A 144179-nucleotide genomic window follows, 5' to 3' on the forward strand; every position below is an offset into this window, starting at 1 on the left:
ACCTGTGCTATAATCTAAAAAGGTACATAAGAAGGAAGACGTCATCTTGCTAGTAGATTCCAATCAAAGGAAGTGACCAGACTACTTGGAGGGGGTATTGTAAGAATGGGAGAATTATCCCCTTGAGTTACGACAATGAGAGGATTTTCCTCCTGTCTTGATGGAACAGGAGGATTTCCCCCAAGCTCATTGGAATCTAAAGAAACGAAAAGAACCTGAGTGGTATCATATTCACTCTCTTCGGAAAAGGTACGATAAACTGAAGATGAAATTGGGTCAACTTTTTTCTCGACCTGCGATTGATCAGGTATAGACTCATGGGATTCACATTCAGAGAAAGTGGGTTTGACCAAAGGTTGATTTGGGTCAGTCACTTTATCAACTAGTGAAGGATTAAGGGAGAGTCTCTTGTAACCAGATGGAAGTCGCTGTGGAGAAGCAGGACGGTTATCCAACACTTTTTTGGCTTCATCCAGATAGGGAAAAAGGTGAATGGGGTGATTCCCTTCACATAACCCACAGGGAAACTTAACTTTACCCTCCTTTCCACGAACTTTACTACCACTATTTGATGGTGTGTCACCAACATGATATCTAGAAGTTGATGACACAGAACGATGTGAACGAGAAGACCATTCTTCTAAGATCTGAGGAATATCAGGACAATTTCTAAGAATATGGTTTCCCATACAGATTTTGCATGGATATCGTTTTTGTGAGGCTTATTGAACGGTTTCTCATCAGAAGTTGCATTCAAAGAAATGGTTGCTTGGTTTCCATCCTGATGAATTTTATTCTTCTTCTTCTTCTTCCCTTTCTTCTTCTTCTTAGCCACCTGGTTACTAGTGTCAATACTTTCACCAGGTGAAGAGGAAGAAGGGGAGGAAGAAACAACCAAGGAAAAAGGCAAAGGGTCAACTTTAGGATCAACTGGAGGTTGATTTTGTCCAGTTGGAGGAGTACTCGATTGTGGAGAAATCACGACATTTTGAACCAAGGAGGTTGAAAAAACCATACTGGCAAGCCAATGGTAAATCTCAGAAGGGACAATGTAGCCATATAAGGAGCACCAATGTTTCTGAAAGGATAAAAAGGACTAGGATTCCCATCAAAAGGAATTCCTTGATCAGTGGACTCTGAAGTTGTTGCCATATGTCTCAACCTAAGATCAACTAAGGAGTGAGCGTGGAGGATGTTATCCGTGGTCAATTAATTTTATTTTAATCAAAATAACATAACAAAACAAAAGAGGGATAATCTAGGAAAAAGGATTACCAAGCAACTGTGAACTGCAGAATACCTCCCGGCGAACCGAGAAGTATGGGCAGGCAATCTCCCTGAATGTTGTGTTCGGTGTATCACAGTGTACAAGGCAGCTGACTTGGTTACCTAAGGATGGATAGCAACCTAATGTAGTCCTCCCATATATACCCGAAAGTACATGGAGGCCCAATCCGTGTTAGCGTTGTCTAATGCAAAACCACACAGTGAGAGCATTCCTTTATACTTTACGTACTGTAACACCACCCTATATACCCGAAGGTACGTGGATGAGATACGATATACTTACGTATGTGGAATGAGGTATCACACTCAGAATGTATCACAGACAAGTTCGTGACAACTGCTATGTTTTACGACGCCGGAACACGTCTCTAGCCTAGAACCTCTAAATGTTTTGCGTTAAGTTACAATGCTCCATTAGGTTAATTGAGATAACTTTTAAGTTTATGTTCTTAACTATTTTCCTTTCAAGGTTCACCACGTGATGTATGTTTGCAATTCCTAGAATGCAACTAACATGAAAAACATCCTTTCATTCAATTAACAATGAAAACCATAGCTAGTAAGGGATAAAGCAATCAGATCTTTGACAAAGAGCAAAGAGCACATCTAATGCAATTTCCCTAAACTATTCCTATGAGCACACACAATTTTTTCCAATGCACAATGAAAGTTTTTATTTTCAATTCCCTTAATGTTGTGATGAACAAAAGGAAACTAATGCACATACAATCAATCAATCTTTTTGCAAGAATAAATACTTTACGACAGTTTCGTTTCGAAAGAAATGAAGAATTTTATGACACTTTCTTTTGGAAAAAGATTAATAGATTATAAAATAACTTTGACAATGAATTAATAGTGATAAATAAATAATTTAAGAAACACTAAAAATTCAAGGCCAAAGTAGGGCTAGGAGAGGAAACACAAATTCATTTCAGAAGTACAACAATCATTGATCATTCAGCAAGCAGAAACAGAAGGAAGTTTGGGAAAAATCAAGTCAAAGGAGGGATTTTTTTTACCTAAGGAGGATCAGCGCAGCCTTGAATGGGACACAACACGCTTCAGAGCACTGTCCTCAAGCTAGGGGTGCTATGCAGTGCTCTGTCTCTTGACCAAACCTGCGCTGGTGCCAGAGAGACCATCCTAGGGGCTTTCAAGCACAATTTTTACAGAAAGCACTTCAAAAGGCTGGAACAAGATCAATGGAAGCAAGTAAAGTCTACTAGGGTATACTAGGATGAAGGTAAACTACCCAGAATGATGATTTTTCCCCAGTGGAGTCACCAATTTTTTATGTGGAATTTTGCATCTACGGATAAACACAATTTCCCTAGGTGGGTAGCTACACCTAGAACAACAGATTTAAAGCGCTTAACCTTTTTCTATAGAAGATAAATAAGACAAGGGACCTACTTGTTATCTTTTGATTTCCCTTTGTGTCCTTTGTTTGGTTCTTGTCACTCCTGCTCAAACTTAATTTGCTCGACAAGTACCTACAATCATAAACAGAGGACAAAAACCAATCAAAGTAAAAGATCTAGCAAATGGAATCAAAAGTGTTTACACATACAATATTCATACATAAAGACAAGAGTATGGGAAAGGTGTAAAAAACTTTATTAAGTCGAAGGAAGAATTACAACCATGAAGTCTGATCCATTGTCACTCTTCCAGCTTGGGTTCCAACCAACATCACATCAAAATCACAACACTTTGGCAGCATAACAATACTTACTTACAATCTCAAACCTCACACCAACAGTGTCTCCTTACAAATTATAAAAGTCCGGCCCTTGATCACTTAGATGAGTGCTCAATTTATAAGAAAATGGAGGAGGTTTGGTCATAAATGAGGGTATTGAATAGCCTTCCAAACTTAGATTAATTTCCATGGAGGAAGGGATGAGAGGATAGGAGGTTACTTAACTCATTCCCTATCCAATTTTGAGCTCATAGGAGATGATAAGTGTGGGAATCTTCTAAAAAGCTTTAGAAGATAAGAATATTCCCATTACCCTATGAGGATTTCACTCAATCTCGCCCAGCGTAGGTCAAAGTGGGCCTAAGTGCTCTAGAAAGCACCTTAACATGGGCCTACCTACACTGAAGTGCACTTACCCCTAACCAAGACTGTGCCAATCCCTCAAGGAGGCATTTATGGAGGGCTTCAGGCCAAGAAACTCTCAGGGAAGGAGGCATCCAAAGTGATGACTTGTCTAGGGCACGTAGCAACTGAATTAGGGTTTGATGAACCCTAAAAGTATTGATCTGAATGATGGGAATGATGTGCCCAAATGCATCTGTAACAGTTACAAAGAAGCTCGGAAAAGGCTAAATATTTCTTTGACTTGGATTTGATGAATTCCAAATCAAATTCCTACAAAATGACAATCCATTTTGAATATTCCCCCCCAGCAATTGACATGACAAGATGTATGTCATAGGGTTGCAATATGAAATTACAGTGGTCTTTCAAAGCATGATATAATGGCAAAATCTCTATACAACTTGAATGGAAACCAAAGCTAGCTTCTAAACGTAAGAATACTTAACCTACGTATCATTTAGATTACGACTCAAATAATAGATCAGATGTTCAATCCCATCTTCTTCTTGGACTAAAACCATAGCAATGGTTGTATCTGCAATGGCGAGATACAGGAAATAGTTGTTCTGATAATTAGGGGAATACATTAATGATGCTCGGATCAGGGTATCTTTGAGAGCATCAAAGGAAGCTTGCACAACCTGGTCCCAATGGAAGGGAATTCCCTTTTTCAAAAGATGAGTAAATCCTTTAGCCATTTTGGCATAGTTGGGAATGAATCTCCTTAGAAAGTTAGCCTTCCCTTGGAGTCTCTATAACTGAAGTAAATTGGAAGGTGGAGGCAGATCAAGGATTGCCTTAACCTTCAAGGGGTCGAGTCGAATTCCTTCTTTGGACACTACGAAACCAAGCAAATGACCAAAACCAACACAAAACACACATTTATGTGGATTGGGTCATATTTTTTAGCGTCGGCACTGTAAAAATATGGCTCTCAAATGTTGCGGGTGATCAACCAGTTTCGGTGAATGAGTAGGTAAGTCATCTAGATACGGTTGAGCGATGTGTTTGATGTCATGGACGGCATAATTCATTTCCCTCTGAAAAGTTGCCCCAACATTCTTCAAACCAAAAGGGAGTTTCCTATATGTGAATGTGCCCCAGGGACAAATAAAGGCAATTTTAGATTGGTCTTTTGCGCGTATATTGATCTGATTATAGCCAGAAAAGCCATTCATAAGTGAGAATATTTCACATCCAGAACATTCATCAATTATGTGGTCGATAAAGGGAGTTAGATAGTTGTCTTTTGGACAAGCATGATTAACATTCCTATAATCAACACACTCGTATTGTTCCTTGTTTTTTCATGACAGGAACAATATTGGAAACCTAATCGATAAGAGGAACATGGTATATTAAACCAGCATGAAAAAGTTTTTCAACTTCTGCTTTTATGGCAGCAACCTCAAGAATTATTAATTTTTTTAGATGTAAGAAATAAGGTCTCCTAATTACACTTGCCCGGCAACGACGCCAAAATGTCTAGTCAATTTAATGTCTTAAATTGCTCTACATAAATTATCAATCCGGGTATCGTAAACTGATAAAGTGTGGTGCACCATATGTGCTTAGTTAACCTTTTTCTTACTTCGTTGTTTTATAGATTTTATTTTGTTTTGGGGTTTTGTTTTTGTTGGTTTCCTAAAGTGTCTAATGCAAATGGAAATCCTATTCTAAGGTCTTAAGAATACTTTTAAAGGACAAGTATGGATAGAGATTTCAAGACAAGGCCTATGTCCCTAATGGTAACTTCCAAAACTTAGCACTTCAAAAGATCTTAAAACATGTTATTGATGGAATTAGTACTTAAACAAAAGTGTAAATATGCAGCTACTTCAATCAAAATAGAATGCAACAACCAAGCAATGAGCTAGTGACTATGAAACCTAGTATCCTTGTTGCTGTATAAAAAGAAAACTGAACTTAAAGCAATTCAAAAACTGTAAGCAAAGTAAACTAAATCATATTACACAACCCATATTTTGATCCCTCACCTTTCGACTCGCTCTGGCTATAGGAGGCAATCATAAACAAATTGAGTAATCTGATATCTAAATTGCATAAAATGGAACTAAGATCAAACTACACATTCATACTTCAATCCCTCACCATTCGACTCGCTCTAGCTATAGGAGGTAACTGAAAATGACATGAGTAATCTAATCACTAACTTGCAGAAAAGTAAACTAAATCATATTAAATCAAATAATATTTTGATTCCTCACTATTTGAGTTGCTTGGCTATAGGAAGGTAAACATAAACAAATGGAGTAATATGATATCTAAATTTCATGAAAGTAAATGAGCAAAACAAAACTGAAAAAAATAACAATGTTGGAATTAGAACTCAGAAAATAAATCAGCAGAAGGACAAGATGATTCCATCATGTCATTAGTCATTAAAAAGCTATGTGCATTACTAATCTACAATCAACCGGTTGAACACACTTGCATGAATTAAAATTGCATGAATGAAAAATCTAATCTATCAAACTTGAAAGCAATCAAATGACATAATGAAATCAAAGAAAAATTTACAAAATGAAATCTACTCTACCTTACATTCTAATATGCTCCATGACATCTACTTCACATATCCTTCCATGTTGAGAACATCAAAGCTTTATTCAAATTCTTCAAAATTACAAAGTACAACAAAGCTCTCCAAAGCTTTCAAAAATCATCAAGGAAGAACTACAAACTAACAAGCTAAAAAGACTTAAGAAATCCAAACTCTAAGCTAACAAATGAAGGAGAGAGATCTCCTATTTATACAAAAAGATGAGAAGCCATCTCATTAATGAGAGTCCATGAATCTCTCCCTCTACCTCTAGAGTCCTAATCAAAATAGGAACTGATAAGGCATGTATTCTTAGAGTTACAATACAATTAGGAGATGTGACACATATCCTCATTATCCCATGATTCTTTCCACTCAAATTCGAATTTGGCCTTAGAGTGCCACATAAGGGTCTTCTAGAAGCCTCCTTTCAACCTACACATGTCAACAATCTCAACCCATTTGTTAGGTATAAGCATATGCACATTATTTTCTAATTTTTAACCACAAATTCACTTAAAAGGCTTAGAATTAATAAAGATTGGAAAAACATAAATGTGGCCCAATGATAATGAAAGTGGGATGAATGTGGTGACATAGTAGTGAAATGGAAGTGAAATGGAGGTGATATAATGGACATAATAGTCAAAGTGTAATGGAAATGAATGACATTTTCAAGACTCAACATACCCCCCAACTGAAGCTATTGCATGTCCTCATGCAATATATATTACATTAACTCTTTTGATCCTTGAGCTTTGGCTTAACTTTGCATGATATCATTTGATAACTTCATATTTCTGCAAAGTGTTTCACTTGAATTGCAACATCGTTGGTTCTTGTGTTACAACCATTTTTTTGTTGGTGCCTTCTATTTTGATCTTTGAACTTTGCATAATGATATTTTGATTATTGTTGCAAAGTATATCTTTATTGGATTGCATGATGGTTGGTTCTTGTGTGACAACCATGATTTTGTTTGTATCCAATTTATCCTTTAAGCACTTTTTCAAAATCCATTGTATGCTCATAATAGCAATGTAATAATTAATATATGTTGGAAGTATGTGGGCCCCTGAATATGATATGGACATGGCAAGATATGAATATGAATATTCCCCCCCCCCCAATTGATGGTATTGGCAATTTTATGAAATGAGGAAGAGAAATGTTTTTCCAACAATTATCATTCTAGCTTTTTATGGAATTCTATGGTCAAAAGTTAGAAAATGACGTACTTTCACTTACCCTTTGGAATGGATGAGTTGTATGTGTAGTGGCTGAAAATTTCTGATCATATTCTTCTTCAAGTGGCTAAACAAGAGAAGTCATGGATAGAGAGATAAGATGACTTTTTATTGCTTCTACTAAAACTTGCTGAATCTGCTCCAAAATGCTAAAAATAATAGTCTTTATGTCTTCAAAACTCACTGGCACAATTCCTACTATGTGAAAAGATGTTCTGATGTCGAACATAGTAGGAAATTGTTGGCTTAGTGGCCATTAATGGATGCCACTAGTCAACACGAGAACTCTCACCATTGATGACAATGAGAGTCAAGATGCCCAAACACATCTTGCTAGGTACGAATGAATTTGCTGAAGTCGAGTCACCTAGAAGATCTGACGAACAAGGGACATTAATGTATTCCCATTGTTTGTCAGCATGAGGACTTGCCATTAAGGCATGCAAGCCTCAAGGTGTTTTTACAAAGAACTTAGACTCAAAGGACTATGGACTCAATAATTTGCATTGAAGCAGGGCTTATTTGCGGAATGAAAATGATAAGGAATGGAAGATGAAAATGGAAAATGGCAATGGAGAGTAGAAATGGAAATGGGCAATAAGCATATGAATGAGCCTCTTGCTTTTATTTGTGGGTTATGAATGGAGAAAAAGAGATGGAAAGTGTATGTGAATGTAAATGGAAAATATGGAGTGAATGGTTTATTATGAAGTATGGATGTGATGGAGACAATAGTATCTGAAAGTTTTTCAAGTGTTTGGATCTGATTTTGCATCAGCATATTTCCTCTAAGTTGTTGTTGATCATCCTTTTATGAAACAAATTAGTCTCTTAGAGAGACACCATTATCTTGTAGTCATTTGTCCTTCCTCTTGGAACCTGCAAAAAAACTAATACTTCTTTTGCAATGGAATGTAAGATTATCAAAGAAGAGAGGTGATCAATCTCTCTAGTTATGATATTTACACACAAAACAAAGAATTTGTATTAATGAAATAAGTTCTCAAAGGAAAAATCAAAAGAATTTATACCTGCTTTGGAATTGGTGCCCAAGTTGAATGTTGCTTCCTTTCAGCAATTTATTTCATTATTTTCCATTTCAAACTCTAATGATGGTTTTCTCATTGTGTAGATCTTGTTGAGATCTTTCCAATGATACTTAAATCATCAAAATCTGATTTTTGTATGAGAAAGATAGGCTAATTTGAACAATGAGGTTTTTCTGACTGCGGAATTAGAGAACAGCTGCGGAATTGGACTTTAGTTGCGGAATGTGCACAATTTCTGTAGCTAAAAATCTTGAATAAAAAGTTAGCCAGTCATTTTTCATCATCAGTCCAAAATTAATCAATACCTTCAGAAAAGTGAGCAAATAACTTATTCATTTCATTGATTCAAAATTATTATTATTATTTTTTTTTTTGACATGCAGCAACTTAGTGTGGCGACTTAGTGTGGCAACTTAGTGATAACACTCAACTTGACTTCCTTTTGACCGGGGTATTTTTCATCGAATTGGATCAAATGAATAGGACATCATCCATGTACTGACATTCCCCCAGCTACCCATGTGGCTTGTTTTGCTTGATGACACCTGCAACCTAGAGTTTAACAAAACAACTGCGGAAAGTTGAACCAGCTGCGGAAAGTTGCTGAAACAGTCAACCATCAGTTTTGAAATTTTATATTTTTTTTTTGTTACAAAAACTGTGTAATGATATGCTACCTTGGAATTATTAAGGTCTGTTCTGTCTCTTACAACGTAGATAGCCAGAAATTACTTTCAAGTGTAAAAACATGCTGCCTTGGAATTGTAACGTTTCTTTTCTAGTCACAAACAAGATAACTGGCAATAGCCATTACAACGTTTTCCAGTAACTTGCCGTCTTTTCCAGATGGTTATATACTAACAAGTTTAAAGCATAGTACAACATGAAGAATACTCGAAATTGTACAAGATAAAATTTTATGAAGCAAAACAATTTTCTCCTTGACTATGAACATGGTTATCAAAATGGTTATAACAGTCAAATGCTTCAAGTCTACTTCAAAATTCACGAGTATCCGAACCCCCACAATGTTCAAAGGCAGTCCTTATAATCAGAGGTACAGTTTTGGGACAATTTTTCCTTGGGTAACAGTCAATTTTTTTATTTTTTTTGGTCTAAGCTTTTAAAAGCAAACCAAAGTGATCACTTGGCAACACAGGAAGAGTCAAAGTTTGAGACCGTCCTCTGGTTTTCTTCTCCTTTTTATGGGAGAGACCAGGAATGGGATTTGTCCCTATCATATCAATACTCTCGACCTCAAAATCTTGAAAAGGGCAAAACATTCTATCCAAGCGCTTTTGCAAGAGACGATTTCCAGTTAGCATTTGATTAGCTTTAGTATCATATGTCCAGCCATCCTGACCAGATCTCAGCTTCACCCAAGCATCGTATCATCCATAAGGAAGAGGAGGAGCATCGTCCAGCTTATCATCCTAATTCATATCTCCTCCAAAACAACATTTGGTAGATTATTCAACAGATTCAAAGATTCCTTTGCCTGAAAGACACGCTCTGCACTGTACATTTGATCCTTGTGCAAAGCTTGGTTCACGTAAGGGAGTTAAAACAGAGCCGTCTTCAATTGGATTGCTGTTAACAGGTGTTATGTTTATCAGCAAAGAGCCGATCCAATTAGAACTGTTATTAACCGAGAAGTGGCAGAGCAAGTGTTAGACGGGTGGCAAAATCAACAAACGGTTTTAATGACAGAGAGTCGTATTTCAACTACAGCGTGCCGTGTTCAAACTATTTCTTGTTCATTTAATAGAAATCATTTTTCATGCATTCAGAGACACAGTGGATGACCTGGCAGCCAAGAAAATCGGATCTGGGCGGATTTCTCAAAGAAATCGGAATATGGCCGCAACTGTTAAAAAAAACACTGTTTTTTTCACACGCGGCAGGCAAAAAGAGGCTCCAAAGAACTGAGGATTTCTCCCAGACCGCCACAAATCTCCTAAAACGGTTTCTGGGTTATCTAATTGACCCAGCTGGAGAAAAAACCCATGTTTTCTTTTTTCCAGATTCATCTTCGTTTGGCCAAATCGTGCATTTGAAGTTAGACATTTTTCTGTTCTGTGTTTTTTTTTCTAAATTTCTGTGTTTGAATTTGCAGGTTCATGAGTGTTTTGGAAAATTCTTACAGAAGCATTATGATCAGTCATAGTTGTGATAGCCTACCACATGGAGATTTTCTTTGATTGTATGCACTTGGTGATAGCATCTATCCATCAGATTTACCTAAATCAACACACCTGTTTAAGTAATTTTGATCTGCATTTTGAAATTCCACCATTGAGATCAGTGCTAATGGAATAGACTTTGTATTACAGGTTTGTTGAAATTGATACTGAAGATAAAGCATCAATTCACCATAGCTTCATTTCACAGTTTCGATCCTTCACTTATCGTTGATACTCCAAATGCAATCACCTGTTACATTTTATTTCAAAAAAAAGAAAAAACTTTTATGCTCTTAGCTCTACGTGGTTTTCATGGAGTTTTTTTTTTTTTTAATTGTTTTGTTAATAAAATTATATGTTATATTTTCAAAAATTAAAAATATACATATACATTTCATTAAACAAAACAATGTTTTTTTTTTTTTTAAACAAATGTTCTTGCAGGCTTGTTTCAGGGCCAAGGCTTGAACATGGATGCATATTTTTCTACTGAGGCCATAGATTATTTTTCTTCTTTTTTTTTCTCTGAAATTGTAAATTTTATAATAAGGGTTAATGATTTTCAATTTCAGACAGCGAGGACTTCAAGGAAAACATGCTAAAAACAAGACTTTGACTAAGGTCTTAGGCTGGTTTTTCATCGATCTGAGCTGGGTGACTAGGATAGGATCCATGTCGGGACAATTCTGGAGATGCCCATGTGGTCGTTTTTTTCATTGGACATTTGTAACTTGATAAACCTTGAAACAGTTGCGGAATTCTCAACTCGCTATGGAATCAGGGCACTTTCCGCAGCTAAGTTGCAAAACCTTATTAAAACAGGATGCGGTGTTTTGGGGACCACTACAAACCATAACCAGTCAATTTTGGACAATTTGAACCTATCAAAGCAGCTGAGTTCCATTTTTTTTATTTTTTATTTTTTTTGAATCAAATGAAATGATGAAGTTTATTTTGTCTCCTTTTTTTTTTTTTTTACATAACAATTCTTTTTCTGATCCTCCAGATCACACAAAGTGCAGGAGGAGAGCATACTCAAGAATTTTTTTTTTTTTTTTTTTTTTACATAACAATCCTTTTTCTGATCCTCCAGATCACACAAAGCGCAGGAGGAGAGCATACTCAAGAATTATTAATTTTTTTAGATGTAAGAAATCAGGTCTCCTAATTACACTTGCCCGGCAACGACGCCAAAATGTCTAGTCAATTTAATGTCCTAAATTGCTCTACATAAATTATCAATCCGGGTATCGTAAACTGATAAAGTGTGGTGCACCATATGTGCTTAGTTAACCTTTTTCTTACTTCGTTGTTTTATAGATTTTATTTTGTTTTGGGGTTTTGTTTTTGTTGGTTTCCTCAAGTGTCTAATGCAAATGGAAATCCTATTCTAAGGTCTTAAGAATACTTTTAAAGGACAAGTATGGATATAGATTTCAAGACAAGGCCTATGTCCCTAATGGTAACTTCCAAAACTTAGCACTTCAAAATATCTTAAAACATGTTATTGATGGAATTAGTACTTAAACAAAAGTGTAAATATGCAGCTACTTCAATCAAAATATAATGCAACAACCAAACAATGAGCTAGTGACTATGAAACCCAGTATCCTTGCTGCTGTATAAAAAGAAAACTGAACTTAAAGCAATTCAAAAACTGTAAGCAAAGTAAACTAAATCATATTACATCAACACATATTTTGACCCCTCACCTTTCGACTCACACTGGCTATAGGAGGCAATCATAAACAAATTGAGTAATCTGATATCTAAATTGCATAAAATGAAACTAAGATCAAACTACACATTCATACTTCAATCCCTCGCCATTCGACTCGCTCTGGCTATAGGAGGTAACCGAAAATGACATGAGTAATCTAATCACTAACTTGCAGAAAAGTAAACTGAATCATATTACATCAAATAATATTATGATTCCTCACTATTTGAGTCGCTTGGCTATAGGAAGGTAATCATAAACAAATGGAGTAATATGATATCTAAATTGCATGAAAGTAAATGAGCAAAACAAAACTGAAAGAAATAACAATGATGGAATTAGAACTCAGAAAATAAATCAGCAGAAGGATAAGATGATTCCATCATGTCATTAGTCATTAAAAAGCTATGTGCATTACTAATCTACAATCAACCGGTTGAACACACTTGCATGAATTAAAATTGCATGAATGAAAAATCTAATCTATCAAACTTGAAAGCAATCAAATGACATAATGAAATCAAAGCAAAATTTACAAAATGAAATCTACTCTACCTTACATTCTAATATGCTCCATGACATCTACTTCACATCTCCTTCCATGTTGAGAACATCAAAGCTTTATTCAAATTCTTCAAAATTACAAATTACAACAAATCTCTCCAAAGCTTTCAAAAGTCATCAAAGAAGAACTACAAACTCACAAGCTAAAAAGACTTAAGAACTCCAAACTCTAAGCTAACAAATGAAGGAGAGAGATCTCCTATTTATACAAAAAGATGAGAAGCCATCGCATTAATGAGAGTCCATGAATCTCTCCCTCTACCTCTAGAGTCCTAATCAAAATAGGAACTGATAAGACATGTCTTCTTAGAGTTACAATACAATTAGGAGATGTGACACATATCCTCATGATCCCATGATTCTTTCCACTCAAATTCGAATTTGGCCTTAGAGTGCCACATAAGGGTCTTGTAAAAGCCTCCTTTCAACCTACACATGTCAACAATCTCAACACATTTGTTAGGTATAAGTATATGCACATTATTTTCTAATTTTTAACCACAAATTCACTTAAAAATCTTAGAATTAATAAAGATTGGAAAAACATAAATGTGGCCCAATGATAATGAAAGTGGGATGAATGTGGTGACATAGTAGTGAAATGGAAGTGAAATGGAGGTGATATAATGGACATAATAGTGAAAGTGTAATGGAAATGAATGACATTTTCAAGACTCAACAATGACCAAGCAAATATATCACAGAATTCATGAAAAAGAGCACGGTAAGTTTCAAGTTCTGATGGAGAACAAGATTTGCCAACATGGATGCTTTCTACAATTCCAGGTTTGGTCGAAATATTGATAGAAATGGTTTCTTTAATATTCGATAAGTTTTGTTTGGAATCAACTGTGTCTATAAATACAGAATTTGAAAGGAAATCAACAATTGAAGGGCGATTTAGCTCATTTGGAATATCTTCTATGTGATCTAGAAGATGGGATCGATGATGGTAATCTACCCATGGTTCTTCTTCTGTCATCATTGATTGGATGATTCCTTCATCAGTAGAAAATGTATGTGAAAAAGGATCAGAGGAAGTACCATATTCTAACGAATGATCAACCCATATAATCAGTGATGATGCATTTGGATTTGTTTTGCAAGCCAAAAAGATTTATTGCTATGCGAGCTCAATTGGGCTTAGCAGCATGGTTTTATTACGCATATCAACTTTGGAATTATTGGAAATATTCCATGTTAGATGAAAAGGAAGATATCATGTTACAGGTCTCAACTTTTGCGACTTTCACCGTTTGTGATGGTGATGGTAGTGAAAAGGTACCCATTAGGAAAGAATCTTTGAAGAGACGTACTCCAATGTTCTAAAGAGATAGCATAGGTCTGTGAACTAATGGAACGCTTCCAGTTTCCTGTGAACTAGAGGCGAAGAAGGCAAGTTGATCAATTACTGTGATTCCACCTTTATGAGGGAAAGTGATCATACAAAATTATGTCGAAGCCACAATAGCCATAACGTAAACCCACAATGTTCCTAGTAAAATATTGTAGTCAAGGGGTCTGTCAATGACCTCAACTTCAACAGTTATATTTTCCCCCCATAGTTCTGTCTACAGGTTACTTAAAATTCCACAAGGTGTATAAGTGTGACTGTCAAAATATTTTAACGTCGTAGGTGATCGTGACAAAGGTGGTGAGCCAAGTGCTTTCTAGCAATTCATTGACATGATACAAGTAGATGCTCCTTCGTCAACAATGGTTCGGTGAATGAGGTCATTCAAATCATTTACTTGGATCAAGAATGCTAACTGTGCTGGTAATTATGGTGTATAACCCACATGGTTAAAAACTATGAGATTGGAATCTGTTCGATCAATTCCACCAATTTTTGACAATAAAGCATGTTTTTGGGAGGGAAAATTTTGAAGCACCTCAAGCATCGACATAGCAGAATATGACTGAGCCAAATCTTCTACTATGTTATAATTTTACACTGCTTGAGCTTGAGGGTTGAATGTATATTTATGAACAACTCCCTTAGGTTGTTTTATTGTTAAATCTGGTGCAATGGGTGGTGGAATGGAGTCAGACGAAGTCGAAGTCGAAGTATTGGGTTGATCTATAGCCTGGTTATTCAATGACGACGGTCGATTACAGTGATCTTTACTTTGTTTAGTCACCAAAAAATCAGTCTTAGGCTTAGTGGTGGATAGCATAAGCACTTGTGAAGTGTAAGCATGATCTGTAGCAACCAAATGAGTGTCTAGGTTTGGAAAAGGGTCTATCAACACAATGAATGTACTAGAAGTCTTAAGAAGTTTTGAGACTTCAGAGTGGTGAGGAAAGTCTCGTGTAAAGTGCTCCTCATTACAAATTAAACATGGGTAACGAGGTTTCCTAGCCGAAGAAGAGGAATCAGATGATTTGTCTTGAGGGGGAGAATTTTTTTCTTTTTGGTTTTCCCCTTTTTCTTGCTTCTAGGTTGCTTTTCATTTTTACTTTTGTCAAATGACACAACATTTATTTCGGAAGAAAGTGTATTATCAGGTGTATTAGAGGTTTGATTTGAAATAGAAAGTGTTTGAATAGATGGTATACTTGTTGTTTGAGTGCTTGAAGAACCTATCACACCATCACCGGCATGAGATTCCTTACTGGATGGAGGTGGTGGAACAATAAAAGTTGGTCTAGGTGCATTTGGAATCTTATCATAGAGCGTGCCAGACTGGTTGTAAATCAAGTCTAAGTATTGGGCACGAGCAATTACTTTCTCTTCAGTAACAACCACATCCTCGGTGATAGATGGAAACAAGGATTTAATAAACCACTCAGCTAAACGCTGATCAGGAACAAAAGTTTTTACCATTCGACGATGACGACACCACTCATGAATATGATCAGAAATGTGAGTAGCAGTGGTCTGTTTAAAGTTGGTCAGCAGTTCCGTTCTAGTTTCATATTTGATGGGTAACTGGAAATGGGTTAAAAATGTAGTGACTAAGGCTATGAAGTTGTCAAATGAAGCTCAAGGTAATTCAATATACCACTTTGCAACCAGACCAGTGAGCATTTGCTGGAAAAGACATAGTCTTACTGAATCATCATTTAGGGAGTGGGATGAACACCATAAATGAAAAGTCATAACGTTATTGAACAGATCTTCTCCAGGGTTTCTATTGAACTTAGGAATATCAGAAGGCAATTCGTGTGGAATCACTAGCCACCAAGCTGAACAAAGAATGGGATCATTGGTAAGCCAATTTAAATCTGGTAATTCAAGTGTTGTGACAAAAGGCAACTGTCGGTTTAGGTCGGGTTGAGCGTAACTAGGGTAGATGAATTTTTTTGGGCAATAGACCTTTGCATACCAGCATAATGAATCTGCCGCTAGTAACCTTGATAGGGGTAGGTTTGTTGAGCATATCCAGTATAAGTTTGTTGTTGGGAACTAGGATAAATTTGTTGTTGACCAAAACCAACATAGGCTTGTTGACTAGAACTTGGGTAAGCTTGTTGTTGACCAAACCTAGCATATGCTTGTTGACCAATTCCAGGATAAGTTTGGTACTATCGGAATTGTTGTTTTTGGTATTGTGGATGCCACAGTTGTTGATACAACTGTTGTTGCCCACCAGTATAAGTTTGACCAGTTTGTGGATAAATTGGACCAATATAAGTCTGAGTCATCCCAGTTAATGGTAAACTAGCCTGAGGTTGTTGGATTCCAGACACAAACGGTTGTTGTAAAATGGCTTGAGAAGATTGAGTCTGTAGACCTGAAACTTGAGGGTAAGAGGTTGAAGGATCAACTTGTAAAGGTTGAGATACAATCAATTGAGCTTGCGACGGTGGTAAAGTCATAATGACTGGCGTAGCAGGTATGGATGAAGCAAATTGTATTGGTTGTGATGAATACACAAGCCTTGGTTGAACAGACATTGTAGGCTGCCATTGACAAACAATAATTCTAGAATAAGTTGGACCTAAAGATGACGGTATACTACCATATGGTGGCCCCCCAGAGTATGGAGAATAAGCAGATTGGGCATATTGTTCTCCATATGGAGGTAATCCAGTGTTAAGTGGATACATTGGATAGTAACCAGATGGACTAGCTTGATATTGACTTGATGGATCAAACTGTTCAGTATCCGTAAGTGAAGAACTAGGTAAAATTCCTATGGACGACATGGGTGAAGACCATGGACTAGAAGAAACACTGGAGTGAGTTCCAGATAATGATTGGTAACCCAGTGGGACAGATAGACCACCATAAAGATGTGACTCAGGTGTTGTGGTAAACATTAAAGAAGTAGTGACAGTAGATGTTGTCACAGCTGTAACAGATGATACAGTCTGGGATGTTGTTTCATCCATAGTCAAATGACCCAATAAATGTCCTAATGAATCTACGGGAGTTTTAAAGTAAACCGGATCAAGAGGAGCAATATAAGTTAAGCAAGGAAAATAAGGATAAATATAAAGCCCTGTTCCAAAACAAGTTGAATTTTTAGGTGAAGTTTCTTCTTCAAATTCCTCTTCAATAGAAATCAAACCGGGTGGAAGGATTTCACCATCAAGTCCGTAATAAATTTCTGGTGTTTGACTCTGCGATAAAGGATAAGTCTCAACAGTTCTAGATGTCTGAGGATAAACCGGTCGATCGTCATCCGGTACAGGAACAACTTCTGGTTGTTCAACTTCGATATCCAAGTGTTCTGGTAAAAGAACAATATGTTCAGGATGAATTTCTTGAACAACTTCTAGTTCAGAAGTAACTTCTTGTTGAACTATGATAGGTTCGGGATCAAATTTCGATTGAACAAATTCAAGTTCAGAAGTAATTTTTTGTTGAACAACTTTGGGTTGAGGATCAACTTCTTGTTGGACAACTTTAGTTACCATTTCACTAAGTTCACTTTCAGTGTCCTCAGGTAATTGTAAAGGTTCCACTTCAGTAGCAGATAAACCAGTAATAGTAGGAGTAACTGGAATCGCAGTACGTACCGGTATAGGTGACTCTAGTAAATCAGATGAAGAACCAAAAGTTTGTGATGTACTGGACTCAGTTAAATGAGACCTTTTTCGCTGACTAGGTGTAGCTTCAGGCGGTAAAGGTGGTTTACTTGCTATCCTACGTGAACGACGGGGTAAAGGTTTATTTTCTTCCACGATTTCTAATTGATTTTATTATAAAAAGAAATAAACAAAAAGAGGGTAATCTAGGAAAGAGAATTACCAAGTAACTGTGAACTACAATATACCACCTCGTAGGAGCCAAGGACTTAACGTACGTGCAGGTAATCTCCCCGAATGTTATTTTTGGTGTATCATAGTATAAAATGCAGCCAAATCGATTACCTATGGATGGATAGAAACCTAATGTAGTCCTCCCAAATATACCCGAAAGTACGTGGAGGCCCAATCCGTGTTAGCGTTGTCTAATGTGAAACCGCACAGTGAGAGCATTCCCTTATACTTTTCATACTATAACACTGCCCAATATACCCGAAAGTATGTGGACGAGCTATGATATACTTACATACGTGGAATGAGGTATCACACTCGGAATGTATCACAGATCGTTAGCGACAACTACTATGTTTAACGACATCAGAACACGTCTCTAGCCTAGACCTCTAAATGTTACGCATTAAGTTACAATGCTCCATTAGGTTAATTGAGATAAATTTTAGTTGATCTTGTTTAAAAGTTTTCCTTTCAAGTTCACCGCGTGATGTCTCTGAAACTCCTAGAATGCAACTAAGATGGGAAACATTCTTTTCATTGATTTAAACAATGAAAATTGTAACTAAAAGGGATAGAGAAATCAGAATCTCTAAACAAAGAGCATAGAGCACATCTAATGCAACTTTACCTATACCATTCCTATAAGCACACACAAACTTCTAAATGCATTATGCATGTTTTTCTTTACATTCCTTTAATGTTTATATGAACATAAAGAAACTAAATGCATAAATGATCAATCAATTCTTTTCACAAGAAATGAAGACTTTACGACAGTTTCTTTTTCGAAGAAATGAAGGCTTTACGACAATTCTTTTTTAGAAAAGTAAAGACTAATCAATGTAAGCTAACTTTGGGATTGATTCGACAATGATAAAGAAAAAATAAAGAAACATTGAACAAACAAAGCCAAAGTGGGCATGTAGAAGAAATGATAATTTGGACTTCAGGGACAGAGAAACATTGACCATTCAGCAAAAAAGATGTGAAACAATTTGGAAAAAATCGAGCAAAAAGATGGGTTTTTGGCTTGATAGGGACCAGTGCAACCCTGAGTTGGAGACAGTGCGTTGCAGAGCACTTTCTCTAGGCTAAGGCTGCTCTGCAGCACAATGTGTCAAGAAAAACAGTGCGTTGATGCCAGAGAGCACTATCAACACACAAATAAGCACACATATTGACCAAACAAGCTTCAAAATGACTGAATATAAGTAAATGAACTCAAGCAAAGTCTACTGGTGATGCTCAGACATGGGATAACTACTAGGAATGATGATTATTCCCCTGTATGGTCACCAATTTGTTATACATAATTTATACCTACAGATAAGTATATCTTCCCTAAGTGGGTAGTTACACTTAGGTTACACTTAGAACAACTGATGTAAAGATGTTTAATCTTTTCCTACAATAAACAAATAAGATAAAATAACCTACTTATGATCATTTGCTTCCCGTGATCTCCTTTGAGTTGCTCCCATTGCTCCCACTCAAACTGAATTCACTCAATTGGTACCTTACAACATAAACAGAAGACGACAACAATCAAATAATATGACCTGTTTATTGTACACAAATGGAATTGACAACATTTGAACATACATTCATCATAGATATAGACAAAATTATTGGAAAAGGAACAAACAAATTTATTGATTGATAGAAGGAGAAGTTACACCCAATGTGGTTTGATCTCATGTCACTCATCTAGCTTAGTCCAAGCCCTCATCACACGAATAGAAACATCAATCCAGCAACATAACATTACTTTAACAATGATTTCAAGTCTCTAAACCAACAATATTTCTCTATAATATCCAAGCCCCTCTGGCTCTATGATGGGAGGCCAATTTATAGATGAATGCAAGTGGTTTTGTCATTAATATGGCATTAAATGGTTTTCCATAATTGGATGATTAGTTTCCATGTTCAAAGGGATGAGAGGATAGAGGATTAGATGATCCAAGGCTATCCTAAGTCGAGCTCATCTTGATAGGATAGGAGTTGGGTTCCTTCTAGAAGGCTCTAGAAAGGAGGAATATACTCAGGATCCAATGAACATTTCGAGGATTCTCGCCTAGTGTAGGCTTGAGTGGGCTTAGGTGCTCTGTAACGTAGCCTTGAATGGGGCTACCTACTCTGTAGAGCACTTACCCCTGATCAAGGGTGCACTGGTGACCCAAGAAAACACTCCAGCAGGGTTTGAAGTCAGGAAACTCTCATGGATGAAAACACTCAATGAGGTGGCATGTCTAGGGCATGTAGCAAATAAATTAGGGTTTGAAAGACCCTGTTTACACTGATCTGATCATCGGGAGTGATGTGCCCAAATAGACCTGTAACAATGGGGTGTTCTAATATTATTTGTTAAGAACAAGGATGGAACATTGCAGCTTTGTGTAGATTTTTGGCATTTGAACAAGGTTACTATTAAGAATAAGTATCCATTTCCAAGGATAGATGATATATTCGATTAAATTCGGGGAGCTAAGGTATTCTCCAAAATTGATTTAAGGTTAGGATACCACTAGTTGTGGATTAAAGAATAAAATATCAATAAGATAGCTTAACAAACGCATTATGGACATTATGGGTTCATGGTGGTGCCTTTTGAACTAATCAATGCACCAGGTGTTTTTATTTGCTTGATGAATGGTGTTTTCAAAGAATATTTGGACAAGTTTTTTATTGTTTTTATGGATGATATCTTGGTATATTCTAAATCAAAAGAGGAGTACAATCAACATCTAAGTTTGGTTCTACATGTGCTCAGGGAACATCAAATAGATGTTATGCTCAATAAATTCTCTTTTTATCAAAGGAAGATCCATTATTTGGGCCATATATTTTTTTAGGATGGGATACCTATGGATCCAAAAAAGAATGAGGCCATTAAGGAATGGCCAACACTAAAGAATGTTATATAATTCAGGTCTTTTATGGGCATAGATGGCTATTATGGGAGATTAATTGGGGGATTTTCTAGGATTGTTCACTCAATCACTTCATTACAAAGGAAGGATATTAAGTTTGAATGGACTTCCAAGTGTGAGGAATATTTCTAGCACTTAAAGGATTTATTAACAAGTTCTCCAGTACTAAAAATTGTAGACCCAAATGAGGACTTTCTTGTATGCATTAATCCTTTTAGGGAAGGTTTGGAGGAGTGCTTATGCATAATGGGAATGTGGTATGTTATGAGTCCAGAAATTGAAGGAACATGATAAGAATTATGTTACTCATGACTTTTAATTGGAATCTATAATTCATTCTCTTAAGATGTGGTCACACTATATCATGGGCTAGAGATTTGAATTACAGATTGATCACTATGGGTTATGGAATTTGCTTGAACAATCGAATATAAATGCTCAAGAAAGCAAATGGCTGGAGTTATTAGTTGAGTATGACTTTGAGATTAAGTATATTAAGGTAAAGGAGAACAAGATGGTATATGCTCTTATCCAAAGAGTGCATCTAATGCATGCTTAAATAGTAAGTATACGTAAGGCTGATATAAAATCCAGAGTTAGAGCTAGGAATTTGGATCAACAGTATTTGGCCATCAAGGATAGTTTGCAAGAGGAGGTAAAGTAGACAAAATATCTAGATTATGGACTTGGAGAAGATGGAATTCTTCTTTATAAAGTAATTTCTCTTTATATAGGTCGTCTATATGTGCCAAATGTGTAGGAGGTGAAAGAGTTAACTCTAAAAGAGATGCACAAGGTGCCTTATGCGGGACACCCAAGGTAACAGAAAACCATTACAACAGTAAAAAAGAAGTATTTTTAGCATGTATTAAAGAAGGATGTGGAAAATCACATAGTAGGATGTTTGGAGTGTCAAATATTTAAGGTTGAGCAGAAACACCCATAAGATTCATAGAGCCCATACCGATTGCTAGGTGTAAGTGGGATGTGGTGTCAATTAATTTTATTACCAATTTTGGCAGGAAAACAAAAGGACATGATGCAATAACGGTGGTGGTTGATAAGCTCACCAAATTTGGTCATTTAATTTTGGTAAATTTGGTATATAATACAACTAATATAGTTGATATTTATATGCGGGAAGTTTCCAGGCTTCATGGTGTGCCTATGGATATTATTTTGGATAGAGATATGAATTTCACGTGTAATTTTTGGATGGGGTTATTTGAGGGGTTAAGTACTAACTTGAATTTTAGTTTTATGTATCACCAAGAGTATGAAGGGTAGCCTAAGTAGGCTACTCAAGTAATTGAAGATATGTTGCAAATGTATATGATGGATAAACCTATTGGGTTGTGTTATATTCTTTCCACAACTAGCCACCCTAGTTAACCGGGGGGTTAGAGGGGAGGCGGATCCCCCCCCTTCGTTGCGCCGATTGCACAGCAGGTGGGTCACATGGGGTTTGAGGGGGGTGGATAGCCCCCCTCTATGGGATCTGGGGCAACATTACGGGGGAAATTGTTTTAGACCCTATATTAGGTGGGGCGAACCTACCATTGGTTTTGTGCATGGTTTTCACACATGGTTTTGGGTGCGATGGTTTTAGGGCCATGTTATTGGATGCTTCGGCATATATATAGATATATATATATATATATATATATATATATATATATATATATATATATATATATATATATATATATATATATATATATATTGTTGGAAATAATACTGAGAGGGGGGGTGAATCAGTATTATCAAGTTCTTTTAATAAATCTTCCTTATTTATACTTTGAATTATTTTTGCATGTCAGTACCATAAAATAATGAGCATGAACAAAGAAAAAAGATAGTCACACCAAAGAACACCAGATGTAAGGTGGAAACCCAATGTGGGTGAAAACCACCTGCTGCAAAATGTATCTATCTTCTTTCAAATTAGAAACTCCTTTTACAATGGTTTTGTACTGGTGTAGTCCTTTACCAGTACGCAGGCTGCAACCTGCAGAGAGCGACAACTCTCTCTCGTTTTCCAGTCTCTCCTGGAAGGGAGCTACAACCCCCTACTTCTTTTCTTTCAAGGACCACTTTTCATAAATTTTCAAACTGGATCCATAAACATCAAGAGATCATCAAGTACAAATAAATCACCCAGTCAACTGCAGTAACCAGATCAACAATAACAGTAAACTAAACCCAGAACACCTTATCAACAGAAAAATTCAGCCAACAAAAGATCTTAAGACATATACGCAGTTTTTCTTTATCTGGCCTGCGTGGCTACGCACTTCACCTTTTGCTCCCCTGCGTATACCCGCAGAGAGCCTTCTGCTGCACCGCGTACCCACGCACTGTTTCTTCAATCACGCCGCGTACTGTTACTGTAGGTACGCACCCACAGATGTTATCGCGCTGCGTACTGCTGCTGTAGCCACGCACCCACAGATGCTATCGCGTTGCGTACCTACGCACCTGCGGCTTCTGAAGCGTCGCGTGCTTTCACTGTGCCTACGCACCTGAACTTCTGTCGCGCTGCGTACCCACACACTATGCCTTCTTCTGCTCTGCATACCCACGCAGTGCGCCTTCTTCTGCTCTGCGTACCCACGCACTTGCACTGTTAATCACCTGCGTACCTCTTGTTAGGGCCGAATTGGTAGTCCACCAGTGTGCTACAGATCGTCAGATGCCCAGATCTGATCATGCGCTCGAGAGATCACCCTTCATAGATTCGCTTTCAACTTCACTTTTATATAGATCAACTTTTTAAAACAATAACCCAATATTTCAGATCTTAAGGTATTCAATTTGCAAAAGATGCTTAGCCAAGTGATCTCCTTTGCTTTATATAGGCAAGCTCTTCCTAAAATCATGGATCAATACCATAGATAACCAATACAAGGGGCCCAAAAACATGGGGCTCAATAATAATAATAATATAAAACAATACCACGGGCCAAAACCATAGAATCAAGAACGGCGGGCTAAATACCACGGGCCAAACATAAGAAACCCCACGTGAGCGCGCTTCTCTGCCTTGAAGTAAGTGAACTGGGGGTACGCACCTTCTGAACGGGTGACCTGCGTGTGCGGACGCAGTCCCTTCACGGCGTACCTACGGGTACGCACCTTTTGAACTATTCTCCTGCGTACCTCTTAATTTCCAACATTTTGAGAGCCTAATCAGAGCATTGCCACTTGAGGGTGTTGCCATCAAGTACAACATCTGTATCATAGATCCATACCAGAATCATAATGCCAACAATCTCCCCCTTTGGACTTGATGGCAACCTCAAAATCTTCAACGTCATTCTCCCCCTTTGACATCAAGGGCAAAAGGTTATGCTCCCCCTAAGAACATGCTCCTCCTGAATATAAACCAGATCTACAAAGAAGAACCATAATCCATCAAACACCATCAATGACCATGAAAGAGATAGAGACATATTGCAGCAATATTCAGACTAGCATCCATGATCTCCTTCTGAACACCCTCCATAATGCCAACAATGCATTATATGCTCCCCCTGAACCTGTGCCATTCGATCTTCAACCAATCTGCAACCCAGCACATGTACGCATATGCCCCAGATGAGCCTTGCGTACAACCAACCATCAGAAGGGATTCAACAAGATGATGCATCAACAACCCCCAGCTTTTGCCTGAGGTATTCAAAGGTCTCCCTGGGCAACGGTTTAGTGAGTATATCAGCAACTTGTTCCTTAGAAGGAACATGTTAGCGCTTGAAATTTGGCCTCAGGCTGAGAAAGGTAAACCTCAAGGCTACATCAAACCATTTAGCCCCGTAGCTAGCCCTACGGGGCAGGAGAAGGCTCTCTCCGGTCAATCTCGGTAGATCTGCAATGGGATGAGATGACCAACAAGGTAACACTGATATTAGGCTAGTAAACTGATTTAAAAGGTTGATTTGGGGTTTTTTGGGTTTTTAATTAAATTACGGGGTTGTTCCGGGCTGCATGGGCAAAATCACAGCTTGAAACAGAGAAATATAATGAACAACACAGGTTATCGACTGAGGCAAGGTAGGCAAGAAATTTAGCATCAAATCTAGATTTTAAATGGGATGGCAAGACTGGTGAGGAGCTGACAAGGGCATAGGAGATGAATCCTTGTCAAACAGAGGAAAACATTAAACATGAACAAACTTATAGGCAGAGCATGGCAGGCATGAATTCTTACCTAAACACTTCATTTGTTCAGTTAGAAATGATCATGTAGTGAAATGAAACATAACAGATTACATATGAAACAAGGGAAAACTTATGCTAAATTATCATACCACAGGAATCTCAGAAGTCAGAGCTGTGTAATTTCATTAAATTCTCTGCCAAAAACTGTACATGGTAAGCTCTGTTCTCCACCAGCTCTCAGCACTCAGAACTCTCCCCTCTCTCTAACTAACTCTCTTTTTATTACAAAATGATTGTTTTTATAAACTATTCTAAAACAAAAACAACAGATCGACCCAACAATCAGGGCGCTGTTTGAACTGCAATTACAATAAATTAGAAAGGAGCGTTACATCTATCCTAAAATAATACAGCGTTCCTCTAAATCTGCTGATGATTTGGCTAATTACGAGGCAAAACTGGTGCTCAGATCCCATAGAATCAGGGCTGAGGATCAAAATAGGCAAAATTCGTTCCTAAATCGCTGCTTATGACAGATGTCTCTGTGTATGTTTCGGGTCTTTACTTTTCACCTTCGTTTTCTGTTTGAAATCTTTAACAGTTTCACATTTGTGCATATTGTGCCAGTTGTATTCGTTGAATGCTCTTATCTTCCCGCGCTGTCTAAAACGCTTCCATCTGCATTGCCACGATGATTCGATGATGATTTAGTGTCAGAAACAAATATCCGTTGCCTATCTTCATCTGTAGAGACAGAACCTGGAAATGATAGCAGCATATATCACAAACAAATGGCTCGTTCACAGGCTTAGAAGGGTTCTCCGCCAAAGCACGTGATACGCCCCTTCAAAATGTTTTCTGTTTGGAAGGTTTCCTTAAGAGAATCGGGACAGTGAGCAAAACCATGGCCTTTACGATGTCACTGTAATGCCATAAATGGTCCCTATCCAGATTTTATTTTTATGCCGCATAAGTTCCTTAGATGAAACGAACGCCTTAAATATTGCAACAACTGCCACGTTACTAATATCTTTAATTCATATGCAAACGGTTCATCTTCCCTTTGGCAAATTTTGAATTTCGAAAAAATATGTCATTGGCAATGGAATGATGGACTCTATTTTAAAAGGTTCACTCATTAATTTGATTTGAACTTCCAAATGAGGATGAAGTTTGTCAAGGCCGATTCCTTCAACATGACCGGTTATAATGGTTGTTTCTGGTTGGTCAAAGACAACAAAATCCAAATCGTTGATATCTGTAAAGCCAACCTGTATGTCAACCAAACTTGGAGATGCCCGTTCAATTCTTGATTGGCTTCCAGAGTCTTCCTTCACTACAACTTTTATAGAATAGCTTGTGTTGGGTAGAAGGCCCCTAAGTCGATATTTCCCTGAACTGTCTGTTGTTGTTTCTTCATAATAGCCTTTTGAGAGTGATCTTGCCTCCAAAGAAATGCCTTCCCTGGACTGCCCTGAAAGCGACGTTACAGTTCCCAGAACACTGTAAGCAACGCGATGAGCAACAAATGTCACTTCTTTAACTTCTCCAGATTCTAGTTCTATCGCCTGTGCTGATGGTAAAAATGAATATTCCTTTATGAGTGGACGAAGGTAGAAAATTCCAGGAAACAGATTGTCAAAATTGAATGCTTCGCCAGGAATAGTTATAGCATTGTTTCTATAACCATCCTCACCACTAAGTGATAAAAGAACAGATGGTAAAGACTTTTCAGCTCCTTCTCCCGCATGAATATGAACAACAATTTGGCTGAGCTTCTGGCAAGAGAATGAATATTCCTCAAGAGCTTTTAAATGATATCCCATTTGATGAAGGAAAGTCACACTGCTTATGAGCTTACAATATTATCCTCTTCCGATGATAATTAATATCTCCAAAACATTGCCAAGTTATAGGTACCATTTATTATTGAGGAAAAACCCACTGCGCAACCAACTCCTCCAATCAGTGCCATAAGTAGTATATGACTTTGCCAGTCTTCTTCTCTAGTCTACTTCTTTTTGAAGGAACATTCAAGGCATTCTTCATGACCTTTTTTTCGTGTCCTGCATAAATGACAATTCCAACAATCCAGCTGGTGTTCTTTAAGCTGCAACCTCTCAGCAAAACAGTTTCAATGGATATCGGATAAGTCTCTTTTTTTATTATAAGATTTCCTGTGAAAGAATACAATAAATCCTTGGGATGCTTTTCTAAGGCGATCCGAAGATGCGCATTGCTGCTTTGCCATCACATTAACAGTTTTAGAAACTAGCTCCTCATCAATTTCAACAAAACCAAAAAGAAACATATTCTTGGCAACCATCTTCTTCACCACAGCTATAGCAACTCCCACACCATTATGCTTTGCATCAACCACAAGAACATTAAGCTTTTCCAAGTCCTTCAGAGATAAATAGATTTTAAATGGTCTATCAAACAATTGTGTTTCATAAAGACAATATAGTGCATATAATCCTGCAAGTCTCCGCGAAAATAAATCTCCACCAACCATGTGACTTATGGCACGGTCATACAATGTCTGCATAAAAAAAACTGAATCTTTATCTGTAGGCCTAGCCTCATGGATGAAAGAAAACTTTCAGCCACGCCAGATAACAACGTTATCTTTAAAGAATGATTCAAATCTTGCTCTGATAGAGGGGCCGAGCCTTCAGATCAAGAACTGCTTCAAGAATTCCCTACATAATGTAAATCCATGTGCCAAAAAGTCTGCAGCAGAGGCTAAGCAACAAGGCCGCAGGCATATGCTTGTCAAGAGTTTAAAGTATGCCTTTCATTCCAGCGATTCCTTGACTAAGTAACCAGATCTGAATAACCAAATGTATGGAGAGCTGTATAACCAAATGACAACTGTAACAAGACAGCTTCTAGACCAGATCAAACAAATGAACATGATTGCTGATGATGTTATTTTTGTGCTTTTGCAGAGATAGGAACTTGAAGTCACTGCTGCCTTGTGAAGAGCTGGAGAATAAATTACATAATCCAAAACAACACATTAAATGATTTCTTCTTCAAAACAGGGTTTTGAAGAAGAATCAATCTCTGACATGAGACGGAGTCTAACATCGGCTCCACTTGGGATGGCAGCTGCCGCTTCGTGGAGGTGCCAAGAACCGCAGAACTTTGGGAGAGCAAACAGTGCCTCCACCCATTGGGCAATGGAGTCATCATCGACACAACTCTTGACTTATTTTCAAACTGAAACTGAACTCAAACAATTTTCAAGCAAACTAAAACAATATGCTGCCCTTATGGATGCTTATTTATTTACAAAATCTACTCTACTTTGCTGTACAAACACTAGATTAGGTAATAATAAAATGCCAAATTAACCATTCAAGTAAACCTGAGAATGATGTAGCTTGAGAATGCTGCCACGAAGTCACAGATGCAGTTGCTGGCAGCCCTTCATGCACGTACTGAGCTTGGTCACGTACAAGACAGTCTGATCTATCAATCAAACTGAAAAACATGTCCATATATGCCACAATAGGATCACGGAAGCCGAACTCTGTTGGCTGCCCCAACTCTGCAATACATACTTCCAGCTGCACACTGTCAATGTAAACATCTGTAGGCAAGTCTATGATTTCTTTTCTCGAATGAGGAAGGATTTCCAAGAACTTTTTAGGATCTTGGAAATCATATGACTGGATCTGCTCATCTAAACATTGAATCTCCTTTTCAACTCTTTCAACAACTACCTCACACAATTTAGTTTTGAATCCAGGGAACCGTGTAGATTTCATCCATTGAAGCAAGGCATTGAAAACATTTTCATCGAATTCATTATCTGCTAACAACTCTCTTATTTCTTCTACAGCTTCACACAGGGTAGGGTTTGCCACATACCCTTCCATTGCATGAATAGATCAGCAAGCGTTAGAATGTCTGGATCGAGTTGGAGTCGCCAGGTGAATGGTTCAGCCTGCGTATGTGTCTGACTGCTGTCCACCATCAGCATCAGATCTGCACCTTGATTGCATGTACTGGGACAAGACAAACAACAAGTCGAATGTTCTCCCCAGTATGGTCGCCAGTATGTTAGCGCTTGAAATTTGGCCTCAGACTGAGAAAGGTAAACCTCAAGGCTACATCAAACCATTTAGCCCCGTAGCTAGCCCTACGGGGCAGGAGAAGGCTCTCTCCGGTCAATCTCGGTAGATCTGCAATGGGATGAGATGACCAACAAGGTAACACTGATATTAGGCTAGTAAACTGATTTAAAAGGTTGATTTGGGGTTTTTTGGGTTTTTAATTAAATGACGGGGTTGTTCCGGGCTGCATGGGCAAAATCACAGCTTGAAACAGAGAAATATAATGAACAACACAGGTTATCGACTGAGGCAAGGTAGGCAAGAAATTTAGCATTAAATCTAGATTTTAAATGGGATGGCAAGACTGGTGAGGAGCTGACAAGGGCATAGGAGATGAATCCTTGTCAAACAGAGGAAAACATTAAACATGAACAAACTTATAGGCAGAGCATGGCAGGCATGAATTCTTACCTAAACACTTCATTTGTTCAGTTAGAAATGATCATGTAGTGAAATGAAACATAACAGATTACATATGAAACAAGGGAAAACTTATGCTAAATTATCATACCACAGGAATCTCAAAAGTCAGAGCTGTGTAATTTCATTAAATTCTCTGCCAAAAACTGTACATAGTAAGCTCTGTTCTCCACCAGCTCTCAGCACTCAGAACTCTCCCCTCTCTCTAACTAACTCTCTTTTTATTACAAAATGATTATTTTTATAAACTATTCTAAAACAAAAACAACAGATCGACCCAACAATCAGGGCGCTGTTTGAACTGCAATTACAATAAATTAGAAAGGAGCGTTACATCTATCCTAAAATAATACAGCGTTCCTCTAAATCTGTTGATGATTTGGCTAATTACGAGGAAAAACTGGTGCTCAGATCCCATAGAATCAGGGCTGAGGATCAAAATAGGCAAAATTCGTTCCTAAATCGCTGCTTATGACAGATGTCTCTGTGTATGTTTCGGGTCTTTACTTTTCACCTTCGTTTTCTGTTTGAAATCTTTAACAATTTCACATTTGTGCATATTGTGCCAGTTGTATTCGTTGAATGCTCTTATCTGCCTGCGCTGTCTAAAACGCTTCCATCTGCATTGCCATGATGATTCGATGATGATTTAGTGTCAGAAACAAATATGCGTTGCCTATATTCATCTGTAGAGACAGAACCTGGAAATGATAGCAGCATATATCACAAACAAATGGCTCGTTCACAGGCTTAGAAGGGTTCTCCGCTAAAGCACGTGATGCGCCCCTTCAAAATGTTTTCTGTTTGGAAGGTTTCCTTAAGAGAATCGGGACGGTGAGCAAAACTATGGCCTTTATGATGTCACTGTAATGCCATAAATGGTCCCTATCCAGATTTTATTTTTATGCCGCATAAGTTCCTTAGATGAAACGAACGCCTTAAATATTGCAACAACTGCCACGTTACTAATATCTTTAATTCATATGCAAACGGTTCATCTTCCCTTTGGCAAAATTTGAACTTCGAAAAAATATGTCATTGGCAATGGAATGATGGACTCTATTTTAAAAGGTTCACTCATTGATTTGATTTGAACTTCCAAATGAGGATGAAGTTTGTCAAGGCCGATTCCTTCAACATGACCGGTTATAATGGTTGTTTCTGGTTGGTTAAAGACAACAAAATCCAAATCGTTGACATCTGTAAAGCCAACCTGTATGTCAACCAAACTTGGAGATGCCCGTTCAATTCTTGATTGGCTTCCAGAGTCTTCCTTCACTACAACTTTTATAGAATAGCTTGTGTTGGGTAGAAGGCCCCTAAGTCGATAGTTCCCTGAACTGTCTGTTGTTGTTTCTTCATAATAGCCTTTTGAGAGTGATATTGCCTCCAAAGAAATGCCTTCCCTGGACTGCCCTGAAAGAAACGTTATAGTTCCCAGAACACTGTAAGCAACGCGATGAGAAACAAATGTCACTTCTTTAACTTCTCCAGATTCTAGTTCTATTGCCTGTGCTGAGGGTAAAAATGAATATTCCTTTATGAGTGGACGAAGGTAGAAAATTCCAGGAAACAGATTGTCATAATTGAATGCTTCGCCAGGAATAGTTATAGCATTGTTTCTATAACCATCCTCACCACTAAGTGATAAAAGAACAGATGGTAAAGACTTTTCAGCTCCTTCTCCCGCATAAATATGAACAACAATTTGGCTGAGCTTATGGCAAGAGAATGAATATTCCTCAAGAGCTTTTAAATGATATCCCATCTGATGAAGGAAGGTCACACTGCTTATGAGCTTACAATATTATCCCCTTCCGATGATAATTAATATCTCCAAAACATTGCCAAGTTATAGGTACCATAAATTATTATTGAGGAAAAACCCACTGCGCAACCAACTCCTCCAATCAGTGCCATAAGTAGTATATGACTTTGCCAGTCTTCTTCTCTAGTCTACTTCTTTTTGAAGGAACATTCAAGGCATTCTTCATGACCTTTGTTTCGTGTCCTGCAAAAATGACAATTCCAACAATCCAGCTGGTGTTCTTTAAGCTGCAACCTCTCAGCAAAACATTTTCAACGGATATCGGATAAGTCTCTTTTTCTATTATAAGATTTCCTGTGAAAGAATACAATAAATCATTGGGATGCTTTTCTGAGGCGATCCGAAGATGCGCATGTTGCTGCTTTGCCATCACATTAACAGTTTTAGAAACTAGCTCCTCATCAATTTCAACAAAACCAAAAAGAAACATATTCTTGGCAACCATCTTCTTCACCACAGCTATAGCAACTCCCACACCATTATGCTTTGCATCAACCACAAGAACATTAATCTTTTCCAAGTCCTTCAGAGATAAATAGATTTTAAATGGTCTATCAAACAATTGTGTTTCATAAAGACAATATAGTGCATATAATCCTGCAAGTCTCCACGAAAATAAATCTCCACCAACCATGTGACTTATGGCACGATCATACAATGTCTGCATGAAAAAAACTAAATCTTTATCTGTAGGCCTAGCCTCATGGATGAAAGAAAACTTTCAGCCACGCCAGATAACAACATATCTTTAAAGAATGATTTCAAATCTTGCTCTGATAGAGGGGCCGAGCCTTCAGATCAAGAACTACTTCAAGAATTCCCTACATAATGTAAATCCATGTGCCAAAAAGTCTACAGCAGAGGCTAAGCAACAAGGCTGCAGGCATATGCTTGTCAAGAGTTTAAAGTATGCCTTTCATTCCAGCGATTCCTTGACTAAGTAACCAGATCTGAATAACCAAATGACAACTGTAACAAGACAGCTTCTAGACCAGATCAAACAAATGAACATGATTGCTGATGATGTTCTTTTTGTGCTTTTGCAGAGATAGGAACTTGAAGTCGTTGCTGCCTGTTGAAGAGCTGGAGAATAAATTACATGATCCAAAACAACACAAATGATTTCTTCTTCAAAACAGGGTTTTGAAGAAGAATCAATCTCTGACATGAGACGGAGTCTAACAGAACATACTCCAACTTGACCTTTTGTTCAAGTACTTGTTCCCGGAGAAAATGATACTTGATTGGTATGTGCTTGGTCTTTGAATGCATGACTGGGTTCTTTGAAATGTTGATTGCACTTGTGTTATCACATAAGATGGAGATAGGTGGTGTACAAGTGATTTGAAAGTCCTGCAAGGTCTGCATCATCCAAAGGAGTTGAGTGCAGCAGCAACATATTCTGCTTCAGCTGTAGACAAGGCAATCGAACTCTGTTTCTTGCTGAACCAAGATACTAATCTGGAACCCATAAATAACGCACCACCACTTGTGCTCTTCCTATCATCCACGCTTCCTGCCCAATCTGCATCTGTATAAGCATGAAGTGTGAGATTTGTATCTCTTGGATACCATAAGCCATAATTTTGAGTCCCTTGAAGATATTTAAAGATTTTCTTCACTGCCTGAAGATGAGTTTCCTTCGGATTTGCTTGAAATCTTCCAACTATTCCCACTGCATGCATGATGTCTGGTCGGGTACCTGTCAAATAAAGTAGACTTCCAATCATAGATCTGTAGGTTGGTTGATGCACTGCTGTTGATTCATCATTTGCACTGAGGCTACATCCTGTGACCATGGGTGTACATACTGGTTTTGCATCTTCCATGCCATATTTCTTCAAAATCTGCTTGAGATACTTGGTTTGAGATAAAAAAATCCCTCCTTCTTTTTGTTGGATTTGAAAACCAAGAAAATATGTCAGTTCTCCCAGCAAGGACATTTCGAATTCTTTCTACATCACCAAGGCAAAGCTTTGACTCATAGCTTCTTCATTGCTGCCAAAGATAATGTCATCTACATACACAACAAGTATTAGCAATTTGTCATTTTCAACTTTTATATAAAGATTGTTGTCTGCTGATCCTTTTGAAAAACCTTGTTGATGAAGATAATTTGTCCAAACAATAGTACCAAGCCCTTGGAGCTTGTTTGAGACCATAGAGAGCCTTTTTCAATCTGCATACAATATTTGGGTCGTTTCCAAGAATGAAATGATCTGGCTGCTCAATGTATACTTCTTCTTCCAAGTCTCCATTCAGAAAGGCTGATTTCACGTCCATTTGAAATACTTTGAAGTTTTGAAAGCTTGAGAGAGCAAGGAACATTCGGATGGCCTCAAGTCTTGCAACAGGAGCAAAGGTTTCTTCAAAATCTATTCCTTCTTGCTGCGCATACCCTTTACAAACAAGTCTGGCCTTGTTTCTAATTACTTCTCCATTTTCATTCAATTTATTTTTGAAGACCCATTTTGTCCCTATAACATTCTTATCCTTTGGTCTAGGAACCAGCTCCCAAGTGTTGTTCTTTTCGATCTGCTCAAGTTCTTCATCCATTGCTTTGACCCAACATTCATCTTTGCATGCCTCTTTCACATTTTGTGGTTTAGTGGAAGAAAGTAATGCCAAATAGCTTGAAGCTTCTGCAACTGTTCTTCTTGTTTGTACACCTACTTCTTTCTGCCCCAAAATCTGAGATTCTGGATGATTCTTCTGAACATATCTGGATGGAGTCTTCTCTTCTATCCTTATCTGCTCCTCTGGTTCTTCTTGAGGTTCTTCTTCTTCATCATTCTGTCTTTGAGGGTAGTCTTCATCTTCTTCGATATCTTCATGATTTACTTGCCTAGGAATGTATCCCTTCTCATCAACCACTACATCAATGCTGTCAACAATTCTTCCAAGTCTTTTATTGTAGCACTTGTATGCTTTGCTGTGTGGAGAATAACCAAGAAGAATGCCTTCATCTGCTCTAGGTTCAAGTTTGCCAAGTTGCTCATCAGTATTCTTAATATAGCATTTGCTCCCAAAGATTTTGAAGTGCTTTACCGAAGGAGTCTCACCATACCAGAGCTCATGAGGAGTTTGAGTGTTGTTCACCCGGACATTTGTTTTGTTGAGAATAACAACTGCAGCATATGCAGCTTCACCCCAGAAAGTTGCGGGAGTTCCAGACTCATCAAGCATAGCACGAGCCATTTGTTGGACTGTTCTGTTCATTCTTTCCACTACTCCATTTTGCTGAGGAGTTCTAGCTGTAGAGAACTCTCTTCTTATCCCATGTTCTTCACAGAAATCGAAAAATTCATTTGAGGTAAACTCCCCACCTCTATCGGATCTGAGGCACTTAATTTTGTATCCTGATTCATTTTCAACCAAGGCTTTAAAGGATTTGAATTTTTCGAATGCTTCATCTTTGTGCTTCATAAGTCATAACCAGACAAACTTGGAGAAATCGTCAATGAATAATATCAAGTATTCTTCTCCTCGAGGTGTCCTTTTCCTGAATGGTCCACATACATCTGTATGTACAAGCTCAAGAGGCATGCTAGCTGATCCTTCCTTCTCTGGAAAGTTATTTCTGGTTTGCTTTCCAAACTGACATGATTTGCATATGGTGTTGTCTGGAATTTTGATATCTGGAAGACCGCGAACTACCTGATATTTGCATGCTTTCCTTATTTGTGAAAAGCTTAGATGCCCCAACCTCCGGTGCCATAACCAGTGTTCATCATCCTTGCTTAGATAGCATTGTTGTTGTCCTTCTTCAAATATGTACAGATTATTTGGAGTTCTTTTACCTTTGATCACCGTTTTACCTGTATCAAGATCACGAACAAGACATCCATTTTTTCTAAATATCACCTCGGTTCCTTGATCACACATCTGGCTGACACTTAGAAGATTATGTTTCAATCCATCAACATACAAAACATTTCCAGCTTTGACCTTTTCTTTTAACTGAGCAGTGCGTTTTCCTTTTATAGCTGCAGGAGTATCATTTCCAAAAGAAACTTTCTTTCCCTTTTCTAGAGCAGAATTTGATTCAAGTTTTTCTTTATCACCTGTCATATGCTTTGAACATCCACTGTCAATGTACCATAGATTTTTTTGTCCCTCTGCATAAAATGCTATCCCACATCTTTCTGTTTGTGGTTCCTTTATTCTCCATGTTTTGGTGCTTGAGGCTTGTTCCTTTGTCTGCTGAAACCTGCTCCTGCATTCAGAATCTTCATGACCAAAGTTATTGCAAATAGAACATTCAACTTCATTTTCAAGAACCGAAAAGTTGTTATAGGTCCTTTTTGTAATCCCGGTCATACTTCTTTGTTTTTGAGCTTCTCTAGTCATGATCATTTTATATGCAACACATTGAGCTGCTTTGTGACCAAAGTTATGGCAAGAAAAGCATTGTCCATTGAAGAAACTTCTGCGATTATCAAATCTTCTGGCCAAATGATTGTAATTTCTATTATCATTCATTCTTGAAGCAAATTGAGAGGATTTTACCTGTGGCTGGTTGTAGCTTTTGTTCATCCTTAAGACGGATTGCCCCTGATTTGCCTGATAGTATTTGTTTCTAATTGGTCCCTGCTTTACCTGGTGATCTCCATTGTGCTTTTGCTCATTCCTTCTTGCTGCATCAAGATAACTCTTTGAGGTGGATGCTTGAGAAGTTTCTCCATTATAGCCCAGACCTGTCTTGTTTAGAGGAGAACGCTGTACATTGATGATCTCATCCAGAGTTTCAGATCCTTTGACAAACTTAAGATTAATAGCCTTTGTTTTCTCAATCTCTTTTTTAAGACCAACAATTTCACCTTCTAACTTTTCAAGATATTTTTCTTTTTCATCAATTTGAAGTTGTAGAGTATCAATGATCTTATTCTTTTCTTCTATACATGTCTTGAGTCTAGAAATTTCTTCATAAAAGCTATCCACATCTATAGCATCCATGTAATCATCATCTTCAAATGCCATTAAAAGTTTATAGTCATTACCTCATTCATCTTCATCACTATTTGATAGACCATCACTATCTTCAAGAGTGTAGTAGCTTTTCTTATTTGCAATCTGTTTCTTGTTCCATCTGTTAGTGTCGGTCTTGAAAGCCCTCCATCAGTGATCAAAGCTCTTTGCATTTGCATTAGTAGGTGTCTCATTAGTGTCAAATTTTGCATCCCGTTAGGCATGCCATAACCCTGATGGAGGAGCTGGTCTATTTAAACCTCTCTTGGCTTTGCTGGATCAAGTCATATCAGTCATTAAGTTTTTCAAGCTTGTCTTGTTTTGTCTTAAGGTCAAAGGTCCTAGGTCTAGGGTTTTGGTCATTTATTATTGCAAGGCCATGTCTTTGAAAGTCCTTGAGTGCTCAGAAAGCCAGAGGGAGGATTGTAAACATGTTTCTTTGATATTTTCATCATGTACAGTTCATTTTTAACCTTGGATTTAAAAAACTATGTTTTTAAAGCCAAGGTCATGTTAAATTTGTGTAAAAAGAAAGAAATTCCAAAAAGTCTTCAAAAGGACAGCAGTAACCCTGGTCCCCTTGCCAAAGTCCCTCAGATGATCTACCTGCAAAAAGAATCAAGTCAAAGCACTCAATGAGTCAAAATCAAGATAAAGGAAACCAAAAATCAGTGTTATAAAGTTTCAAAAGAAAAAACATTAGAAAGTGGGTTTGTAAATGAAATTTTTTCAAATGAGACTTATAAAAGACCAAATTCCCTCCTTTCACTCTCATTGTGCATTTTAGAGCTTGCAAGAGAGAAAGAGAGAGTGATTGAGAGAAAGGAGTGAAATTGCAGTGATTTCGGGCAGCAGAGTGGTGCGCGACCCGTCAAAGGAGGTTCGCGACCTGTTGGGCGGTGCGCGACCCGTCCAGGGCTCCTCCGCAGTTCAGAAATACTATGGGCGCGACCCGTTGGGAGGTGCGCGACCCGTTGGGAGGCCTGCGCGACCCGTTGAACCGTTTGCCCGCAAACTACAACAAAATTCCTCAATCTCTCTTCAAATCTTCTAAATTGATCGAGGTAGGCTCTTTACTCATGGTTATTGAGGATGGTGATGAATATAAGACTTTATGCTATGATTTTAAGCTCAAATCATGCAAATGAAAAGACTTATATGGCTGCAATTTTCATGTGCAAACTGTGCTAGGGTTTATGGTGTTTCAAGCTGTTTTTCCTTTGGTTGTTTCCCTCCCTTCCCTCTTGCTCACATTCATATGTACATCTTATTTTCCCCATATCATTTTATAAATGAAATGCAAATTTTTTCCCCATCCCTAACCATTAAAAAATGAAAACCCTACCCTTTTTCCTAAAGCATCAAAAAAAAAATATGGAAACCCTAATTCCCCTCTACCATATGCATGTGCAAAATAACAAAAACTGTTGGTAAAATGTCAGCATGTTTTGTGCATGGTTTCCCTTTTTCCCTTATTGAAATTGTATACATATTCCCATATTTACTTTCATGCATGTTTTTCCCATATGCAATAATCTTTGCAAATGATTTCCCTATTACAAATATGTGTTCCTATATGTATATGATTTGCAAAATTTCCCTTGAAATCCCTGTAATATTTATATATTCCCATTCCTTGTTAAAAAATCCCTCCCCTAACATTTCCCTAATGTTTTGTTCCCCTTGAAACAGCATAGATTTGAGCACTTTTTGCAGGCAGAGACAACAGTTTTATTTGTCCACTTTGCTCCTAAACCATGTCAGAAACCGAAACTTATGAGCAAAGTGATTACCATTCATCATCTACAGAGGTTGAGGAATAGAGGAGGCCTCGTAAGGGTGGTAAGGGTGGACATCATAAGCGAGAGGAGCCCACCTCTCTGGCAGAATTACAGGCCTGCCCCATGGTAGTGAGTTGTTTTCAGTATATGTCTTGTTATGATTTCTGTGAGAGAATTTCTCAGATTCAACATCATAGAGAGTTGGCCCGCTTGTTTGTCTTGCACCTCCGTGATGGACATGTCACTCTAGCAGGGGTGAACTTCACATTAACTCCTGAGGTGATCTCACAGGCTACAGGGATACCAAATGTGGGTGAGGTGTGGCCTAAGCGCAGATTGCTAGATTTTGTTCATTTTGAGCCCTATGTCCGGCCACCATTTGTGAGACTTTTGACAGGTGTTTTTCCATTCAGATTTCTCCGGAGTGAGTATGCTCCCATCATGAGGCTTATTATGCATTATTTTACCTGTGAGGGCAGATTTTCACAGGTGTACTCATATCACATTCGCCTTTTGATGCATTTCACCCGAGTGAGGATGATGAACATACCGGTCTTCTTGTTTCATAACATTCAGAGGATGGTGCCCATGTTGCAGAAGAAGACCCCGACCCAGCAGTACAGGAGCCTATGCCATTATGGTTTGATTCAGCTCATAGTCTCACATCAGTTGACTCAGCAGGGCATCTCATGGGAGGAGTTCATCTCCCGTGAGTTTTTCACAGTGCCACATCAGCCACATCAGGAGGTCATTCATGAGGAGGGAGGACCATCTCAGCAGCCTGATGCTCCCGTCACCCGACATGTTAGCTCCACTCCTTTGGTCACTTATCAGAAAGGCCCAAGGGCCTTATTTGCAGCAGCTAGGCGAGTACTATCTCCACAGCAGGTGGAAGGGGTCTCGCCTTCATCTTCAGCTCAGCGAGTGTTATCTCCACATTAGGTGGAAGGGGCCTCGCTTTCTTCACCAGCACAGGTACTACAGAGGGGCAAAGAGCCCATGATTCAGGAGGATCCGGTGATTGATCTTGAGGTCAGTTCTCCTAGCCAAGAGGCGAAGGAGATCATTCAGCATCTCAGGGCTGAAAATGATGTTTTACAGAGGAGACTTGAGGGTGCTCAATGGACTATTACTTACCTGGAGCAGCGGAACAAACAATTGGAGGATGAGAAAGCGCTTGATGAGCTATGGAGGATTCGTAGCGACCGTGTCTTGAACCGTAGAAGACCCGGTGATCCATTGCCTGCTGAACGAGAGTCAATGCTCATTCAGGAGAATGCTCACTTGGAGAGGCTGTTGGCTAAGGCCAACCAAGAGAAAAGGCTGCTGAGAAACATGAAGAATCACTATTGGGCAAGAATGCATGTATGCAAGGCTAAAATGAAAATGTTCCAAAGGAGGTTGTCCGAGGCTCTTAGGCGGAAGAAAATGACCAATCCACTCCGTATCTTGGCGAAGGCATCCCTCAAAGATCATGGCACTCACTAGCATCAACTACAACACAAATCCCAAATTTTTTTGAGAATTTTGGGTAATTTTGGAATTTTTTGGAAATTTACAGGTTTAGGCTTCTCAACGGGTCTCACCCCCGGTGAGACCCTTTGTCATCGTAGCTCCGTTTTGCAAAAACTCAGCATTTTTGGATTTTTCATGCAAAATTACATATGCCCATGGATGGATTTGAGTTTTTATGGAGTTTTGGGCCTCCAAAAGGTCAAAATACATGAAAAATTTGACTTTCTGCCCCTTTTCTGAGTTGCAGAAGCAGTCTTGTGAGAATTGAGTTTTGACTAGGCAAATGACCTCGAAATTCCAAAATTCTGGTTGGGTTGGAAAGTTGACTCGCAGACCTTTCCAACGAGCTATCCTGCACCCAATTCGGATACCGGGAAGGCCTCCAAACATAACTCCAAAGTGCACGACCCGTTGAGAAAAGGGGCACGACCCGTTGAGGAAATGTTGCCAGATTTGACCAGTTCAGCCCAGAAATTGCAGTTTTGACCTTTTTCGACTTCCTGAGGTTAAAGATGATCTTTATGGATGTAATTGTGACACTTTTTGGATACTTTTACTCTTGTTTAACATTTCTAGAAGATTTATGCATGTAAAGGGTAAAAATTGAATGTATGAACTGGTTTCCAAGTTTATAGAGGCAAGTTGTTTTGACTGCCTATTTTGTAGTGCTTATTTTAGAAGTGGTTCAAAAAGCTCCTAGGATAGTGAGCTCGACCCATGGAGGCAGGGAAAGAGGTTAGATCATCTATATTATGTACTCTCTTGCTCATTTTCATGGTTGGACTCTTGAGGGAGAAGTTATCACTGTATTATTTCACTTGTATCTCTGCAATTTTGGCTAAGGAAGACCAGGGTTTTGCAGTCATCTTTGGGATTCTTGTGGACTCATGTGTTGATGGTGTGTTTCTTCATGTTCTTGTAAGCTTTGTTATGTGATTCATTTCCTTTCTTTACTGCTGCACATTAAACAAATGAAGTGTTAAAGTATGAATTCATGCTAGCCATGCTCTGCTTTTAAATTTGTTTAATTTCAATGTTTTCTTCTGTCTAAAGAGAATTCAAAGTGATTGTTTGCTCTCTTTAGCTCCTCATATTTCATTCCTGACCATTCATTTCAGTTAAAGACATCAATACAGGCTCCTACCTCGCCCCAAAGACCCCCCTGGAGAAATTGTGTCAAATCCCCGCACCCTAAATTGCAGCTCCTCAATTTGCCACCAAAAAATCCAAAAACCCCAAAATCAATCTTTCTGATCAGTTTACTAGCCTAATATCAGTGTTATCTTGTTGGTCATCTCATCCCATTGAAGATCTGCCGAGATTGACCGGAGAGAGCCTTCTCCTGCCCCGTAGGGCTAGCTACGAGGCTGAATGGTTTGATGTAGCTTTGAGATTTGCCTTTTCAGCCTGAGGTGAAATTTAAAGTGCTAACATACTGGCGACCATACTGGGGAGAACATCTAATCCTTTGCTCATTGACGTGTTATTTCATAAGTCTTAGATGGAGCCTGAAGTTACGCCAGGTAGCCTTCGAAAACGCTCTTGTTTTACATCAGCGCAAGTAGATAAACGTTGCTTCAGTCAATCTCCGTGAGCTTGTGAACATAGCGCTTCATTGACATCTTATCCCCGTGTATTTGTTAACTCTGAGCCGTGGATGATAGGTTGAGAGTTTTCACAGGCTGAATGCTTTTTCTTTCCTAATCATTTTGAGAAAACAAGCTGGCTACAGATCCTAGACCCATTTTCAGATCTCATTCATGCCCAGCTATTTTTGATTATCTTGAAGATTTAGATTTTGACGAAAGCTTTGAGTTGTCTCTGTTTAAAGCTAAGTTTGAAACTGCGCTCGATTCTCTAGTTCTTGACCCTGATTTTGCAGCTGTTATTGAGTTTGAGAGACATAATAAATTGGTTGAAAATTTCATCTTAAGACATCTTCAGTCAAGTGTTCAAGCTACTACCCTTGCTGATTTTGTTGAGAGTATCTCTGATCACATTGGATCTACTATCACGGCTCACGAAGAATCTTACCCTCCTTATGTTTCAGTTTCACCTATAATCACCTATCCTGAATTAGCAGTCGGTTCTCCTCCTTCGTCTCCTACACCTCCGACTCCCCCAACTCCACAAACTACACCTCCTCTTATAATAATCCCTGCTATCACAGCTCCTCCGCTTCATACTCATCCTACTCCCCCACCTGGAGCAATGGCTGCCCGGTTTGCCCCATTGGTTTTACCTGCAAATCTTCATGATATGCCAGCTGATTACCAAAGTAAAATCCCCATGTTTGATGGCACTCCACAAAGTATTACAGCTCAGAAACATATCGACAAGATGGCCACATTTTTTGATTTATATGAGTTAGATGAAGAAGATGTTACCATGCGGTTATTCGTGCAAACATTTGCAGGAGAAGTTAGAAAATGGTTCAGAGGGTTGACAGCCAACAACATCACTACTTTGGAAGCACTCCAGAATCAGTTTTTAGATCGGTGGGAAATCAGAAAGGATCCGCTTCAAATTAATGCCGAATACAACAACCTCAAGCGCAATCCGGGTGAGTCTGTTCAAGATTACATAATCAGATTCAATACAGTTTATAATGCTATTCCCGATGATTTGAGGCCATCTAGAAAATCAGCACTTCTTAAGTTCCCGGATGGTTTTGATCCGGAGATGGCTTATTCATTGAGAGACAGAGATCCACCTACATTGGAGGAAATGCAGAAAATTGCTGTCAGCATTGAGGCAAATTTGAATGATAAAAGAGCAAGGATGAAGGCAGAAAAGCGAGTCACAATTAAGGAGGAAGCATCCACTTCAAATCAGTTACATCGTGATGTTGAACAGATAAAGAGGGCACTTGAAAAGATTACTCTTGACAAGCCAGAGCCTCAGATTCGTAATCCTAATTTCAGAGGTCAGCAGCAGCAACAATATAGGATTAAGCAGCGTGAAACAAAGGCACAAGACACAGCAGTTCAGCAGCAAATGAAACCTCCTTTTCAGCAGAATTTTGTTAGCCAAGAGTCTGAAGATGAAGGTGATAATGTTGGCGAGGAAAATCACTTCTTCACTCCTGATGATATGCCTACATATATTACGGAAGAAGATGAATTGGTGAGTAATTCTGTCTTTCCCCAAGACGAACATTATATTTTGTCAAATGATACAATACTTGAAGAAGAATCCGAAGAGTATCAAAGAGGCTACTTAAATGCATTATCAGCTCAGCAAGGACAACAAAGGCAATTGAGAAGCTGAACTATTCCTATAAATCCCGTGCAGAAAAGGAAAGACATTGCAGCAAAGAATGATTCGGTTTCCTCAAAAGGTAAAGATATAGTCGGTCCATCAACAACTCAAACATCACCAGCAGCAAAGATTGACCAGCCATCAGATGCACCGAAGGATAAGGTTGAAAAAAGAGATAATCCGGCAAAAGAAGGTGAGAAGTTTCCAGTTTTCAGTTTGGAGAATGAGATTGCAAAGTTGAAGATATCTATTCCTTTAATGGAGGTCATGAAAAACACCACTTATCGAGGTCAAATTTCTAAGTTGCTGAATGTTGATCCAATGCTAGACATGGTGAATGTACAAGATGATCAGCCGGAGTTAATCTTTGGGCCAGCTTTGAATGGTGAGTCTCTCGAAAGTGATATTCCTCCATTTTATATCAGTTTGCGTTTGCATGAGTTTGTGTTGCACAATGCCATGTTTGACTCGGGAGCTTCACATAATTTGATGCCAAAAACAATCATGGAGAAGCTGGGACTTGACATCACAAGAAAGTATCATGATCTGTATTCATTTGATTCCAGCCGGGTAAGATGTATTGGCTTGATCAAAGACTTAGTGGTGAGGCTAGATCAAATTCCAGCGAAGAATGTTTTGATGGATGTGGTGGTGGCGGATATTTCCCCACGATTTGGCATGTTGTTGTCGAGGTCATGGGGAGCCAAACTCAAAGGTACAATTCAGCTTGATTTTTCATATGCTACAATTCCAATTTTCTGTCAAATGAGGAAGTTATATTGGGAACAAAAGATGAAATACATGATCACTAGTAAAGAAAAGCCCGTAAATCATCCTGTAAATTATGTACAAACAGATTTAGAATCTTTTGTTTTGTTTGCGGAAAATTTCAATGAGGTAGATAGTCAGTTAGTTCAAGTAGAAGATATACCAGATATTTCAGAAAATTTCAGGGATGTTTTGAGAAAGGAAAGTGAAGAAAGGTCTGCTGTCATAAGGCCAATTGCAGAAATAAATGGGCAGCGAGCAGAACATGAATCAAAATCAGATTTTCAGCACCTAGAAGATGATGAAGATGGTCTTTGGACCATGGATTTTGATGGTGCAGTGGGCACCGATGGTGCTGGTATAGGTGTGTGGATCCGAAGCCCATTCTCAGCCCAAGATCAAGTTCCAAGCAAGGTACGGGTATGTTCTTATAAATTGCCATTTGATTGCTCAAATAATGAGGCGGAATATGAAGCTCTTATTGCTGGTATGAAAATCCTTCGGAATTTGAAGGCAAAGAAGATAGCGGTATATGGCGACTCCGAATTAGTTATCAAGCAAGTGAAAGGTGAGTTTCAGGCCAAACATCCTCGTATGAGAGCATATCAGAATGCTGTTTTAGATATCTTGAAAAGATTTTTTGAACATACTTTGACATGTGTGCCCCAGATTCAAAATGGTGTTGCAGATGCATTGGCTAAGGCAGAAAGTAACCTGAAAATACCCATGAATTCCAGCAATAAGTTTGAGATATATGTGAAGCATCGTCCTACAGTTCCAGATAACCAAAGGTGTTGGAAAGTGTTCCAAGATGACGAAGAAATCAAAGATTTTCTGCAAGTTGAGGGCAAATTCGAAGATATCTCAATAGATACGGAAGCTGAAGGAGTGAATTAGATGGATGTGTTGCAGCTCAAGGACAATTACATTCCTAAAGGATTGATTCCTTTGGAGGAATTGTTCGATCAAGATGATGTGGCCCGCAAGCCAACTTTGAGGCCTACAGATGAAGGAGTTGAAGATGTAAATCTTGGGACAGCTGCGAATCCAAAGATGGTGAAGCTTTCAAAAGCATTGCCGCCTAAGGTAAAGCAAGAGTATATCAGATTATTGTCTTTGTATTCTAATGTTTTTGCATGGGATTATTCAGATTTGAAAACTTATGACACAAGCATTATTCAGCATACCATCCCCATAAAGCCAAATCAAAAGCCTTTCCGGCAAAAGTTGAGAAGAATTAATCCTAAATTGCTGCCATTGATTGAGAAGGAAGTCAATAGGTTGTATAAGTCTGGAATCATAGTGCCAATCCGGTTTTCCGATTGGATCTCAAACTTGGAGCCCGTGAGGAAGAAAACCGGTGAGATTCGCTTGTGTATAGACTTTAGAAATCTAAACAAGGTGTCATTAAAGGATAATTATCCGCTGCCCAAGATGGACCACATATTGCAGCGGGTTGTGGGGGCATCTAGGATGTCATTGCTTGATGGTTACTCCGGATATAATCAGATTTTGGTGCACGAAGATGACCGAGACAAGACAACATTTACTACTCCATGGGGTACATTTCATTATGCCAAGATGCCATTTGGATTAAAGAATGCGGGTGCCACATTTCAGCGTGCAATGGACATGGCCTTTGCAAATGAGAAGGATGTCTTTTTAGTTGTTTATCTTGATGATTTGACCGTGTTTTCTAGATCAGATGAAGAGCATTTGTTTCACTTGACTAAGGTGTTTGAAAAGTGCAGAAAATATGGTATCTCATTGAATCCGAAAAAGAGTCTTTTTGCTATGAGCGAGGGTAAGCTGCTGGGCCATATCATTTCTAAAGATGGCATTCGTATAGACCCTGCACGAGTGGAAGCAATTCAGCAATTGGAGCAGCCCCGTAGCAAGAAAGAAATTCAGTCTTTCAATGGTAAATTGAATTTTCTGTGTCGTTTTATTCCTAATCTTGCTAAACATCTTAGAGAGATAACAAATATGCTAAAGAAAGACAGCGAGCTCAAATGGACCGAAGAGGCGGTGAAATATTTTAATTTGATAAAGGTAATCTTATCTTCAGCCCCAACTTTGATTAGCCCGGATTATACACAGGATTTCATTTTGTTTTCATTTGCCTCTGAGCATACATTGGCAGCCGTGTTAATGCAAAAGAGAGATGGAGTTGAGAGGCCCATAGCTTTTTTCAGCCGCATCATAAGGGACGGAGCGCTGAATTATAATATCATTGAGAAGCAAGCATTGGCCCTGATCAAAGCATTGAAAGATTTCCGAGTTTACATATTGAATTCTCATGTTTTAGCATATGTTCCTAATGCAGCTGTGAAGGATGTTTTAGTGCAAACAGAACCGGAATGAAGAAGGGGTAAGTGGATCGCTGCACTCTTAGAATATGATGTAGAAATTAAGCCTACCAAGTTGATTAAAGGTCAAGGTCTAGCTAAGTTGATGGCTGAAGCAAACCTTCATGTCCTTGATATAAATCTAATTGCTGCCTTGTCCAATGAGGATGAAGAAAATTCAGTTCTACAGGTGTCCGATATTTTTGTGTCGTCTCCTTGGTATGCTGATATAGTTTATGTGCTTCAAAACTTATCTTCACCTCCTGGAATGCCTAGAAACAAAGCTAGAACATTGAAGCTAAAGGCTGCCAAATTTTGTATTATCAAATCTGCACTTTATTGGAAAGATCCCGGTGGCATCTTGCTGAACTGTTTGGTCGAAGAGGAAGCAAAAACAACAGTAAATGATTTCCATAAAGGTGACTGTGGGGGTCACTTATTTTGGAAGACTACGGCTAATAAGATCTTGAGAGCTGGTTTCTATTGGCCTTCTTTATTTTCTGATGTATATAAAGCGGTAAAGAGCTGTCATGAATGTCAAATTTTTCAAGGAAAACAGAAATTACAGCCATTGCCTCTCAAGCCGGTGGAAATCAGTGCACCATTTCAGCAGTGGGGCTTGGATTTTATTGGCGAAATCCACCCAGCATCTTCCGGGCAGCATCGATGGATCTTGACCTTCACAGATTACTTCACAAAGTGGATTGAAGCCATTCCCACCCGGAAGGCCACAAATTTGGTAATTATTTCTTTTCTTGAAAATAATATCTTGTCACGTTTTGGCTGTCCACAAAAGTTGATTACAGACAATGCAGCTGCATTCAAATCGAAGAAGTTGGTTGATTTTTGTTATAAATATAACATCATCTTGGGGCATTCAACCGCTTATCATCCGCAAGGTAATGGGCTGGCTGAATCTTCAAACAAATCTCTAGTGAACATCATAAAGAAATTGCTGGAAATAAACAAGAAGAGCTGGCACAAGAAGTTAATAAATGCATTATGGGCTGATCGGGTAAGTCAAAAGAAGTCAATTGGTATGTCACCTTTTGAAATTGTTTATGGAGTAGATGCAGTGTTTCCTACTTCACTAAGTGTTCCAGTAGCCAAGTTGTTTCAAGAAGCTAGTGGTGAGGTGGATCCTATGCAACGACGGATCAGTCAAATGATTCATTTACAGCAGACACGAGAAGAGGTTCACCAGAATTCCCTTAAGTTGTAGGAGCGCATAAAGAAAATCTATGACAAAAAGGCCAAAGCAGATGAGTTTCAGATTGATGATGTTGTGTTACGGTGGGATGCCCGCAATGAAGACAAAGGGAAGCATGGAAAATTCGACAGCTTATGGAAGGGTCCTTACAAAATTGCAGCATACCGTGGTCCAAATGCTTTCCTTCTCAAAGAAATGAACGGTGATGAATGTCTTGGTGGGTCGGTGAATGGCCGGCTGCTCAAAAGGTATCATGCTTGAGCATTTTCTGCTCTCATCACTCTCATTGTAAATACCATTTCATTTTCTTTCTGTAGCAAGTGTGAAGCTAATTTTCCATCTTCAGTTTGGGGCCCGCGGTGAAGGCTATAATTCTGAAAATGGTGATTGGTTGGTGTGAGTTTTACAAGTTGTTTCAGTCAGTTCATTTTCTGTATAGAGTAAGTGAGTTGGTGTCCAAGATAGTCTTGAATTTCAGTCAATTGTCTAAGTCAAATAAAGTTGTGTTCAAGTTGGTCACATGTGAATAAGTTGACTCCATTGCCCAATGAAAAGGCACTGGTCTGCTCTCCCAGAGGTCTGAGGTTCTTGGTACCTCCAAGGAGCTACCATCCCCATTGGAGCCAATGTTAGTGTCGGTCTTGAAAGCCCTCCATCAGTGATCAAAGCTCTTTGCATTTGCATTAGTAGGTGTCTCATTAGTGTCAAATTTTGCATCCCGTTAGGCATGCCATAACCCTGATGGAGGAGCTGGTCTATTTATACCTCTCTTGGCTTTGCTGGATCAAGTCATATCAGTCATTAAGTTTTTCAAGCTTGTCTTGTTTTGTCTTAAGGTCAAAGGTCCTAGGTCTAGGGTTTTGGTCATTTATTCTTGCAAGGTCATGTATTTGAAAGTCCTTGAGTGCTCAGCAAGCCAGAGGGAGGATTGTAAACATGTTTCTTTGATATTTTCATCATGTACAGTTCATTTTTAACCTTGGATTTAAAAATTTTGTTTTTAAAGCCAAGGTCATGTTAAATTTGTGTAAAAAGAAAGAAATTCCAAAAAGTCTTCAAAAGGACAGCAGTAACCCTGGTCCCCTTGCCAAAGTCCCTCAGATGATCTACCTGCAAAAAGAATCAAGTCAAAGCACTCAATGAGTCAAAATCAGGATAAAGGAAACCAAAAATCAGTGTTATAAAGTGTCAAAAGAAAAAACATTAGAAAGTGGGTTTGTAAATGAAATTTTTTCAAATGAGACTTATAAAAGCCCAAATTCCCTCCTTTCACTCTCATTGTGCATTTTAGAGCTTGCAAGAGAGAAAGAGAGAGTGATTGAGAGAAAGGAGTGAAATTGCAGTGATTTCGGGCAGCAGAGTGGTGCGCGACCCGTCAAAGGAGGTGCGTGACCTGTTGGGCGGTGCGCGACCCGTCCAGGGCTCCTCCGCAGTTCAGAAATACTGGGCGCAACCCGTTGGGAGGTGCGCGACCCGTTGAACCGTTTGCCCGCAAACTACAACAAAATTCCTCAATCTCTCTTCAAATCTTCTAAATTGATCGAGGTAGGCTCTTTACTCATGGTTATTGAGGATGGTGATGAATATAAGACTTTATGCTATGATTTTAAGCTCAAATCATGCAAATGAAAAGACTTATATGGCTGCAATTTTCATGTGCAAACTGTGCTAGGGTTTATGGTGTTTCAAGCTGTTTTTCCTTTGGTTGTTTCCCTCCCTTCCCTCTTGCTCACATTCATATGTACATCTTATTTTCCCCCATATCATTTTATAAATGAAATGCAAATTTTTTCCCCATCCCTAACCATTAAAAAATGAAAACCCTACCCTTTTTCCCAAAGCATCAAAAACAAAATATGAAAACCCTAATTCCCCTCTACCATATGCATGTGCAAAATAACAAAAACTGTTGGTAAAATGTCAGCATGTTTTGTGCATGGTTTCCCTTTTTCCCTTATTGAAATTGTATACATATTCCCATATTTACTTTCATGCATGTTTTTCCCATATGCAATAATCTTTGCAAATGATTTCCCTATTACAAATATGTGTTCCTATATGTATATGATTTGCAAAATTTCCCTTGAAATCCCTGTAATATTTATATATTCCCATTCCTTGTTAAAAAATCCCTCCCCTAACATTTCCCTAATGTTTTGTTCCCCTTGAAACAGCATAGATTTGAGCACTTTTTGCAGGCAGAGACAACAGTTTTATTTGTCCACTTTGCTCCTAAACCATGTCAGAAACCGAAACTTATGAGCAAAGTGATGACCATTCATCATCTACAGAGGTTGAGGAACAAAGGAGGCCTCGTAAGGGTGGTAAGGGTGGACATCATAAGCGAGAGGAGCCCACCTCTCTGGCAGAATTATAGGCTTGCCCCATGGCAGTGAGTTGTTTTCAGTATATGTCTTGTTATGATTTCTGTGAGAGAATTTCTCAGATTCAACATCATAGAGAGTTGGCCCGCTTGTTTGTCTTGCACCTCCATGATGGACATGTCACTCTGGCAGGGGTGAAATTCACATTGACTCCTGAGGTGATCTCACAGGCTACAGGGATACCAAATGTGGGTGAGGTGTGGCCTAAGCGCAGATTGCTAGATTTTGTTCATTTTGAGCCCTATGTCCGGCCACCATTTGTGAGACTTTTGACAGGTGTTTTTCCATTCAGATTTCTCCGGAGTGAGTATGCTCCCATCATGAGGCTTATTATGCATTATTTTACCTGTGAGGGCAGATTTTCACAGGTGTACTCATATCACATTCGCCTTTTGATGCATTTCACCCGAGTGAGGATGATGAACATCCCGGTCTTCTTGTTTCATAACATTCAGAGGATGGTGCCCATGTTGCAGAAGAATACCCCGGCCCAGCAGTACAGGAGCCTATGCCATTATGGTTTGATTCAGCTCATAGTCTCACATCAGTTGACTCAGCAGGGCATCTCATGGGAGGAGTTCATCTCCCGTGAGTTTTTCACAGTGCCACATCAGCCACATCAGGAGGTCATTCATGAGGAGGGAGGACCATCTCAGCAGCCTGATGCTCCCGTCACCCGACATGTTAGCTCCACTCCTTTGGTCACTTATCAGAAAGGCCCAAGGGCCTTATTTGCAGCAGCTAGGCGAGTACTATCTCCACAGCAGGTGGAAGGGGTCTCGCCTTCATCTTCAGCTCAGCGAGTGTTATCTCCACATCAGGTGGAAGGGGCCTCGCTTTCTTCACCAGCACAGGTACTACAGAGGGGCAAAGAGCCCATGATTCAGGAGGATCCGGTGATTGATCTTGAGGTCAGTTCTCCTAGCCAAGAGGCGAAGGAGATCATTCAGCATCTCAGGGCTGAAAATGATGTTTTACAGAGGAGACTTGAGGGTGCTCAATGGACTATTACTTACCTGGAGCAGCGGAACAAACAATTGGAGGATGAGAAAGCGCTTGATGAGCTATGGAGGATTCGTAGCGACCGAGTCTTGAACCGTAGAAGACCCGGTGATCCATTGCTTGCTGACCGAGAGTCAATGCTCATTCAGGAGAATGCTCACTTGGAGAGGCTGTTGGCTAAGGCCAACCAAGAGAAAAGGCTGCTGAGAAACATGAAGAATCACTATTGGGCAAGAATGCATGTATGCAAGGCTAAAATGAAAATGTTCCAAAGGAGGTTGTCCGAGGCTCTTAGGCGGAAGAAAAGGACCAATCCACTCCGTAAGATCATGGCACTCACTAGCATCAGCTACAGCACAAATCCCAAAATTTTTTGAGAATTTTGGAATTTTTTGGAAATTTACAAGTTTAGGCTTCTCAACGGGTCTCACCCCCGGTGAGACCCTTTGTCATCGTAGCTCCGTTTTGCAAAAACTTAGCATTTTTGGATTTGTCATGCAAAATTACATATGCCCATGGATGGATTTGAGTTTTTATGGAGTTTTGGGCCTCCAAAAGGTCAAAATACATGAAAAATTTGACTTTCTGCCCCTTTTCTGAGTTGCAGAAGCAGTCTTGGGAGCATTGAGTTTTGACTGGGCAAATGACCTCCAAATTCAAAAATTATGGTTGGGTTGGAAATTAGACTCGCAGACCTTTCCAACGAGCTATCCTGCACCCAACTCGGATACCGGGAAGGCCTCCAAACAGAACTCCAAAGTGCGCGACTCGTTGAGAAAAGGGGCGCGACCCGTTGAGGAAATGTTGCCAGATTTGACCAGTTTAGCCCAGAAATTGCAGTTTTGACCTTTTTCGACTTCCTGAGGTTAAAGATGATCTTTATGGATGTAATTGTGACACTTTTTGGATACTTTTACTCTTTTTTAACATTTCTAGAAGATTTATGCATGTAAAGGGTAAAAATTGAATGTATGAACTGGTTTCCAAGTTTATAGAGGCAAGTTGTTTTGACTGCCTATTTTGTAGTGCTTAGTTTAGAAGTGGTTCAAACAGCTCCTAGGATAGTGAGCTCGACCCATGGAGGCAGGGAAAGAGGTTAGATCATCTATATTATGTACTCTCTTGCTCATTTTCATGGTTGGACTCTTGAGGGAGAAGTTATCACTGTATTATTTCACTTGTATCTCTGCAATTTTGGCTAAGGAAGACCAGGGTTTTGCAGTCATCTTTGGGATTCTTGTGGACTCATGTGTTGATGGTGTGTTTCTTCATGTTCTTGTAAGCTTTTTTATGTGATTCATTTCCTTTCTTTACTGCTGCACATTAAACAAATGAAGTGTTAAAGTATGAATTCATGCTAGCCATGCTCTGCTTTTAAATTTGTTTAATTTCAATGTTTTCTTCTGTCTAAAGAGAATTCAAAGTGATTGTTTTCTCTCTTTAGCTCCTCATCTTTCATTCCTGACCATTCATTTCAGTTAAAGACATCAATACAGGCTCCTACCTCGCCCCAAAGACCCCCCTGCAGAAACTGTGTCAAATCCCCGCACCCTAAATTGCAGCTCCTCAATTTGCCACCAAAAAATCCAAAAACCCCAAAATCAATCTTTCTGATCAGTTTACTAGCCTAATATCAGTGTTATCTTGTTGGTCATCTCATCCCATTGAAGATCTTCCGAGATTGACCGGAGAGAGCCTTCTCCTGCCCCGTAGGGCTAGCTACGAGGCTGAATGGTTTGATGTAGCTTTGAGATTTGCCTTTTCAGCCTGAGGTGAAATTTCAAGTGCTAACACCATGTAGCAGGTTCCTTTCCTTTATCCTTATGAGGAGATTTCGCAGCATAATGACCTACTCTTCCACAAGAAAAGCATTTAAAAGGTAACTTACCTCTGAACCTTCCAGTACCCCTTTGAAGATTCCTGACAAAATTTGATTCTTCTTCTTCTTCTTCTGGCACGTGACTTGCTTCATAATAGTCTCCTTTGCCTGAAGCCTTGAAAGAAGCTTCTCTTCTATCTGATGGACCTCCCTTTCTCATTTCATAAACAGTTAGAATTCCTTGTAGCTGAGACATAGTAAGAATTCGTAGATTTTCCTTTTCTTCTATCGCAGACACTTTAGATTCAAACTTGGGGGATAATGATCTTAGAACTTTTTCAACCACAATAGCCTCTTTTATTTCTTCACCCAAGTTTTTCATGCAATTAACAATCTCATCTACCCGAAGGAAATAGTTATCCACACTTTCATCATTATACATTCTGAGATTCTCATACTGAATCCTGACGGTTTGAAGTTTGGCACGCTTTACCTGTTCATCTCCTTTGTAGCTCAAGACAATCTTGTCCCATATTTCTTTTGCGGATTTATATTGCATAACCTTCACGAATTCTGTTTGAGATAAGCATCCTAGTATTGACTGCTTTAGCATTTGTTTCATATTTCTTCTTTTCGACCGAATCTGTAGGAGTAGCTGAAGGAAAAGTGTAGCCTGTATCTATGATATCCCAAACTTCTGTACCAAGAGATTGAAGATAGGCAGTAACTCTTACCTTCCAATAATTGAAGTTTGTCCCATCAAAAATTGGTGGCCTGATTGATGCTTCCCTCTCGTAGTTGCTCATGATGAGTGATCTTCCTTCAAGCGATCAAGCTTCTCTGAAGGACCTCCTTTGATACCAATTGTTGGAAATAATACTGAGAGGGGGGGTGAATCAGTATTATCAAGTTCTTTTAATAAATCTTCCTTATTTATACTTTGAATTATTTTTTCATGTCAGTACCATAAAATAATGAGCATGAACAAAGAAAACAGATAGTCACACCAAAGAACACCAGATGTAAGGTGGAAACCCAATGTGGGTTAAAACCACCTACTGCAATATGTCTCTATCTTCTTTCAAATTAGAAACTCCTTTTACAATGGTTTTGTACTGGTGCAGTCCTTTACCAGTACGCAGGCTGCAACCTGCAAAGAGCTACAACTCTCTCTCATTTTCCAGTCTCTCCTGGAAGGGAGCTACAACCCCCTACTTCTTTTCTTTCAAGGACCAATTTTCATAAATTTTCAAACTGGATCCATAAACATCAAGAGATCATCAAGTACAAGTAAATCACCCAGTCAACTGCAGTAACCAGATCAACAATAACAGTAAACTAAACCCAGAACACCTTATCAACAAAAAAATTCAGCCAACAAAAGATCTTAAGACAGATACACAGTTTTTCTTTATCTCGCCTGTGTGGCTACGCACTTCACCTTCTGCTCCCCTGCGTATACCCGCAGAGAGCCTTCTGTTGCACCGCGTACCCACTTGTTTCTTCAATCACGCCGCGTACTGTTACTGTAGGTATGCACCCACAGATGCTATCGCGCCAGGTACTGCTGCTGTAGCCACGCACCCACAGATGCTATCGCGCTGCGTACCTACGCACCTGCGGCTTCTGAAGCGCCACGTGCTTTCACTGTGCCTACACACCTGAACTTCTGTTGCGCTGCGTACCCACGCACTGTGCCTTCTTCTGCTCTGCGTACCCACGCAGTGCGCCTTCTTCTTCTCTGCGTACCCACGCACTTGCACTGTTAATCACTTGCGTACCTCTGGTTAGGGCCGAATTGGCAGTCCACCAGTGTGCTACAGATCGTCAGATGCCCAGATCTGATCATGCGCTCGAGAGATCACCCTTCATAGATTCGCTTTCAACTTCACTTTTATATAGATCAGCTTTTTAAAACAATAACCCAATATTTCAAATCTTAAGATATTCAATTTGCAAAAGATGCTTAGCCAAGTGATCTCCTTTGCTTTATATAGGCAAGCTCTTCCTAAAATCATGGATCAATACCATAGATAACCAATACAAGGGGCCCAAAAACATGGGGCTCAATAATAATAATAATATAAAACAATACCACGGGCCAAAACAATAGAATCAAGAACGGCGGGCTAAATACCACGGGCCAAACATAAGAAACCCCACGTGAGCACGCTTCTCTGCCTTGAAGTAAGTGAACTGGGGGTACACAGCTTTTGAATGGGTGACCTGCATGTGCGGACGCAGTCCCTTCATGGCATACCTACGGGTACGCACCTTTTGAACTATTCTCCTACGTACCTCTTAATTTCCAACATTTTGAGAGCCTGATCAAAGCATTGCCACTTGAGGGTGTTGCCATCAAGTACAACATCTATATCATAGAGTCATACCAGAATCATAATGCCAACATATATATATATATATATATATATATATATATATATATATATATAACATCGAAAAGAAAATAATGAAAAATCAAGCTGGTAGTCCCATTTTTGGGATCCAAGGAAAATATTTGTGTATATGTGTTTTATGTGTTATGCTCTCGCATTGTTTATTTTTTGTTCTTAGAATTCGTATGTTGTAATTTATGTACGGGGTTAAAACCTACATTTGGTATCAGATTTGTTTTGACTTCAAGAGGATGCCTTTGTTTCTGAGGGGTTTCGCTCGGGCCTGTGGTAGACCCTATTCAGTGGGAGATCTGCAGGATCGATTCTGGTGGTGAAAGAAGATAGCGAGCAGTGGAAAGATAGAGATCGAGAAATTTAATGGTCAGAGTTTTGAGTTATGGAAACTAAAGATGGAGGATCTGTTGGTAGATAAAGATCAATGGATCATGGTAGATCTTGGTACTAAACCAACGGGAGTGTCTGATGAAGAATGGAAGAAGTTGGATCTGAAGGCAAAGAACACAATACGATATTGTGTCTCAGATTCAGTATTTCTGATTGTATCACGGGAAGCTACAACTAAGACTTTGTGGGTAAAGTTAGGAACTTTGTACCAATCGAAGTCTCTGGTGAATAAACTGTTCCTACGAAAAAAGCTGTATAACCTGAGGATGAAAGATGGAGACTCGGTGACAGAGCATCTAAATGCATTTAATACTGTGGTAAGTCAGTTATGATCTATTGATATTAAAATTTCAGATGAAGATAAGTGCATCAATTTGTTGTGTTCTCTACCAGATTCGTGGGATAGTCTAGTTATTGCAATAGGTAGAAATGCAACTGCCTTTTAGTTTGATGAAATAGTCTCATCCTTGCTGACGGAGGAGATGAGATGGAAAAATATGGAGAGCCAAAATGATGATGCCTTGTCTGTACGAGGATAGTTTGAGAATAGAAACAAAAATAAGTCATTCAATGGGAGATCTAAATCTAGAGGGAGACCTAAATATCCAAGAAAACCTGTAAAGCTGTGCTGGAATGGGAAAAGGAAGGGCACTACAAAAGGGACTATAAATCTAAAGCTCCTGAAAAAGGAAAGGGATCTGATGATGCTCCTTCTGTAGAGGTGAAAACCACCTAAGATGAAGGTGGGGATGTATACTTGGCTTCTTCAAGTGCACATGTAGCTCATGAGGCATGGTAGATTGACTTAGGTGCATCCTTTCACTTCACTCCCCATAGAGAGTGGTTCTGCAAGTATGAGAAATATGATGGTGGTGATGTCTTCTTAGGGGATGATAGGAAGGCTAGAATAATTGGTCATAGAAAAGTGAAGTTGAAGTTGCAAGGTGGAAGGGTTAGAAAACTTTCGGGTGTTCTACATATTCCTTCATTGGCCAAAAATCTGATTTCTGTAAGCAAGCTAGATGATGCAGGTGTAAAAACAATGTTCGAGAAAGATACCTGCAAGATGGTTCGGGAAGCACTGGTATTGATGCGGGGATTTTGGGTTGGAACTCTGTACAAGCTGCAAGGTAGCACTATTATTGATGGGTGCAATAGTTCTGTGGTTCCTGAAAGTGGAGCAGAAGATCTAGTGGTCTCTAGAGAAAAGACCATGCTATGGCATCAAAGGCTTGGACATATTGGAGAGAAGGGCCTTCGAATACTTCATGGTAAAGGTATGACTAATAGCTCTCTGAATTTTGATTTCTGTGAAAATTATGTATATGGGAAGCAAAATCGGGTGAGCTTCCCCTCTGGTGATAAGAGGGCGAAACAGATATTAGAGCTTGTGCACAGTGATGTGTTTGGGCCTGTGAAGGTTCCATCACTGGGTAAGTCTGTGTACTATGTATAATTTATAGATGACTTCTCAAGGAATACATGGATATATTTCCTCAAGAAGAAATCTGAAGTCTTTGACAGGTTTAAATAATTTAAGGCTCTGGTGGAAAACTAGGTGGAGAAGAAGATAAAGGTGCTGAGAACAGATAACGGTGGAGAGTTTTGCAGCAAGGAAATTGAAGAATTCTGTAAGAAGTGTGGTATAGCATGACAAAAGACTACTCCATACACACCTGAGAAAAATGGAGTTGCATAAAGAATGAACAAGATGTTGACAGAAAGGGCAAGAAGCATGCTCAGTGGTGCCAGGTTAGGACAAGAATTTTGGGCAGAGGCGATGGAGACAACATGTTACCTGGTCAATGGATCACCTTCATCGGCATTGGATGATAATACTCCACAAGAGGTATGGACTGGTAAGAAACCCTCTCTTTCACATCTGAGGGTATTTGGATGTGATGCATATGTACATGTTCCAAAGGAGAAAAGAACAAAGTTGGATAGTAAATCAGAAAAGTGCATCTTTATTGGGTATAAGGATGTTTTAAAGGGTTATAAGCTTTGGAACCCAGTAACAAGGAAGGTTGTGTATAGCCGAGATGTGGTGTTCAGAGAGGTGAAAAATGTTATTAAACATGAAGTCCCATTAAAGGAACCTGAGAAGATAGAGTTTGAGCTAAAGGAGGAAGAATCAGACTCTACAACAGAAGAGGAATCAGATGATGAAGAGCCACAAACTTCGATTGTGAGAAGATCAATCCGAGAAAGAAGGTAGCCAGAAAGGTATAGTCCATCTACTTTCTATTCAAATTTTTCTTTATCTATTACTGATGATGATCCCAGAACTATGAAGGAACCGATAGATTCATAGGATGGAAAACTCCAAAAAGAGGCCATGGTTGATGAAATGACATCTTTGCACAAAAATGAGGCATGGGATCTGGTGGAGTTACCGGCTGGAAGGTAACCCATTGGCAGTAAATGGGTTTTCAAGAAGAAGACAAATGCAGAAGGAAAGGTGGAGAAATACAAAGCTCGGTTGGTAGAAAAAGGTTATTCCCAGGTGTCGGGAATTGATTTTGGTGATATTTTTTCTCCTGTTTCCAAGGTAGCTTCTATTAGATTACTTTTATCTGTTGTTGTTGCCTTTGATTTTGAGGTAGAATAGATGGATGTGAAGATAGCATTTCTTCACAGGGATCTGGAAGAAGAAATATACATGAAGCAACCTGAAGGCTTTGCGGTGAAGGGTAAGAAAGCACTGGTATGCAAGTTAAAGAAGTCTCTGTATGGGCTAAAACAGTCACCAAGGATGTGGTATCATAAATTTTGATACATTTATATGGGGACTTGGCTTCACCAGAAGTAAAGCAGATCACTGTGTGTATTTTAAATTACTTGGTGACCATTTTATTTATCTAGTCTTGTATGTGGATGACATGTTGCTGGTTGGACATGACAAAGAAATTATCTAGGATTTGAAGACCCAATTGTCCTCCAAATTCGACATGAAAGATCTTGGTGCTGCAAACTATATTTTGGGCATGGAAATTAAAAGAGATCGAGCAAAGAGGAATATCTAGTTAAACTAGAGGAAGTATGTCGAGACAATATTGTAGAGGTTTAATATGCAGGATAGTAAACCGGTGAAGGTTACTATTCCTGTAGGTGTAAATTTATCTGTTGAATAGTGTCCCAAGACACAAGAAGAAGAAGAAGACATGTCCCGTGTTCCATATGTAAGTATAGTCAGTAACCTAATGCATGCAATGATTTGTACTAGACCAAAAATTGTACATGTAGTGCGAGTATTGAGTAGGTTTATGTCAAAACAAGGGAAGGAGCATTGGACATCAGTGAAGTGGGTTTTCAGTTATTTGCGTGGCATTAGTGATTATGGTTTGTGCTACCAAGGAAGACGAAGATTGGATAGAGTTTTGGATATTCGTGTCTTTGTTGATGAAGACTAGGCTGGAGATCTGGATCAGAGAAGATATACAAGTGGATATGTGTTTAACCTATTTGGAGGTGCAGTCAGTTGGATGAGTAAGAAACAATCTGTAGTGGCATTATCAACTACATAGGTAGAATACATGACAACCACTCATGCAAGCAAGGAAGCAGTTTGGTTGCAATGATTGTGTTCAAGTATGGGGTTAGTACAGGGAGCTATAAGGATAGACTGTGACAACCAAAGTGCAATTTTCTTGGCAGAGAACCCTGCTTACCATTCAAAGACAAAGCACATTGATGTTTAGTATCACTTTGTGAGGGATATGATAGAAGACAAAAAGGTGTTGCTGGTAAAGGTGGACACTTTGAAGAATACTGTAGATGCATTGACAAAATATGTGGGCACAGGGGGGGTCAGAGGGGGTTTGAGGGGGATGGGTAGACCCCCTCTATGGAGTCCAGGGCAGCACCTCAGGGAAAATTGTTTTGGACCCTATATTAGGTGGGCAAACCTACCTATGGTTTTGTGCATGGTTTTCGCACATGGTTTTGGGAGCGATGGTTTTTGGTCCATGGTATTGGATGCTTCGGCATGTATATATATGTATTGTAACATTGAAATGAACATAATGAAAAATCATGCTGGTAGTCCCGATTTTGGGATCCAGAGAAAAATATTTGTGTATATGTGTTTTATGTGTTATGCTCTCGCATTGTTTATTTTCTGTTCTTAGAATTTGTATGCAGGTAATTTCTGTACGGGGTTAAAACCTACAAAACCATCCAAATGGGTGGACTACCAATATTTGGTAGAGTTTTCATATAATAAAATATATCGAGCTTTGTTAAATATTAGTCTATTTGAAGCATTATATGACAAGATGTGTCATACTCCTATAAGTTGGAGCAATATGGTAGATATAATCATGGTTGGAGTAGAATTTTTTAGAGATAGGGAACAACGGGTTGTAAAAATTAGGAAGAATCTAAAATATGCCAAGGAAAAGAATAAAATTTATGCAAATAAGTAGATAATTCATAGATAAATACAATGTGGGGATCATGTGTTCTGAAAAGTTAAATTGGTGAAGAGTTAAATGAAACTAGGCAGTTGTACAAAACTTGTAGCACGTTACTGTGGACCATTTGAGATCCTTAAGATGATCGACTTTATTGCATATAGGCTTACATTTCTTGCATCCACGCATATTCATGATGCATTTCATACATCTTTTCTTAAAAGGTATATTCCTAGTACTAATCTTGTGATTATTGGAATATGATTCAGGTGAAACCAGAAGGAGATTTTCAAGTCAACCCGATACATATTTTGGACAAGATGGTCAAATTTCTTTGGAATCAAACCGTCGACATGGTAAAAGTATAATGGCCATTTCTTGGTGCTAATGAGGGTACATGGGAGCAAGAGGATGTAATGAGAGATGAATACCCTAATATTTTTTATTGGTGTGCTATATATACATGTATATAGCATGCATTGAGGACAATGCATAAAATAAGGGAGGGAGGAATGTAATACCCCTACCCATCTATGATAATGTAAAATATGTACAGTTGTATTTAGGCTAGTGAGCCAAATGTATGTGACTAACAAGTTGGTGAGCTAGAGTTATTTTTTGGGCCTGCATGCCTATGTATTTATGTTTGTAGATTTTGGAGCTAGCATGCCCAAGTAGATATATGTCATTTTGGTTATGTGGTTAGAGGGTTGAGATTGTAAATACAATGTAACTTTTGCACGTATATCATAATAATAAAATAAGTTGGTTGTGGAGCCCAGTCCATGCTAAAAGAGTATGTGGGGCAGTATTGAGAAATGGAAACAAGAAATTCTAGTTTAATTTGTCCTTGAATTAAAATGTGAATTAAATTTGAATCCTATTCTCATAGCAACTTAAAATAGTAAATTAAGTTTATTAAACTTATTTAACTTAGGAAATTCAAGTTGGAAGGTCTTTTGGAAGTCATGTATATGTTATCCAAACTTTGTAGGAGTCTAGTGTGAGTTAATTATGAGTTGTAAAATAGAAGACTCGGTTTCATGAGTCAGTTCAGTTAAATTAGTTCTCAAACTGATTGAGATAACTAATAGTGAGTTAACAGTCAGTGGTGTCATTAATGAACTCCACCAGTACTACTCTAGTTAACTGAATATTTACTCATCAGAAACTCATGCATGTCAATTCTGAGAAAGACCCAGTTGAGACTAGAGTGCAAGGACAGTGTACTATTTGTTTTAGATTTTTCTGAGTTGCATTGATAGTGCATGCAATCAAGAACCGATCCTTGATGGATTGCATAGTTTTTAGAGGCTTTATTTCCCTTTAAATACATGTTATCCTTCATAGGAATTACACATTGGAATAGAGACTTGGAGAGCTTGTGAATTGGCTAAGCTTTCTTATGAGTTGGAGATTGAATTAGAGAGAAAAATCATTGCAATTTCATCTTGATTTTCCGGATTAATACTAAACAGATAGTGGGGTTTTGAGTTGTGGCTTTCCCTTATTGTGTTATGTGATTTTTATTCTCTTCCTCTATTGATTATTGTTTGCTCGATATTTATGGGCTTCCGCTGTAAAGAGTAGAAGTAGATTCCTGTCTCTTGCTTTAGAAAATTGCATTAGCTTACGAATTTATAGGATTTTCTACATGGTATAAGAGCAAGATTGTTTTTTTGGGCCAAGATTTTGTAGAGAATATCTGATAATTTATGTGCAAAATTTTTAGAAAAAAAAGTGTAGATATGGATTCCTTGGGAAAAGATACCCAAATTCAAAAACAAAATAATCCGAATGGAGTTCAGATGAGGGAGATATCATTGATTTACAATCAGCTCTCTAGAGGAGATTTCGAAGTTTTGAGTTTCTAGGTTACAAGTGAAAGTAAAATTTGCAATACATACTTCAAGATCGGCAAATGGCATTCCATGGGTTAAGGCTTGAGTATGCCTTGGAAAGTTACTTGAATTTAATAGCCTGGAGGGACAGGATGGAGGCCATGCTAGAGGAAAATGGCTTGAAGGAATTTGTTGAAGAAGCAATTCCTAAGCCAGTAGCTAATGATGCACATAACTTGGTCGAGTGGAAGAAGTGTGTGGCAAAGGCAAGGGAGATAATCCTTTAGGGAGTTTGAGATCATATTGTCTCGAGTCTCCATGGAAAGTAAACCCTGCATTCTATGTGGAAAACATTAACAGACTTGTATCAGAATAGAAGTGATCAAAGGAAGTTGGAACTGAAGGATAAAATTCGTAGAATCAAGATGGAGAAAGGCGAGACGATTCCAAATTAGTTGACCAAGTTCACTCAATGTCAAGATGAACTTGGAAGTGTTGGAATCATGGTTTCTGAGGAGGATATGGTGAGCCTTGCTCTTTTTGGACTCCCAAATAGTTGCCATAGTTATCAAGACTCTGTCAATGGTCAGGAGAAGCTTCCAGATTGGGAACGACTATGGTCGAATTTGATCCAAGATGAGATCAAGAGGAACACCAGGGATGGCTCTTCATCAAAGACTGATGATGAAGAGAACTGTGCCTTAGCAATTAAGGTGAGGAAGGGGAAAGGTAAAATTTCTCGTTCCAAATCAGATTCTTATCATGGAGGTAAGAAGAAGGAAATCACAAAAGTTAAATGCTTTCATTGTCACAAAATAGGTCACTTTGCTACAAATTGTCCATTGAAGAAGTCCAAGGATAAGCCCTAAGGAGGGGGAGTGGGTGAGGCTTTGACCTCCCAATTTGAATTGGACTTTTCCCTCATTGCATGCACGGTGTTTTCAATTATGGGAAGTGTTTGGTACTTAGACAGTGGAGTTTCTTTCCACATGACTGGTGAAAAAGAGTTATTTAGTGGATTGTAGGAGAAAGATCTCAAGATGCATATCAATATGGGTTATGACGGTAAGTATAGTGTTATTGGTGTGGGCACTATTACTTTTCAAAGGGAGCATGAGGCTCCACTCACCTTAAAGAATGTTATACATGTACGCGGACTAATGAAGAACTTGGTATATGTTACCATGCTTGAGGATAGAGGCTATGTTGTCATGTTTTTGAAACGAAAGGAGTTCCTTCAACACATAGCCACGGGTCAAGTAAAGAAGATAGGGATTCGAGTTCAGAATCTATATAAGATAGAGGTAGAGGATTGTGTTACTTTGAGTTCAAAAGCAGAAAAGATGTTGAGTTGAGACGTCGGCGAGTTGTGGCACAAGAGATTGGGCCATTTGCATCACGGGGCTTTGAAGATATTGTAGCAAATATCTACCGGTATTCCCAAAGGTACACTTGTGAAAGTTGATACATGCAAGGGTTATACTTTGGGAAAATACACCAAGTATTCCTTTGGAGACAAAGACAGTCGAGCAGAGTCTATTCTGGAGAGAGTCCATTCAGATGTGTGTGGACCATTCTTGACAGCATCCATGGCCAAACACATGTATTATGTTATATTTGTTGATGACTATTCTCGTTAATTCTCGGTATTTTTTATGCAGAAAAAAGCATCAAACTTTCACAAATTTTTGTGAGTTCAAAGCATTGGTAGAGAAAGAGTCTGGCAAGAAGGTTAAATCTCTATGGAGTGATAAACGTGGTGAGTATGTATCCAATAAGTTTAAGAACTTCTATGCAACGAAAGGGAATAAACGAGAGTTGATGGCACCCCATAACCCTCAACAGAATGGGGTTTCCGAGAGGAAGAACATGAGCATAGTAGGGGCAGCAAGGGTGATGTTTCATGATTTGGGCCTACCACTACACCTATGCACTTAGGCATGCAACACAACGGTTTATGTTGATAACCATAGCCCACATCAGATACTTGAGATGAAGACACCAGAGGAGGCTTATTCTGATAAGAGGCTAGATGTTGGTCACTTTAGGATTTTGGGTCATCGATTTATTTCCATGTGACCAAAGATGCATGGAAGAAGCTTGACCCAACAACATAGTTGTGGATCTTTGTGGGGTACACTGGTACACCCCACAACTATCAGGTGTACATGTCGACCAGTTAGATGGCAGTGGTTCACAGGGATATCAGGTTCGATGAGGAGAAGGCCATGTGAGTATCCCTTGAGAGGGATCTTGAGCTATAGGTGGATGAGGAGATTTTAGCTCCTAAGGTTGAGGGGCCTCATATTGATGTGGAGCAGCCACATGCAGAGGTTTAGAGAGTGGAGACATCCACTCGGGCAGAGTCTTCCAGAGAGGGAAGAAAGTGCACTAGAGAGGCTGACAGATTGTTGGATGATGCACAGGAGAATGTGGGAGCACCCTCTTCTCAACGCAAACAAAGGAGGTCACCAGACAGGTACAAAGGATACATGGAAATTATGGGTGCATGTGTTGTGACAAATCCATCTTCTTTTCAGGAAGCAGTGCAGCAGCCGGTTTGTGTTGATGTGATGGTGGAGAAGTATGACTCCATAGTTCAAAACAGTGTTTGGGATGTAGTCCCAAGACCGGAGGACAAGTCATTTATGAGCTCCCATTGGCTTTACAAAGGTAAAACAAGCTACTGATGGTAGTGTGGAAAAGCATAAGGCTAGATTTGTGGTCAGTGGCTTTTCACAGGTAGAGGGAATTGACTATGATGAGGCCTTTTCTCCTGTTGCAAGGTACTCATCAATCATATCTATTTTGGCACTATCAGCAAAGATGGGTTGGAAGATCCATCAGATGGATGTGAAGATTGCCTTCCTCAACCGCATGATTGAGTAAGACGTGTACATAGTAGCCCAAAGGTTTTGAAACCTTGGACCATGAGTCGCATGTGTGTCGACTCAAGAGAGCGTTGTATGGGTTGAAGCAAGCACCCCGTGCTTGGTGCACCAAGATAGATAGCCACTTCACTGGGTTTGGCTTCATGAAGAGTGAAGTGGATGCAAACCTATATTGCATAGTGGTGGAAGCTAAGCTATTGATCATTGTAATTTATGTAGATGATATCAAACTGACAGGTGATGAGAAGCTCATCAAATATTGTCAGGAGGACCTTGCAAGAGAGTTTGAGATGAAGGACATGGGGCTCATGCATTAATTTCTTGGCATGGAGGTATGGCAGGGAGATGGGGAGTTGTTCGTATCTCAGGGAAATTATGCCAACAAGATACTTAGGAGATTCTGCATGGAGAGCAGTAAACCCATGGAGACTTCTCTAGATGGTAACTAGAGGAAGGAGGATGCTAATTCAGGGGAAGTAGTGGAAGCTACTATTTACAGGCAGTTTTTGGGTTCACTCATATACTTGGTGAACACATGAATAGATATGTGCTTTGCATTTAACCAGCTTAGTCAAGTGATGGTTAGTCCTACCAAGCTTTATTGGAAGGCGACAAATAATGTATTGAGATACCTCAGAGGCACTACTCAATTTGGGTTATGGTATAGATAGACAAAGGGAATGGAGCTTCAAGGCATCACCAATGCATATTGGGCAGGGAGTCCATCCAATAGGAAGAGCACATTAGGAGGGATCTTTAGTATTGGGTCAGCGACAATTTCTTGGTATAGCAGGAAACAAAGATCAGTTGCACTCAGTTCGGTAGAGGCAGAGTACATGGCTGCAAGTTAGGAAGCATGTGAGGCTATCTGGATGAGGAAGATCCTGGTTGATTTGTTTGGTCGGCAGATGGATCCGACAGTGATTTATTGTGATAATTAGAGTTGTATCAAACTCTTTGAAAATCTAGTCTTTGATGATCGGTCCAAGCACATTGATATCCAGTATGATCATCTCAGATATCGTGTATTGAGGCGGATGATGTTGTTAGATTACATTCCCACAGAGGAGCAAGACAATGACATCTTGACAAAGGCATTGTCAAGATGTAAATTCTAGTTTCACAGAGACAGGATCGAGGTAGTTGATAATTCATTTCTTGTTGAGAGGGAGTGTTAAGAAATGGAAACAAGAAATTCCATTTTAATTTTTCCTTGAATTAAATTTGAATTCTATTCTCATAGCAACTTAAAATAGTTGAATTAATTTTATTAAACTTACTTAACTTAGGAAATTCGAGTTGGAAGTCTTTTGGAAGTCATGTATATGTTCTCCCTACTTTGTAGGAGTCTAGTGTGAGTTAATTGTGGGTTGTAAAATAGAAGACTCAGTTTCATGAGTCATTTCAATTAAATTAGTTCTCAAACTAATTGAGAGAACTAATAGTGAGTTAACAAACAGTGGTGCCACTAATGAACTCCACCAATGCTACTCTAGTTAACTGAATATTTACTCATCAGAAACTCATGCATGGAGATTCTAAGAAAGGTCCTGTTGAGACTAGAGTGTAGGGACAGTGTACTATTTGTTTTATATTTTTATGAGTTGCACTCATAGTGCATGCAATCAAGAACTGATCCTTGAGGGGTTGCGCAGTTTTTAGAGGCTTTACTTCCTTTTAAATACAAGCTATCCTTCATAGGAATTACAAATTGGAATAGAGACTTGGAGAGCTTGTGACTTGGATAAGCTTTGGCCTTGAGCTTGCTTATGAGTTGGAGATTGAATTTTTTGAGTGTTGGGATTGTTCTAGAGAGAACAAGCATTGTAACTTCATCTTGATTTTCTAGATTAATACAAACAGATAATGGGGTTTTGAGTTGTGGCTTTCCTCAGATATTTATTATGTTATGTGCCTTTGATTCTCTTCCTCTATTGATTATTGTTTTCTCGATGTTTATGGGCTTCCTCTATAAAGAGTAGAAGTATATTCTTGTCTCTTGCTTTAGCAAATTGCATTAGCTTATGAATCTATAGGATTTTCTACAGGAAGTGCAACTCCATGGTGACCAGTAACGGGATGATGTAATAGGTGTTTGGTGAATATGACACTTGGGACCAATGTGGTATCAAGTTGTGCCACATGGTAGAGAGAGGCCATGCAATTGTAAAAAATATATGGTTTCCTAAGATGAAAAAGAGGAGGCAATGATGGATCTTTCAAGGATACCCTAATCTCATTCTAGAGAGCATTCACTCATTCTATCCTGTTGAATTCAGTTTTATGCAACATATTAGTGAGTCATGTGCTTGGGATTTGGACTAGCTGGAAGCTATTTCAGTTTACGCCTGGAAATGTTCCTAGAGAGTAGTAGGAGCTCCTGCAAGACCATAGTTGAGACCATATTGGATGATCATAAGGTGCCCTAAAGAGGTGGGAATCAAGGAGGGACTAGTAGGGTGTAGAGAATGGGTATGCCACTTCGGTGCAGGTTCGGGAGAGTGGAAGCATATGGTTGGAATCGTATTTGCTGGGAAGGTACCTTATATAATGATATGTGTGTGTAATCTGGTTTACATTGTGTTGATAGGCAAAAAAATCCCCCCTGCAACGTAGAGAATGGGTATGCCACTTCGGTGCAGGTTCGAGAGAGTGGAAGCATATGGTTGGAGTTGTATTTGCTGGGAAGGTACCTTATATAATGATATGTGTGTGTAATCTGGTTTACATTGTGTTGATAGGCAAAAAAATCCCCCCTTCAACTAGTGAGTATTGGCCCGATCAGTGTTCCAATTAGACCAATATTCATTTAGTTTGGTTGTATACTCTCTAGAACAAAGGCCCATTCGTCTATTCTATTCTAACATAAGTAAATGCTAAAAAATTAAACTAAATTATGGGAAATATATGGCATAAAATAATATTTACAAGTAACTATAAACAAATATACAATTTTGTGTGTGTGTGTTTGTGTTCTAGTGGGGCTTTTATAGTTTTAACAACAAGGGAAGCGGGGAATCACGCAAGTGAAAAAATTGAACAATGTTGTCGATTGCTTGAAATGGTGATTAAATTAGACTAAAATGTGGGTTTAGTCTACCACTTGATTGATTTTTTGGGCTCTGTTTAAGGAGAATATGAAAAGTTGGGGTTTATTTTTTATGATTTTATATTTTAGTTTACATGCAATTGACTAAGTTTAAATGATAGAAAATAAAGCTATCTTGATAACGAGATCAAGATAGTCAAACTATCCTTTTGAATATCATAAATGAATGTTGATTTACTCAAATAAAACAAATAATAAATTTGGATTAATAAAACAACTCGATAATGCATATAATTTAACGTTTGAAAAGAAAGCGCAAGAGTATATTCCAACATTCAACAAGTATCAATATAAAAGAAAAACAATATAGGAAAATACCATCAATGTTTTTTAAGTAATTAAAAGATCATACAGTTTCACATCACGTCATTCAATAAACATCAATTCTCGATTGGTCTTCAAAAAATTGACTATAAAATGCTTATTACAAAATTGGAGTCTTAAAGTGCAATAGTTTCCAACCCTTACTCCAATGTAAAGGGTTGTATAAATAAATAAAATAAAATAAAGATAAGATTTGGTTTCTTGAAAATAGAAAATTTGAATGATTTTCTCTTAAATCAAAAACAATAAAAACAAATCTTATCAGTTCATTACATTCATCCTATCTTTTGGGTGGACCATTTAGTTTTCCTCTTATGGTTTCACAACTTCTGTTAAGTCCTCTATCATCTTTCTTGGGGAATTTTTCTTAATTTGTTGACACCATTTTGCGAACCTTTCAGATATTTGTGAAAAATGGATAAGCATGAAATTCTAAATGTTGAAATGGAACTTAGACACAATCCTTCGATGTATCTCTTTTAACATTGTAATCAAATGAAAATTTAGATATTATATTTATTTGTTCATAATGAAATTGTAGAGCTGTAACAAGGGTCGTTTTCACCTCTAGTTATCTCACATTACAAGTCAATCCGGGAGCGTTTTGTTATTGTAAAGGGTATCTCAATTTGAGGCTATTTGTCAGAGTAATGCTTAGTAGTATAGGTCTAAGAAAATACAAGAGTAAACGGATGCTAAGCTATGGCTAAATTACTTTTTCATAAAGAAATCACACTCAGCAATTTTATCAGTCAAGGGTACGGAAGCAATAACCCATCCCTCTAGAAACTGATGAAGGAAAAGGAATTAGAGTATGGATCATGGATCTGGGAGCATAATAGCGTCTGCTGTGTCTCACAACAGCCTTGATCCTCCTCTCACACCAAACCAATGAATGCAAGTAAAAAGGAACAGCAAGAAAGCAGAATGGAACGACAATTCAGAAATGGAACAGCAGTAAAAGGAACAGCAGTAAAGAAACTAAATCTCGCGAGTTCAACACTCTCAGTTCTTGGCATCAACTTTCATACAAAGAAAGAGCAATCTTTTGTACAAGTAGACAACTTAATCAAATGGAACAACAAATCACCATAAACAGGAAACGTCAATCATATATACACATAATCTGAAATAGTCACTAGTAGTCCACACACGACATTAATTCCATCTTCTTGTGATCATCACTCCAACCATATGTAGCTAGAACGTTCCACTTATAAATTCTGTAACAGAAGTGAACAGCTCAGAACGATGTTATGTGATCAATTCTGGAAATATGATGTGAACTTGTTACAAAGATTTACAAAAGGAAAACTACTGATGAACGAGTATGGAACAACATGTAAGTATATCAGATTATTAAAAACAATAAACAAACCACACAAAGCCAAACTGTAAATGATACAATCAGCCAGTGTCCGTTGGAGCCGGGCCCTTAGCTTCCAATGGCACACCGCCGTAACTTACTTCAGATGCAGGGAGAAAGTAACACCAAATATATTATATTAACGCATCAATGATAGTACAGCAAAACTAAGTCTCAAAGAGACTCGATAGTCTGAGTTTAAACCAACTGTGAAGTCTGTAAACAGAAAGTAAAGATACAAGATAATCCAAAAAGTCCCTTAAGTCTTCGATGCTGCCCCTTTTTATACAAGTAATGGCGGAGTTAACAATACAACAAAATAATTGAAAGTAACGATCCCTCAGGATCAAAGATCCTGAGGGATCTGTTAAACTGTTAACTCCTCTCTTTTCTCTGCCTAGCCTTCCGAACTGACAGTCCTTTATCTCGTCCCGGATTGATCTTCCTTGATTTACTCGCCCTGGTCTGGATTTTATTTGGTTTTGGAGGGACAACCGTTATCTCCTCATGGAATTCTCGTTTTGCACCGCGCTTTCCTACTTTTGTCCTTTCCTGCATAGAGAAGATAACTTTTAGTAATTGGGTCATTCATGCTTATTCTCATTACATTCTCCCTATTTTATAACAAAGAAAAGGTTACAACTATTGCTTGAAACACCACTAAGTTATTCGTTAAAACATACCTTTCCAATGCTCAACACACCCCCCAGCTTACTCTGTTTCATGGCCTCATGAAAACATTATAATTAACATGGAGAGCGGTAAGAGAATAGGCGGGAGAGGGCACCTCGTGAGGAGGTCTGCAACCATGGTGAGCAACCAGATTATCAAAGAATTGATTCAATTGATCTGCAGGCATATTATACAAGGCCTGGTACCCAGGTGCAGGGTGCCAAATAATCGGGCTACGGAACCGGTATCCTAACCAAGACGGCCCAGCTTTCAAAATGCGCTGGCCATAAAGGCTCAACCGTTCAGCAGCCAGCTCAAAATTCTCATATTTGAATGGCTCCCTGAGCTGGATGCTTGGGGTAGAAATCCGATAGCGGAATTTGGCAGCATCTAGGGCAAAATCCTTAATAGCCAGAAAATATTCCAAGCTACTTCGGATCAAATCCTCATGCATGGGTCCTAGCAGTTCTATGACGCCCGGGGTTCTCATAAGGCTTTTGTGTAATTGCCATAGGTGAACTGGGTCTCTAGGCTCGGCCCTGACCCATAGATCTAGGCTGTTCTCCTGCCTCTGAAAGGCATTGTAAGCCCTGAGCCACTTTAACTGATTGACCCCAAATGAAACAAAGGCTTGTAGCTGTATATCTCCCACAAAAGGGCCAGGGTTTAAATCAGTTTCCTGCTCAAGCACCATATTGTGCAAATAGAATTCACATAGTAACCGTTGGACCTTAACCCCATAATGTTTGCAACAATCAATAAAATCGTTAACAGTATTAATCTGAATAGGGGCACCTGCCCTGACAACTTTTATTTTCAATCTTAAGTATCTTTCAAGGAGAAATAAAGCATAATTCTTTGCAGGGGCCCTGCAAGTCAAAACATCATCATACAGCGAACATACAGTGTCCAATTGTTTAATAACAACATCTAGTCGACGCGTTACCTTGTCAACCTTTTCCTATTCCTTCTGCCATCCTTCAAAGGCCTGACTCTCTGATTGACTCATGTTCCGCAGTTGCTGCTGCAATTCTTCATGTTTTTCCCGAGGGATCATTTGTTCTTTTAACTGCTCAGCTTCCTGCTGCAACTCCTCGTATTTTTCCCGAGGGATCATTTGTTCCCTTAGCTGGTCAGCCTCCTGTCAGGCTTGCTTTATCTCTTGGTGCAAGGCCTTGGTTTTTGGATCCTTTTTCCATGATTTCTCAGAGGCAGGGAGTCTTACCTGGACCTTCACGTTTCGCTACCTGGAATTCGTATCCCGAATTATCCCTAAAGGTGGTGCCTCAGTTTGGACTGCTTTGTTTTCCCTTTCTTTCTTAACATGAATAAAGGGGTACGATGGCCCCTCTGTAAATGGAATGTCGTCTTGCGGCTCGGTTTTGATTGGAACGGCAGTTGGTTCCAATGGCCTATTTGGAACGACAGTCTGTTCCTCAGCGTCAATAGGAACGGCATTCTGATGTTCCATATCAGATGGAACGGCATTTTGATGTTCCATATTAGATGGAATGGCATTTTGTTCCTCCGTGCCGGTTGGAACAGTCGTAGGTCTATCAGCAGAGTATTGACCTACGAGACGTCTATAAGCCCTTTTCCTTCTCATCTGACAGGACCCTGCTACATTTGTCCTTCTTTTTCTCCTTACGGTCCTTCTTATTCTCAGACTGGCTTTCAAACTTCGAATTTTCTGCCGAAGCTGGGCTATAATGTTCAGCAGTCTCTGCTGTTTCTTTCTCAATTTCTTAATTTCTCTTGCCTCGGCAGTGGGTGCATGAGTGGCCCTCAGTTCTGCTCCTCTTTCGTCGAGGGTTTCTTCTGGCATTCTGGGAACGAACTGTTCCCGACAAGCATTTTCATTTTCCACGTCATCAGCAGGTGGGTTTTCTTCTGGTGTCTTGGGAACAGATTGTTCCTGGTTGGTATTTACATTTTCTTCGTTGACAACAGGGGGGTTTTCTCCCCCTGCCATTTCTTCATGCAATTCTTCATGCGTCTCTTCCCCAGAGGGTCCTTCAGGAGGGTCTGATGGACTGGAAGGTAAAGCATAATCTCCCAGGCTGGCCAAGATGGTGGCCAGCTCTTCTTCCTCCACGTGGTCCTGTGGCGGGCTGTCCCTCAATTGTTCCATTTCCTCTTCCTGAATTGGCTGCTCAGTGGCTCCCCCCGGATAGTCGGCCTCGGCCTCAGGGTTAGAATGTTCATTTCCTTCCTCGGCTTCTGCTTCGTTCTCAACTTGTTCCACATTTTCCCTCGAAGGTTCCTGTTCTGGCGCTGGTGGCTCATCTGTTATCTCGATCGGCTGGTCAATGCTTGGCTGGATTTTCTCCAGCCTGCCTTTTATCCTTGCCAACCGGGCTGACTTCCTAGGCCTTTCGGGCTGTTCGGGTGTGCTGGCCCTCTGTTCTTCCACCACCACCTTTCTGCGTTTTTCAGATTGTTCTGGCGTGCCAGAGGAATGCCTTCGTTTCGAGGCAGCACGCTCTTCTGTGGCCAGTTCCTTATGTTTTTCTGCATGTCCAGATGCTCTGGAGGAACGTTTTCGTTTTACTGACTCCGTGCGTTTCTCGGGTTGCTCGGGTGTATCCGAGGGATGCTTGGGTTTTGGCGATTCTCTGGGCTTTTTGGGAGTTTCAGAGGTACTAGCAGGATGCTTAGCCTTTGGGGATGGTGATGCCACTCCCCCTCCAATTGCTGTAATAAGCTCCCCCCAGCTACTCTGCTGCTGAGTGAGACTGTGGCTCACTATCAGGCGGATCAACCCATGGTGGCTAACCACTGCGTCTTCATGGTGTGCCTTTTTCAGGCTCTGAGAGGCATCATGCAGTACTGAATTTAACAATGCAGGGAGGTTCACAGAACATTTTCCTTTTAACACAGCCAGGAGCTTAAGGTGACGCGGTCTTACCACATCTTTTCGCCCCTCGCAGGTGATGTAGCTCTGCACCACCTTTGCCAATTCGCTCCAGGGTTCTCCTAGCGTTGCCAGCAGCACTCCTTTCCCTTTCACTGTTAGATTCTGTCCTTCGTCTTGGAAACTTTCTATGATCTTTTGCAACCTCTCTTTCTTTGTCGTCCATATTGGTCCTGAGGCTGGTAATCCTGTTACTTCCGCGATTATTTCCTTCGTGACCATTATCTGCTTCCCTCCCACTACGGAGTGTTCTTCCTGCAAATTCTGCAGGAATTCCATGGCCACAGCTTCATTTGATTCACGCAGGTGGCTAAAATAAGTTAGCCACCCTGCCCTTTCTAGGATCTCCCGAGCAGCTTTGGAGACTACTAGCTCACTAGGCTCGCTTCTGATAGCCTTACCTCCCATGGTTCTGTTTCGGGATCCTAGATGGAATAGCAGTTATCTGTCGCAAAAAACGTAATCGCAGCCGAGAGAGAAAAAAAACACAGAGCATGCATGCATGAAAATAAATTGTAAATAACAACTTTTTGCAAAAAATAGCATTGTCATGCCGTTAACCCATATCGTACCTTCGTACCATATCATTTCCGAATGATGTGCTAACACGTGGCCGACGGAGTAATGAGGTCACCTCCCCCCTCGCAATCTGATAGGCTGTCCCAGCCGTCAAATGGAGGAGGAGCCGCCATCCCGTCACCAAGTCATAAAGGAACAGCATATAGAATTTTGCCATGTTTCAGATTAGACAAGGAAATACCGAGATCGAGGCAAAAGGTAGATCGCGTTTTGCATAAGCCTGCGTGATGTGATGCAAGACAGGAGGATAGGACGTCTGGCACTCATATAAAGTCTAAGGTGGTCATAGTCAATACCTTTGCCATGATTGGTGGTGATAGATATTCATGCGACGTATCCATCAAAGTGTAAGATAGAATTATTACGAGGATAGGAAGAAGTATTTAATATGATCCAAATTGGTGTATATATTACGACTCCGATACCATTAACAGAGCTCTGCTGCCGACAGGTGTTCATAACCTTGGCAGAGTTGTTTATTTCACCCTGGAACCATGGTCCTTTGTGTATTTTTGAAGAGCAATTCTTGTCAAAATGCAGGCCACCATGCTGGCTTGGTAACCAGATAACCATGATGCCATTCACCAGAGAGGCGCGAAACGTGGGCAGGCCGGCTCGTGATGAGACCCCCTGTTCCAAGGTTTGTTTATGCAGTGAACCCGTTGGACCATATCCATGGTGTGGTGGCCATGATGGGAATGCCACTTCGCTTCCAATCTTATGATCATAGTAGGCTGGTTCTTTAATGAAACCCCCTATCCTGCATTTGACAAATAATTTCTTTTTATTTTGCTTTTGCTCTTTTTTTTTTGAAACTGACTTTGCTCTTGTGTAATTACACATAAGGGTGGTTCAGCCCTCCTTAAGAGTGGGAATGGCGGAAGAAGTCTTGTCATCCCAATAGGAAGATATAAATCTTCTGTTCTTATTTCCAAGTAATAATAGAGAAAATTGTAGGAACTCAACATGATAAAATTTTCCAACAAGGCAGAGGAGGTACGACCATGACAGCAAAAATGATGAGTGTGTGGATCCTTCCTTTGTTGTTGCATCAATACTAGGGCTGTTAAAGATAGCGATTTATGATATTCTGATCTCGAGATATCCTGGCTTTTATATTTATTGCATAAATGTATAGCTGCTACTTATGGCCTTGGAAAGAGGATGGACAACACATCCTTTATATGAAAGGGACAAGAGCATACCACTCCTTCTTGAAAAGGAGGGTGAGGAGGAGTTCATCTGATGCATTGCCTTAAAAAGGCAGTAGAAGCACACAAATGTTGCTTCCTTTGAAAAAGGAACGGCCAAAAAAACACACAAGTGTTGTTCCTTTTGAAAAGGAACAGCAAAAACACGCAAGTGATGTTCCTTTTGAAAAGGAACAGCAAAAACACACAAATGCTGTTCCTTTTGAAAAGGAACAGCAAAAACACACAAATGCTGTTCCTTTTGAAAAGGAACAGCAAAAACACACAAGTGCTGTTCCTTTTGAAAAGGAACAGCAAGGACACGCAAGTGCTGTTCCTTTTGAAAAGGAACAGCAAAAACACACAAGTGTTGTTCCTTTTGAAAAGGAACAACAAGGACACGCAAGTGCTGTTCCTTTTGAAAAGGAACAGCAAGGACACGCAAGTGTTGTTCCTTTTGAAAAGGAACAACAAAAACACGCAAGTGCTGTTCCTTTTGAAAAGGAGCAGCAAAAACACGCAAGTGCTGTTCCTTTTGAAAAGGAACAGCAAAAACACGCAAGTGCTGTTCCTTTTGAAAAGGAACAGCAAAAACACACAAGTGCTGTTCCTTTTTGAAAAGGAACAGCAAAAACACGCAAGTGCTGTTCCTTTTGAAAAGGAACAGCAAAAACACACAAGTGCTGTTCCTTTTTGAAAAGGAACAACAAAAACACGCAAGTGCTGTTCCTTTTGAAAAGGAACAGCAAAAACACGCAAGTGCTGTTGCTTTTGAAAAGGAACAGCAAAAACACGCAAGTGCTGTTGCTTTTGAAAAGGAACAGCAAAAACACGCAAGTGCTGTTCCTTTTGAAAAGGAACAACAAAAACACACAAATGCTGTTCCTTTTGAAAAGGAACAACAAAAACACACAAATGCTGTTCCTTTTGAAAAGGAACAACAAAAACACTCAAATGCTGTTCCTTTTGAAAAGGAACAGCAAAAACACACAAATGCTGTTCCTTTTGAAAAGGAACAGCACGCACAAGTGCTAAAAACATATATACAAAGTTTACAATCTTATATACAAGATGTGGTAATAAAAGATGAACTTTTTTTACTGATCTATAGGTGAGGAAGTTTTTGCTTCCTCGCCCATAATCTCAATGTTAGTATCTTGGCGTAGCTGCTGACAAAAAGATTCCCGAGTGAGCGGTTTACGATACAGACAAACTCGGTGTCCGTTTACCTTAAATGTATATCCAGACCCGTCGATTGTGATCAGAGTAAGGGTCCCATTGTCATGGACTTTTTGAATCTCGTATGGTCCCAACCAACGAGTCTGAAGCTTCCCCGGGAAATCCTGAAATCTAGAATCATATAACAGAGCCCAGTCTCCTTCATGAAATATCTTGTTTTTGATGAGCGCATCATGCCATTTGGCTCGCTGCTGTTGAATCAGTGCTGTATTCTGTAATGCAGAGAGCCTTATTTCATCTAATTCATTAATTTGGTGTAATCGACTTTTTTGTGCTTCGCTTAAATCCAATCCGACTTCTTGGGCAGTTCGCAGCGTTTGGATCTCGAATTCTATAGGAAAAATGGGCTGCTTTCCAAACACTACGTGATATGGTGAATAGCCGGTGGTGCTTCTCCATGTGGTTCGATAAGCCCACAGTGCCTCGGGTAGTCGGGTGGCCCAATCACGCCGATGTGAGGCAACGGTTTTTGTCAAAATAGACTCTATTACCTTATTGCTGCTCTCGACTTGCCCATTTGCCTGCGGATGGTATGGGGTAGTAATTTTATGCTGGACACTATAGTTATTAAGTGTTGCAGCTAATTTATGTCCCACAAATTGTGGTCCACCGTCTGTAATTACCTCTCTTGGAAGACCATAATGTACAAACAAATGGAACAAGAACTGTATTACCGAATCTTCTGTAGCTCTAGGCAATGCCTCCGCTTCCACCCATTTGGTAACATATTCAGTTGCCACCAAAATGTAAGTTCTTTGGTTTGATGGCGGGCTGATGGGTCCGACAAAGTCCAGAGCCCAGCGTTCGAAAGGTTCGATCACTAATTGAGGCTGCAAAGGCATTTCGTCGGCTGGACCAGGTCGTCCTGCACGCTGACAGCTATCACAGGCCTGGACAAATTTTTTCGCATCCTTGAAAATTGTAGGCCAGTAATACCCCGTTTGTAATACTTTATGTGCTGTTCTTCGGTCAGCAAAATGTCCTCCACATGGCCCATCATGGCAGGCTTTCAAGATGTCAAAGATTTCGTCCTCTCGAATACATCTTCTGATTTCCATATCTGCGCCTGTGTGAAACAAATAGCCCCCAACCCACGAAAATCGAGTGCTTTTCTGAACAATCTGCTTCCGTTCATTGGGGGTTAAATGTTTTGGAAGCTTACCTACTGCAAGGTAGTTAGCAACATCAGCGTACCAGGGAGTCTGAACAGCGACAGCAAATAAGTGTTCGTCTGGAAATTGGTCCTCGACTGCTGCTGCTTCAACTGATTTTGGTATTCGTGAGAGGAAATCAGCTACAAGGTTTTCTTTCCCCGGTCGATCTCTGATTGTAATATCAAACTCCTGCAACAAGATCAACCGCCTGGTTATTCTTCCATTTGTAACGGGCTTATTTGCTAAATACTTAATAGCAGAATGGTCTGTATACAAAATAACGGGATAGCCTGTAATATAGTGTCTAAATTTATTAACAGCGTGTATCACAGCTAAAAATTCTTTTTCGGTGACAGTATAATTTAATTCAGCCGGAGTCAAATTTTTGCTGATGTAATAGATGGCGTATGGTCTTTTATCCTCTTCTTGACCCAAAACTGCACCGATTGCTGTGTCTGAGGCATCAGTTGAAATTTGGAATGGTAAATTCCAATCAGGTCCTCGGAGAACTGGAGCTGTAGATACCAGCTTCTTTAATTCTTTGAAAGCTCGATCACATTTCTCTGTCCATAAGAAGTCAACATTTCTAGTTAATGCATGTAAAGGTGCGGCAATATGTGAATAATGTTGTATGAATCGTCTATAATACCCAGAAAAACCAAGAAAACTGCGTACCTCTGTTTGATTAGTGGGGGTCGGAATAAGCAAAAGTATTTGAATTTTAGCCGGGTCTACCTGAATACCAGCTGCTGAAATATAGTTTCCCAAAATGAGTCCTTCGGTCATCATCATGTAACACTTTTCATGACTCAGGCAAAGTATGGTAGCGATGCAGCGCTGTAGGACTTTTTCGAGAGTATCTAGAGCTGGATCAAAGTCATCTCCATATGGTGTGAAGTCATCCATGTAGACTTCCAGTCCATCATTAATTAAATCTGCAAAGATGCTAAGAACAACCCTTTGGAAGGTGGCTGGAGCATTACATAAACCAAAAGGTAAGACTCGATAAGCGAACGTTCCCCAGGGACAAGTAAAGGTAGTCTTATCCTGGTCTTCAGGGGCAATCTGAATCTGATTGTATCCGCTGAAGCCCTCCAAGAAAGAAAATAATTTCTTGCTTGCTAAGGTGTCCAGTACCTGATCTATGAATGGGAGAGGGAAGTGATCTTTTTGTGTGGCTTTGTTTAATTCTCTATAATCCACACAGATCCTCCATTTCCCGTTCTTTTTAGGTACTACCACAAGTGGAGAGACCCATTTGCTGTCAGAGATAGGATAAATAAAATTAACATCTAACAGTTTTTGAAGCTTGGCTTTTACAACATCTTTTAAATGGGGGTTGAGTCTTCTTTGCGGTTGACGAACAGGTCTTGCATCTTTTTCGATATAAATATGATGTGTGCATAGCTGGGGATCAATCCCTTTCATATCGGGATAGTCCCATGCAAATGCCTCCTGATACTTTCGTAACAGCTGGATGAGTTTTGTCTCTTGATCTGGTGTCAGATTAGCGTTAATATTTAAAGTTTTCCCCGGTTCAATTTGCACTACTTTGCTATTAGCGACAGAAGTCACAGGTATAATTTGGTCATGTTCGTCTTTCAGAGGATCCTCCTCTAATTCATTTTCAAATGCCGCTTTTATCATAAAACATTGTGTATACGATGTGGATTCTGTTTGATTAATGAATTTATTGATGGCATCGTCTTCCGTTTGATCTTTGAAATCTAGCGCTTCCTGGACTGTTAATGGTGGTCTAATATTGTCGGTTATATATGAGGCAGGGCGCAGGTTGGTTCTCATCATCGTGATACTTGGCTGCGCTGGAGGGTACAAGATTAAATTTTTGATATCCGGCCCTCTGGTTATGGTCATGTTTCCCTGCCGGCAACCAATGTAGGCGTCAGCAGTAGCGAGCCATGGTCTACCTAGAATTAGCGGATGTCCATCTAGTCGGGTTCTTGGATTAATTATCAGGAAATTGGTCGGGTATTCCCAGGAGTCGACTGAAACCATGACATCATACAAGGTGCCTTCTGGTCTAATTACTGATCGGTCAGCTAGTTCTAGCAAAGTGGAAGTAGGTTCTACCGATGTAATTCCAAGCTTCTGGCAAGTTGATGTTGTCAGGATGTTAATTGCGGCCCCTAGATCAACTAAGACGTTGGTCAAGGTCTGCCCATAGATTTGAACAGTGACAATTGGGTTTCCAGGGTCCTCGTATTTAACTGGTGTTTCTTTTCCTGATAGGAGGTCGGATAAGGTGCCGACTACCTGGACTCTAGGGTTAGAGGTTACATTTCTTTTTGATTTTCTGTTGCACAGGTCTTTTATGGTTTTTGCATATATGGGGATATCCTGTATAGCTTGAAGGAATGGAATTCTTATATACAAGTTTTGTAGTTCTCCCAGAATATCAAAATCTGGATATTGCGTTGGTCGCGGAATGGCCAATCGTTCTGGGAAAGGTGGAGGAGATGTAATTACTTGCTGATGAGGCTGGTCTTTATTTACATCTTCCTATTGTGACGGCTGTTCTGTAGGTAACTGATCTTCAATGTGAGTTGTTCTATGTCCCTCAGTTTCTATTATTCGCCCAGATCTTAACTGAAGATCATTGCACTCCCGCAGATCAGGTTCAATCTCTGAGGATTCTATAATTTGAAGAGATTGAACTGGTCTATTATTTGGGTTGGGGTTGGGTTGGGCTGGGAGCTGCGGTCTCAGATTAGGCTGGGGATTTTGTTGTAAGGCTAGCAGAGTTGGTTGAGGGAGTGGAATTGATCGTGCTGGCTGATATGTCGATTTTGGCCAGTTTGTCTGCCAGGGTGAACCTTGCGAAGTAGAAGGGGTCCATTGCGGAGGATATGAATTATTCTGCCAATATGGTGGGGGATAAGGGAAGTTTGGCCAACCAAATTGGTTCGTCCAAGGATTCGGAGTAGGAAACATTTGAGGTGACCAATTCGAAAACGGGGGCTGAGACTGATTTTGCCACATATTCTGTTGCTGAGCATTGAACGGCGGAGGTTGAAAAGAAGAGGAGGGGTCTGAAAACATACCAGATTGCCTTGGCGGCCATTGACGACGCTGGTTAATAAAATATGCTGATTCTGGCTCCTCTTCTGCTTCTTTATATACTGCCTTCAAGCCAGAAAGTGAGGGGCAGCTTTCGGTCAGGTGGTCCTTGGTGCAGATAGCACATGTTTGGACTGTATCCAGCGGGCATTCCTTATGGCTATGTTTCTTCCTGCATCGAGGGCAGAAGATCGCTAAATTCCGTTCCGCCTCTGCTTGCTTCTGTTTAGCCTGCACAATATCAAGCTGTGTAGTTAATGTCCCCAGGATATCAGTTTTAAAATTTTCTAGCAAATTTCCAAGTTCCACACGGGTTACTCCCTCTGTTGATGTTCTGTTATCTCTGGTAAAGCGATCATATTCTGCAGGTTTTATCCTCGTACTGCCTCTTGAGCTCCTGATACACAGATCAATGATATCAGCAAAATTTTCCTGATAAATGTCTCCTTTCCCCATAATATTCAACGTTTCAATCCATTGCTCTTTCATACCTCTAATTAATGCTGTTTTCAACACGTTATCAGGCAGAGGTAACGATGCATAGGGAGATCTTTGCAAGTTATATTGGAAACGTTCTACATATTCTTCTAGAGTTTCGTTTGGTCTGGCTGACATTTGAAAGATTTCATCTTTTAGTTCTCTTGACCTACAGTAATCCTGATATTTCTTTAAAAAGGCTTCTTTCATTTGATCCCAATTGTTAATAACCCCACCACCTAAGCCCATAAACCATATTAAAGCAGCCCCTTTTAATGTGGAGGGGAACAATTTTAATTTCTGGGGATCGGTGGTGTAATCGTATCCTCTACATAATACATCAAATTCGAACAAGAATGCATCCGGATCTTCTGATGTAAGGCCATGAAATGTGGGGATATGCTGGAGAGGGATAGATTTCATGGGCGCATTTGCTGCAGAATCTACTATAGGATATTGCAATGTGGAGGTCTGGGTGTTTGGCTGATTCTGCGCCATGGGATTGAATATATGCCAGTAATCTTCAGGAATTTCCAAAAGGGTGTTCCTTGGTTGAGAAGGGGTAGTATTAACAGGGATTGTTTTGACAACACTCCCTTTATCAGGGATAATGATGGTCCCAACTGTCTGAGGTGAATGAATTCCTTCAACGAAGATTTTTGCAGCGCTTCCTTTATCCGGGCTATTTAAAGGCTGGTTTGGTTCAATAGGAGATCTAGGTTCCCCGATTTCCCCTGTTTCTCCTCCTCCTTCGCAAAGGTTACTAAGATTCCCTTCGTGCAATAGTCCAGGAGTCAAATTTTCAATTTCTTGAAAGTCCTGCTCCTCTGTTTGACTGTGCACTTCAGCAAAGGCTTCAGATGGTGATCCCGAGGCCTGAAGGGAGCTAGTAGGCTGTTTAGAATTGATTTTCCTATAACCTACTGATGGCTGAGATTCGGCTTTCTTATAGATTTCGTCGATGAAGGTCGTTCGTCCAAGGGTCACCGACCCCTTGGCTTTGGGTGGAGGCTTTTGATCTTTTTCTGGCTTTTTCTGCTTAGTCATGCACTCCAACTAAGCTGCTAAATCCTATTTAACCAATCAATTCTACTAGGAAAGTGGACGGTGGAGCAGGGCTTTTACGTGCTCCGTACGCAGGTTCTTACCTTCCGTTTTTAAAATCCAACCCTCCCCTAGCAGATTCGTACACTACCCTGTTTAAAAGACAAATGGCTATACCCTTTCCCCGGCAACGGCGCCAAAATGTAGAGCTGTAACAAGGGTCTTTTTCACCTCTAGTTATCTCACATTACAAGTCAATCCGGGAGCGTTTTGTTATTGTAAAGGGTATCTCAATTTGAGGCTATTTGTCAGAGTAATGCTTAGTAGTATAGGTCTAAGAAAATACAAGAGTAAACGGATGCTAAGCTATGGCTAAATTACTTTTGCATAAAGAAATCACACTCGGCAATTTTATCAGTCAAGGGTACGGAAGCAATAACCCATCCCTCTAGAAACTGATGAAGGAAAAGGAATTAGAGTATGGATCATGGATCTGGGAGCATAATAGCGTCTGCTGTGTCTCACGACAGCCTTGATCCTCCTCTCACACCAAACCAATGAATGCAAGTAAAAAGGAACAGCAAGAAAGCAGAATGGAACGGCAATTCAGAAATGGAACAGCAGTAAAAGGAACGGCAGTAAAGAAACTAAATCTCGCGAGTTCAACACTCTCAGTTCTTGGCATCAACTTTCATACAAAGAAAGAGCAATCTTTTGTACAAGTAGACAGCTTAATCAAATGGAACAGCAAATCACCATAAACAGGAAACGTCAATCATATATACACATAATCTGAAATAATCACTAGTAGTCCACACACGACATTAATTCCATCTTCTTGTGATCATCACTCCAACCATATGTAGCTAGAACGTTCCACTTATAAATTCTGTAACAGAAGTGAACAGCTCAGAACGATGTTATGTGATCAATTCTGGAAATATGATGTGAACTTGTTACAAAGATTTACAAAAGGAAAACTACTGATGAACGAGTATGGAACAACATGTAAGTATATCAGATTATTAAAAACAATAAACAAACCACACAAAGCCAAACTGTAAATGATACAATCAGCCAGTGTCCGTTGGAGTCGGGCCCTTAGCTTCCAATGGCACACCGCCATAACTTACTTCAGATGCAGGGAGAAAGTAACACCAAATATATTATATTAACGCATCAATGATAGTATAGCAAAACTAAGTCTCAAAGAGACTCGATAGTCTGAGTTTAAACCAACTGTGAAGTCTGTAAATAGAAGTAAAGATACAAGATAATCCAAAAAGTCCCTTAAGTCTTCGATGCTGCCCCTTTTTATACAAATAATGGCGGAGTTAACAATACAACAAAATAATTGAAAGTAACGATCCCTCAGGATCAAAGATCCTGAGGGATCTGTTAAACTGTTAACTCCTCTCTTTTCTCTGCCTAGCCTTCCGAACTGACAGTCCTTTATCTCGTCCCGGATTGATCTTCCTTGATTTACTCGCCCTGGTCTGGATTTTATTTGGTTTTGGAGGGACAGCCGTTATCTCCTCATGGAATTCTCGTTTTGCACCGCGCTTTCCTACTTTTGTCCTTTCCTGCATAGAGAAGATAACTTTTAGTAATTGGGTCATTCATGCTTATTCTCATTACATTCTCCCTATTTTATAACAAAGAAAAGGTTACAACTATTGCTTGAAACACCACTAAGTTATTCGTTAAAACATACCTTTCCAATGCTCAACAGAAATTTAAAGAGCCTTTGAACACTTTGCATAGTCCACACACTGATTTCTTTGATAAACTTTTCATCTCATTCTCTTTCTTCTTCAACTTCCAACTGATTGATTTCTACTGGAACTACTTCTCAAAGAGCTTAGGCTCAAGAATATCAAACTAATCTATTATCTCGAGACCAAGATCCAAAATAACATCACAAATTTTAGTATATTGAGTAATTCATTCCTTTGTTTGATTACAATTTGAATCCCTTTAATCCAATGATGCCCATATTATTTTTTTATCATTCTTGGATAACTTCTAAATATTTTTTACAATGAATTGTTTCTCCTAATCAGAAATCAAACCAAACATGTGCTTTATAAACTTGTCATCTTCATTTAATGAATTGATTTAATCTAAAAGAGATACTAACTCCTGAAATAATTTGAAAATCTTTCCCATCTGTTTGAAAAACTTAATTTGTAGTCCTTTAAGTTGTTCATTTACCTTCAAAGCATGTTCCTTAAGAGCATTGATACTTACAAAAACCTCTTTAATTTGATTCAATTTTTGTTGCAAGGCTTGAATCTATTCTTGGTTATTTGAGGAGATTGTTTGGAGTTTGATATTTGTTTCTTGTTTGAGAACTCTGATTTCATTATCGTGAAGTTCTCCAAATTGAAATTTTTTAAGCATGTAAGTAATTTGATCCTATCAATCTTTATTGCTATTGTTGTTCCAAATTATATTTTGTCTCCATTTGTTTCATCGCCAAAGTAAATCCCTCTCTGATTTTTTTGGAATCAATTTACCATTGTTACTCACCAAAAAATTTATTATTTTCCAATTTTTCTTCAGGCTCCTTAATCATGTCGATATTTTTATTAAATTCTTCAGTTAACTCCTTAACTTAGCTCTAAGTATAAGTAACAAAAGCTCCAAGTGTTGATGTTGACTCATTTTCTCTTTCCTTAAAGTATCTTGTAGTTTTCCAACTTAACTTAGAAATTGTTTCAATAGAGTCATGTTTTCTGACTACTAACCTAGTTTAGGAGTTGAGATAATAATCATTCAAAGAGGGTACAGTTTCAGCCACATGATAACCTTCTGAAATAGGTTTGAGAATTAAATAAGTAAAAGGAATATTGGTGGATATGGGAGTAATTGATGCTTGTGGAGAAACATCCTTTGTAACCTGCATTCATAAATCTGGAATTTGTACAATGTCCTAAATTAGTTGTTTTTTGAACTCTAAGAAGCATTTATCACAATTAAAGTAGTTTGTAGAGAAATATATTGAATCTCCTGAGATGGTGATATTGGATTCTCTTCAATAACTTTATCGATTCCGTGGATAATTTCTTGGAATGTGGTTTGTGCTTCAATTGTCTCTTTATCTTTACTTACTTCAGCAAAATCATTCTTCATGTGGTCTTTGAGTTTAGTTATTTGTTCGAGAGACTTAACATCTATTATCATCATTTCCTGCAAAGAGGTACTTTGTGTTTGTACTATTGTCTTCTTTGTTTCCTGGGACTGTACTAATATCCATGTTTGAGTAACTCCTTGATCTAACTTATTTGAAACTAATTGAATAGGGGTTTTATTACTGGAGTAAACAAAATAGGAAAATTGGTCGAACTTAAAATATGAACATTTTCCTCTTGTGTGAATTGAAACCCAAAATTTGAAGGGATGTCGATAAAACATGAACTTCACAAAGTTTTAATTTTTCCAATGGTATACCAAAATTCATAGTTATACGACTAATGTATACTTTATAATTACTTTCTCTAAACTCCTACAAGTTATCCTTCTCGTCCATGCTCATGAAATGAGCCTTTGATACAGCTTGATAAAAATTATCATGATGAATAAAAACATAATCAAAATGAGGTTATTGATAAGAATATACTTTGGATAAACTAATTGATATGTAATGATTAACAATAACATTCCTAGGATCATATTTACAAATGGTGGCAAATGTAACTAGGCCTCCTATAGATTCCATGCTTCCTTGGAAACATGCCCTTTGTCCTTTAGTATCATTTGGCCAACTTTAATAGGGAAAGTAGGCCATAATTTATTTTGAATTTTGTGCATAAATATGGTTACTCCATTGAACATTGTCTGGTTAGAAAATTCCCTAATCGTCAATCTATCTGGAATGTAACGTAGCAATACATGAGGTCCTACCTTACTTCCATAAATTTTGATATCAAAAAACATATCTTCAATAACTAGTCTCATATTTCAGATAAGGCATACTGGAATTATTTTTTTATCCTTGATGGGCTCTTTACAAACAAAAATTCATGAAAGTAAAGCAGAATTTTGTTACAAATGTCATAAAACTGGTCTTTATATCTGCTTTCCCACAATATGGAATAGAAATTATGTATAGTTTCTTCATGATTTAAAGGGTGGTTCCATTCCATTAAAGGGAAAGAAATTAATACAACAAACACATCCATGATATAGAAAGACATAAAAAAACCTTGGTAAAACACTAGAGGAGAGTCTAGGGATAATTTAAATGCTTCTCATAAATTATGGGACAGAATGTCTGCCAAGTTAAACCTCTTTGATTGCTTAAAACTTCTTATGGGTCCCTCTTATGACAACAATTTTTCCATAAATTCCTTCAATTTTAGCTTAAGAACCTTATCATTCCCTACTCCTGACTTGCCTTACCTATTCCAAGCACAAGTATATTTGCATTTCTTTTCAAACCGTATCTTTTCTATTTATAAATGAATAAATAAGGGAGTTGATTATTAACCTATGTGTGTATGGCTTGCATAAGATCATAGTGTGTGTGTGTGTCTATATATATATATATATATATATATATATATATATATATATATATATATATATATATATATATATATATATATATATATATCTATATATATATATATATATATATATATATATATATATATATACGAGTGTGATTTAAATAAAAGGCTCAAGCTAGTAACTCAAAGTTAAAGTTGTCCTGACTATAGGGTTGCATATGGTTTCACGTCTTAGTTGTACTGACAGGATGTCCTATGGTCAACTATTTTGATAAACCTATGTTATATTGCAAGAGTATCCAGAGATTGAAACCTATTGTTAAAGCATTTTAGTTAGCTCCAAGTTGGCATATCGACAAGGTTTTGTTTGCAAAACTTATTGATCAGGACTACGAATTTTGGGCATGGATTAACTATAAATTGAGCCTACATATGAACTAGCCCAAGTGGCATATTAGCTATCCCTTATTGACCATATTGACTATAATAATGTGGAATTGGATGAATTTGGTTCTTCGATTGTCCAAATGGCACCATTGTAGCATTCTATTTATAAGACTTATGACAATGGTTGCGGTCAGATTGCCTACTAAGCAATTCAATTGTATGGAAACTCTAATTTTGTGTGCAAGTTACACATACAATTATAATTCAACTAAAGACTCATTAATTGGTTTGTGAATGTTTCATGTGATTGTTCTATTTCATAGAAACTCCTTACACAAGTTGAAGCCTATTCATAGGAAGTCATTCACTTGGAAATGGACAGAATATTAGAAGAACCCGACAACAAGCAACTCTCTCAAACCAATTGTAGTCAAAGATGCTCATTTCAAAACACTCATAGGATATGTGTGCCGGTTGATATAATATATACCAATTATAGGGTTTAGAAATTTAAACGAGATATTCATAGTTCATAAGTCCTAGGACTAAAAATAGAATGGTCTAATTGAGTCCCAACTAAGTTTAATTATACCTGTAACAATTTAATTTCTTTATCCCTCAGACAGTTAGCCAAGATAAGCCCAAACTTCAGCTTGGTTAATTTTTCTTTTCATAGATATTATAAAAGGAGAAGCACTCAAAGCGTAAACATAAATTTTTTCATCCTTTTGATCTCTGAAATTAATCAATATTGTGCTTAGGTGGTTGGCAGGGTTCTTTGTCTATATTTGTAATGTGCTCTGGTATGTTTTTCTATGTTGTCTATCTCTATCAAATTGTGTTGAGTAGTTAACGATTTAGGAAATTTACCAAGACTTGACTTGGGCCTGCTCAAGGCACAACAAGTGCCAAACCTTTTGTGTTATTTAAATTAGTTAGTTAGCTTGTCTTATTTTCCAAGTCGAATTGTTGTATTCACCGAAGTGGTTTGTTTTATATGTTGGGGTAGCTTGTCGTATTCATTCGAGTGGTTTTTTTTATTTACATTGTTGTTTCATTTATGTGTCTAACACTTTTATTTACTATTTATGATCATGTTTCTCGATTTATGTGTGATTACATGAAATGAAAACAATGTGTTGATTATTTATGTTTGTTATATAAAAGTTACTGTATATGCTTATTGGTTTGAAATCTTTGGTTTTGTAAAGGATCAGTGGTGTTTCATTTTAAAGGAATCATAATATACCAACTGCTATGAAATTGTTGATTTTATAGTATTTTTGTAACTCGGGGACCATTTTGTGCTTACCCTTTGGAGATTGTTGGGTAATTGAAGAGCCATTGAGTCTAAGGTTAAGAAGTAAGTCCTTTTGAGTGAAACAACCAACTTCCATGCACTTAGAATAAGTCATTTAATATTTGAAAAGTATTGTCCTCTTTGTATATTGCACTAATCCCTCGTCTGTTTACTAACCTGGTTGACAACTAAAGGACTATGTATAACTTATAATATTAAAACATCATTAAAAGAACTTGTCATTTTTGGTGTCATTTCCAGGGAGGCACTCAAGGATTCAGGACATTTCTCATAAATAATCCAAAAGATATTAGGGCTACAAGTGACCAAAGGAATTATTACTTTCAACAACTTAGGTACTCCTTTTTTTTTCTTTATGTTATATCATTCTAAATTCATTTAGAACATCATAGGTAGGAAAAAGAAAAAATCTCTTAAAACCCTAACATGTGGTATGGTGGGGACCACTCCTGATAAAGTGTTGGCAAGTCCAAAAGGGATTCCTATAAAAGTTACTTTTCTAGTATGGCAACCATTAGGAGGAGGTGTAATATCAAAAAGGGAAGAGACCCATTTTGAGGAATAATTTGAGAGTTCCTCAGAATATAATTAGATTCAAACTCCTTAAACAACACAAGAATAAAAGATGGGAGATGAATAAGTTAATAAAACTAAACAACAAAAATCAGTTACTTTTGAATTTCCCACTCAAGACCCTAATGTTGTAGTACAAATAAAAAAATATTTCTTTCTCTTCTCTTCCAAATTTTCATGGCCTATCTAAAGAGAATCCTGATACCCTTTTGTTTGAGTTTGGTGTGCTTTGTCAAAGTTATGATTATTCAATAGATCCTCAAAAATTAAATTATTTCCTGCCAACTTGAAAGACGCAGCCCTCCAATCGTTTATGGAATTAGGGGGAAACACTATCCAATGTTGGGATGATATGAAAAAAAAAATTGAGTAACCATGAAGATTATTCCAAAGTTAGGGAAAGGAGGAAGAAATTTTTAAGATGTCTCAGTCAAAGGATGAGAGTGTAGAAGACTATATGAAGAGATTCCAATATAGCTTGCAAAGAACTAATCAAATCTCCTTAGATCCTGAAAATTTATCAATCCTCTTTCTTAAAGGACTATGAGAGGATTGTTTGGATACCTTGAATTTGATGAGTGCAGGATATGTTTCTCAACTAACATATGAGGAAATTTGTGAATTATGTGAATGATATTCTAGAGGAAGTGAAAAATATCGGAAAAATTATTGAGATATTTTATCATGGGTCAGTAGATCAGGTGGAATAGGGATGTCCAAATCTGAACTAGGAAATCTTTTAGATAATTTTAAAACTGATATTTTAAGTACGCTCAGTTTGTAAATGGATACCCTACAAGCCAAAAGGAAGAAGGAGGAAGCTAAGTTATCCTTGGTTATATTTTGTTCAAAATGTTAGAAAAAACTTCCACTTAGAGAATGTCCTTAAATAATATAGAAGCATGTGGCATCTGTGAACAAAATCATTCCACTCAGGAATTCCCTTCTCTACCCAAAATTAAAGAAATGTTTCAAGAGGTATATGGGGATACTGAACAAAATTGTTTCATGACCCAAAAGAAACCTTGGCCACCTAAAACATCTATGCCTCCTAATCCTTCCAAATAATTTACTTTCCCTTTTGGATGATATCTTCCTATGTCATGGCCTCAATGGCCCCCTCAAGTGCAAGGGCAAGGGTGGAAATCTCGATGGAGAGGACCTCCATCCTTCGGGAATGTAATACCTCCTCAATCAAATTCACAAAAACCTCAATTTCATTCAATTCATTCCATACAAGAATAACCAAGACCTCGTTTTCTTTCCAACCCAATTCCAAATCCAAATAATAATAAGATTGTTCAAGCCACTTATAATACTAACTTGTCATATTTTTCTACCTACCCCCTTTCAGTTGTGGACTATAAAGACATTCACTTATGTTCCGGGAAAGTTATCCAAAATAAAATTGCTCCTATTATTCAAGAGCACGATGAAGATGACAACCTACCCAAACTAATATTTCCTTCTTCTGATCATGAACAAACTCCTAAAAAGGAGTCTGAATCCATCCCTTATCTAGAGAGGTTATGTCTTGAGAAAACCCCTATTCAACCAGAATTTGATTTTTTGGGGGAATTAAGGAATGTTTTTACAAAAATTTAATTATTCCAAGCTATCAAAGATGTTCCCATTTATGCAAAATATGTTCAGGAACTTTGTTTGAGGAAACCAGGGAGAAAGAAAAGAGATCCAAAAACAATGAAAGTAGTTGGGAAGCTGGCTGACTTGATGTTGGGCAAGGTCCTGACATCAAAATATGGTGATCCGAGAACTCCTATTGTCACTGTATATATAAAAAAACATTACTATACCTAACACTTTGATAGATTTAGGGGCAAATATTAATGTGATGACTAAAGAAACCCTAGATAAAGTAGGAATAATTTGTCTTCGACCCACTTCGATTGTCCTACATATTGTTGATAGATCCACGGTAAAACCAAAAGGGGTGTTAGAAGATATTGTGGTATCAATAGATTCATTTGAATATCTAGTTGACTTCATACTCATACAACCTAAGGCCAACCTTGGGGATTATCCATTGATTCTTAGGAGGCCTTTGTTGGCCACAACAGATGCTTATATTAACTGTAGATATGGGGACATAACTATTTCCCATGGAAACTATACTAAGAGACTTTCCCTTTACCCTCCAGCAAAACCTTCTTCCTACATAAATAGTCCTTTATGGTTCGAAGATTGTGATGAATAGGTTTCTCAATCTCTTCTAGCCATTTATCAAGTCTCAATTTTTAAGGAACATGAGGAGGGTGACCTACTCTACATATTTTTCACACATCCAAAAATCAACAACAATCCCTTAATTAATATGACTCTAAAAAAAAAAATACTTGAAAAATTCTCAACCATAGATCTTACCCGACAAATGAAATTGATAGTTATGCCTAATGCCTTAGAAGATAAAACTAAAACTTTTGAAATTTACCCTAGAAATATCCTAAACATTAATTCTGGATTGGAACCATTTTAGCAAGAGTTATTGATGGAGATGCTTAAAAATAATAATAAAGCTTTTGCATGGAATTATAATGACATGAAGTAGATTTCTCCTAACATGTGCACACATTATATTTACATAAAGGAGGATTCTCGACCTATCATGAAGCCACAATGGAGAATGAACCCAACACTCAAAGACATTTAAAAAATAATTGTAATTATTTTTGAATGCAAGTTTATTTACCCTATTTATGATAGTAAGTGGATGTTTGTATATTTATATGGAGGGAATCTTGAGATTGTTTAGTGCTCGGAACTAATCCCATAGTAGCCATTTATGAGTCGAAATTTCGAGTCTATAACAAGACTCAACATTAGGAGAATACCTACAGAGAAGAGCGTGAAATGTGGGAGATTAATATTGAATAAAAGGAAATAAATGAATGAAAAATCTGACCAGTAAATAAATTTATTTATTTCTAATTTTATTTTTAGGAGGAATTCCATTATGTTAAATCGGTTATACATTTTATGTTCAATGTAGGTGAAGGAAGGAATAAGATTGGAGTCATGAAAGAAGTGAAGATCTGCAGCTCTTCTCTTAATTTTTACCCTAATTTTCTTGACATTATGAACCTTTATCCATAAGTCCCTCTCATACAAGGTGCAAATGATTGTTTGAAGATTACTGTGGAGGGAATCTTGAGATTGTTTAGTGTTCGAAACTAATCACACATTAGCCATTTATGAATCGATGTTTTGAGTCTATAATTAGACTCATCATCAGGAAAATACCTGCAGAAAAGAGTGTGAAATGCAGGAGATTAATATGGAATAGAAGGAAATAAATGAATGAAAAAGTTGACCAGTTAATAAATTTATTTATTTTTAATTTTATTTTTAGGAGGAATTCCCTTATGTTAAATTGGTTATATAATTTATGTTTAATGGAGGTGAAGGAAGGAATGAGATTGGAGTCACAAGAAAAGTGAAGATCTACAACTCTTCTCTGAAATATTCAAACAATAATTTGCACCCTGTACGGAAGGGACTTATGGATAGACGTTCGTAACTTCGAGAAAAATAGGGTAAAAATTTAGAGAAGAGTTGTAGATCTTCACTTATTTCATGACTCCAATCTTATTCCTTCGTTCGCCCGCATTAAACATAAATTATATCCTCCTAAAAATAAATAAATTTATTTATTGGTCCGCTTTTGCATTCATTTATTTCCTTCTACTCCATATTAATCTCATGCATTTCACACTCTTCTCTATAGGTATTGCCCTGATGATGAGTCTTTTTATAGAATCGAAACTTCAACTCATAAATGGATACTATGGGATTAGTTTCGAGCGGTATACAATCTCAAGATTCCCTCCACAGAAATATTCAAACAATCTTTTGCACCCTGTATGGAAGGGATTTATGGATAGAAGTTCGTAACCTCGAGAAAATTAGAGTAAAATTTAGAGAAGAGATGTAGATCATCACTTCTTTCGTGACTCCAATCTTATTCCCTCCTTCGCCTGCATTAAACAATAATTATATAACCAATTTAACATAAGGACATTCCTCCTAAAATTAAAATTGAAAATAAATAAATTTATTAAATGGTCAACTTTTTAATTCATTTATTTCCTTCTATTCCATATTAATATCCTGCACTTCACACACTTCTCTGTAGGTATTTTCCTGATGATGAGTCTTATTATAGACTCGAAACATTGACTCATAAATGGCTAATGTGCGATTAGTTCCAAGCACTAAAAAATCTCAAGATGCCCTCCATAGAAATATTCAAACAATATTTTGCAACATGTATGGAAGGGACTTATGGATAGAGGTTCATAACCTCGAGGAAATTAGGGTAAAAATTCATATAAGAGTTGCATATCTTCACTTCTTTCGTGACTCCAATCTTATTCCTTCCTTCGCCTACATTAAACATAAACTATATAACCAGTTTAACATAAGGGCATTCCTCCTAAAAATAAAATTAAAAATAAATAAATTTATTAACTGTTTGGCTTTTTCATTCATTTATTTCCTTCTATTCCATATTAACCTCCTTCATTTCACGATCTTCTCTGTAGGTATTTTCCTGATGATGAGTCTTGTTATAGACTCGAAACATAACCTCATAAATGGCTACTGTGGAATTAGTTCCGAGCACTAAATACTATCAAAATAGTAAATGGCTTTCTACCTTAGTAATTGTTCCAAAGAAAAAATGTTAAATGGATAGTATGTGTCGGTTATCGAGAATTAAATAAAGCTACCTTGAAATATTACTTCCTTGTTCCCTTTATCTACCAAGTGTTCAACACCTTGGCTAGAAAGAAATTTTTCTCTTTTATTGATGGGTTTAGTGGCTATAACCAAATACAAGTTTCCCATGAAGATCAAGATAAAAAAAACCTTTAACTATCCATGGGGGACTTTCACCTATCGAGTACACCCCTTTGGTTTATGTAATGCTCCAACAACATTTCAACGAGTTTTTCTTGCAATATTTTTTGATATAATGAATGATTGCGTTGAAGTATATATAGATGACTTTATAGTGTATTGAGAAATCTTTGATGAAGCCTTAAAGAATCTTGAGAAATTACTAATTTGGTGCCAAGAAACAAACCTTTTCATTAGTAATTAAAAGTGTAAGATTCTTTTTTACAAAGGGAATTATATTAGGACACTGCATTTCATCTAAGAATTTAAGTAGATCTTGCTAAGATCTTTCAATCCCTTATTGATCATCTTAACTATAAGAATGTGGACTTGGCTGAAGTTGGTTATTCAATTGTCCAAATGGAACCTTTTAGCATTCTATTTACAAGACTTATGACAATCATTGCATTCGAATTGTCTACTAAGCAATTTGGTTATATGGAAGCTCTAATTTTGTGTGCAACTTACACAAATAATTGTAATTCAACAAAAAACTCATTAATTGATTTGTAAAGGTTTCATGTGGTTGTTCTATTTCATAGAATCACCTTGCACAAGTTGAAGCATATTCATAGGAATTCATTCACTTCGCGATCAACAAAATGTTGGAAGAACCTGACAACAACAAACTATCTCAGACCAATTGCAGTCAAAGACGCTCATTTGAAAGCACTCATAGGATATGTGTGACAATTGATGTAAGAGATACTAAGTATAGGGATTAAAAACTTAAATGAGTTATCCACAATTCATAAGTCCTAGGAGTGAAAATAGAATGGGTCGACTAAGTCAGAACTAAGTTTAATTGTGCCTGTAACAATTTACTTTGTTTATCCTTAAGACAGTTGGCTAAGATAAGCCTAAACTTTGGCTTGGTTATTTTTAGTTTTAATAGATATTATAAAAGGAGAAGTGCCAAGCGCAAAAAAATATATGTTGTCATCATTTTGATCTGTGAAATTAATCAATATTGTGCTTCGATGATTAGCTAGGTTCTTCATATTTATTTGTAGCATTCTCTAGTATGTTTTCTTAAGTTGTTTATCTCTATCGAGTTGCACTAAGTAGTTAATTATTCAGGGCACTGACCAAGCCTTGAGTTCGACTTGCTCAAGGCATGGTCAAGTGTCAAACCTTTTATGTTATTTTGATTGGTTAGTTACATTTTCTTAATTTCCAAGTCGGAATATCGTATTTATTGAAGCAGTTTATTTTATTTGTTGTAGTTTTTCATATTCATTTGAGGGGTTTGTCATAATCACATTGTTGTTTCATTTATGTGTGACCATTTTAATAAGTTATATGAGAATCACTAATGCTTGTATTTACTATTTATGATCGTGTTTCTCGGCTAATGTGTGATTACATGAAATGTGAAAAACATGTTGATTATTTCTTTTTGTTATATCAAAATTTAGTGTATGTCCTTATTGGTTTGAAATATTTGGTTTTGTAAAGGATCAGAGGTGTTTCATGTTAAAGGATCCAGAATATACCAACTATTATGGAATTGGCGATTTTATAGTACTTTTGTAACCTAGGGACCATTCTAAGATTACCCTTTGGAGATTGTTGGGTAATTGAAGAGCCACTTAGTCTAAAGTTAATAAGTAAGCCCTTTTGAGTGAAACAACCAACCTCCATGCACTTAGAATAAGTAATTTAATAATTGAAAAGTCATGTGTAACAACCTCCTCCCACATCTACCCAAGTAACCGGCCAACTGAGGTAAACATGTGATGAGAAGTTACTGTGATATGATTCAACCTCGTAAGTCACATTAAGGAAGTGGAACCAACAGAAACACACCATATAGACCTTCAACATTAGCAATAGGACCCCTAGGAATCATCCCAATCTTTCTGCTAACCATACCCTCGGTCCCACTAAGTTTTTAGGTTATTAAACCTCTGGAAAATCCCATGTTGTGGGAATGCCAGCGTCTAGAGAGATTTGGATGCTCCGACAAGCCTACATGCCTATGTCCAAGGACTATTTCCAGCAGACCCATGCCACAGTCCAAGGAATTTAAGGCTCTTTTCAAGCCTAGAATTATGGCCATTGCTCGGAACTTGTTGTAACTTTCAGAATCCATTAAACATATGATGATAAGACTAATAAACAAAAAACTAACTCCAATACTAGGTCTGATGTTGCGGGTGGGAACATCCTCAGGTCTTGGGTTGAAAACCCCAACAAAGCAGAAGGAAAACAGCAACAAGAAATGCTCATACAAACAATCTAAATTCTTATACCACTGAACTGGGAAGAAGTGACCTTACCCGGAGGTCCTACATTTGGGTAGATCCCGTAGGGTTCAAACCCTCTGCTTCCTCCAATGCCTTTGAAACCTGTAAATTATCCAAGAAAAGCATATACAACAGCAGTAACATAAAGCATATTCATGATATATATGTTAGATCATATAAGAAAATGAACGATTACGCATTAATATAAGATTTATAAACAAATCACAACATGTATCAATGCATAAACATGATAAATATCAGGAATAGAACAACATTTCTTTATTGATGTAAGCTACAAGAAAGGTGGAAAACTAAAACCTGAGTCTTCCTCCAGCTCCAAGCGGAACCGTCCTCTGGATCCGTCCTTTCCCGGCCTCAACAGTCTTCCTCCATCATCATACACAAGGATATCACAAGAGGGATGAAGGATATCTCAAAAGAGGAAAGGAGGCACAGGGATTTCATCAGACTCAATCAAGGATCAATTAACTATAATATCAATATCTCATTTTCTTCTCCCCTTTAGGCCTTCCCATGGAGGTTTATTTATACTTCTCCAAATTAGTTTTTTAGTTGGGAAACAATTGGGCCATGGGCTATAGTAGGTGAGTAACAAGTAAAACTCGTAAAATCCACCCGAAATTAAGGAGATTTATTATTTTTAAGTGTTTTAACACATGAATGCGAGTTGGTTATATGCTGACCTGCATGTACACACTTTTAACATAGGGAAAAGTAGCGTATAGGAAATAAAACACTGTTTTTTAGATTTTGGACCAAGTCTAGAAAGGAAGGGTTGCCCTAGGCCACAACCAGAGAATCAAATCTACCAAGAGTGTTAAATGGTGCTATAACAAATGCCCCCTAATATATGAGGTCAGAAGGGATACATGATGGTCGGAATGTATTAAGTGTATAGAAGGAATCATGCCGAGATCGAGGAGGAGTTCACCAAAATTCAGCCTACCAAGCTAGTGAAAGAGATCAGAAAGAAATTGTTCTCTGAGGTGGGCATACCCATGCTCATAGATAGTAAATCATGTCCGCATGTCAAGTACAAAAGTAGATCCAATATGCATACAAGTGTAAAGGAACTGAAAATACATAATGGATCATCTGATCATATCCAAGTAAGTACATGTCTAAATATCGCATGTAAAGAGCTGATCAATGATGCTAAAGTATGAAGCTGATCACTAAAGTCATAAAGCTGATACAAAAAGTACCAAGTCAAATGGTGGAATAAATGGTACTACACTGCAACTCAAGTGCCAACATATAGGATGTCGTTGTAAGGAAATGCAACATATAAGGTGGATGGTGTCAACTAGTAGGAACATGAGCAACTGACAAGTGAACCAAGAAATGTTGATGCAAACCCGAGGTCTTCACCGACCGACGTGGTACATTTTTACACAATGGGAATAAATGATATGAATTCGACCATGTGAGAAATCATTTGATTATGGGTCATTGATGTACACCGTTAACAAATGCAAGGCTACTCACTGATAATGATGATGAGAGTCAAGGTACCCAGTACAATCTAACAAGTGCGAATAAATGAGTTGTAGTCGAACACTTGGAAGAATCTATCAATCAGGAGACAATGATGTTTCCCACTGTCGATAGTGAAGGAATCTGCCACTAATGACTGCAAACCCTAAGGTAATGCAAAATGGACTCTAGATCTCGTTCCCAGAGCAATAAGCTGAAGTTGATGGGAAAATATCTGCTAGAAGGAAGGCATTAAGGCATCCTTCATCAATCTAGCGCGAGTGTAACCCATAGGCCAATAATGTGGAAGGAATCAGATGAATAAAGATGTAGTAACCCAACCAAAGCACGTTTCCGGTGTACACAAGATGTAGCTAGTGCATGATAGAAACCCTCTAAACCAACCAATAATGAAAGCTAACACAGAGGTGAGGAATCCACCAATAGGGTCAAATTGAAACCAAGGTACTGCATGAATCCCAATGTGTGATAATGAAAGCTGATGCTGAACACAAGGGAAACCACTCAGTCAAAGACCCATGATACTAATCGATCCTGAGCACAAGGTGACCTATCAATAATGAAAATAGGGCCAGGGTGTGGCTCTAGATCTACCCTCAGAGCAATTTTTCATAGTTGATAAGAGAAAGACCAACCAGCAAGAAGTCAATGTAGACCTTCTCAAACCAGCATGAGCAAAGGACCAAATAGCTGATGTGATAATGAAAATGACTTTGACAAGTAGGTATGGCCGATAGAAAAATAGGTCAAGAGACACCGCAGAGAAGCCAACTCAGGTTTAATTCCCTTGAACAAAAGTATGACTCAATTGTGACTTCATGGCAGCACATGATATCTTTGTATAAGTTTGGCATGCAGGAGGCACAAGAAAAATCTCCATATGATTGGAAGAGATAACCAATCGGAGGAGTACTAACTCAATAACAAGGTTAAGGCTCTCCTAAGTCAAACTAAAGCCCATCCCAATGGAGGAAAGACTTATTTTTTGAGTGCTTTGTTCAAGGGCGACACAACTGACTCGCGTTGCCATCAAATATGGAAATAATGTCTCGTTCCCACTCTTTTTTTGGATATATAATTTTTTTGTCTTTTTCATATTTATGAAGCTTGGAAAAATAATAAAATAATTCTATAGTACAGTGGAAAGAACGAGTGTCAAAAAAGCAGATGCTCTAGTTCCTGGGAGGGGAACATTCCTATGCATAATGCAAGGTGGCGAAACTGGTCAATGACACTCAAAGGAATGTTCTTTCCATGACTAAAACATGATGTAAAGTTGCAGAGGCTAAGCGATTGCAAGGTTGATTTCACAGAAGACATGGTCAAAAAGTGACTTAAATACAAGTCCAAGTGAAGTTAGCTCAAGGCCAAAAAGTGCGAATGGTCAATATGCAATGCAGTAGTACAACTCAACGCAAAGGAGCCTCTAAGTTATAAAGCCAGAAAATAGTAAAGAAGAAGGAGAATGAGTCTTCAACGCACATGTCATGGTGGGAATAAAGAGGAGTCCCAAGCCTAAGAACAAAAGTTTAGCATGGGTGCCAAGTGACAATAAGGTACTATCTAGGGTGCCCATGATAAAGTAGGCTCTACCACACAAGTTATGACACTTCTAAGCAATGAGAAGGTTTTACATCATATCTTGGTGGGGTCGATCCTAAGGCCAAAATGGGAAAGGAAACTGATAAATGCACAATGCAGGTGAAGAACCTAACCTATATGCCAGTTTCGAGAACCAATACCTGTCAAAATGGATCAACCATAAAAATGTCCAAAGGAGAAATCTTCCAAGTTTTGTAGACATAAATAGGAACACTAGACAAGAAGTTAATACATCCCATATATAAACTTCAGATAAAATCTTGTGTTATATAATACAAAACTTGAAAATTCATACCTTATATGTACAATATGGTACAGGGAATCATGCAACCTTGCGGCTTACACATAATAGTTCTTCAAGACAATCCCCTCGCAGGGCTCAGGCCAAGGACTCCTTTGGTAGTTAAAACTCATGGCTTCAAAATGTTCCTCCTGTGAAGGCAAATAAAACTCCAAGAAATCATGAAGACTATAAGGATCAAAAGAGGAAATTAAGGGGTCCCATGTCCCCATAGGAGTAATCACTCGGTCAACCGTCGGGACCAAGTCCCATGAAGGAAAATAATAGTTCAAAGCATCCTTCTCAGAAGCAATTGAACATTGAGGATTCAATGCCACATAGTTCACCCGTGGTGCGGTAGAGTCTGTTGGTGTCTAGGTATGAACAAATTATTCACCCCCTTTTCTACATTAACTTATCAATCCGGGTTTGTATTCTTCTCAAGGTAACACGCAAGGTATATGCAGGGGAAAGGTTACAATCTGTCATCGACCAAGGATTCACGATTACAAAATCAAATAATTGTTGTAACAGGGATAAAAACTAAACTGCAAAACTTAAAAAGGCATTCACAATAATCTAAAGAAATCTGTAACAATAATCAAGAAATACACACAGCAATGACAACACACATAACAAGAAAACATGCAGCACCTGATCAGAAGAGCAGGCCCAGCTCTCTAATCATGGTTGCATTACTCACAGTGAAAGATAGAACAACAAAAAGGGTTGTATTTTACTAATCTGAAAAATGCTATTGCAATACAGATCGGGGTCTGGCTAACCCCTCGTATAGGAATGACCCATCTTTTATACAGTACAAATGGGAATAACATCTCTCTCCTAAAACCTGAAAACTATATGCCCAAAGATATACATCACTTCAACACAGCACCAGCGCCAAGAGAGCAAGAACATAAATGATCCAAAACGGGTTGAGAATAGCTGCAAATCGGTTATGTTGTTTCATCATGATCAATCAGCTATTGTGAATCGCGGAACTGCTGCGATATGCTGTGAGGTCAACACCTGTGCTACAGAATCTGAAGTCATAACATGTTTTAGTGGTTCACATAGGCAAAACCCTCATGACTCTACTTCATTAATTAAATATTCCAAGAGATGAAGAAAGGGGAATCACCTCATAGTTTTAGCATAGTAAATATTTGTGAATGAATACAAAAAGGATGAAAAGAGGAGTGGAAATGCAGGAAAAAGATAGGCCAATTTGGTGCCCAACATCTCCCCCCAACTAGCCTTCTACATGCCCTCATGCAGCTCGCCGCCTCTGCAGGTCTGGATTGGATAGGTTGTGGACTTCATGAAGCCAGGAAAGATCATATTCCCCGACCATTTCTATTCCTGAAACCTTAAACCCCTCTGAGAGAAGAACTTCCTTCCACCAATCATTTGGTACATTATATTTTGGGGTGTAGTGCTCAATTGGCAACCAAATGATAGGGTATTGAAACTGAATTCCCATCCACCAGACCCCACATGTTTGGATGCATGCCACATACCTTGGCACCCTACTGAGTGCTCATGCAAAATTTGGTGCTCCAAACAGTTCTCTATTCTGGACAGACGTGGGTGACATCATCCACCTTTTCTGGAAACTATCAAGGGCCTCATCTTGAAACGTGACTAATTGCTTGACACAGAGATCAATGCACCACTTTTGTGTCTTCAACATTCATTCCCTGTTCCCCACAATTTCTAAAAAAGTGTTGTGCTTATTGTACATAGTCACTGACCGCTCGTGCTCTCCTCTTACCATAAAAGGCTTCATGACCTGATTTGGATCAAACATATTAGAAGCCTTCTGCCAACCTATCTGATTGAAAGCGTAAGAGGTGAGGGCCCTCAAATGAATGTCCCCCACATATGGGACTGAATTAAATTCTCTATCAACACGTAGGAGATACCCATGCATGTAAAGCTCACACATCAAATGTTGAGTTGGAAAATCATGGGCCCTCAATATTCGGAGGAACTATACACCATCCTCAATCTCGTGACTGATTTCTTTCTTGATGCTTTCCAAACAGAATTAAAGAAAACATTCATGCAAAAATAAAGAATAACTCAAAGCAGGAGGGTGACATGCCATCACCTCCTGTGCTAAATTGAGCATATGTTCTTTGTTGGCTTTCAATTCTGCCACTTGCCCTTCCAGCCACTCCACCTTGAGTTGTTGCTTTGCATACCTCAATCGCATTATATCTATGCACTCCACATATTTGAAGATAGTTGTGGCTGCTCATTCCTGGGCTCTCTTCACTTCATTCTGATATCGCACCGCAGTGGATTTCTAGGTTTGTACTTTAGCCATCAAGGAAAGCTCACGACCTTCGAACAAATACTCAATAGGGTCTATCTGAGTGGCAACAGAGGTTGTTGCCACTTCGTCTACCTATGTCTCTGCTTCGGCCATTGTGGCTTTGGGCTTCTTAGCCCGCCGCTTATATTTCTTCACCTGTTTCTTCAATTGGTGTACCTGCCTTCTCAGCCTCTTGACCTCTGTTTTGAGCCGCATTGTTTCCCTGAATTGCAGCTGATATTTCTTCTTAACAGGTAGCCTCCATTTCTCACACAACTCTATCCATTCTTGTTTGACCACCACCTCATCTAGTACTGTAGCCGGTTCAGAAGGTGGTGGATTACTCGAGGGAGTATCCACAAGTTTAATCGACGGGGCTGCTCTACTTGGCCCCTCTTCCTTGGGAGAAATTGCTTCCTTATTGACCCCTACCTGGACCTACTGTGAAGCTTTCTCGGTAGGTTTTGGACTCACTTGATGGGTATCCATCAATATTTCAGCCAACATTTCCACTCCAGGTTCCCTTGTTTCAGAAACACCTGGCTCTTCCTCTCTTCTGGGTTCCTGGAAAAGGTCTCTCTGGAAGTCTCCAACCAACAGACCTGTGGCAACTGGCCCCTTGATCGACCCATAAAACTTAAAAATAGGCGGAATGGAAATGTCCTCCTCTGCCCGTCGGGGAGAGAGAGACACCCTCGCCCCTCTCGGAATGGAGAAATAAGAGGGGAATTGAAAAAAAATTCTACCTGGTCTATCCTGGCCCCGGATGTGACCTCAAGCTCTTTCCCTCTATCTGAAACATCTCTACTCTGGGTTGAGACCCCTGTCTGTGCAGTCCCCCATTCCGAGGTTAACGGTGGTTCTTGTGGAGCAGTGTCAGCCTCAGGATGTAATTCCTCTGCAATTTCAAGAGATGGATGGGTTGATAATGGTTCTTGTGTAACACCACCCTCCGTATCTAGAAATTCTCAAGCAGATGATGCTAGCACTGTTTCTTCCAGCACAACATTGATAAAAATGGACTCTTGTATCATTATGTCAACTCCATCCATTATACCTATAGCCTCTCCTTTTGTTGGCCCCACGGTTCTTTCAGCTTTGGGCCCCTCTCGTCCTGGTTCATCTTCCTCTATTGGTTCCACAGTCGAGGGTGGTTCTTGTGGGACACCCCTAGCCACAACTCTTGTTACAGTGTTGCCAATTTATTCCACTGGCTCCATAGTTGATGTTGGTTCTTGTGGGACAGCCTCAACCATGGTGCTGGTGACCCTTTCTATATTGGCTCCTTGCTGCAGCACTTCTTCTTCCATCGGTTCTACATTCGAGGCTGGTTCTTATGGAGCAGCCTCGACTATCCTCTCTGGTTCAAGCTCCCTATTTTTTTCTAGCTCCTCGGGTTCCATATCCATTTCTTCTGGTTCTTCTTGGTCTACGTATTCTTCCTCTGCCCCGAGCTCTTCCTCTATCACTTCCGAATATTCTTCTCTAGTAGCTATAGTAGTTGCTATATCTTCCTCTGTAGAATCCCAGAATGTTTCCCACGGGATTTAAAATCGATTGATTGCATGCATGACTAACAGCCAAACCAACCCATGGTTGGTAATGACTGCCACAACTTGTCGTGAACGCCGAGCAGATTGCGCCATTAGCTAGAGACTTTTTAACAGGAAGAAAGGCATATTCAATGAGAAAGCTTCCGGCTGTGGAAACTGGAGGTTAGCCAATAATCTGAAATGATATTTAAACATAGTGGCATACCTCCCCTTGCAGGTTATGTATCTTATTACAAAACCTACTATCTCACCCCATGGGTGTGGTAATGAATTCCGATCATACCCCCGACCTTTCTGAACAACATTCTCTCTGGCTTACAAAAATGCTTCGGGAAACTCTGGGAGGGAGGTTCTTCGTGAAAACCATCTCTGTCCTTGCTGGGGTAGCCCGCTGACCTCTGCAATGGCTTCCTCTGTAACAAGGATTTCTATCCCTCGGACCCGAGAGCTCCCTTCCTCTAAATTGAGTGCAAATTCAATCACAATTGCTTCGTTAAACCCCTACAACCTATCAAGATAGACATTCCAACTTTCATTTTCAAAAACCTGCCATACTTCCCAATTATTTTGGACCATTGTCGTATACTTCGGCTCATGGCGCACAACCAACCCACCCATCACTGTAGAAACGGGATCAACACGATGGATATAGTCGGCTAGTAGGGGAAGACTAACAGCAATCCAAACTGACGATGGCAATAATAGCAGCATGGTGACCACGGGATAAAAAACACAGCAAATAGTGGCGGGTTATGGCAGTACAGCTGAATGATTACACTGAATGAATGCGGCGTACTAGGGAAATCACTGATAAGTTTTTTGGCATGCGATTTCAAATTCCAATGCGTTGGAATCATGATTACAAAATCGTAATATTTTTGGTTTCTGTTTGCATTAGATTTGGTAATGATGTGATATAAATACAACTTTTGGTACATCGCCGTTTATTTGTGACAGGATCCCCCCAAATTAAATGTGGTCGTCTGAAGCAAGTACTAGTCTCTTTTTCTTTTGGAATATTTTAATTAAATCTGTAAGATTCAATGAAGGCATCCATGGCAACCTACCTGGTGGTGGAGTAATAGAAAAAATAACCGGCGGAGTTACAGCAACGGCGGAGTAACAGCACCGACAGAGTAACAGCAATGGTGGAGTAACAACACCGACGGAGTAACAGCAACGACGGAGTAATAGCACTAGCAGAGTAACAACAACGACGAATTAACAGCACTAGCAGAGTAACAGCACCAGCAGAGTAATAGCATCGACGGAGTGACAGCAACGACGAAGTAACAACACCGGTGGAGTAACAACAGCGGCGGAGTAACAACACCGGTGGATTAACAGCATTGCGGAGTAAAAGCACCGACGGAGTAATAGCAATGGCGAAGTAACAGCACCGGCGGAGTAACATCACCAGCGAAGTAACAACAACAATGGAGTAACAGCACTAGTGGAGTAATAGCAACGACAGAGTAAAAACACCGGCGGAGTAACAACACCGACGGAGTAACAGTACCGACGGAGTAATAGCGACGGTGGAGTAATAGCACCGATGGAGTAACAACAATGATGGAGTACTTGGAAAATTTCTCAGTTTCTCCTTGTCATAATTCGATTCTTATTCCTGCAAAAGACAAATAATTAAGTAGTAACAACATATTATTATTATTATTATTATATTATTTTTTTTTAGAAGGAAGAGAGAGTATTCTCTGCACCAACAACCATCAAACCAAATGTATCAGAAAAATGTTTGATGAAGGCATCCTTAGAAGTTGGATAGTGATATAACTTCAGACAGTGTCGATTCACTAGGAAGGAAGTATGATTTTCATCTACTGTAACCAATCTTAATGTTCCATTGTCAAATATAGTGTCCACTTCATAGGGTCCCATCCAACAAGTGCAAAGCTTTCCTTTAAAATATTTGAACCGGGAGTCATAGAGTAATGCCCAGTCTCCTATATGAAACACTTTACTCTTGATAAATTTATCATGCCATTTCATTCTCTACTATTGGATAGCAATAGTTTTCTGGACAGCTACTGAATGAATCTCGTCTAACTCATTGAGTTGTTCCAGTCGATGTTTCTAGGGCTCTGATAAGTCTAACCCCACTTCCAAAGCCGTTTTGAGCGTACTGATCTCAAACTCTAGTGGAAACAATGGGGTTTTCCCATAGACTATCTCAAATGGTGAAAACCCGGTTGTATTCCACCATGTCGTCCTATACACCCAAAGAGCTTCTGGAAGTTTCTGTGACCAATTCCGGCGATGAATTGCTATAGTTTTTGTCAAGATATTTTACAATACCTTGTTTTTACTTTCCACCTCTCCATTCTCTTAGGGATGGTAAGGAGTTGTCACTCTGTGTTTAATCCTGTGTTTCTGCACAGGCCTTCCTATCAAGTGGGATGTGAATTGTGCTCCTCCATCTAAAACAATTTCTCTTGGGGTACCATATCAGGCAAAAATCTCTTCAAAAAGGAAATCTACAACCACCTGTTACGCTGCTTTCGCAACAGCTCTGGCTTCCACCCATGTAGTCACATAAGTAGTGTAGACCAGGATGTGAACCTTCTGGTGAGAAGGTGGGTTGAAGGGCTGAACGAAATTGATGGCCCACTTCTCAAAAGGTTCAAGGACTATCTGGGGTTGTAATGGAATTTCATCTGATTTCCCAGGTTGTCCCATCCATTGACATTTGTCACATCTTCGTACATAATCTCGAGCATTGCAAAAGATAGAAGGCCAATAGTATCCCATTTGCAGCACCTTGTGGCCTGTTCTTTTATCTACAAAATGTCCTCCACAAGGTCCATCATGGGTGGCCTTCAATATCTCATAGATATCATCCTCTGATACACAGCGCTAAATCTGTTGATCAACCCCTATATGAAAGAGGTACCTTGCCATCCATGAATATCGGGTACTATGATGAATAATTTTCCATTGATCCTTATATGACAAATGATGAGGTACCTTCCCTGTAGCAAGATAGTTAGCAATATCTGCATACCAAAAAGTGTTAGTAGAAATTGCAAAGAGATATTCATCTGGAAAGCTATCTTCAATAGGTGTACCTTTGACATTATTTTCTAACCTAGACAGAAAATCAGCAACCACATTGTCCTTCCTTGGTTTATCTACTATAGTAATGTCAAATTCTTGAAGTAGAAAAATCCATCTTGTAATACGACCAGGAGTAACGGGTTTATTCATCAGATACCTTATGGCTGCATGATCAATATGTACAAAGGTGGGGTAACCAGTAATATAGTGTCGAAACTTGTTGATGGTGTAGATGACAGCAAGGAATTCTTTTTCAGTCACTGTGTAGTTTAACTCAACAGGAGCCAAATTCTTACTAACATAGTAAACTGCATATGGTATCTTGTCCACTTTCTGCCCCAAAACTGCCCCAACTGTTGTCTGGGAAGCATCAACATGAATATGGAATGGTAATTCCCAGTCTGGCCCTCTAAGGATCGGAGCGCTACAGACCAAGTCCTTGATCTGAAATGGGGTAGATAAATCCCACGTCTAGTAGCTTTTGAAGCTCTTCCTTGACAATGTTTTTCAGAGCAGGGTTCATTCTCCTATGGGGTTGCCTCACAGGACGACAGTCCTCCTTAATGTATATATCATGGGTACATTAATTAGCAAGAATCCCCTTCATATCTGAGTAGTCCCAGGCGAAGGCTTCTTTGTGTTTCTGAAGAACATCCAAGAATTGTTTCTTCTGGGACTCTCACAGATCTGGATTGATATTCAGGGTTTTTCCTGGTTCTATTTCCAAGGAAATAATGTCATGGGGCATAGTTGTAAATAGCTCATCAAATCCATCTGTTGTTCCAATACTTTCCTACGTCTCACATCTCAATATAGACTCCAAGATTTGTTGATTCAAATCTGAAATAGAATAGGGATCTGTTAGCTCTGCTACACAATTTGGTTTTTGCCGGGTCAAAGGCACTGTTACCGTGTGTTTTTTGCAAAAAGGGAAGCTTACAATAGTTCATTTAATCTTTCCCCCTTCATTTGCTTTATACCCTTATAACTCCCACCACTTCCATTTCCACCTCCTCTTTCGTTCTCCTTATTCTCCCTTCACCCATTATTTCCATTTTCCTCTATAATCCTTTGTAAAACCCGCATAAACCCTTTTTCCCCCGGCTCCCGGGCGTTTTTTGTTTAAACATTATAAAACCTGATAACCCATCCAAACCCTCTCGCAATCCTTTTTCACATCATTTCATTCAACAAACTTGCGCGATTAACCTGGACCATCTGATCATTTCCCGCGGATTTGACGGTATTTGCAGTTCCCGCCCCGCGAACCTGCACGTACGATAGCCCGCGGGGAAAGCGGTTTCCCACCGGACCCACTAGCCACACATCGCCATTAGACTGGATCGCGCCCCCGCATACGGAAACCACTGCACATCAAAAGCGATGTGATAATTACCGCCATCCACCCAAAACCGCTTTCCCAGCTGTTAAATTCCCCGCAGATTCCACACCCGTCCACCGTCCGATTGTCCATCTATCGATTCGACGGCCCGTGCTTCTCCAATCACGCTTTCTCTCGATACCCTTTGTGAGCTGATCGTAGCCATTCATCCACACGATCTGACGGCTGATGTAGTCCCAGTATTGCCTATTCCTCTGCCATGAAGTCTACGTCACCCTGGAATGCGCTGCACTGCCAAAGGAAGAAGGCAATTACCTAAAAGCTTTCGGCACAGTTAAGCTTCAACCACTGCATTCAACACATTGTACACCCGAAGGATGAGAAGGACAGCCTTGAGCAGATAAACACGGCATTCCACCAGTTCTTGAAGTACAACAAAGTAGCAGAAAGGCCGATTTTGTTCATTAAAACACACAGTTTGCAGCAGAAACCCATATCTGATTGTAAATGTGGTTGGTGGTCCATTATGACCCCTCCATGCATAGAACAACAAAGCAATTTTGTAAACAAAGTCGATATATACCAAGAAACAAGGGGTAATCAGGTTGATGAATGTTATTTTGATGTAAAGTTCAACTTCTAGAGACTATAACTACTGTGACACCTGCAGCGTCTGTCTTCATTTTCAGCTAATGCAAGCTTCTTTTGCTGTTAATTGCTCACTTTCCACTTCTTCTTCTTTGTTCCAGGTTGTGCCTGTTATACATTTTTCATGTGCTCTTGGTGTTTAGCATTAGAGGGGATGTCATCCCACCTCTGTATTAGAATCTAGTTAGTATCATTGAATTTGTATGCAGGTTTCTATTATTTTAATGCTAGAGAGTTGTCATCCTGTCTGTGCATTAGGAAATAGATTTGTAGACCTCCTTACTGGTTGTAGCTAGCCATCATAGGGTCCTGTGCATCTGCTGGTGTGATCAGTATTCTTCATCTTCACCTGTTCCCCAAACTATGAGTGATTGGTGGTCTAAAGCCTTGTATTCTGGGGGTGTTCACCCATGTCTGGGGTTAAGCATAGTAGAAGTAGTTATCTGGCTTGAATATGCATCATTCCTTCCATTCATCCACCATTTTCCAACATTTGTTTTTGAGTTTATAATGTTCCCGAGCATCTCTGATATACAACCTAGGAGAGTTTCTTGGGGTGATAACATAAATTGGCGTCGTTGCCGGGGAGAGGAGAATTGAAGCTCAGCTTCCCTAGGAGAATGACATAGTTCCAGATTTTGATGATAGACAAGATCTGGGCACATATTTTGGTTGTAATCATCTATCTGGTGACTCCACTAGAGGAAGACCATCCTTTGGTGACTCCACATTGAAGTTTTGGCTCAGTTTGTGAGACATACTCAAAGATATCCTCAAAAATCACCAGCTGAACCAGTGCCTGACCCTGAGAGGACTGTCAAATCGAATAAAGCATCACATAAAGGGGCATCAGGATCAAGTAAGCCTAAGAAATATCATGCATCTCTGAAAGATAAAGTTATAGTTGAAGATTTACAATTTGAAGATTTAGAGCCCAGCACTGTTAATAAAGAAATTCCTTCAGAGATTAATTCAACCCCTTGTTCAGTTAGTTCCCCTTTGAATCTCAATCCAAAGAAAGCTTCCCATATAGTCCAAAACATCCCTTTGTCTCTGCCATCCATCACATTACTTCCTACCATCCAATCTGCTAGTATCACTCCACATATCCCAATCATGGCAGGCCAGCAAGCACCCACGAAGATAGAAAGAATTGTTGCTGCTAGATATGGACCTTTAGTCTTGCCTATTCCTTTAAATCCTATGCCTGTGGGAGAATATAATAAATATATGCCTAAATTCACTAGAACAGAGGGAGTAACAATAGAAGAACACCTTGAAGCTTTTTACAGTTATGCTGATAATTTAGATATAAGCGAAAATGATGTATGGATGAGAGTTTTTGTTCAAAGCCTTGATGGAGAGGCCAGGAAGTGGTTCAGAGAATTACCCCAAAGATCTATAACAGATATTGAAGCCTTAGATGATGCATTTTTGAAGCACTGGGGAGATAAAAAAGACTTGTTGTATTATCATACTGAGTTTGGTAACCTGAAGAGGGAAAATGGGGAATCATTGCCTGATTTTAATAAAAGATTCAACCGTATGTATAGTAAGATACCAACTGAGGTAAAGCCTACCCCCACCTCTGCCAAACTCACTTATGCCAATGCTTTTGACTCTGATTTCTGCCTATTTTTGAGAGAAAGGAGATGTGATACTTTGGCAGACATGTAGGATGCAGCACTAGAGGTAGAGCCTAATATCATGGCTACAGAAAAGCTAAAAAGTCAAGCTGACAGAAGGAGGCAGAGAGGTCAGGCTTCCACTTCCTCTGCATCATCTTCAGAGCCTAAATTAGATAAAATGACTAAGATGATAGAGTCATTGGCTGCTGAAATTTCTAAGCTAAAGGTTGAGCAGAATTCAGGAAAAACAAGGCAGCAGAACACATTTGCTCCAAGAAATCTAAATCCATTCAGAAGAGCAAATGAGCAGTTACAAATAATCCAGAGGGGAGAAGAATCAAAAGAAGAACAGAAATTTAAAGCTCCTTTCCAAAATGTAGTCATGGAGGAGCAACAATTTGAAGATGAGGATGAAATTCATTGCATGGAAGATAAAGGCAGTGTAGCCTTTTTGACATTGGCTGCTTATGAAGAATCATTGCTGCAGGAACAAGACAATCAAGAATGGGATAGAGAAGCTGTCCTACAAGCTGAAGAGCAGCGAAGATATAACCTGAGGTCAAATGCAAAAAATGTCAAAGACAATCTTGCCCAAAGAGCCGCTGTCCAAACAGAGTCACAGAATATCAGGCAGAGAAGACCAGCAACTGATCTAGTCTTCCTCAAAGCTCTAGTTCAAGAGGTAAAAGGTTCTAATAAGTTGTCTTCTTCTTTCAACTTTGAGTTAGAAGTTCAAAAGTTGAAAATATTTGTGCCTCTGGTAGAGTTGGTAAGGAGTGAAGTATTTAGAAAGCCTATCATTGAAGCCCTTGAGCTAGAAACCACACAGACCTCCACTAACTCTGTCAATTTGAAAGATGACAAACCTTCCATTGTGCTCAGCCCTATGATTGAACCTGCTGATAAAAATTATCCATATTTTTATGTCTCATTGACCATTCATGACAAAATCCTCCACAACTGCCTACTAGACATAGGGGCCAGCCACAATTTAATGCCTAAAGCTGTCATGGAAGAGTTAGGCCTTTATATCACCAGACCCTATCATGATTTATTCTCTTTTGATTCAAGGAAAGTGAAATGTCTTGGATTGATTAAAGATCCGGCCATTACCCTAACTCAGCTGCCCATGAAGAGTATGATGATGGATATTGTGGTAGCAGATATCCCTCCTAAGTTTGGCATGCTGTTGTCTAGAGGATGGATTAAGAGACTAGGTGGGACCTTACAGAATGATCTTTCTTATGCCACTGTCCCAGTTTTTGGAGGAGAAAGCAGGAGATTGTACAGAGAAGCACAGTTGGCATACATGATCAGTGATGAGAAGAATCCTACCAATCATCCCATATATGCAGTGGACACTGATTTTGGAGCGTGTATTCTCCAAATATAAGAATCTTGAAAGGCCTCAATGCAGATCAGGAAACCAACAAACCAGGCCGAAAAAAAGCAAGGAAGTCAGGTTTGGGAGATGTTCTTTGATGGAGCATGTTCCAAGGAGATTGCAGGAGCAGGGGTGGTGCTAATATCTCTAGAACAAGAAAGCATTCAGCTGTCCTTTAAGATGGTTTTTCAAGTCACTAATAACATAGCAGAGTATGAAGCTCTGATATTGGGCCTTAATGCAGTAAAGGACAGAGGAATCAAGAATTGGAAGGTATTTGGAGAAGTTGATTTGATCATTCAGCAAGTAAATAAACATTTCAAGCAAAGCACCCAAGGCTTAAAGCATACAGAGATGAGGTATGGAGAATCAGAGATTCTTTTGATTACTTTTGTATTTCATATATCCCTAGAGCCAAAAATCAGCTTGTTGATTCCCTTGCTATTTTTTCTAGTCTATTTATACCTCCCATGCCTCCCAGACTAGTTTATGAAGTCCAAATGAAGTATAGACCATCCTTGCCTGATAATGTCCACCATTGGAAAGTTTTTGAAGATGATGATGAGTTAAGTAGGTTTCTGCAAGTCATTGATGAGTTTTCCGAAATGCAAGTTGACCAAGATAATGATGCCTTGGAAGAAAACCCCCAGTCCCAGCTTAGAAATAAAATTGGCAAAAATAGCATTGTCCAGCTTCCCAGCAATCATATTCCAAAGGGTCTAATTCCTCTTGAAAGACTATTTGACTAAAATGATGTGCCTTACAAGGCTGCCCAAAAAGAAGACCAATCTACAGTCTGTAAGCATGATATAGGAAGTCCAAGTCAGCCTAGATACATAAATTTGTCCACTCGTCTGTCTGTTGATCAAAGTTCTAAATACTGCAAATTAATGAAGCAATTTGTTGATGTGTTTTCCTGGGAGTATAGTGATCTGAAAACCTATGATAAGAAGATAATCCAGCATAAAATCCCTCTAGAGAAAGACACCATTCCTTTCAAACAGAAGCTGAGACCAATAAATCCTATGCTTCTTCCTCTAATTGAAAAAGAAATTAAAAAATTGTTGGCTGCCAAGATCATATTTCCTCTTAGATATTCCAAATGGGTAGCCAATCTAGTGGTGGTGAGGAAGAAAAGTGGAGAAATCAGACTGTGTGTCGATTTTAGAAATTTAAACAAATGCTCCAAGAAAGACAACTATCCTCTACCAAAGATGGAGCATTTGCTGCAAAAAGTTTCAGAAGCCAAAGTAATGTCTTTATTGGAAGGGCTTTCAGGCTTTAATCAGATTGTTGTGCACCCAGATGACCAAGAGAGGACTGCATTTACCACTCCTTGGGGCACTTTTATGTATGCCAAGATGCCTTTTTGATTGATGAATGTTGGAGCTGCCTTTTAGAGAGCTATGGATATAGCATTTGTAGGAGAGAAGGATAAATTTTTCCTCATCTACCTTGATGACATAACAGTATACTCCAGCAGCCATCAAAATCATTTGCAGCACTTGAAAAAAGTGTTTCTGAAGTGCAGAAGGTTTGGGATTTCAGTCAATCCTAAAAAATCACAATTTGCTTTGGAAGAAGGCAAGCTGTTAGGACATGTTGTTTCCACTGCAGGTGTCCGGATTGAACCAAAAAGAGTAAAAGCAGTGCAGACCTTGTCTGTCCCAAGATCAAAGAAGGATATTCAGTCCTTTCTGGGAAAAATAAAATTTTGTCAGTAGGTTTATCCCAAACTTTGCAGAATTGGTGAAGCATATTACCTCCATGTTGAAAGGAGAAGAGGTCAGGTGGACTGATGCAACAAGAAAATTATTTGAGTCTATTAAAAAAGCTATTATGGAGGATCCCACATTAATATGTCAAGCTTACAGCAAGGAGTTCCATGTATTCTCATTTGCCTCTGAAGGCATCATTGCAGTAGTTTTATTGCAAGAAGATGAAGAAGGTTCAGAGCATCCAGTAGCATTTTTCAGCAAAAATTTGAGGGATGTTGAACTGAGGTATGTTATTATTGAGAAACATGCATATGCTCTTATCAAATCCTTGAAAGCTTTCAGAGTTTATATATTGCATTCCAAGATAATTGCATATGTTCCCTCTACTGCAATAAAAGATGTCTTAACACAACCTTATGCTGATGGAAGAAGGGCCAAATGGATTGCAAAGATGATAGAATTTAATATAGAATTAAAGCCCACCAAACTTGTCAGAGGTCAGGGTCTTGCCAAGTTGTTAGCTGAAGAAAATTGCAAATCATTAGATATTGATTTCCTGTTCACAATTGCAGAAAATGGTCAGGCAGAAGAGGAAGAAGCATCTGAACCACAGAGAAAGCAGCCAGTCGCACAAAATCTAGCTTCATGTGATTGGTATTCTATAATAATTAATTTCTTGCTGAAGCTAGAAATTCCCTCAAGCTTTACTTAGAGTCAAGCCAGAACTATAAAGCTTAGGGAAGTTAAATATTGCATCAATGAAAATCTGCTCTACTGGAGGGATCCATCTAGAGTGCTTTTGAGGTGTCTGGACAAAGAATAGTCAATAGAAGTCATGTAGCAGTTTCATTCCAGCATGTGTGGAGGGGACCATTATTGGAAAAACACTACCCATAAAATTCTCAGAGCAGGGTACTATTGGCCCACTTTATTTTCTAATGTATTTTCATTTGTTAAATCTTGTGACAAGTGCCAAAGATTTGAAGGAAAATAGCAGATTGAAGTCCCTGCCCCTAAAACCAATACATGCAAAAGGGCCTTTTCAGCAATGGGGCTTGGATTTCGTTGGAGTAATCAATCCACATTCCAGTGGCTAGCACAGATGGATATTAGTAGCCACTGATTATTTCACTAAGTGGATTGAAGCAGTCCCTACCAGGAAGGCTGATCATAATGTGGTCATGAAGTTTTTAATTGAAAATATATTTACCAGATTTGGTTGTCCATATAAGTTAGTCACAAACAATGCAGTAGCCTTCAGGGCAAAAGAATTGGTGGATATGTGTGATTCAATGGGTATTAAACTGGCTCATTCCACCTCATATTATCCTCTTGGAAATGGTCTAGCAGAATCTTCAAATAAAAACCTGATAAGGATAATTAAGAAGTTGCTGGAAGACAATAAAAAGAATTGGGATTCTAAGCTCAAGTATGCACTGTGGGCTGACAGAGTGACCATTAAGAAATCCACAGGGAATTCTCCTTTCAAGCTGGTATATTTGAAGTTGTATTCCCAATTTAGCTAACTCTCCCTGTAGCAAGATTCCTTCAAGAAGAGCATAATGAGGAAGAAGAAATGGCAAAGAGGATCACTGATTTAGTAGAAATACATCAAATTAGAGAATAGCTGGTTGAAAAGGCTACAGCACACCAGAAAAAGATCAAGGAAGACTTTGAAAAGAAGGAAAAAACAGACAATTTTCAGACTGGTGACTTGGTTTTGAAGCGGGATGCATTGAAAGAAAAGAAAGGCAATCATGGGAAATTTGATGCTTTCTGGACAAGTCCTTTTATCATTTCATAGATTCAAGGAAAAAACACCTTCATACTAAAAAGTATGGGAGAAGAGGCAGTTTTTGATGGTCCAGTTAATGGGCGTTTTCTGAAAAATTATGTGGTTTAAGGTCTATGGCCTTAAAAGTTGTAAATATTGTGTTTTTATCAGTTTTAGTATAGGTGCAGTAGACTCCATGCCCAATGGAACACTAGGGATTTTAGCTAATTTGTTTTCAGCTGGAAAGGCATTGATCTGCAAGTTCTTGAGACCTCACAAGGAGGATCTCATCCCCAGAAGGAGCCAATGTTAGCTCTGCTACACAATTTGGTTTTTTCCGGGTCAAAGACACTGTTACCGTGTGTTTTTTGCAAAAAGGGAAGCTTACAGCAGTTCACTTAATCTTTCCCCATTCATTTTCTTTATACCCTTATAACTCCCGCCACCTCCATTTTTGCCTCCTCTTCCGTTATCCTTATTCTCCCTTAACCCATTATTTCCATTTTCCTCTATAATCCTTTGTAAACCCCACATAAACCCTTTTTCCCTCGGCTCCCGGGATTTTTTTTGTTTAAACATTATAAAACCCGATAACCCATCCAAACCCTCTCGCAAGCCTTTTTCACGTCATTTCATTCAACAAATGTGTGCGATTAACCTGGGCCGTCTGATCATTTCCCGCGGATCTGATGGTATTCGCAGTTCCCGCCCCGTGAACCTGCACGTATGATAGCCCGCGGGGAAAGCGGTTTCCCGCCAGACCCACTAGCCACGCGTCACTGTTAGACTGGATCGCGCCCCTGTATACGGAAACCGCCGCACATCAAAAGTGGTGTGATAATTACCGACATCCACCCAAAACCGCTTTCCCAGCTGTTAAACTCCCCGCAGCTTCCGCACCCGTGCACTGTCTGATTGTCCATCTCGCGATCTGACAGCCCGCGCTTCTCCAATCATGCTTTCTCTCGATACCCTCTGTGAGCTGATCATAGCTGTTTAGCCGCACGATCCGACGGTTGATGTAGTCCCAGTCTTGCCTATTCCTCCACCATGAAGCCTACATCACCCTGGAATGCGTTGTGTTGCCAAAGGAAGAAGGCGATTACCTAAACGCTTTCGGCGCAGTTAAGCTTCAACCACTGCATTCAACACATTGTACACCCGAAGGATGAGAAGGACAGCCTTGAGCAGATAAACACGGCATTCCACCAGTTCGTGAAGTACAACAAAGTACCAGAAAGGTCGATTTTGTTCATTAAAACACACAGTTTGCAGCAGAAACCCATATCTGATTGTAAATGTGGTTGGTGGTCCATTATGACCCCTCCACGCATAGAACAACAAAGCAATTTTGTAAACAAACTCGATATATACCAAGAAACAATGGGTAATCAAGTTGATGAATGTTATTTTGATGTAAAGTTCAACTTCTAGAGACTATAACTATTGTGACACCTGCAACGTCTGTCTTCATTTTCAGCTAATGCAAGCTTCTTTTGTTGTTAATTGCTCACTTTCCACTTCTTCTTCTTTGTTCCAAGCTGTGCCTGTTATACATTTTTCATGTGCTTTTGGTGTTTAACATTAGAGGGGTTGTCATCCCACCTCTGTATTAGAATCTAGTTAGTATCATTGAATTTGTATGTAGCTTTCTGTTATTTTAATGCTAGAGAGATGTCATCCTGTCTATGCATTAGGAAGTAGATTTGCAGACCTCCTTACTGGTTGCAGCTGGCCATCACAGGGTCCTGTGCACCTGCTAGTGTGATCAGTATTCTTCATCTTCACCTATAATTTCCTCAAACTGTGAGTGATTGGTGGTCTAAATCCTTGTAGTCTGGGGGTGTTCACCCATGTCTGGGGTTAAGCATAGTAGAAGTGGCTATCTAGCTTGAATATGCATCATTCCTTCCATTCATCCACCATTTTCCAACATTTTTGTTGAGTTTGTAATGTTCCCGAGCATCTCTGATATACAACCTAGGAGAGTTTCTTGGGGTGATAACATGATCACTAATAAAAGTAGTAATTGTGTCATCTAACGTTGTTGTTTTCAGCTAGAAGCCATGTCCAATAGTAAGAACTGGTCTTAATTCCTCATTTTCCAATTCAGACTCTTTCTTGGGTAAATATTTATTGCAACCTATTGGTTTTGCTAATGGGTTAGGTCCTACGAGAGGATATAACACTAAATTCTTAGTGTTTTGTCCATTTGAAATGACCATATGTCCAGACTGACACCCAATATAAGCATTTGCGGTTGCCTGCCACGGTCTTCCCAGAATCAGGGGATGGCCTCCAGCTGGAGATTGCATTTGTAGTAATAGGAAATCCACAAGGTAGTGCCATGAATCAACCGAAATTGTGATATCTTCTAACTTCCCTATCGGTTTCACTGTAGATTGATCTGCCAGCTCTAACACTGTAGGTGTATGTTTCAAGTTACGAAGACCTAATGCATGCATAGTTTTAGCAGTGATGACATTTATGGCAACACCCAAATCTACCAGTACATTTGGAATTTCTACCCCATTAATTTGCACGGTTAAAATTGGGTTCCTGAGATCCCCTTACTTTATAGGCATGAACCTTCCCATCATAAAATATGATAGCTTCCCCATTACATGAATGGTGAGCGGGTCTCTTGATTTCTTTTTAGACTTCTTAGCACAATATTCCCTAAGAGTTTTTGTATATATAGGTACGTCCCTCTTATCTTGCAGCAGCGGAATCTTGAAAAATAAATTTTGTAACTCCCCTAACAAGTCAAACTCAGCTTGAGGGATTTGTTTACTCAAAGCCAACCTTTCTAGATAGGACGGTTCAACTTGGTGTTTTTGAGTAACTAGCGGTTGAGGAGGTGTATGATTTTTGTTGACTTGGTTTGATTCCTCTTCAACCATTTCTGGTTCCTTTTCCTCACTATCAATTTGTTCAATGATAACTGGTGAGGGTTGAGAATCTATTGTCCGCCCAGATCGTAAATTCATCTCATAAAATTATGTGGTAGAAATGTTGTATGAAGGTAGGTTGAGGGTGTCAGCTTGTTGAGCCCCTTTATTGTTAGGATCTGGATTGGGTTGGATGGGAAGTTGGGGATGAACAGGCTGATTACCAGGAGGCACATTAGAGGGTAACTAGAGTTGTTGTTGTGGCATTGACTGGGGAAACCGCTCAGGAGGAGAAGGTCCCTGCCAGTTCGAAGCCCACGAGGAACTCGAACTAGCTTGAGGAGCCCACTGCTACCAAGGTGGAAGCTGGTATTGGGGCCACATGGGCAGATAATGAATTGACTTGCGACCCATATTAAAATTACTAAAATATTGAGATGGATCTGGAAACATACCTTGATTTCCCATTGATGGCCGAGGTTTCCATGGCTTTTCAGGTCCCATAAAGTATAGCTGCTCCATCTCTTCGCTTGTCCCTTGAAAAACTGCTTTCAGTCCTAGCAAGGATGGGCATGAACTTGTGGCATGATTCAACTCACAAATTGCACACTCCTCTACAGATTTTAATGGTCATTCCCTCTGTGGGTGTTTCTTCCTGCACGTTGGGAAAAATATAGCCATAGTTCTTTCCAATTCTAGTTGTTTCTATTTTACCTGCAGTGTGTCTATTTGTTCAGACAAGGTACTCAGGATATCAGTCCTTAGGCTGTCCAACAGATTTCCAATTTCTGCTTTTGTAACACCTCCACCAGATACTTTTGTTGATCGAATCCCCTGTTTATTCCTTGCAACTCCCCTTGAGCACTGGATGCACAATTTGCAAATGGTGTCAAATTTCTCCTTTGATATATCTCCCTTTCCAACTATATTTAACAATTCCAAAGAGTCCTCTCGAAAGGCCCGGAGAAGGATAATTTTCAAAATGTCCTTATCCAAGTCAGAGTGACCTGATCTCTGCAATGTGTATTTAAAGCGTTCCACACAGTCTTCCATATTTTCATCCTCTTTCTATGTAAACTTGAAAAGTTCTTCCTTAATATCCTGTGATTTACAGTAATCCTGGTACTTCTCCAAGAAAGTAGTTTTCATCTCCTCCCATGTTGTGATAGTCCTTCCCCCAAGACCGATAAACCACCGCAGGTTTCTCCCTTTTAGCGTAGCAAGGAAGATTTTCAATTTTTATGCATCCGTTATATAATCATATCCCTGACAAACAATGTCAAATTCAAACAAAAATGTGTCGGGGTCTTCTGAAGTAAGCCCATGGAAGCTGGGTAAAGTTGTTAAAGGAATGGGCTTTGTTGGTGCACCAGTCCCAAGATCCCCAATTAGGAAGTCGATAGTAGAGGTTGTAGGTGCCATGAATATCCTCCAATAATCATTGGGTATTTTGGTAGGCTCCGCAGGAAGGGCTCTTATCACAGGGGTTTGAGTTGCCTTAACAATGCTCCCTCTATCCTTTGGTGATAGAAATGTCCCTACAAATTCTTCCTTCCTGTCACAGTGGCTTGACCCTTCAGACCTCCTCTCTGCAACTTCTTCTTGCCTACTGGGATGGGTTGTTTCCTTGGATGTTTTACTTGCAACTTCTTCTTCTTTTGTTACAAGCAATGATACCCCTTTATCAAGTGTACTGTTGCATGTCTCTCCGACTACTGGAAGGGTCTGTTGTATCGAATTAGCATGAGGTGTTGTGGACAGTACTGGTTGATCTACATATTGTCCCTCAGATCTTATCCATGCACCTGGCCTCACGGCAGCACAGGAAGATGCCTCTGATTCAACTTTTGCAAGGATTTGTTGGATATAAGTATTCCTTCCCAAATCCTGTCCTCCCTTCTTTTGGGCTCTCCCTCTACCCCTCTTATTTGGCTCTCTGTTCATACAATTTGATAAGACGAAAGATGTTGATACCAAATCATAGTGCCCAAGACCTGTAGCAGGGCATCAAAAGACCATTCCCTCCCCAGGATGAGAGATCACATTGAAAGGAAAACAGCTAATAGAAAAGAAAACAAGAACCTAGGGTTCAGGGCCTGGAGAAGGGCATCAAAGGACTCCTCCCTCCCCGACAATGGGGCCAAAATGTTGGTGTTTAGGTATGAACAAATTATTCACCCACTTTCCTACATTAACTTATCAATTCAGGTGCGTATTATTTTCAAGGTAGCACGCAAGGTATATGTAGGGGCAAGGTTACAATCTGTCATTAACCAAGGGTTCGTGATTACAAAATAAAAGCATTGCTATAACAAGGATACAAACTAAACTGCAGAAATTAAAAAGGCATTCACAGTAATCTAAAGAAATCTGTAACAGCAATCAAGAAATACACGTAGCAATGACAACACATATAACAGGAAAATGTGCAACACCTGATCAGAAGAGTGGGCCCAGCTCTCTGATCAGGGCTTCATTACTCATAGTGAAAGATAGAACAACAAAAAGGGTTGTATTTTATTAATCTGAAAAATTTTATTACAATACAGATCAGGGTCTGGCTAACCCCTTGTACAGGAATGACCCATATTTTATACAGTACAAAGGGGAATAACATCTTTCCCCCAAAACCTAGAAACTATATGCCCAAAGATATACATTAGTTCAACACAACACCAATGCCAAGAAAGAAAGAACATAAATGATCCAAAACGGGTTGAGAACAGTTGCAAATCAGTTATGATGTTTCATTGTGGTCTATCAGCTGCTGTGAATCATGGAACTGTTGTGATATGCCATGATGTCAACACCTATGCTCCAGAATCTACGGTCATAACATGTTTTAGTGGTTCACATAGGCAAAACCCTCATGACTCTACTTCATTAATTAAATATTCCAAGAGACGAAGAAATGGGAATCACATCATAGTTTTAGCATAGTAAATATATGTGAATGAATACAAAAAGGATGAAAAGAGGAGTGGAAATGCAGGAAAAAGATAGGCCAATTTGGTGCCCAACAGAGTCTACTTGAACACTTAGAACAAACCAAGGGGTATTCTATAGTAAATTCGAATTAGGGTGATGATTATCGGATGCAAGCTGATCAATAGTGACAATATTTCCGTTATGGGGAAAACACATCCCTCGAAAGAGTGAATACACCACAACATTCATAGAATAGACAAAATCATGCCCAAGTAGCATATTAAAGTCTAAAGGACGATCAACCACAATCTTCCCACCTAAAGTAATAAGCAATTGAGGAAGAACACCCATAGATTCACCAGGTCTTCTATCATATACTAACAACTAACTATCAGTTGTCAATAACTTTGGAGAACCCAAAGCTTTCCAAGTCAAGGAGGATATAATAATTGTGGAGGATCCTTCATCTACCATACATCGATAAACATTTTTGGAATTAACTCTGACCTTTATTTGGAAAGGTGCAGTGAAAGGAAGACGAAACTCGACAAGACTATCCCAATCAAAGGAGACACTCCTAGAAATTGGAGGGGGTGCATTCAGAGAAACTAGAATTCCCACTATATCATAAGACTTTGTACTAGAAATAAAAAAGACTCTGTTTTTAGGCACTTCGCCCCCCAAAAGAAGAGTGTAATCAGCCATAGATTGCACTAGCTCGACCACATTATCAACCAATGGTTGATGAGACTATTGAGAAACCATAACAGATTCAGGAGTAGAAGAGACTTTAGACCCAGACCATATCCTTTGTACCTCTAGAATCCCAGGACATAAATGAGTAAGATGGTCTCCCTCACATATTGTACAAGGGAACTTAGGCTTAAAACTTCCACACCTAGGTTTCATATCAACATCCAATCTGCCAATATGACTAGCAGTGGTTGATGGAAAGTTTCTAACATGACTTGCAGAGGTCAGTGACTCTTTCCGAAAAGTGACAGGACTTGTGCCCCCAGCTCTACTCACAGAAGCAGGTGAGTCAACAGAAATACTACTCATAGAGGTAGGTGACCCATTGCTAGTATGACTTGCAGTGACTAGACTTATGCCCCTAGCGTGACCTGCAACGGTTGAAAGCTCATCTCCAACATGACTAGCAAAGGTTGATGATGATTCGTTGCTACTATGACTTGTAGGGACTAGAATTATGCCCCCAACATGACTTACAGCGGCTAAAATCTCATCTCCAACATGACTAGCAGAGGTTGACAATGAATTGCTAGAACTATTCTTCTTCTTCGTCTTCCTATTTCTCTTCTTTTTAGATCTCTTATTACAAGAGGGAGGAGAAAGAGAAAGATGAAAAATTAACACCCATTTGATTCCCTTGAAATAAATCATTCATCTTAGAAGCTTCAAGAGCATCAGGAATATTCGGAGTGTACCACAGCCAAACTAGTAGTCCAACATTCAATCCAAGAATATTCAAAGTGGCCATCAAGGGGGTACCAATGTTTCCAAAGAAAGGAAAATCACAAGGATCCCCTTTTGGAAGGGTACCTTGGTTGGTCTCCATAGGAATAGTGGCCATATCAGACTTATTCGCAGATCTTTCCCTTACAGGAATGTACAAATGACTTTCCAAGGAAGAGAGATGCACAATCAAAAACTTTTCCCTTAAGGAGGAAACTCCACAACTTTCAAAAGAAAGATAAAAAGAATTTCAAGATTGGCGAAGTGGTAGGTCAGTCACTCAGAATATAAGATCAAAATGTGACAAGACAAAAACATCTAAAGCCAACTAAATCCAAAGAGCAAAGAGAACTCGACTATAAATTCCCTAAATATGCAACCACTTAAGCAAATTCCCAGTATTTCCGCTCCGGGTGATGAGGACTGGACACCAAAATACAAGAAATCGAATTAAGGGACCTTCTGAAGATAGTTTGGGATAATAATGGCCCAAATATACCAACGAATGTAATAGAAATAGTTACACTGACCTCCATTTAAAATCCTTTTCCGGTGCAAGCACCCAAGCTTCGCAAGGGTACCCTCTAGAAGTACTAATGAATGTGATGCAACGTCTGCCTCAAGTGCGACAGGATTCCCCTCTGCAACCACCTATGAGATCCCTAGGAAAGGAAACTATGGGCACAAACTCATATCAAAAGCCGGGTCGAACAGTCATGAGGCAAGATCCAACAAGTAGGAGAGGTGGTATATCTCTTCCTTGTCTTCCCTCTCCCTCCTGCTTAACTCCCAGTCACAAAGATTTCTCAATCTTGTAACAATATTGGATTTCTCTTGTTATTCAACTTCTATGTTTGATAATTTTAGCGGCCTTGGAGAGTTAAATCTCCAGTCACCTATTCCAAGGCCCTAAAGAACTTAAACTTGTTGGTTTTGTTATTGACAAAATTAAAGAGTTCTAGTTCTTTTTATTAAATCGCTTGATTTTAGAGGGTTGTTCTTTACATCAAAGGTATAATGAGAGTGAAACTTATGATGCTTTCGATGAAAAAGAAACCAATAGAAACTTAACTATATGCATGTCGTTATTTTCTTTCGATAAAAAGGGATTTCTATAAAGTTCTGTGAATAAACTTGTACAAGAAAATTTTCCTTTTTCCAGAAAACACACTCCACACACTCAAAAGTTAACAAAAATACTAAAATGTCCGCAATGCAAACTATCTTAATGCAAACTATAATGATGGTGCATGGATGCTCATACAAGAAGAAAAAGTGTTTCTTTATAAGATCAATAAGCCAACTTGACAATAAAGAGGGAAAAAATTTAATAACAAATTTCCCTCAAAACCAAGAAAAACAAATTGAAAAAGATCACAATTCCTCATAAACAAAACAAAAGAAACCAAAAAACCAAAAGCTTGGAAAGAAAAAGGCTAAAACTATGCTTTTGTCTTTTTTCTTTCTTTTTTTTTTTAAACCAAAGAAATTTTCGAGGTCATAAAAAGACTACTAAATTCCAAAGATCAAGAAACAAGCACAAAGAGTCCTTATACCTTGCAAGTTATAAAACTCATTAATAAATGAAACTTGAAACAAGAAGGACTACAAAATTGTACAAACTGATCTGAACAGTAGCAAAATACTTTAGCAAACTGACAAAATGTCAAGAAAAACTCTCAAGATTTCCAAAGAGACACTCAAAAACATGAAAATCAATAAGGTCAACCAAGAAGGAAAGTAAAGAAAAGAAATTTGAAATCTAGGCTATAAACGAAATCAAAACCAATTTCTTGTTCTAGAAAACCATAACATCCAAGCACTTCAGATAGAAGCCTTGAACCCAAGACACAAACCAAAACCCTACTGAAAAATCAATCCTAGACCGACTAGGCTTTTCACTAGGAAGGAGATTCGAAATTGAAAACTTGCAAGAGAACAGAGTTCTACAGATAGTGGATGACCAGAAAATAGAAGAATTTATTCGGCAACAGACCCAACTGAGCAAAATATTTTGAAAAAACAATCCAAAATTATGTATACATGACTGTGTAAAGATACAAATTCATGCACATGTTTTTCAAACACATGAAACTCGCGTATACACGAGTCTTCTTGTGGAAACTAGTGTGTATACATGACTGTACTCCAAGAAAACACGTATAAAAGACTCAATCAAGAAAAACAACAAATCAAGGCCTGATCCAGAAGATCAAACTTGATGCCTTGGAAGTTAATAAGTCAAATAACACTGTAAAAACAAGCAAACAAGAAAACAAACCCTGATTGAGAACAAACAACCCAAACTAGGAATAACAAGAATGTTATCGTCAGCGGAGTCACCAATTCTATTGCGGGTGGCAACACCCTAGGGTCTTGGATTGAAAACCCCAACAGAGCAGAAGGAAAACAACAGCAAGAAATTCCCAGACAAACAATCTAAATTCTTATACCACTGAACTGGCAAGAAGTGACCTTACCCGGAGATCCTACGTTTGGGTAGATCCCGCAAGGTTCAAACCCTCTCCTTCCTCCAATGCCTTTGAAACCTGTAAATTATCCAAGAAAATCATATACAACAGCAGTAACATAAATCATATTCATGATATATATGTTAGATCATATAAGAAAATGAACGATTAGGCATTAATATAAGATTTATTAACAAATCACAACATGTATCAATGCATAAACACCATAAATATCAGGAATAGAACAACATTTCTTTATTGATGTAAGCTACAAGAAAGGTGGAAAACTACAACCTAAGTCTTCCTCCAACTCCAATCGGAACCGTCCTCCAGATCCATCCTTTCCTGGCCTCAGCAATCATCCTCCATCACCTTACACAAGGATATCACAAGAGGCATGAAGGATATCACAAAAGAGGAAACAAGAGTTTCCTAGAGCTATGGGGAGTAAAGGAGGCACAAGGATTTCATCAGACTTGATTAGGGATCAATCAACTATAATATCAATATCTCATTTTCTTCTCTCTTTTAGGCCTTCCCATGGAGGTTTATTTATACTTCTCCAAATTAGTTTTTTCAGTTGGGAAACAGTTGGGCCATGGGCTATAGTAGGTGAGTAACAGGTAAAACATGTAAACTCCACTCAAAATTAAGGAGATTTATTATTTTTAATTGTTTTAACACATGTACGTGGGTTGGGTATATGCTGACCCGTGTGTACATGCTTTTAACACAGGGAAAAGTAGCGTATAGTAAATAAAACATTGTTTTTTAGATTTTGGACCAAGTCTAGAAAGGAAGGGTTGCCCTAGGCCATAACCAGAGCATCAAATCTACCAAGAGTGGTAAATGGTGCTATAACACCTAACCATCCCCAACTGGGACTGACATTCTGTCAAACACTTGGCATTAATGCAATATACAGGTCTAAACAACATATTTAAGCCTAGGGGTCTCATACTTATCTGAGAATCGCTATGAAGCATTGTTCCCTTATATCATTTGTTGCATTATCATCTATTAGGTCATAGATACATTTCTCATTCATTTACAAATAAAAACATGATGAGATCCATACATAGCTATTTTCATAAAACATATACATAACAACCTTAATAACAATAGAAATACCATGAATACATCGGCCATAGAATCCACATATAAGCTAGTACATTTACACATGAAAAAACCAAGGGAATTAATTTCTCATTAATGAATGTAGAAACCAACCAGGGATGGGACTGCAACATTCCACCCAACCATAGATTGGCTGAGCCAAATCTCTCTTCATCCAATCACCCCTGTGCCATATTCCAAGCATGAATGTGGGACTCATAACCAACCAAAAAGAACCAAACAAGCAGGGATGCTACCAAAGTTCTCCACCTACAGTGTGAGGAATTTGAGTGCATCTTAGTCTCTCAGGCTTTACCGTAATCCACAGTCTGATTAAGGGATCACTAGGCCCTATAGTGAGACCTACTCTCCAGGCTTTACCATGGATCCCATCCTGGGACTACTAGGCCCAATGGAGAGAAATCCACCTCTTGGCTTTACCGTATATCTCACCATTCACTAGCAAGGATTCCTAGGCCCATCAATGCACACAATATTGGCTTTATCGCAACCCACAGTTTGGCTTAGGGGTTACTAGGCCAGTGACTTTACCGTGATTCACATTCAAATTCAGGGACCACTAGGCCATGTGTTTTTCATTTCAGAGATCCACCCCACTCAGCTTCGAACCCATCCAGCAATCCATCTCAACCAATGTATGAGAACCCATCTCATCAAGGCTATTCGGAAATGGCAAGGCTAAGCTGAAAAAATTGTCACACCTGGTGAAACCCATGCCATGATAGGAAAAATCCACATGCAATACCATGCATGCTAAGCCTAGTAAGGAAATCAAACATGTAAATCAATACCTGCAATGAATCATGTTGTAGCTGCCTGATCCTGGTATTCCTTGATTGCTCCTTCCTCCCTCTTGCCTTCTCTACCTTTCGTGATCCAATGCCAAAGTTCTCCATGAAAACTCTAAGTGTCCAAGAGTGTGTGTGTGTGAGAGAGAGAAAAAGCTCCAAGATTGAACTGACAAAAGTCCATGAACTGATCCTCAGAAGCCTTTTTATCAATGAGGCCTCAATTTCATTCATTTTCCATTATTTTCCTTCAATTTCCTCCTCACATGCAACCTATGACCTTTCACCTTCATTTTCTCCTAATTTCGATTATTTTCATAAATAAATGTGCCAAAATTCCATTTTTACTTTCCAAAGCCTTTTCCATTGCCTTTACCAATTTCCTTTAGCCATACTAATTGAAATGAACACCCACACTAGGATGTCTTGCCCAACATTCAGCTTGGAATACGTGTCCCATCAACTGTGGCCTTGTATAATTTTACATGGATTTTTAACTAGGGTTGTTACAGAACCCTCCCCCTTGAGGGAACACCATCCTTGGTGTTCGATGACACCTATAATCCACAAGGCTGTTGAAAACAAAACATACTGCCCATGGAGATTTATAACACAACTCGTTGCAGTATTTGTAATGACCATATTTGAACAAGACAATCATACCGTTTACTGGAGCTTTATAATATAGCTCATTAGAGTATTTACAATAACCAAATATACTTATACACATTTGGTCCAATGAGCCAATAACCATATTGTCTATGGAGCTTTATAAATCCAGCTCAATACAATATTTACAATGATATACACATATGCACATTTTCTCAACCAACAAATAAAAGGATATGATGCCTACATCCACAACAAGGGAATCCAGAGGCTCACACCTCCACCCTCAAAGTAATACCATATTTCACCTCCTTCCTAGGAAGTCCAGAATCCACTGCAAAGTCAAAGTTGCATCAAATTTCCAAGTCCACTTGTCATCTCAGTGAACTGTTATTGGCTCATTGTTCTAGGGCACACTCCCAATGTGCATCTGATTCCATCTGGAAATGCTAATGACCAAAAAACAAATATCCCTGACCTTCCCTTCTCTACTACACAGTCCCTCGGGAAATCCGGTCATCCTCTTCTATGCAACCACACACCTTCCAAGTTCCGTTGGCACCCCCATCCCAGGCAGTCCATCTCTTGGCAAGGATTCCCTGCATCAAAAGATACAGAAACAAAGGCATATCCCTACCTAAAACCATCATACATGTCATATCATGCTCATGGAAATCAATGGACACTATTGGGTACGAGTGTCCCACAATGGCCCTAATCCTGAATACTTTACAAGCATACTACTTCATGTTCTAATTCCTTTCGTTGTTGCAAATTCTTGGAGTCAATTTCAACCACTCAACTGGCCATTTCATGCTTTCCTGTACCAAGCACGTAATTTCCATTAGATTCAAAATAAATTCAAATCATACCTCATTGGTGGCCCATAAATAAGGTATATTTGAAATCTTGTTTACTTCCTGTCACAATAAGTCAAACTAGCATCTTTGACCAGATCATCACGTATAAACATATCACATCAGGTTAGATCAAAATCATAAATCACATGTAACCATCATAAACCAAAATCATAGATCACATGTAATCATCATAGACCATAATCATAGATCACATGCATATTAAAACTGAATAAATATTGATACGTATCCTTTAATCAATCCTTAGTTTCTACCTTTTTCTTTATTCCGTACGCACTCTAGATCAGTTTCCACATTTGACAAACATCTAGTGCCTTCTCCTCACCCATGTTCACATACACATAGTGTGCATCACATACATACAACACATACACCTACACCCAATGTACAACACAACAAAATATACATACACAGCGTACAAAACAATGAATACACATGTCCCAATGCCACAACTACACAATGCACATATGTAGTACCACATGTACACAACACAACATGTACGCCATGCACATAATACAACATGAACATCAATACCATATGTATAACATGTACACCAGTATCATATGTACAACATGTACACAGTACCACATATACACCGCACCACCTGCACAACATGTACACAATGCCACATGTACATCGTACCACCTATACAATGTGCACACAACACCAAACGTACACAACACCACATGCATGACACGTAAACGACACCACATGTACACAACACCATATGCACGACATGTACGCAACACCACCTACACACAGGACCATATGTACAACATGTACATGGCACCACATGCTCATAGAACCACTTGTACAATCATGCACACAACACCATATGTACATAGCACCACATGTACAACATGCACACAATAACATATGTACATAGCACTGCATATACAACATGTACATAGAACCCTATGTACACACCACTACATATCCAACATGCGCACAACACCATATGCACACAACACCGCATATCCATCATGCACACAATACAATATGTAGACAGCACTGCATATTCATAGCACCATCTATACCCATCACTGCATATGCAACATTCTCACAACACTATATGTACCACCCTGTAGCAACATGTACACACACTATATATACACAACATCACAGATGCAACATGTAAAACATATACAACATATGCAAAATAGTAGCACTGCACATTAAAACCACATCGCCTCTACCAGGAAACCTTGTTTCCAGTGTCTCTCTGCAATCCATGCTTATCCTAGTATGTCGTGCATCACATTGTTTTCATTTCACTGATATATCTCTCAGCATTAGCATGCCCATAACATAAACATATACATAGTATAATCACATAATATCAATTCATATCCACATGATACTGACCTCAAAGATCTGTCAGGCTACTCTTCCCACTTGATTTCTCATGAACCAAGAATCTCTTCATGCCATTCACCTGCATAAGCAATCATTCCTCCATAAGAATGATCCTTGATGACCTTGTCGGATAGTGACATACATACATGGATACATACATACATATACATAAACATTAGCATTAAAAAATCATGATGTTGTCGTACAATGACATACATACACACATATATACATATAAACATTAGCATTAAACAACCATGATCCATGACGACCCTGTCAGACACAACATAAATAGATAAATACATATATACATATATAAACATCAACATAATCATGATCATAACATAATTACCAGATACCATAAGGTCAAGATCAAGAGAACTCCCTCTATCTATGCACACCATGCACAACATCAAGAAAAATCTTTTCCAACTTAGCCAAGGCATATGGCACCTCAAATCCATTTACTTCACCTTTCATGTTACCTTGCTCATGATTGTCCTATCACCGTCCATTTACCTCAATGGACCCAACCAATCCAACTAGTTTTCATATGCTTGCCTTCAGTTTCCCTTATACATGCACTAAGCTTCATCCAAGACTTACATCACCTATTGGGTTTCATTAATATCTTCTCCAGCTCCATTAACTTTCCTCTTTCCCAAAAAATTCCCAAGACTCTCAAAACAATAAAGGAAATACCAAGAAGCAAAAAAGAAGAAAATCATGAAAACCAATAACAATACGACACCACAAAAAAATTGGCATGATCATGCACTAAACATGACAAAACCACAAATCAAGCACAACCAAGGCACAAAGAATCGAAATCATAAGACTCTCAATAGACACCATGACTTAATCCCCATGGTTCCCAATGCCTCCAATGGAAATCTCAACCTGAGCCTTCTTTAATATTTCATGGAAATCTCTTTTGACATGCAATCCCTTGCATCATACTACCATAAACGCATAATTGTCAATGCATAAATAAACATAACAATACACCAGTTACCTTATCTTGTTGTTCCAAGCACGCTACCTTGTAACCAAACACATTTGTGTCATGTCTCAAGGGACTCCAATTCCCTTGAAAAATCTAGTTATAACTAGACCCCAACTATTATACCTGTCAAATACATGTCCATGAACATAGCACATATCCAGATAATTTTAGACAAATTAGGGTTAAGAAGACTTCCTATATGCAAAGCAATCATTCGCTTGGAATTAGGGTTTCCAAACATGGCCAAAGGAATTCTTACCCATTTCCTTTCTTTTACCTTTTTACCTTGCTACAATTGAGTCTTACTACATACTATCACATCACTCATCTATTAGTTATATGAACAAATAAACTATTGCCTTGTCATGCTAATACCAAGCATGTTATGCTGCAACCACTCACACATGTCAACCGCATCTTCCAAATATCAAGACAATCATATCTATCAATTTGAAACCAACCTTTACCAAGACTAATAATCATGTCATAATCCATAGTCAACTCATAGTCATTAGAGATAATGCTACAACTATCACCTACTACACTCAAGTATATATCATCTGTCTCAACACATATATGTTAGTACAATTATCTTAAAACAATATCATTTCAGCAAGAAATCTTATAGACACATACTCATATCATGTGATTCATTGAACATCCAAACAACTTGCAAACATACCATGTTAAATTAATCAACTAGATGACATAATAAAGCAGTAAAGCACCCAATATACAACATAAGAAAACTCATACCTTAATGTAACTCAAGGAAGCTACCTTGTCTGCATAATCAATCTAGTTAGCACGATATAACTTTACAACACATCAGCTCAAGCACAAATAAGATCATGATATCCATAATAGTAACTAACTAACATGTTCACATCATAATCTCATAAACATTATCATTCACACATAATAATCACATCTACATTGTCAAACTAGATAAGTATGACATAATATCACAACATATTAACTCATACCTGAATGTCACAACCCTAACAATTTGCATAGACCAATCCAACTTAGATGATACGTATAACACCAATATCTTAATGTAATAACCCTAATCATTAAGTTAACTAACATATAACAACAACAAGTTAACCTATAACATACTTGTTAGGACTCCATATTGTCTACTTTTGACCTTGTATTTTGTCATTATGTTACCCTATTTAGCCCATAAGTTGAAAGCCTTGATAACATTTTGACCTAATTATTCCAAAGGTACGAAGTAACTCTCCTCATTGCTATATGTTTAATTATTCAACACATATTCATGTTATCTTTGTAGTTAATCTTTGGAAGTTGACTAAGTCGCTGACAATTGTTGAAACTATTCAAAGTTTGCAGAATTATAATTCACAGTTGCTGAAATACCAGAAACAACAACTGTGCAGTTACTGCAATACGAGAAACAGCAACTGACTAAAGCGGGTAAAACCTCATTTTGCAATGGCTGAAACACCAGGAACAACAATTGCCTAGCAAGAACAGTAACCGTCTGAAGCTGGCAGAACTATACGTTGCAGATGCTGACATAGCATGATCAGCCACTGTCCAAAATTGGCAAAACACAGTCGCAGATGGGAACACCGGGAACAGCACGAGAACTTCAAGGGAACAGTTGAGATTTACCAAATCGGCAACAATGGTGGAACAGCCAAGGACAGTACGAGGATCTCAAAGAGACGGTTGAGGTTTACCAGCTTTGCAACAGCAAAAGGATCCGATTAACAAAGGATGATAAAGTTACACACTGTTGTAACAGCATGCTGTAACAGGAATTGATTTCCTATTTTTGTACAAAAGGGTCAACTAAATGAGTAATGACAATCTATTGTAATAGATGTCTCCTCTATAAAGAGGAGACATCTACATTAGAAAGGGGGGGAAGAACAAGTTGTAACAGGGGTATTGTAGTGCAGAACAAGTCTGAATCCTTATTGTAATTTGACATTTTGGCAGATGAATAAAGCATTGTTCTGAGCATTTTAACTTAGCATCTATGTCCTGGGAATCTTGTGAGAAGGACAGGGCCCACCTTCTTCACAAGATTCACCCATTTCTTTTCTGTTGAGTGTGTGTGTGACTTCTGTGTATCTCTAGCATTGCTTCTGATATTTTTCTTTTGCTGATACTCTGTTTTCTTAATCAATTGGCGCTGTAAAAGAGTGTGTCACTGGTGATTAGGATTTGCAGTGTGCCTTGGCAAATTGGTCACAGGGGCAGGTGTTGAACATCCTTACCCTGAGGATAGGGTCTTGATCCTCTGTTACAAGACAACCATCATTTCTTTTTGCAGATTTGTTACCTTTAGTTAACTGTTTTCATTTCATTTCTGCAATAGATCATAACTGCTGTAACACAGAGTAAGGGTTTGATAGAAAGTATATTTGTTTATACTACAGCCTTTAATGCTTTTAGAATTAAGTGCATACAGTACGAGGTCACCTTTGAAACAAAAGGACTTTCCCGGGTTGACAATTTAATGTGGTACTCGACTGTTTAATTAATAAACAATTCGAGCAGCCAACAATACTCATCAACAACATATAACATAATCATCAAGTTATCTAACATAAAACAACAGTAGCATTGCATACAACCACATGTTACTATCATTCATGACTATCCAGCACATGTGCATATAACTACATTAATCAACTAGCATCTATCATGTATGTAACCATAACATCAATAGACATGTACATAAACCTAATGCATATAGAAATCCATTAACTAACATACCTGCATTCCCAACATACAAACCTATATGATGACATGCTCTTTCCTTGAGGTCCAATGCTGCAACTTCACTTTAATGATCTATGTCTCCTGCTCTATCTCAGCCAACATATCAGCATCATAACAAAACAATATCATCATGATGACCTAATTGCATACAATGACCTCATAATGCATGTCTTACCTACCATACATGCATAACAAATGCATATACAATCATACACTCATGACGATAGATCCCGCAAAACACCATAAACCTTCACATGGTGACATCACTACAACCATGATCAACACCATGCAAATGCAACAAGAAAATGGAATACAAGAATAATGAACACATATGAAACCGACACGAATGCATGACCAACACATTGTCCATCCAGTCTGAGGCGTGAAACATGCTCTGATACCACTCTATAACACCCTCCTCCCACAGCTACCCAACTAACTGTCCAACTAGAGTAAACATGTGACGAGAAGTTACTATGATATGATTCTACCTCCTAAGTCACGTTAAGGAAGTGGAACCAATGAAAACACACTATACATGCCTTCAACATCAGCAATAGGACCCCTAGAACCATCCCAAACTTTTTTCTAACCAGCACTTGGGTCCCACTGAGTTTTTAGGATATTAAACCTCTGGACGCTCCCATGCTATGTGCATGTCAGTGTCTAGAGAGCTCTGGACACTCCCACAAGCCTACATGCCTGCGTCCAGGAACTATTTCCAGCATACCTGTGCCAGAGTCCAAGAAATTTAAGGCACTTTTCAAACCTAGAATTCTGGCCACTGCCCGGAACTTGCTGTAACTTTCAAAATCCATTAAACATATGATGATAAGACTAATAAACCAAAAACTAACTCTAGGACTAGGCCTAACCATCCCCAACTAGGACTGAAATTCTATAAAACACTTGGAATTAATGCAATCTACAAGTCTAAAAAACATCTCTAAGCATAGGGGTCTCATACTTATCTGAGAATCGCTATGAAGCATTGTCATCTATTAGGTCATAGATACACTACTCATTCATTTACAAATAAAAACATGATGAGATCCATACATAGCTAGTGTCATAAAACATATACGTAACAACCTTAATAACAACAGAAATACCATGAATACATCAGCCATAGAATCCACATATAAGCTAGTACATTTACACATGAAAAAACAAGGGAATGAATTTCTCATTAATGAATGTAGAAACCAACCAAGGATGGGACTACCACGTTCCACCCGACCATAGATTGGCTAAGCCAAATCTCTCTTCAGCCAATCACCGCTGTGCCATATTATAAGCATGAATGTGGGACTCATAACCAACCAAAAATAACCAAACAATCATGGATGCTACTGAAGTTCTCCACCTACACCGTGAGGAATTTAAGTGTCTCCTAGTCTCTTAGGCTTTACCATAATCCACAATCTGATCCAAGGATCATTGGGCCCTACAATGAGACCCACTCTCCAAGCTTTACCATACATACCATCCTGGGACTACTATGCCCAACAGAGAGCAATCCACCTCTTGTCTTGACCATATATCCCGCCATTCACTGGCAAGGATTCCTAGGCCCACCGAGGCACACAATCTTGGCTTTATTGCAACCCACAGCATGGCTTAGGGGTTATTAGGCTAGTGGCTTTACCATGATCCACAGTCTAGTTCAGGGACCACTAGGCCATGTGTTTGTCATTTTGGAGATCCAGCTCACTCAGCTTCGAATCCATCCGGCAGTCCAGCTCAGCCAAAGTATGAGAACCCATATCATCAAGGCTATTCGAAAATGGCAAGGCTGGGCTGAAAACATTGTCACACCTGGTGAAACCCATGCCATGAAAGAAAAAAACCACATGCAATGCCATGCATGCAAAATATATCAAGGAAATCACACATGCAAATGAATACTCACAAAGAATCTTGTTGTAGTTGCTTGATCCTAGTATTCCTTGCTTGTTCCTTCCTTCCTCTTGCCTTCTTTTCCTTTCTTGATCCAATGCCACAGTGCTCCAAGAAAACTCTAAGTGTCCAAGAGTGAGAGAGAGAGATAATAATGAAAGAGCTCCAACACTGAACTGAAAAAAGTCCATGAACTAATCCTCAAAAGCCTTTTTATCAATGAGGCCTTTATTTTCTTCATTTTCCATTATTTTCCTTCAATTTCCTCCTCAAATGAAACATATGACCTTTCAGTTTCTTTTTCTCCTAATTTTCATTATTTTCATAAATAAATGTGCCAAAATGCCATTTTGCCTTTCCAAAGCCTTTTCCATTACCTTTGCCAATTTCCTTTATCCATAACAACCGAAATGAACACCCACACTAGGATGTCTTTACCAACATTCATCTTGGAATATGTGTCCCATCAACAGTAGCCTTATATATTTTTACATGGATTTTTAACTAGGGTTGTTACATCATGTCATTGCACCGAGCCCTCATAAGTTTACTAACTTGGTTCACAATTAAAGGACAATGTATAACTTATAATATTAAAACATCAATAAAAACACTTTTCAAATTCCATGAACAAGTTGAGCCCATTCTACTTTGTAGTGCTCAAGGTTCAACTCACCATATATTCTAGAGAGGATACTTATAACAAACCTATGAGGCCGTTTGAAATGAGTTGTTGTGTAATATTTTACCGTCTTGCATTTGGAACCCTCTAGGTCATGAAGCCACTTCTTCACAAGTGGGCTGTAATATTTATTCCTTTCACCAAGGACATTGTTATGAAAATGATTCAGAAATTCTACATTTAGCATAATCTCAGGAGGACTCAGCTTATAAATTCAACTTAGAACTTTAGGTCTCCAGGAAAAAATCACATTCCTATTATGGTCATCAACAGAACAAGTTTGAACATGAGCACGAGATAAAATCCAACTTACCATATTATAGTAAGGAAACATCATCACCTTGTTACGACTTTTTACAATTGTTTTTTTTATCACTTCAAACTCCACAAAATTATTGGATGACTCGTTATCTAAATAATCAAGGCTCCTCAACTCACTGTTCTCAAATAAATCATAGATTTCTTCCCATTAGGTACTTCTTACATTTTTTTTCTAATTTGTGTCTAAAATAAATTAAGAATTGAGGTTGCTTTCTTCAAACTCTAGAGCTTCCATTTCTTTCATTTTCATTTTCATTTTTTGGACCGCAGATTTGGAAGTTTGGGTTTTTCCCTTCTTTCCCATTCCACCTATAAATAACAATGAAAGCATAGTAAGATATAAGAGTTTCATGAATTTGAAAGGTGAATTCAAGGAAATAAATAAGATAACACTAACCAGAAGAGTTTAACCTCATGAACAATTGATACTCTTTTGACAGAAAATCGAGAAACATGCACAGAGAGAATGGAATAACTTAGAGTGTAAAAATCAAATTACAGTGTTGTAATGGGTTTTTGAAAAACTAAAAGGTTAATTTCTCGAAAAGATTACGAAGTTAATAACCTACAACAGCATGAGATAAACATTAAGTCTAAATAAATTTTGTAAAAAATAACCAACTACTTGTCATTTCAAGTGGCAGGGGATGTAGTTGGGCAATCGAAAGGTCGATTTGTTTATTAAATTAACGCTTAAACTAACACCTAGTAACCCAGATAATGACTCATCAAAATGATTGACTTTATTAAAAAAAGTTATAAAAAAAATGAAAGCATTAAATATAAAGCAGTATTGAACACTTGGGAAGTTGAGGGAGTCAGGAATCAAGAGTCATGAGTCGAGGAAAAAATAAAAATCGAGAAGTCAGGAGGAGAGGGCATCGAGGTGAATTAAAAAAGAAATTTTTAGAATGCAAACTGGCCTCTCGCCTATCCAACCTGAAATTTTATTCCGATTAAGAAAAATAAATGCTTTTATTACTTATATTTTTTTTGGGAAGGTTTCTTAATAAACATACAAATTTTAAAAGGGTCCCTATTTTTTTTATTTTTTAATAAAAATGGGGACTTGTTGTAGACCTAATAACACATTGTTTCCTTTGGAGTTGTCGCCCCAAATCGAGGGTGACCCATGGGTGAAACTTATGAACCATGCAGTTTGTGGTTGGGTGGAATATGGAGAGCACACAATAAATTGGTTTTTCTTGCAGGATAAATGTTCATATTTATGTATTGTGTTGACTATTGATTTTTTGGTGAAACCCTAGTTCAGGGTTTTGTGCATTTATGTGCTTATGTGTTTATTTCCTTTGTGCATAGGTGTATTTATGATTTATATGTGTTAAAAATTGCATCATGGCATTTTATCATTTCATTCATGCTAACCACAAACTTCGAGGTTCAGGATTAGCCATAGCAGGGTTAGGATTTTATTGCTTCCACAATGAAAATTTTATAATTATCAGTAGTGTTGTTTACGTAGTGTTGCTCAGGGAAGGTTAGGGATGTTACAGAAATATAAGAATCTTTAAGGGTGAAGCAAAGGAGTTGGACACAATTTGGAACTCCATTGTGGGAAATGTGTGAGATACAATCTTTACAACCCCCTATTCAAGTCAAGACTAGGAATGAAATTCCAACAAGCCACAAATATTGACGATGTTGGGAATAAATATATCTATATCAATATTAATTCCCTCACCCCTAGTCAACACACTCAATTCTTGATCAATGGAAACTACCTCTTGTAAATTTTGCAAATTTAAACTTCGATGCAATCTTGAGATGAAATATTGCTTTGGTCACCTTTGGAGGGGTGTTTAGAGATGAGAAAGGGAAATCATCCATATTTTTGCAATATATTTGGCAAAAGACACCAATAATGTAGCAAAACTCTCAACTCTCGAGCTAGGTTTGATAAATTGTCTAAAATTTCATAAATTATTAATTTAAGGAAACTCCAAATAATTATATTGATGATAAAGAAGCTACAAAATGGTTCTAGTATGGAAAATATGGCTAATAGTTGGAGACTAATAGAAATATTAACAAGAATCAAAAGTATTCTAGCAACAATCTTAGGCCCTTCTCTTTCGCATATATTAAGGAAAGGAATGTGTTGGCTAACAGACTAGCCAACGAGGGATTACACTATAAATTTTAAATGTTGGATAAGTATTGGTCACAAATGAGACCAAGAACTATGAAATCTGTTTGCAAGGAAATTGTGAGAAAATACAAGGCTTCTCAAGGAGGGTGCACATATGGAGGGGCAGTTGCCAAAATTTTTATATGAGTGCAAGTCATTTAAAATGTGGTAATGAAGTGGCCACCAAATGGTACTCTACATGTAAAAGGGTACACCTATGGTAGAAAATCCATATGGTTTATTCGAGGGAGAGGTTATGCATGATGTCTCTAGGTGTGTGGGAGTATAAAGGGCTTTCCACCATGCACACAAACATTAAAAGCCTCCAAGGGACAATCATGATAGGATTTGGGTGGATGATGACTTGTTATGATATTAATTGGTCTAGGAATGAAAAGTGAAGTTCACTTGAAGCTTATATAGTCGATAGTGTATTCGACCAACATGAGTCCTATGGGAATTGTTCATCTTTTGTAGACATTCCATTCCTGAAAATAGAGAGCTTAAGGATATAATATACCAATACCAATCGAGGAATGGATATAGTGATTCATTGAGGAATAATAGTCATTTTTATCTAGAAGTTGGTTATCTTGTAATGCACGAACTTTGGCTCACTGCAAACATGGAGGAGAAGTATCAGGTTCACAATATTTTTTATCTTGGTCCTCAACTTGTCCTCGTTGGTGGATGTTATGGCATCAATGTTTTTCAAAAATTATGGTTTCATTATATTCTATTTCTATGTTCCCTCACTTTGCCTTTTAATCCTGGGAGGAGTTTACTATATGGTGCTCTGAATTGGACCTTAAGCCTTAGTATAACTACTTTACCCTCCTAGCCTTTCTCTCTAGGTTCTCAAATTCCATGTTTAATTCTTGTTTTTCTTCTCAGGTTTTTCTTCCATTATCATGGTCTCCCCATTTGGTATTATTACATTTCTACAATAACTCTCCCCATTTTGTATTATTCCATTTCTACCATGACTCTCCCCCTCTCTATTTTGGTCTATGCTTTTCCACCTTCCCCTATGTTTCCTTTCTCAGGCTAGGTTGCTCTTGGTTACTCAGCCTCATGGTTAAATGTTGAATTTATGCCTTGCAATGTGGAGGGAGAAGAGGAATATTTGGTCCCTAGCCTACCTCTAGGTATCCTAATCCCTTTACTAGTAAAACATGAGCCCAAATAACCGCCTATCCTGCTATAGATAAGTATAGAAACATCATTCATGAAGTGCTTCAGTGATTAATCTCTGAAGTGGAAACCCAAGTTTGGTAGAATAGAAGGTTTATCCCTATAAAATAAGTTGACAGAGGAATTAGGGAATGGATTCCTAACGTAGGTAACTCCATTAGGGAACACTCCTCATCCTAATGCAAAAAATCAACCTATACTAGCATAACAAAACTATCATGGGGAGAGTACTTACTGAAAAATCTAACACCCAACAGGAGCTATTAATTTACATGGTTCAAATCATGGACAAAGTTGACAGGATCAACAAGAAAGTCTCAAGGCTAGCAAAGGAATTGGTAAATTATGACATCCCCTATTCAGACAATGATAATGAACAACATCCACCTATCTAGGTGCACACTCCGCATGTAGTATGATCAAGTGATCTAGCACTCTTTTGAGAAAAACAACTCATGGAGTAGTTGAGTTCATGGTTACTAGTTTATGTTTTCTATTATTTTCTAGTTATAATTTTCATGAAGGAAAATATGGTTATTAACAGTACTTTTAACAGGAAAATTTTGAACTTGTGCTATTGGTTTGGTTTCCCAAATGGTAGACCAATAGCTAACAATATTTTGTTATGTATATATGTTTAGTCATAATATGAAAGACTTAAATTTACAAAAAAAATATATAGTTTCATTTCAATATATATCTTTTTACGTAGTTTGAATATATTATTTAAATATTTTTTATTATATATTTTGACTGCAATTAAAAATAAAAATTACATTAATAATTTTAATGCAGTTTCAAATTAGATATTAAATTAATCTCTCTCTCTCTCTCTCTCTCTCTCTCTCTCTCTCTCTCTATATATATATATATATATAGATATATATATATATATATATATATATTACTTTTATATAATTTTAAATTATATTTATATACAATATTTTAATACCTATCTAACTTTATATTGGACAGGGTGGGGGTCTGGTGTTCGAACCCTAGCTGCCATAGCCCCCATGCTTCATGCGGCCCTCTTTCTTCAATTTGGTTCGAGTGTTTCCATGGCCTCATCATTTTTCCTATTGTACATATTTTTCTCAGAGTCTTTCTCATGGTTGGGATCCCTTCTTTTGTTGGTAGCCTTTCTACTAGAGCACTTCATTGGACTGAGATCCTACAGTTTGGTCATGGTCGCTTGTCGTTTTTTTGTTAATGGTCACATTTTTTCATCGTCGTTATCTAGCTAGGTTCCAATGTTGTTCCAGTGTGCTTTTTTTCTTGGCTTAGGGGTTGTGGTGTATGTTTCTTCTAATTTGGCATTCCATGGCCTTTTTCCATCTCTCGTTGGGTTTCGACCTAGGTTTATCTGTTGCCCTTTTGATATTTACTGCGAGCCTTGCACTTTTCTACTGGGTTGTGCAACCCTCTTTGTAATGAAGGTGGTTTGTATTTGGGCTTGTTTGGTGCTCCCTCTAAAGCTTTTTGTTGGGTTTGCATGTCTTACTTCCTTAGTTTACAAATCTGTGACCTAGGGATGTATTTACAGTTTTTCTTTTCTGATATTTATGTAAGGCATTTCTCTCAGATACAGATGCTTTCTGAATGCGGTTGTGCATATGAAAAATATAATTTTTTTCTTGTTTTTTGAATAAAATTATGTGTCTTTTTCCACATGAAAAAAAATAAAAATAAAAATAAAAAATCCATCTAACTTTATATTAATTTTTTTTTATATATAGTTTTAATATAAGTTCCACTCTACCACATTCTATGCGAGTTTTAACATGATGTTTAAGTATTTTTGTTTTATATTTTCATATCAAATACATTAATATTTCATTCAAATATATATAATCTATATAGTTTTAAATCATTTTTAGATAAAAATGTATATAGAAAATTATATATCTAAGAATTCTAAATATTCTTTAAATTATAATTCAAATATATAAATAATTTATATCTATGTTAAAATTCTCGTTTAAAGTAGAAATTATATTAATTTAATTTCACATTTAAATATATTTTTTCACATTATAATATAAATATAATTTTACTATCCCTGAGGGTTAGCTCAAATTGTTGAGGTCTCATTGCTAAAGAACTTCGTCATTAGGAGGTCATGGGGTCAATTCCCCTCAACGCCCTCAAGGTTAGGATCTGATTAGTTTGGTTGAACAAATGTGATCCCTTCACATAGTTCAAATATATTAACAATTCTACTTTAAATATATATATTTTTTATATAGTTTTGAACTAAGCCATCGGGTTCGAAAAATAAAGTTGATTAAATCTGAAGTTTTCATAAATTCATTTATGGGCAAATTTATTTGATGAGGTTCAAAAATCTCAAGCCAAACACAAACATTAGTAATTTCACAAAATTCTTCTACAATTTTATTGAAATTTGTTTGAAGTTCGTTAATAAAAATAAAAACAAAAACAATAAATTCTAAAGGTTGAAACCTACTCGCTTAAAAAAAAAAATCATGCACTAACGGAACGATATTTTTGAATGTCAAACATAACAATGAGGGAGAGACCAATACAAGTTGAGTTAACTTTGAGAGGATACTAGGAGTCGTGTTGTTAATTTACATAAAACGCCATTTTTTTAATAATAGTTTTCATTTCTATTGGTTTATCTTTATCTTCATAATTTTTATATGTTAAGTTTTTATTTATACCATACATATTTAAATTATATTTTTAAATTTATATATTTGTAAAGAGCTATAATAAAAGTGTATACTTCAATAAAATATAAAAATTATAAATATATAAAAAAACATATGTAAATTAAAAACAATTTTAATCTTTAAATTTTGTTGTAATATATATATATATATATATATATATATATATAAACAACACAGAAGTTTAATATTTCAATAAAATATAAAAGTTAAATATATAAAACAAATATATGTAAATTAAAATGTCTATGATGCATAGAGTAGATGGTGTTATAGGGAAAAGTGTCTATGCAGAACTGCTAATCCCAAGAAGGCTGGTAGCTACCTTAGAAACAAAGAAAGCAAAAACTACTTTCATTTTCCTTTATGAAAGATAGATGAGAGAAGAATAAAGGAGACCAACCTCTATCTTGCGCTTGGTTCCTTGCTCGATTCCTCACTCTTCCGATAGTACTTTGCTACTTGCTTTCTTGTATACCCAGCTTCACAAAGTACCTATAGAATCAAAGCAGCATAACACTATACGAGAACATGGATCTATTATCATAAACAATCTAGGATTAGATGTAAATTAACCATACAAATGCATAAAACATAAATCACACAATAGTATGGAGGAAAACTTGAATAGCTTTATTGATAATCAAGAAAGAGCCAAGAGAGTTACAACCAGTTGTTCTGACCCAGCATCATCCTCTCAGCAAGTAAGCCCTTCTTCACCTCATGAAAAGCTTAGATCACCCAACACTATGATGTTGCCTCAAGAAACCAACAGCAATTCCTTAGAAGATGCAAAATTCCAGCCTCTGGATCTCTGGGATGAGGGATCCATATATAGATGTCTGCAAGGGAGATGAGTCAGCTTGTGATTTGATTAGTGTCTTCCCTTTGATAGTTCTTGATTCCACTTGGAGATTGATGATCTCTTACTCATCCCTGGTCGAATTCAGAGAGGCAAGTGTCATAGGAGAAGTTTCTGGAAGATTCCATGCTTCTCCACCTCGCGGATTGACACTGCCATTTGTCCCTTCTCGCCCATCACACCCCATAGAAGGGCTTTTTGAAATGCAACGCACCTACTGTGTGTATTTAGGTGAGATGCAACGCACTTTTCCTATGGAGCAGGTGAAATGGTCCAGTTTTGACCAGTTCTGAGTAGTTTTTCATGGAGAACTTCTGGGAGAAGATGTAATCAGTTGACCTTGTTCTTTTAGGGGTTGGAACAACACTTTTAGGGACTTAGGAGCCCTTAGTTTATGGACATTTATGCTTGGGGTTGCAGTGCCCAAAAATGTCTATAACAGTTGCCCCCTAAAGCATGAGGTCGTTAATCTTTTTTTTGATGTCGGGTGAAATTCTTTATCATGAGGATTCGAAGTCCTTTCAAGCCGGAAGGAGACCTGTAATAAGATACAATACAATACATTATCTTCATAACATTTTCATGATCTAGCTGAGGCGGGCATTCCCATGCTCAGCTTTATAAATTCATTTTCATGTACATAGGACAGACAATCGTCTGAGTGTAGACTGATGATTCTGGTAGAGCCATCATCCCTTGGATTGGATGATTATCTGTGCAGCAATGATGTACATTTGGTGTCTTTATTTTCCTGAATATATATCGCAGCCCGAATGGATGAAACTAGATCCGGGGTCTTCAATCTCGTTCGATCTTCACTCAAAGTACAAGTCAATCCATGTGAGAGATTTTCTGGAGTCGAACATGGAAAGACATCGCCTGATTACCAGCCAATGATGTAGGTTGTTAACAGGTGCGAGAGGAATCACCGATAATGATAATGATCCTCAAGGTACTACAGTACAATTCACGTGGTGTGAATAAAGGACTTGGCATCAAACACCACGAAAAATCTTACGGTCGAAGGTCATTGATGTAAACCTGTCGCCGGAAGTGAGAAACTTGCCATTGAGGCATGCAAGCTTCAAAGTACTGAGATGGGTGTTCCTAGATCGACTTCTTGGATAATGAGCTGATGTCGACAAGAAGCGATCCATCATAGGAGGGCCTTAATGAATCCCATATCAATGACACATAATGGAGCAAATGATTTTAATGGAGGTGAAAACGATCTGGTGATATAAGGTTCAGGGTGGCGGTCATGAAAGAATGGAGCGTAGATGTATTGCAGCGGGTGAGACACAGGTGAATTCTCTGAATGACTTCTCTTGAACATATCGGCGACACTGACATGATGGATTGGTAGCATTAACCCCAAATGTGGATGGTGTGGTGTGACCATGGTGATGTGACCGGTGAATGAAAACAACCCAACCCGACTTGGATGTAGAGTGAAAGTGTCATGTTCAAGAGCGACTTGCTACCAACAACGTTTCTTCAAGTTTTCTTCCCAATTTTTCCCCAGTCATTGCTGACCAGTACCTCTTTATTTTTTTCAAGCTTGAGGAGGATAACATATGCTTGTTCTATAATTTGCCCTTCGGGCAAACCCATCGCTATGTTTTAACGAGCCTAGCGATAGTGAAACTCGTTCTTGTCTGTTATGGACAAGTTTGTCGCTATTAGGTTTTAACGAGTTTAACGACAAAGATAACTCGGTCCTTTT

The sequence above is a fragment of the Pinus tabuliformis genome, chromosome Q (assembly GCF_031772625.1).
Source record: "Pinus tabuliformis cultivar Carrire ecotype Pingquan chromosome Q, CPIR1, whole genome shotgun sequence".
Taxonomy (NCBI): Eukaryota; Viridiplantae; Streptophyta; class Pinopsida; order Pinales; family Pinaceae; genus Pinus; species Pinus tabuliformis.